Source organism: Salarias fasciatus, chromosome 13 (assembly GCF_902148845.1).
Source record: "Salarias fasciatus chromosome 13, fSalaFa1.1, whole genome shotgun sequence".
Taxonomy (NCBI): domain Eukaryota; kingdom Metazoa; phylum Chordata; class Actinopteri; order Blenniiformes; family Blenniidae; genus Salarias; species Salarias fasciatus.
Window position 1 is genome coordinate 27,026,720 of NC_043757.1, and position 144,179 is coordinate 27,170,898.

At 44.9% G+C, this 144,179-nt stretch overlaps 3 protein-coding genes and 1 long non-coding RNA gene across 7 annotated transcripts; 3 read left to right on the forward strand and 1 right to left on the reverse strand.

Moving 5' to 3' along the window:
• Nucleotides 1–14,576: 14,576 nt before the first annotated feature.
• Nucleotides 14,577–17,120, forward strand: LOC115399611 (E3 ubiquitin-protein ligase TRIM21-like). Its single transcript, XM_030107105.1, has 2 exons — nt 14,577–14,662; nt 15,297–17,120. The coding sequence occupies exon 2, from the start codon at nt 15,306–15,308 to the stop codon at nt 16,944–16,946; it is 1,641 nt and encodes a 546-aa protein (XP_029962965.1). The 5' UTR covers nt 14,577–14,662; nt 15,297–15,305; the 3' UTR covers nt 16,947–17,120.
• Nucleotides 17,121–40,110: 22,990 nt separating this feature from the next.
• On the forward strand, nt 40,111–41,599 carry LOC115399645 (uncharacterized). Its single transcript, XR_003932703.1, has 3 exons — nt 40,111–40,293; nt 40,374–40,444; nt 40,521–41,599. It is a non-coding gene; the product is annotated as an uncharacterized LOC115399645 (long non-coding RNA).
• Nucleotides 41,600–42,990: 1,391 nt separating this feature from the next.
• Nucleotides 42,991–46,790, forward strand: LOC115399609 (E3 ubiquitin-protein ligase TRIM39-like). 3 transcript variants are annotated; one of them, XM_030107101.1, is made up of 3 exons: nt 42,991–43,100; nt 44,005–44,072; nt 44,642–46,790. In XM_030107101.1, exons 2-3 carry the CDS (start codon nt 44,064–44,066, stop codon nt 46,289–46,291), a joined length of 1,659 nt encoding a protein of 552 aa, XP_029962961.1. In that variant the 5' UTR covers nt 42,991–43,100; nt 44,005–44,063; the 3' UTR covers nt 46,292–46,790. The 3 variants fall into 3 exon arrangements, with proteins under 3 accessions (XP_029962961.1, XP_029962962.1, XP_029962960.1); XM_030107102.1 differs by lacking the exon at nt 44,005–44,072 and having other exon boundaries at nt 43,025–43,100; XM_030107100.1 differs by lacking the exon at nt 42,991–43,100 and having other exon boundaries at nt 43,894–44,072.
• Nucleotides 46,791–67,497: 20,707 nt separating this feature from the next.
• Nucleotides 67,498–89,326, reverse strand: LOC115399612 (E3 ubiquitin-protein ligase TRIM21-like). 2 transcript variants are annotated; one of them, XM_030107107.1, is made up of 3 exons: nt 89,320–89,326; nt 72,384–72,387; nt 67,498–69,464 (listed from the first exon to the last, which is right to left on the reverse strand). In XM_030107107.1, exon 3 carries the CDS (start codon nt 69,453–69,455, stop codon nt 67,824–67,826), a length of 1,632 nt encoding a protein of 543 aa, XP_029962967.1. In that variant the 5' UTR covers nt 69,456–69,464; nt 72,384–72,387; nt 89,320–89,326; the 3' UTR covers nt 67,498–67,823. The 2 variants fall into 2 exon arrangements, with proteins under 2 accessions (XP_029962967.1, XP_029962966.1); XM_030107106.1 differs by lacking the exons at nt 72,384–72,387; nt 89,320–89,326 and adding an exon at nt 70,124–70,214.
• Nucleotides 89,327–144,179: the final 54,853 nt, after the last annotated feature.

Sequence of the window (144,179 nt, forward strand, 5' to 3'; positions counted from 1 at the left end):
TTAACATGCCAATGTTCATTTTCCAGTTTTTTTCTTTCACAGCCACCAAACCCCTAGCATCACTAATGCTGAAAATTCTATTTTTAAGATTTTTAAGATTTTATCTGTATTTTTTTCATGGAGGACTTTTATGTTGAAGTGCTGCCACTTGTTTCTTGAAAACAACAGATTTATTTTCTTGTGAATTAATAGAGGGGGGATGTTTTCAGTCGTATCCTCTTCTCAGATGCTCCTCCGCCTCATCCTGAAGGCCCTCACTCCGTTTCCTCTCTCTCTCTTTCTAGGCTTCCTCTTCTGCATTTTTCATCTCACCTTTCTCTTTGTGTCTAATAGAGGCCTACTCGACTGGTTTACTAATCCTCTCTAAAAGAGATGTTGATGTTTAAACCGCTCCATCCATTCGGCACTTTCCAAATCATGCGGTTGTTTCTGTTTGAGTCTTTGCAGAAATGCTGCTTTGTCTGTTACCTTAAATAACCTCCCTTACTTAGTCAGCCATGCATTCTTTACAATGCTTTACCCTGTGCAGGGTCACAGGATGATAAGGTCCTTGCTAACTTTGGATAAAGACACGTGCACCTGGACAGGTGAGGACAGGGACACCTGACAGGTCTCAACTATGAAACGACCAGTCCAGACTATAGAACTGGAATATGAACTCGGAGTCACAAAACTCTGGAGGCAGCCATGTTTGTTTGCTGTGTGAAGAACTGACAGTATTTCACACTGATTCCGGTTGTGCAAACTTTAAATATATAGTTGAAAGGGCGACATAAAACACAAGTGAGGAAAAAAAAGAGAGAAAAACAAACCCCCTATATTTTACATGTAGAAACCATATTCCACACATGCAGTGAAAGATCTTTTACCTTTTTTTTTTATTTTTGCAGACACTGATGGATCATGGGCCTCCCAACAAAGACTGAAAAGAAGTTTGTCATATATAAATTTGCATTTATGAATGTAAAACCTAGCTAAAATAAGAACATTTCTAACAGTGTTGCCATTTACAATAAAAGAAAAATAACACATTCATAAAACAATGCAAAATTTGCAAACGTGTCAAGTAGAATAGATTTTTACAGGAAATCTCTCTAATTTTGTTGCTGATCAAACACTTTTGAGCAACAACCAAACTTCTGACCAAGGTATATTTTCATGAGGAGGTTTCCAGTAGATAATAACAGATGGTTTTGTCATGTCTCATTCTGAAACAGCAGAGCGACAGTATTTACCACGGCTGTGTTGCACTGCAGCAGCGTTTCCGCCGTCTCTCAGAACAGTAACTGTTTCCTAAAAGTAGAGTTGTCAGTGGAACTGATCCCCCCTCCTGTGTAAAGGGACAAACAAAACGTGACAGACACTTTGCGTTTTCACACTTTTTCTCTGTGGCGTAAACGGAGCTTTGGTGAGAGCAGCTGTGGATTCCAGACAGTCCAGCCAGATGATCCCGGCAGGTCCTGGCTGAGTTTGGCGTGGAATTCAGTTCAGGTGAGGTGAACATTCACAGCCTTAAGGTGTGTTTATGCTCATTATCACACGGCATTATGAATCCTTCTGCACGGTGATACATGCCAGAGGGTGCAGCAAGTTTCTGAGGAATGTTATTCCTGCTCAGCCGGGGCGGGGTGGATGTGTGCAGGTGTCCAACGTGCAGGAAAAACACCCCAGGATTTGAATATCACCGTGTTCCATGGAAGGTATGATGAAATGTGATATCTTTCCTTGTTTTTGCCTGTTCCTGTCACACACCCTGCCTTTAACTGTCTCAACAAATCAGGATCAATGATGAGTGTTAAGTTACAAATCGGACTTTGTGTTCGTGTGACAATCAAGTTTGTGCTTGTTTGAAAAGAAAGGTACATTTCCATGTGTGCAAAAACAAAACAAACAAAAAAAAAAAAACAGTTTTAAAACTGTGTGCAGATGCAAAGAAGAACTGTTCTCTATCTTGCTTGATCTCACTGGGGGTTGCAGAGGGATGTAAGCTGACCCCAGTGTGTGAAGTCAGGAACAGTCCATCACAAAGAGAGTCTCACACACATTCACACACACTCAGGACATTCAGGCCCCGTCAACCAGGAGGCCTGTTTATTTTTAACTGCTGAAGTTTTTTAATAGACCTTCTGTCACCACGCAGCCGGAGTTTCCGTCCGGCAGACTAACCAGCTCTCACAGTGATGAACCTGTCAGGACTCACTCAGAAACACAGTGGGAACATGCAAACTCTACACAGAAGGGCCTTCAGCCCAGAATGCAGTGAGGTGAATTTGCTGAACGCTGCAGCCCAACACATCGAAGATTTTCACAGCATCAGACTCACAACTGAAGAAGATCTTTGAAAAAGTCTGGATGTAGTTTTTCTCAAATGTGAGCAGAATGCAGACAGATCAATAGTTCAAGGTAAGAGATGAATGACCTTACTACAGGCCAGGTAATGCTGTTCATTCACTGTGTTAATGAAAGGCGGCTGCGCACGAGTCCTGTGCACAGAGTTCTTGTGGCATGTGGCCTATGGCTACTTCACATTTGAGGAGAATGCAGGGCAAGTTTTAACATCCCCCCGTTTCCCAGGGCATGTTCGGCGAGGGTGCCGAGTCAGCGTATCGTGCCGATGCGTCAGATGAGCTCTGGAGCCGCTCCATAACATCACGCTTCACGGGAAATAGGACACCCACACATTTGACACTGTTGCTCTCAGCTTCCAAAGCTTTCCATCTTAAACAGCTTCACGAGCCATGAGAGATAACATCTGGACTCAGTAAATGTGAAGGTCAAAGCGAGCTGATTACTCAGATTTAGCGTCAATCCCAGCAGGTTTAGAGAGGTATTTCCGTCCAACTGACGGGCGTCCTGGGGGGAATACGTGGCTTCTCAGCTACTAAACACTCCAATATGTTCTGCAGTGAGTCTGAGTCTGTCTGTTTGCCCCCGAGCAGAGAGTCTGCCATGTTTCTTTTTTCCATTAGCTGTTCACAGCTTGCTGTTCAAGAGCAAATGTCAGCTGTTTTCAAATGACAGTAGCTTTCAGTTTGAACCACAAAGACCCAAATGAACACAGGAAATTTGCAGCCCATCCAGGAAGCTGTGTAGACAACTCCTGTTGACTCCAGGTGGTATTTTTGAACGGACTTCTACACTCAGTATATTATATTACACTTCCAATTGAGTATACAAGTTGACTGAATCATTTGAATGGACTCATGAAAGAATAAGCGCAGTCTTTAGGGACAACGAGAGTCTTTTGAAAAGTTTCTCTGCTCGTTCATCCACGATCAGCCGCCGTCTCACACCGAACACCGAATAGTCCTGCTGTACATGGCACACCTCACACGCATCTCTCAATGTGGATTTCATGCATTTTATCTGCAAAACGTTGATTTTTCAGTATGAGGAAGTCACCGTCAGTGGGAAAATATAAGCAGGACGGTAACCTGTTGAACTTTTGACCTTCAAGACCTTTGACACATACACACACACTTACAGAAAGCACACAGAGGACAATAGTGGTGGTGAGGAATCCTCTGTGGGGTCTGGACCGGACTGATAAATCATCCTGACACTGTTTGAGCTTTCTTTCAGATGCTCTGACTCGGTCCTGTTCACCCACGCTGGACAAACACACACTGCCACATTTTCAACATTACTACACCACAAAGACACACAAATATTAAAAGAGAGAAGAGCCGCGGGACCGTGGGACTCAACGATCACACCGCAGATCTTCTGGAGCCAGCTGCTGATCAGTCAAGTTCCAACACATTCAGGATATGCCTGGATGTTTATGACGTAGTTCTTGTGATCCTCCTGCAAACAGAGACAAGAAGTGTGTGTGTGACATTGTGTCCGCCAGTCAACTTCTTTTTTCCCTCATCATGGAGTGTGTAACACGAGCAGGCAGACTCAGCCCGCAGAGTGATGTGGGTCATATTTATCTTGCTGAGCGGCGTGCTAACTGTCTGCTGCTCAAACACGAATAGGTGGGAGGAGTCTTACTGTTTTTCAAACCGTGTGGATCTGAATTGAGGTTCACCTGGACAGGTGAGCATCACAGGACAAACACAGTCATGCACACATTCACACTCACGCACTGGACACACAGCCTCATTTGTATCCCTGAAAGCTTTTTCAATCGGCTAATTTCGGAGAGCAGAACTCATCATGTTTTAAAACGCTCTGCCTCAGTGTCTGTGTGGGAAAAACACTGAAATACTGAAACATTGGTGTCAGAGTAACACTGACAGTTCACCAGGCACATTTGATAACCGCTGCTTGGACACAGGAACTGCCATATCCTTGTACGCTGCATGAGTGGACCGTGTGGTGATTTTACAGCTAGAGCTTTCTGGGTAATGCTGCGATGTTGGCCGTCTCCCTCCGGATTCAGCTCTGTGATCACATCTGCCTCCAGAACAACCAGCAGCCTCCAATTCCACGTGCGCGTCTTTCATACTGAGGGCGAAGGCAGAATAACGCCACGGCGTCCAGCCTGTCAACAAGCTGTGTGAAACGGACTGTCTGCCACAAGTTAATAATTAATGGAAGCCCCGTGTCTAGACGAGAAAGCAACAGCTGCTCTGCTGTAATCCGGGAAAAGGGGAAGTTTTGCTGAGAGAGTTCATTGAAGGTTGGATAACGTTCACTTTCCCGCCCCACCCGCTCACCACCCCACCCCCCGCTGAGAGCTGATCCTGCACCACAGCAGTTCAGTGCCACCTTCCCCAACTTAGGTTGGACAAATAAACCAATAAACCAGTCACATTCACACAAGTATGACCAGCTTAGGGTGGAACAGCAGATAGTGATCTCACCCTGTGACAGGAATGCTGTGGGTTCACGTCCTTGGATATTGCTTCGTTACTGATATGAGTGATTTTTGATTGATCGCCTTGCAGTAAATCCAGCTGATCACTTTGTTTGTCTTCAGTAGAACTTTTGTATTGATTCTTTTTTTTGTTCCATATTCACAATATAGCACTAACGATGTAAGTATTGGATCAGAAAAGTATCGGGATCATCCGGTACTCAAATCTGAAAAATTCTATTGGGATCTGGAGCCAAGCAGTGTGATCGGGACATCTCAGAATAATCCTCAAGCACCGTCCAAGAACAACGGTTTCTCAGACCAGGCCAACTTTTTGCCTACCTTACCTGGCAATCCAGTGGTGGATGAAGGAAACTAGAGACAGTACACTAAGATCCGCTGACCTCCTCTAAAATGAACTCAGAATTAAGGGTGAATTCCGCTTTCTGAATTTGTCTTGGATGAACTCAGAGTGGATGGACGGTTGACCCAACGTTTAGACCCAGATCCATTAGAAGAGCTCCACAGCAAATTCTCCAGTGTTGAATTAACTCTGAAAGTGTTAAAGAGCGGTCTCATATATACACTTTTGTAGTGTTAAAATCTCAACACTGACCAGTGTTAATTTTCTAATGCTGACACTCTGTGGAGTTACATTAATATTCCTCTCTGTTGACCAGTGTTCCTATTTAACTCTATACAGTGTTAATTCTTAGAATGAACACTTTAAAGTGTATATTTTAACACTTACATTTAACACTACAACAGTGTACATATGAGGCCACTCTTAACACTTTCAGAGTTAATTCAACACTGGAAAATATGCTGTGATACTTGTTGGTCAAGCTGATAATCTTTCTTCTCTCCCAGTGTGTTTTTTTCTGGTAGAGTTGATGTGAAATCCTTCTCCTCTATCACGGTGATGAATTTTCTCAGTTTGTCCGCACCATATCCTACTACCAGTATCTAACTCTTGTCATTGTCTGTTGCTTTAAAAAACATTGCTCATTGCTGTGTAATGATCTCCCATGGCCGCCCACTCATGGGACAGTTCAGTAAAGGAATTCCTCCAAAGGGAGATTAATCAAGTATGATTTAGGTAAAGAAAGAGCAGAACTGAGCCGTAAAACTAGGATTGGAGTTTGAGAGCTAAAGTCAGGTGAAGGGCGGTGTGGTGGGAAAGCTGCAGACTGTCTGACACAGAGAATTGATTATTGCGACAACACCATTAGCTAATGAAGCACATGCTGTCTGGGGACTGGCAGCGTGATCCTCTGAGAAATCCCCATCCTGCCTCTTCTCACACCAACACACACTCACACCAGCATCAACATGAAGCATCCGTGGTCTGAGGCGAGTGAGAGCCTCGTGGGAACGTTTCTTCTTCAGACGGATGGAGTGGTCCTGCATGAAAATCAACGAATTCCCTTTAAACCCTCCACTGACGTCCACTTAATGAATGTGTCACACGTCCTTACAATCCGGTTCATTACTTTGAATCCTGCTCCCTGATGAAAAAGAAGAGCTGCTTGAATACTAATATCTTGTCGTCCTTTTATACAAGAGTTCTGTCAGTGTTCTCGCTCAGGTGTTTATGAGCTTCTTAAAGCTGCTTTGGAAAAGCATTGGAGGAAAACACTTTGGCACCAGTCCTGACCTTCTGTCTTTCAGTATCAGAGCTGGAATCAGTCCTGTGGTGTCAAAACCCAACCGATCCATCCGTCTTCTGTCTCAGCTTTATGCAGACTTGGCTCGCAGGAGCGTGCAGCCACGCCAAATCGCTTTGACTATAAATCTACGAGGTGAAATTGGGTAAATGTAATGGAAGACTGCAGTAGAGGGAAAAACTAAACTGTCCCTGGAGAAATTGGATTGAGGAACAAATGAAAGGTATTTGGAGAAACTTGAACAGACATATTGCATGCTCCCATTTCCCACCTCGACACACACTTCAATTTACTTCTCAGTTTGAACACGTGCAGTACACTTCACATTCACTCACATCCTCTGGTTGAATCTCAGTTATTTAGCCAAAAAACACATGCAAACTTAAAGTGAATGCTTTTTACAGCAAATTAGGCCCAATTCATTGTGCACATTTTAATGTCTCAATAATTTGAAGGTTTGTTGTTAAGAACATTTCTTTTTACTTAATGGATCTTTAATGATCACAATCAGTAAAATCTGACTCTATTCTCAATCTATTTTAGTGCCTGAGTAAACAGACAGCATCAACCCAGTTTTGGAGTGTTTTAAAGACTTTTCCTTGTTTGAGAAAGTACTCTTAGAAAAAACAGAAAGCCTCCAGATGTAGAGAAGCTCAGTGCTCCCCTCAGGACATCATTGCATTAGGTGGATCTGCTCACTGCTGCCAAAGTTGAGTTAAAATACTGTTACTCTGACGTGAAACCCTCAGTCATGGAAGCTGCTAAGCCAGAAATGGAAACTTGTGTGTAGAGCGTAAGTAAGATGAGCTCTTCAGACTGCGGTGTACACTTACGGAAAGTGAACACAATTAGATTGTCTGCTGGCAAAATTAGATTAATGGAAGGGGCACACGTTCGCTTCAGAGGAGGAAACAAGGCCTCAGCTGAATTAAACTCACTTATCAGACTGTGGGTAAAGCAGCCACTAAATATTTGATATCATACAGATTTCCTTCCCAGAGGAGGAAGAGAAATGGGAGTCTGAGAGTGTATCAGTGTCAGCGAGAGCCAGTGTCAGTCCGAAGAGTTGAACAGATTAAACTAAAATCAATTTCAGAGCTTCTGTCTCAGAGAAGATATTAGAATCAGATCCTGTCATCCTGCTGCTGATTTCTGACTGGTGTGTGGTATTCCACTCTTCTGGTAAAATGACAGCTTCAGGAGTGTCAACATGACGGCACATTCAACCATCGACACTCGACCCCTGCAATCTGACATGTCACAAAACGCTTAGTCAAAAATCTAAGTCAAAAATGCTCTGACAAGTTACAAGTCTATCGATCTCGTCTTTTTTTGACCTTTGCTTTGGGGATTGACCCCTTAAAATAAATACCATTTAATAATGATGTGTTTAATCTCTGCACGAGTGTGATCACCATCTTTGGGTTCAGTGTCTTGGGTTGGGGTTGTGGTAGAACTGACACCCATGAAGTCTGAGCGGTGCCCTACAGCCCAACTAATGATCAGCTGGAAAAAAACAACAGTTTGGTATAATCAATATCAAACTTTGAAAAAAAAAAAAAATGAGCTGAAACTTTTCAAACTGAACATCGATCATCAGCTTTAAATGTTGCTCACCTCATGCTGCACAGAGAAAGCAGCAGCTGAAGACTGGACGTGACTGATGTGGTTTACTGGAACAGAAGAAACAGGGCAGCGAGACATCCAAAGGTTATCATCTCACTCATATATAAATGGATCTGAGAGTCTGAGAGATTCTTGGTGACTTTGACTTCCACTTCACTCCTGGCAACTGAAAAAACAAGCTGGATATTAAAAAGCACACTACAGCCCCCTCTACTGTCCCATCTGGAGAACAGTCACAGTCCAGGGACTCGGTCTGAGCTCATGTTCCTGCAGTGGGATTTTCAAATCCAGATCATTGTAAACATATTTGTCATGATAAAATTTGACTTCATCATGAACGATCCCATTATTTTCTTTGTAAAATCTTTGTAAAAATGTTTGTTGGATGCTGTTCATGTGAAGGACACTCCTAGTGACAAGAGTTAAACTTCAGGATCCAAACAAATGAGAAGAAAATGAAGGCAGAAAACAACATCTGTCATCATTACTACCAAGCAGAAATAATGTAATGTTCAATTACTCAACTGAAATTCTCTCTTTGTAAAAGTGTCTGTGTGCCACACTTCCATTTTCCACTGTCCAAAGCAGTATTATATTTGATATTCCCCCCGTGTTCCATCATTCTCTTCACTGCTTTAATAAAAATAATAAGCAAAATAAACCTCATTTACTGGAAAAAACATCGCTAAATATCCTCACAATGATACAAATGACCAAACATCTTGTTCCATCGGATTGTTGAGGTAAATTCACACCTAATTGTAAATTCTTTAGTCTCAGCTGAATGAAGGGATACGACGCACCAACGTATCTTCTGTGTGGGCAGTCCACACCTTTATTCAGTACTGAAGAAACAGAGTGGTACAGAGCTCTGGGTTCTGATCCCAGTCTCTTTGCAAAACCACCATCTAGCAAGCTGAACAGGAAAAGAACGTGGTGTCTGATCTGTGTTCATGTGTGTTTATGCCCCACCGCTTGCAGGCGGTTTCATAACTCTTCTTTCAGATGTTGGGTGCCTCCCGCGTGGAGCCTGGTACATCGGCCGTTGTTTACTTCGTTGCCATCTCAGTCACTCCTGTTTTGCACATTCCTCATGGTTTCGGTCCTGAAAACATCCTTTTCTCATCTCACAAGCTGCCACACAAGCTCACACACACACATCATTAATCCACAGCGCTTCAAAAGATATGACTGATTTCTCAAACTTTTTAATTAAGGCCTTGTGTGAGTTGCCAAGCAGTGTCTGGATTCGGTTCTGTCATCTGTACAGAGTGAGAAAACTTCTCCCCTGGAATATGTGACCTTTAATCCTACATTGACACACCACTCATGCAATGAGCACATTTTCTATTACTTAAACACTCTAACCTAAACTAACATGAATTATCGATACAATTTCCCACAGGATCAAACAGCTGTTGTGAATTTCTCGGCAAGCAAGTTGTTCAAAAAGTACTGAAAGATAAATTCACCTGTAAAGGTTGTGGTGCATTTGAAGCTCATCCTGAAATTTCTCCTTAAAGTCTGACATCCCAGACTTTTTGTGAGTTTTGTGCTGGGGTTACTGTGCTGGGGTCATCTGGTCCCTGCTGGCCCGGGGGGCTCCACACCTTGGTGTGCAGGTTCTCTTGGTCGGGTGGGGTTGGGGGTCATGTGCTGGGGCCCCAGTATTAATGACCTTTGACATTAATGACATTTGACTTCTCTCGGTGTGGACAGCTCCACTGGTGGTGTTTCCCATGATGCTCAGTGCCAGGCAATGTCTCCCCTTCTGTGTGAATTAAAATAGGAGAGTGTCTGTTTGTATGTGTGTATGTGCACCTGGCTGTCGTTGTCTGTCTCAATGTGTGAGTATGTGTATATGTGTGTGTGTGTGTGTGTGTGTGTGTGTGTGTGTGTGTGCGAATAATGATCGATGGTGCGGTTTTTGTTCTTTTTTGTTTTTATGTTTGTTTTTTTACTGTTCAGCACTTTGCGTTGTTTTATTGATATGAAAAGTGCTCCACAAATAAAGGTTGATTTGATTTGATTTGTGTTTAACTGAGAGCAGCCTAACTGCTGAAGACAGGACACACCATATAGAATTGTGAATAGGACTTGATCTTACAATCCCTAAGTGTCATCACACTTCTTGCCAGAGACTGCTTTCGATCATGGTGACAGACTGAGGCCAAGCCTTGACACATCTTCAGTTGTGTACCTCAACTTCATTGAGTGTTTCGGCCATTTATCACAATACACTCTCGGTTGAGGAAGGCCCACCACAGGCTGATCAGACCTGGGTGTGTGTCGACAGGTTGGTTCCTCCCTCTGTCCCCTTGGGGCCCAGACAGGATCCTTCCTCTTCACCCACAGCCAGTGGCTGCTTCTTTCTGCTGTGTTGGCCAGAGCTTTGATGGTTTTCCTCTGTATTGGCCCACTAATACCAAAGTCTTTGAGGAGTTTTACGATGGAATGGCCTACGAAGCCTCTGCAGCCTACTTCGACTGGTCGCACCTCAGCCTTCAAAGCTCTTGTTGCAGCTTCAGCCACCAGGTCAGCATAACGAAGCTGAAAGGCCTCCCCCATGGCATCCTCCCAGGGAACAGTGAGCTCTATGAGAAAGACGTGCTGCCGAGATTTTGACCAGAAGACCATATCTGGTCGTAGGTTGGTTGCTGCAATCTCAGATGGAAATATGAGATGGTGGTCCATTTCCCAGTCTCTGGCTGCTTGTTGTTGCCTGAACTCAGGAAGGCAAGAGATTGGTGTCTGTTTCTCTCTCTCCCATACAAATGATATGATCTGCTTGCACTGGTCCTTGGGGTGGAGAGGCATGGTGTTGATGGCTACTCTCTTGGCCTCTAACTCCACTGCTAAGCACTTCAAGACTTGGTTATGCCGCCAGGCATACCTGCCCTGAGTCAGACTGGTCTTGCACCCTACCAAGATGTGCTTGAGTGAAGCTGGTACTGAGCACAGAGGGCAGGCTGGATCTTGGCCCATCCAGAGATGTAAGTTAGCGGGAGTAAGTAAGTAAGCAAGTAAGCTTTATTTGTATAGCACTTTTCCCAGACCAGGGTCACAAAGTGCTTCACATAAAAATAATCTGTACAAAATAGAAAATACAAAATACAATCACTAAAATAACAAATATGCAAGGTAAAACAGTACCATGCAGGCCAGAAAACAAATAGATATACAAGATAAAAAACAGTACCATACAGGCTAAAAGGCTTGTTCAAAGAAAAAGGTCTTTAGCTGCTTTTTAAAAGAATCAACATTGTCCAGAGACCTGAGCGAGCAGGGAAGCTCATTCCAAAGACGTGGTGCCACTGCCTTAAATGATCTATCCCCTCGAGTTTTGAAACATGTGCGGGGAACCATTAACAAGTTTTGGTTGGAGGACCTCAAGCAGCGAGTGGAAACATAGGGCTGGATCAGGCCCCTGATGTAGTCCGGTGCCTGCCCGTGTAGAGCCCGAAACGTTAAAACCAAGATTTTAAAATTTATCCTAAATGAAACAGGGAGCCAGTGTAGGTCCTTGAGAATGGGACTTATATGGGCTCTCCTACGAGTGCGGGTCAGTAGCCGTGCAGCGGAATTCTGGACAACTTGAAGGCGCGCCAGTTCTTTTTTGTTGAGACAGGTGAACAGGCTGTTACAATAGTCGAGGCGAGATGAGACAAATGCATGTGCAATCAACTCCAACTCTTTGAAGGACTAGGCAGGACATCATATGTTGCTCTGATGATGAGGCTCAACACATTTGACTCCATTTACAGAGCTAAGTCCAGGTGATCTTTCGCCTCTGGACATCATCCCATCTTGTCCAGCGGCTTTGCTGGCCCTGGCAAATGGCTCTGGCACACCTATTTGCTTCCTTTTGCTTGAGCACCTCCTCTATCACCGAGAGTCGAAGTTTTCCAGGGTTAGCCTTTTGCCATGTCGTTCTTGATCCTCCCAGGCCAAAGCCCCCTGTGTCTTGTTGGCTGTGGCCTATGATGTCTCGATGCCAGAGGGCGGATTTGCGTTAGCCACTGCAGCAGCTGAGTCCATTTTCTCCATGTAGCCAGAGTTGGTGCAACTGCCCTTACCAGGGTCCCAAGATTCTGCGAGTGTCATTTCCAATGTTGTTTTGCGCTCTTGTATTCCTCGACATTTAGGAGATTGATATGCCAAAATTGACTTATGGAAGAGGAATTTTCTTCTTTCGGGATAAATATCCCTCCTGCTCTTCTCCATGTTTTAGACACATTTTTCTTCTCCGACATCACTCGCATGGACTTCCAGAGATGTGTTAGGATACCTGGGGTGTTCTTGTATAGTTTGTAGGGGATGCCATTTGGCCCTGGGGCTGATGCTGTGTGCTGTCCTCACTCTGAAGCATCTCCTTTTTCACCAGCTAGACAGCAAGTTAACGATGCTTCAAATAATCAGGCTTGGTTTCTTTTTGCTGATTTATTTGTAGAATGGCCTCAAACCATTGCCCTCTTAAGACTGTCGTAAAACTAGGAAAAATGCAACAAAAATGTGTGTCAGCTAAACACATAGCAGGCTAGCTTAGGCTAATTACACGGTATGTCACACTACTGTGAATATTTCAGCCCGAACTTCACATAAAACAAAGATAAAATGCATATCTTTCATAAATCACATAATACTCATGGACAAATCTTGTCCTAGGCACAATATGTGAAGCATAACATCAGCAGTTTCACTCATGGACGCAGGTCAACATTTGCATGCAGCCATCTTGAATTTACTCTCAAAACAATTTCACACTGCAACCACTAGATGGTGGTAAAGCGCTGCATATATAACCTGTGCTGCTTACTCAAACTTATTACAAAGGGCAGGATATGCTGATCTTGCCTGCTTCACTGTGCTTGCCACTTCGCTCCATGAGACGGGTCCAGTTTCAATTTGGTGCTGTGGTGGATGAATTGATGGCATGTCATGAGGAATTGCCATTGGTTTATACCTTTGCTATCCCAGTAGGTATCCTTTAGGTGCTTCTCCAACTCATTTATTGGGACGTGAAGGTTCCCACTCTTCTGCTGTTTGAACAGGTTTTTAATGAACCTGTACCCTGTAGAAACCAGTCCTTGCTCCTTCTTTCCTCTTGTGCTGTTTTCTCAACCTCTCAGCTCTTCGCATCTTCGTCATTGCATTCTCCAGCTGCAATACTTCCAGCCCTCTCTTCTCGTCCTCTGCGGCTGTCTTTCATTGTTTCCTTATGTGTCTCCTCTCCTTCACAAGCCTTTCCATTTCCTGTTGCCTTCTAGACTTGGGCCTGGCTGATCATTTACTCAGCCTTACATGGTTCTTGGTGATGACTCCAAATCAGTCTGCCCCATAGTTGTATATGGTGTCTGCCATCCTGTTTAGTTTTTGCTCTGCACATCCATTCTGTGCCTCCAGGAGACAGACTAGATCTGCATTGATGGTGTGAAACTCTCTCTTCTGACTGGAATTGGGCCATGCAACCTGAGGTTTTCTCTCCCCTTTTCCCCTTTCTGCTGCCGGCCGTGGATGACTGGGTTCTAGACTCTTGCTGGTTGGCTGGTCCATGCTTGGTTCGATTTCAACCAAGGTATTGATACCCTATGGACTGTGGTGGTTGACCTGCCACTGGGCTTCATTCGACTGATCTGGCCGCCCTCTCAGCAAGTAACGGTCAATGCGAGGCCCCTTGTCCAGCTCAACCAGGTACTTTTTCCTGGCTTGATGAATCCTCAGGCCCTTCTCTGATGTCACTTTAGTCCACCCACACTGGTAGCGTCGAAGTTGTTGTCCAGTCAGTTTTGCTGCTCTGTCAGTTGGTGTGCTGATTATTGGTTTCGTTGTCGCTTTCAATCCTGGGTCATTCGCCATGTGGTCCATCAGTGAGTCATCTTGCGCCCCCACTCTGGCAGATTCAGGGGGTTTAGACAAATAGAATAACCCAATAAATAGGAGGACCCATATAGACATATTTATTATTAGTAATTATCATCATGGCCTCTAGTGACCCCTGCCATCTTGGATGTTACGGACCTCTGAAGACATTGGATTGATCACAGCACACATTTCTGAGGGCCTCAGCAGATAATCAGTCCACGTGAGAACAGTAGAAGACATCGGGTCACATGCTCAAGGTCAAGTCACAAAGTATTGAGACAGATATTTTTTTTTTGTTGTAGTCCACCCTCCACTGTCGGCTTTTGTTTCACATAAGTTATTTGAGATGAGGAAGTCACCATTTCATGCTTCTACTACTTAATGAAGCACTTACATGACACAAAATCCCTGCAGCATGAACTTTTGATCTTTTCCACAAATTGCATCAGAAAGCCAAATGTCCAGCAGGGACAGTCGGCTCTGGTCCTCGAGGGCCAGAGTCCTGCATGTTTTAGACGCCTCCCTGCTGCAGACACACCCTTCTGGCAGTCAGAGGAGGACGGACTGGAAATCTAACGTCTCACCGAGGAAGAGAAAGTGAAAGTAAAAGACAGAGCTGCAGTTCAGACACGTCTCTGAGTTTCACTGTAAGAAATCTAACCTGAGTTCATCTGGACTTTCACAGACACTGATTCCAACACTGGTGAGTACAGCTGATCACACTGATACTGACTCTCAGGAAACTGATGAAGAAGGTGAACAAACGTCCTCTTTTGTCCAGACAGGTCCACTTTTCACCTCCTGTTCAGGAGTGACAAAAACTGAGACATGTAAGCTGTGAAAATGATTTAATGATGATGAACAAAGTACAGTAAATGGACAGAAATGATTATTTAAAAAAATTAGGTTGGAATTTCAGAGAATCTCTCTCCTTGTTTATAATGTCAAATGTATCTGGTGTCTAAAGGCTGGTAGACCTTGAACGCCACATCAATGTTGTGTTTATGATTATTACCCAATAAAATATGTGTTAGATATAAAGTACATTAATTCTGAGTTCAGTCTGTGAAAAAAAAAAAAAAGTTCAAAACCTTCCACTCACTCACATATTTACAACTGGACCAGCAGGTCCTTCAAGACTTTCTGCTCAGTTTGATCTCAGAAATGTCAACAGGGTGAACAATGACCTGCAGCTTCAGCTCCCAGCCTGACATTAATGTACCATCCAGTATGCGTAGAGATCAGTGATTGACTCCAGTCAGATAAAGTCATGTGAAACAGTGGAATTGTTGACAATGAAAGTATTTAACAGTCTCTTCAATCAATGTTGTCCTCAGTGTGTGAAGATGTCTGCTGCCAGCAATCGGCGCTCTGAAGATCAGTTTCGGTGCTCCATCTGTCTGGAAGTGTTCACTGATCCAGTCTCCACACCATGTGGACACAACTTCTGCAACGAGTGCATCACTCAGCACTGGAACACCAAGGTCATCAGTGACTGTCCCCTGTGTAAAAAACTGTTCAGAACAAGACCTGAACTCAACGTCAACACTTTGCTCGCTGAGATGGTTTCTCAGTTCAGACGTGAAGCTGAACTCAAAGCCAGCAGCAGCTCAGAGCAACAAGCTGCCAAACCAGGAGAAGTTCCCTGTGACGTCTGCACTGGAACCAAAGTGAAGGCCCTCAAGTCCTGCCTGGAGTGCCTGGTCTCCTACTGTCAGACTCATCTGGAGCCTCATCTGACAGTGTCAGGCCTGAAGAAACATCAGCTGATGGAGCCTGTGGAGAACCTGGAAGCCAGGATGTGTCTGAAGCACCATAAACCTCTGGAGCTGTTCTGTCAGAGAGAGCAGACATGTGTCTGCATACTGTGCACTGTTTTAGAGCACAGGAACCACGAGTTTGTTCCTCTGAGTGAAGAATGTGAAGGAAAGAAGAAGGAGCTGAGGAAGACAGAGGCTGAAATGCAGCAGATGATCCAGGAGAGACGAGTGAAGATCAAGGAGATCAGAGAGTGTGTGAAGAGGAGTAAAGCTGCTGCAGACAGAGAGAAAGCAGAAGGTGTTGAGGTGTTCACTGCTCTGAAGGAGTGTGTTGAGAGAGGCCTGAAGCAGCTGATGGAGAGGATGGAGGAGGAAGAGGAAGCCAGAGAGAAACAGGCTGAAGGTCTCATCAGAGATCTGGAAGAGGAGATCTGTGAGCTGACGAAGAGGAGCTCAGAGGTGAAGCAGCTCTTCCTCTCTGAAGACCACCTCCACCTCCTCCAAGGCTTCTCCTCCCTGAAAGCTGCTCCACCCACCAAGGACTGGACAGAGGTCAGCGTCCGTCCATCATCATATGAGGGGACTGTGGTGAGAGCTGTGGCTCAGCTGGAGGAGACTCTCAGCAAAGAGATGAAGAAGCTGTTTGAGGCTGATCTGAAGAGGAAGCAGCAGTTTGCAGTGGATGTGACTCTTGATCCTGATACAGCTCATCCTGATCTCATCCTGTCTGATGATGGAAAACAAGTGAGTGAAGGTGATGTGAGGAAGAAGCTTCCAGACAACCCAGAGAGATTTGATGAGTGTGTGAATGTTTTAGGAAAACAGAGTTTCTCTTCGGGTAAATTTTACTTTGAGGTTCAGGTTAAAGGAAAGACTAAATGGACTTTAGGAGTGAGCAAAAAGTCCATCAACAGGAAGGGAGAGATCAAACTCAACCCTGATGAAGGTTTCTGGGTCATATGGCTGAGAAATGGAAATCAGTACTCAGCTCTGAGATGCCCTGCAGTACGTCTGTCTCTGAGATCAGCTCCTGAGAAGGTGGGGGTGTTTGTGGATTATGAGGAGGGTCTGGTCTCTTTTTATGATGTAGCTGCTGCAGCTCTGATCTACTCCTTCACTGGCTGCTGCTTCACTGGCAAACTGCTCCCATACTTGAGCCCGTGTTTTAATGATGGTGGTAAAAACTCTGCTCCTCTGATCATCTGTCCTGTCAATCAAACTGTCTGATGAGGAAGATTCACCAACAATTAATGAGCTTGTTGGAAAGTGAAAGATTGACTCTGATTTATTTGATCAAATCAATCAATCAATCAATCAATCAATTTATTTTTGTATAGCCCAGTATCACAACAACAGTTGCCTCAGAGGGCTTCAAGATGTTACATTTGTCGGTAAAAGTAAAAACAGTGAATAAGCATAATGGTAATATGTCAATATTTACAGTAACGAGACAGAACGAAGCAACCACCGCCTTCGACCCTCACATCCGGCAAGAAAAAACTCCAAAAACCCAGTGGGAAAAGAAGAAATCTTGGGGAGAACCACAGTATGGAGGGATCCCTCTCCCAGGGACGGACAGCTTTGGCAACAGCTAGCATGAGACAATAAGAAGTAAAGCCTAGGACTATGTTGAGGACAGTCCGTTGGACGGTCCAGCACAAGAACCACGGATCCCAGCAGTAGAACCGAAGCCAGTCCACGGGCAGGACCGACAGGGGTGTCCTCCCGGTCCGGACGGAGCTTGTTCATAGGCCTTCGTAATAGTGGAGTCAGCAACTGAAACTGGAGAAGACTCCCCCTCGAAGGGGGGGACAGCAGGTGAAAAGCAATGAACGGACTAAAGGGAATAACATTCAGACATTAGAGGAGGACAGGGCTCAGTGCACCGTACTTCCCACAGCATTCTAGCTCCTGGGGCAGCTTTGTGGATACTTAACTGTTTAAACTAGTATTTAGTTAGTATAGTTTAGTTTAGTTTAATTTAGTTTGGTTTAGTTTAATTTTGTTTAGTGTAATTTGGTTTGGTTTGGTTTAGTTTAATTTAATTTAATTTAGTTTAGTTTAGTTTAGTTTAGTTTTGTTTAGTTTTGTTTAGTTTAGTTTGGTTTACTGTAGTTTGGTTTGGTTTACTTTAGTTTGGTTTGGTTTGTTTTAGTTTAGTTTAGTTTAGTTTAGTTTAGTTTAGTTTAGTTTAGTTTGGTTTACTGTAGTTTGGTTTGGTTTGTTTTAGTTTAGTTTAGTTTAGTTTGGTTTACTTTAGTTTGGTTTGGTTTGTTTTAGTTTAGTTTAGTTTAGTTTAGTCAAATCCAGATGTTCAGTCTGCACCAAACTCACATTCTTCTCTTCAGTCTTTGATTATCTGAGGTGGTGAATAAGCTAAAACTTTCGTCCTCTCCAACTGATCCTGTCCCACCACAATTGTTTAGACATGCGTGGGCTACCATTGGGCCTGCTGTCGTTAAAATTATTAACAGCAGACTTGTTTCTGGTGTGGTGCCTCAGTTTTGCAAAGAGGCTGTTATTGAACCGCTCTTGAAAAAATCTGGATTGGACTCTTCAGATCCATCTAACTATAGGCCCATTTCCAAACTTCCTCTGGTGGCAAAGATTTTAGAAAAGTGTGCGCTTGAACAGCTACAGTCCTTTTTAGTAGCTCATGATATTTTTGACATTTTCCAATCAGATTATAAAGCTTTTCATAGCAAGGAGTCTGCACTTTTGAAGGTTTTTAATGATCTGTTTTTAGTCACCGACTGTGGTAATTCTGCCATTTTAGTGCTTTTAGATCTGACGGCTGCTTTTGACACAGTGGACCACACAATTCTTCTAAATCGTCTGGAACACTGTGTGGGTGTCAAGGGGTCTGCTCTGGAGTGGTTCAGCTCTTATCTTAGGGGGAGATCTTGGTGTGTTAGGCTGGGGGAGTCCACCTCGCCGTTTGCGCCTCTTCACTGTGGAGTCCCCCAGGGTTCAATTCTGGTTCAAGTTTTATTTGATCTCTATCTCCTCCCACTTAGTGTCATTTTTAAGAAGCATGAGATACACTATCATCTCTATGCTGACGACTGTCAAATCTACCTGCCACTCCAGAGACATTCTTCCAGCCCCTTGGCACCCCTCTTTGATTGCCTTAGTGACGTTAAGGCTTGGTTGGCAAACAATTGTCTTAGCCTTAATGAGGGTAAAACTGAGGTAATTGTACTTGGACAGATCGATCTCAGCTGAGATCTGGGCCACTTTACACACCATGTTAAACCCTCAGTCACCAGCCTTGGCGTCACTATTGACAGTGATTTTAAATTTGTCAAGCAAGTAAATGCCGTTGTCAAATCGGGCTTTTATCATCTTCGGCTTTTATCTAAAGTTAATTTTAACTTTTAAATCTTTTGAACAGGTTATGCACACTTTTGTCTCTTCTCGTTTGGACTACTGTAATGCACTTTACGCAGGCATCAGCCAGAATGCTCTCTCCCGCTTACAGTTAGTCCAAAACTCTGCGGCACGCCTTTTAACTGGGAGCAAGAAATACGATCGTATAACCCCCATTTTAGCGTCCTTGCACTGGCTCCCTGTTCGTTTCAGAATTGATTTTAAGATTTTATTGTTTGTGTTTAAAGCCTTAAGCGGACTGGCCCCTCGGTACATCTCGGACCTCATCCAAATTTACCAGCACCAGCGCGCCTTGAGGTCTGAAGGCCAGCTCCAGCTCGTGGTGCCTAAGACGAGACTTAAGACCCGAGGGGACAGGGCCTTCTCTGTGGTTGGTCCCAAACTCTAGAACGCTCTGCCCCTCCACGTCCGAACAGCTCCCACATTTGAGTGTTTTAAGTCTCGTCTTAAGGCCCACTTTTATTCTCTGGCTTTTAACACCGTGGAGTTGTGTGGTCCTCTGGGTTTTTAATCCTATTTCTATGTTATGTTATGTTTTTATTGTTATTTTATTCTGATTTTATCTTTTATTTATCTCTTTTTTATTGTGTAATATTGAATTTGTTGTCTGTGCAGCACTTTGGAAACTGTCTTTAGTTGTTGAAATGTGCTATATAAATACATTTGGATTGGATTGGATTGGATTATTGGACCATTGTTTGAATGAATCCAGACCAATCAGTCATGATGTCCACTTCCCTAATATGAAGTGCTGAAGCTGCCCTGACCCACTGAGACATGGACTCCTCTACACCTCTGAAGACCTGCTGGTTTACCTGGCACCAGGATGGAGCAGCAGGTCCTTTGACTCCTTTGACTTGTGAGCTGTTAGCTTCTTGGATCAGACTTGTTTGTCCACTGAGTGAGATGTGGGGAATTCAGAGGCCAAGTCAACTTTTCAAAGTGGTTGTTGTGTTCCTCAAAGCATTCCTGAAGCCTTTTAGCTCTGTGGCAGGGTGAGAAATGAAAAGGAAGAAGGAAGGAGAATCAGAAGGACTGAATACAATCCATGTGACAAACACCATCCATCCATCTTCTCCACCTCTTTCTCCAGCAGAAGTTCAGGGGCTGTTGTAGGAACTAGCAGCTTGATCATTTGTCTCACTGTGGACTGGTAAATGTCTCAAATCTCTCAGATGACTTTGTGTCTTCTTCCAGCTTCATGCAGCTCAACAATTCTTCACAGATCTTCTTCTTGTGATGCTTCCTTCACATCAGCAGATGTTTCTTGTGTTTGGTGTTTTTCTTGGTCACAGTTGTTCTTCAGTTTGGATCAGTCTTTCATTTGAATTAAATATTTTGTTTGAATTTTTTAGCCTGAAGGTCCATTTATTTTTCCACCATATATGAGAACATGCAATGGATATTTTCACTAAATACATTAAATGTTGCAGATGTTTAACTGGAAATTTGTATGATATATTTCCTATGGGCTGCATGGTGGTGCAGCGATTAGCGCTCTTGCCTCACAGCCCGTGAGAATCACATTGGGACGCGGGCAGTCAAAGCTGAGACTGAAACTCACCAGGACTCCTTCTTCAGCTTGACGGCAGCCCTTACTTCTGGTGTCCACAACCAGGTTTGCGGGTTGCTGCCATGGCAGGCACCTTATGACCACAGCTCTGAGCAGCTGCTTCAACAATGGTGTTAGAAAAACATGGTCCACTCAGACTCAATGCCCCCAGCTTCTTTTGGGAACATGAAGATGCTCGCCTGGAGGTGGGAGGGTCCTGAAGTGTTCACCTGAGTGTCCAATACACGCAGCCGGAGGTCAGATGACACAACAATACAGTCGATCTTTGACCTCCAACGTAGGGTGTCCCGTGCTCGAACATGGTGTTTGTTATGGATGAGCTGTGGTGAGCACAGAAGTCCAATAACAAAATACCACTCGTCTTTGATGCAAACTCCACTTTGTCTGCTGGAACGTGCGTGGTGCTGGTACAACAGGGTGTGCAGAATTATTCGGGAAGTTGTATTTTTGCGGATTAATTTTACTATTGAACAACAACTATGTCCTCAATGAACACAAAAACACAAAAATATCAAAGTTACTGTATTACTGTGCATAATTATTAGGCCGCACGGTGGCACAGTGGTTAGCGCTCTTGCCTCACAGCAAGAAGGTCCTGGGTTCAAATACCGGCTGGGGCTCGGGGCCTTTCTGTGTGGAGTTTGCATGTTCTCCCCGTGTGTGTGTGGGTTCCCTCCGGGTACTCCGGCTTCCTCCCACGGTCCAAAAACATGCATGGTAGGTTAATTGATCACCCTAAATTGCCCCTAGGTATGAATGTGTGAGTGAATGGTTGTTTGTCTATATGTGTCAGCCCTGCGACAGACTGGCGACCTGTCCAGGGTGTACCCCGCCTTCGCCCACAGCAGCTGGGATCGGCTCCAGCCACCCGCGACCCCGAAAGGGAAAAAGCGGCAGAAAATGAATTATTAGGCAACTTAACAAAAAAATAAAAATATACACTCATTTCACTTATTTGTTTTCACATGGGAAACCAATATAACAACTCAAAATTTAGAAATATACATTTCTGGCATTCAAAAACAAATCAGTGACCAATACAGCCACCTTTCTTTGCGAGGACACTCAAACGCCTGCCATTGATAGATTCTGTCAGTGTCTTGATCGGTTCACCATCAACATTGTGCTTAACAGCAACCACAGCCTCCCAGACCCTGTTCAGAGAGGTAGACTGTTTTCCCTCCCTGTAGATCTCACATTTGATGAGGGACCACAGGGTCTCTATGGGGTTCAGATCAGGTGAACAAGGAGGTCATGTCATTATTTTTTCTTCTTTGAGACCTTTTCTGGCCAGCTACGCAGTGGAGGACTTGGATGTGTATGATGGAGCTTTGTCCTGCATGAAAATCATGTTTTTCTTGAACGATGCTGACTCCTTCCTGTAACACTGCTTGAAGAAGGAAGTTTCCTCCAGAAATTGGCAGTAGGACTGGGAGTTGAGCTCGACTCCATCCTCAACCCGAAAAGGTCCAACAAGCGCATCTTTAATGATATCAGTCCATACCAGTCCCCCACCTCCACCTTGCTGGCGTCTGAGAGGGATAGGAGCTCTCAGCCACGGCCCATCCATCTGGCCCATCAACACTCACTCTCATTTCATCAGTCCAAAAAACCTTAGAAAAATCACTCTTATGATATTTCTTGGCCCAAGTCTTGATGTTTTATCTTGTGTCTTGTTCAGTGCTGGTGGTTTTTCAGCCTTCCTTTCCTTGGCCATGTCTCGGAGTATTGCACACCTTGCGCTTTTTGGCGCTCCAGTGATGCTGCAGCTCTGAAATATGGCAAAACTTGTGGCAAATGGCATGTCGACAGCTTCACACTTGATTTTCCTCAGTTCATGGGCAATTATTTTGCGCCTTGTTTTTTCAACAAGCTTCTTGCGACCTTATCGACTATTTTCAATGAAACACTTAATTGTTCGATGATCACGCCTCAAAAGCTTGCCAATTTTAAGTGCTGCATCCCTCTGCAAGACATCTCACTATTTTTGAATTTTCTGAGTCTGTCAGATCTCTCTTCTGACCCATTTTGCCATAGAGAAGAAAGTTGCCTAATAATTATGCACACCTGATATAGGGTGTTGATGGCATTAGACCACAACCCTTCTTATTACAGAGGTGCACATCACCTGGCATGCTATGCATGCTATGCATGGTAGTAGGTTTTCAAGCCTATACCCCTTGGAGTAGGACAACATGCATAAAAAGGATGATGTGGTCAAAATACTCATTTGCCAGCTCCCGGTTCCGGGTCAGCATGTGAAAGCAGCGCTGTCTCGTGCTCCTGCGGCGATAACTCTAAAAACTTGTTTTATCTTCAGAACCCCATTAGGGTGAGAATAGGACAGCCAATAGTAGAACCTATCCACTAGGGATGAGCGAATACACCATTATCTGTGTCTGTATCTCTATCTGTTTACCCATCCAAAATGATCTGTATCCGTATCTGTACTCGGAGGGGGCATGGCCTAAACTGGACGTGGGAGTGGTTTAACCGGAGATGGGGTGGGGCCAAAATTGGCACACTATTTCTATTTGTGAAATTGATATGGATTGCTCAGAAGTTGCTATATTTATTGTTTATTTGAAAAGTATTTTCAGAACAGTCTCAATGATACAATGTACAAGTTTTTTTCAAATTTTAGTCAGTTATATAAATGACTATTTATTCACACAACAGCTGCAGAATAAAGATTTGAGTATTTTTGGTCACAACAGCAAATGAACTATTTACAGGACAAGTATTTTTATTGAGACAGAACACAAATATTTTTAAATGTATGAATGAATTTACATAACAGCTTCTCTGTAATTGTTGTCTGGGCTCCAGCCGGAATCCAAGGAAAGGAACAGGCCTTCCTGGGTTGGGACTGCTTTCCCCCACGATTCCCACCGGAATCTTCCCGGTGTCCCGGAAAATCTCTCATAAGCCCCTGCTGAGCTTTCTGGTCACGTCCGCAGCTGAAGCGCCGATCATAGTGGACCTCAGTCCAGTTATCATCTCTCTCCCATATGCTCACACCCTCCCGGTGGAGCACAAGCCCAAATTATTATGACAAAGAAGAGAAAAAAGGAAAAACAAAACTGTGAGGGAAAATGAAACTTGAAAACTCCCCCCAAAAAAAAACCTGAGCATGCACAGTTGTGCGACGTTTCAACTTAAAAACATTTTCCTCAGGCACAAGCACGCTACAGAGAAATAAAATACCAAATTTTTAATTTACCAGCACTGATTGGCTTCTTCTCCGGTGGACCCACCACCCACCGAGGGAACGGGTGCAATGTGGATTGGGTGGCAGCCAACGGCAGGGTGCCCGGCAACCTGATCCCCAGACACAGAGACTAGCTCTAGGGACATGGAATGTCACCTCGTTGGCGGGGAAGGAGCCTGAGCTTGTGAGGGAGGTCGAGAGGTACTGGCGAGATATAGTCGGGCTCACCTCCACACACAGCCGGGGCTCTGGAACCCAATTTCTCGAGAAGGCCTGGACTCTCCACTTCTCTGGCGTTGCCCGCAGTGAGAGGCGGCGGGCTGGTGTGGGTTTGCTTATAGCCCCACAGCCCAGCCGCCATGTGTTGGAGTTCACCCCAGTGAACGAGAGGGTCGTATCTCTGCGCCTTCGGGTCGGGGACAGGTGCCTCACTGTTGTCTTGGCTTACGGGGCAAACAGCAGTGCAGAGTACCTGGCCTTCTTGGAGTCCCTGGGAGGGGTGCTGGACAGTGCTCTGATTGGGGACTCCATTGTTCTACTGGGGGACTTCAACGCTCACGTGGGCAGTGACAGTGAGACCTGGAAAGGGGTGATTGGGACGCCTCCCTGATCTGAACCCAAGTGGTGTTCTGTTGTTGGACTTCTGTGCTACTCACAGTTTGTCCATCATTGAACACCATGTTCGAGCACAGGGGTGTTCACAAGTACACTTAGCACCAGGACACCCTAGGTCGGAGGTCGATGATCGACTTTGTTGTCATGTCATCTGACCTCCGGCCGCGTGTTTTGGACACTCGGGTGAAGAGAGGGGCAGAGCTGTCGACTGATCACCACCTGGTGGTGAGTTGGATTCGCTGGCGGAGGAGGAAACCGGACAGACTTGGCAGACCCAAACGTGTTTTGAGGGTCTGCTGGGGACGTCTGGCGGAACCCTCTGTCAGCATGGTTTTCAACTCCCGTCTCCGGGAGAGCTTCTCTCGTGTCCCGAGGGAGGTTGGAGACATTGAGTCTGAGTGGACCATGTTCTCCACCTCCATTGTCGAAACAGCTGCCCGGAGCTGTGGTCATAAGGTCTCCGGTGCCTGTTGTGGCGGCAACTCCCGAACCCGGTGGTGGACACCGGAAGTAAGGGCTGCCGTCAAGCTGAAGAAGGAGTCCTATCGAGCCTTGTTGACTTGTGGGACTCCAGAAGCAGCTGACAGGTACCGGCAGGCCAGCGAACTGCAGCCTGAGTGGTTGTGGAGGCAAAAACTCGGGTCTGGGAGGATTTCGGGGAGGCTATGGAGGAGGACTACTAGTCAGCCTCGAAGAAATTCTGGCAAACCGTCCGGCGCCTCAGGAGGGGAAAGCAGGTCTCCACTAACACTGTTTATAGTGGAGGTGGGGAGTTGCTGACCTCAACTGGGGCTATCATAGGACGGTGGAAGGAATACTTCGAGGACCTCCTCAATCCCATCGCCACGTTTTCCGTTTAGGAAGCAGAGGCTGAGGTCTCAGAGGTGGACTCGTCCATCACCCAAGTTGAAGTCACCGAGGTGGTTGGTAAGCTCCTCGGTGGCAAGGCACTGGGGGTGAATGAAATTCGCCCCGAGTACCTTAAGTCTCTGGATGTGCAGGGACTGTCTTGGTTGACACGTCTCTGCAACATTGCATGGCGGTTGGGGACAGTGCCTCTGGATTGGCAGACTGGGGTGGTGGTCCCCCTGTTTAAAAAGGGGAACCAGACGGTGTGCTCCAACTATAGGGGGATCACACTCCTCAGCCTCCCTGGGAAAGTCTATTCCAGGGTACTGGAGAGGAGGATTTGACCGATAGTCGGACCTCAGATCCAGGTGGAACAATGCGGTTTTCGTCCTGGTCGCGGAACACTGGACCAGCTCTATACCCTCCATAGGGTGCTCAAGGGTTCGTGGGAGTTCGCCCGACCAGTTCACATGTGTGTTGTGGACTCGGAGAAGACATTCGTCCGCGTCCCTCATGGTGCCTTGTGGGAATACAGAGTCCGGGGCCCCTTGTTAAGGGCTGTCCGGTCTCTGTATGACCAGAGTAGAAGTCTGGTCCGCATTGCCGGCAGTAAGTCTGACCTGTTCCCGGTGCATGTTGGACTCCGGCAGGGCTGCCCTTTGTCAACGGTTCTGTTCATAATCTTTATGGACAGAATTTCTAGGTGCAGCCAGGGGATGGAGGGGGTCCGGTTCGGGGACCGCAGGATTTCATCTCTGCTTTTTGCAGATGATGTTGTCCTGTTGGCTTCATCGAACCCGGACCTACAGCATGCAGGGGGCGATTCGCAGCTGAGTGTGAAGCGACAGGGATGAGGATCAGCACCTCCAAATCCGAGGCCATGGTCCTCGACTGTAAGAGGATGGCCTGCCCCCTCCAGGTTGGTGGAGAGACTCTGGCCCAAGTGGATTAGTTTAAGTATCTTGGGGTCTTGTTCACGAGTGAAGGATGGATGGAATCGTTCCGTTGTGGTGAAGAGGGAGCTGAGTTGAAAGGCGAAGCTCTTGATTTACTGGTCAATCTACGTTTCCACCCTCATCTATGGTCATGAATTTTGGGTCATGACCGAAAGGACAAGATGCCGGACACAAGCTGCTGAAAAGCGTTTCTGCCGTGGGGTGGCTGGGCGCTCCCTTAGAGATATGGTGAGGAGCTCAGTCACAAGGGAGGAGCTCGGAGTAGAGCCGCTACTCCTTCGCATCGAGGTCTGGACAGGGAAATCTGGGCATCTCTGCTTAGACTACTGCCCCCGCGACCCGGTCCCGGATAAGCGGTGGAAAATGGATGGATGGATGATTGGCTTCTCTCACAACGATCCTGTCGCCTCGGTCGAGCACGGAGCAGAATGAATGACCAATGAGGATTTTCCATCAGTACGAGTACAAAAAATGATGGACAATGCTCGGGCAAGACTCGGATTTGGAAAAAATGCATTATCCGTAATGAGTACTCATTTAAAACAAGTATTCGGCTCACCCCTACTATCCACCTTAGAGAAATGTCAAAATCAAGTAAAGCATCGAAAAAGACTGAAGTGAACTCTACTCCAAAGGGAAATAGCATAGCGCTGGCTAGCATAGCTAACATGCTAGAGGAACACAGAGTGAGCATCGCAGCCGGCTTTAAAGCAACATTTGCTGCTCTGGAATTGAGACTTGACAGAATACAGTCAACTATGACGGAGCATGGTCAGCGAATGGACTCAGTGAAACAAGCTCAGTGAATCCAAGTTCTGGAGTAGAGGTGCGTAGAGCTAACAAATAGCAATGCTAAACTAACGGCTAAGGCTATAGACATCAAGAGCCGTAGGCGCAGAAACAACATTAGGATAATCGGCCTCCCAGAGTCAGTGGAGGGACCCAGGCCCACAAGCTTCTTCGCCGATCTCCTGGTCGAGGCACTCGGGAACCAGATCCTCCAGTCCACTCCTGAATTAGACCGCGCTCACAGGGCGCTCACTGCTTAACCGCAACCTGGCTCACGACCCAGACCAATAATACTTCACCTTCATCGCTAGACCAAAGAGCTGATCATCCGAGAAGCCCATAAGAGTCGAGGGAAACTTCAGTACGTGGGTCACCAATCCAGATTTTTGAGGACTACACACCAGAAGTCGCTGAGGAATGAGCTAAATGCTAAGCAGTGATGTCCGACCTCTACAACCTCACTCGCCAGCCAGCGCTTCTCTTATATACATATATATATTATAGCTGGGCCATTAACGGCAATAACGTGCTGCGTTATCGCGAGAGTCTTACCGCGTGAGAAAAAGAATGTCGCTGTTAATCTTATCTGTCCTGTGCCCTGAGCCCGACAGTCACACAGCGCTCCAGCTGAGCGTCAAAAAAAAAAACAAAAAAAAAAAAAACCCACACACACACAGACACACACACACACACACACACACACACGCACACGCATTTTTCGTGGTGAAACACGGTCCATTCCTCATTATTTGCCATATAGAACACTCCCGAATTATCAGAAAAATCACAAGGAAAATGCTGGTATGAGGCACAAACTGAAATAAGGAGCACAAATATGAAGAAAATGAAAGTGAAACTTAAATCGCGTGTTTTGTCAGTGTAGCGTTTCGGCCAGCTGGGCGTTTTTCAGGCGCTGAAAACACGCAAAATAAAGTACATTTTCCTTCAACACACAATCTGGTTTAATAAATGTAAGCATGATGCAAAATTCGGTATGACTGAATTTAGGCTAATCTTGGAGATAGGATGAAGTTTGAGGAAGTGAGCACTCATAAGATAGTTCTATTTTTCATCTGCTCTGTTATTGGTGGTGTGTGTGTGTGTGTGTGTGTGTGTGCGCGCGTGCGTGTGTGTTGGGGGGCAATCTTGGTAAAGACTTGGTATTTTAAGCTATTATAAATCATATTTGATGAATTGTAAAATTAATTATGTAACACACACATTTTAAATGGAATCGACAGACTTCAAATGTGCCATTTTAATCATGATTAATCGCGATTAACTCCAGGATTGGGGTGCGATTAAAAAATGTAATCGTTGCCCAGCTTATATATATATATATATATATATATATATATATATATATATATATATATATATATATATATATATCACACTGCTTCCTTAAAGGTGCATTAAGGAGTTTTACAACCTTAAAAATACTTATTTTCCACCATAAATATGTTACACATTTTTAATGCTGTGTACAATGTGCCCTGACATATTCATTACAAGTACCTCTAACAGCACTAAATTGTCACTTGAAAGTTGCAGTGCCGGTCCGGACCAGCATTTTTTTTGGGAGAATTTGAAAGGAATGACGTAATGCGCGCTCCAGCTGGTTAGGTTTCGTTTTGTCCGCCATTACTCCGCCAGATGCTTAGTGAGTAACAGCTGAGCAGGATCTTCCAGAAAGTAAGAAAAGACTGGCTTCTAGCACTGCCACAGCTCCAGCACAGACTCCACCAGGTAAAAGAAACTTAAATTTTACTTGAGCACTACTAAACGAGCGAGGAAGGAGTTCCCCTCTTCCGTGCATGCGAGCCACAGGCACAAGTTTTTCACTAAGCTGCATTATGCCCAAGGCCTGCAGGGGGCACTGTTTCGCATAAAATGTGAAAACTCCTTAATGCACCTTAAACGCCGACAAATACTTTCATCAGGCGTTAACGCCCCCCACAATGAGGCGCGCAGATATGACAAAAACGAAAGTGAAACTTAAATTGCGTCTTTTGCCGGTAGAATGTTTCTGCCCGCTGGGTAGTGTTCAGGCGCTGAAAACACGCAAAATAAAATAAATTTCCCTTCAACACACAATCTGGCTTAATGAGGCACAGTTCCGCTTGACTGAATTTATTCTGCCTTCTCTGTCTGAAGGTCAGAAATAGAATGAAGTTTGAGGAAGTGTGCACTCATAACAAACTTCGTTTTTCATCTGCTCTGCTCTTGCTAGTGTGTGTGTGTGTGTGTGTGTGTGGTGTGTTGAGGGGGTAGGGGGGTGGCAGTCCTGGTAAAGACTTGGTATTTTAAGTTTTAACTCATATTTGATGAATTGTAAAATTATTATTGTAAAATTATGCTTTCGGAAAAATTCTTGCAACAAAACAAGTTCCTTGTCCCCGGCTGGGGACAGGATGATCATTACAGAGTGCTTTTGAATTCATTATTGTATTATGCCCATAATGCGATTAATCGCAGAAAAATTATGCGATTAATCGCGATTAAGAAATTTAATCGTTGCCCAGCACTTATATATATATGTGTGTGTGTATATATATATTTGTAGCTAGACCACGTAGGAGCCCTGAACTTTTTTTGTAATATTTGTGGAAGCACATGTTTTTGTATCTGAAATACAATAATAAAGCTTGTCATTGAAACTTTTAGATTCTTTTTGAGCTACGGCTTTTTGTTAGCACATAGGTAACTACTGTTGGTTTTGATAATTAACTGTGCTCCTCATTAGTAATTACATCTTGATAATTTAGTGAAGACAAATGTTAAGTATGGGAAAAAGTACTGAAATGACAACTGAGACATTTTCTTTTTTCTGGAATGTAATGTTTTTCACACACTCAACAGCAGCAACACAATGATAAATAAAAACAACAGTAAGAACTACTGTATATGCATGGCAATTAACATCAATGAGGCATGTCATTGTCACATAATGTGGTAAATGTGTCCGACATTTGTTAAACAACATTGGAGGGAGGAACAATGACTGTAGATCCAAGAGTCCTCGTGCACCGATGCATGCTGCAGATCAACGCAGCTCACATGGAACAGACGACACCAACAGATCCTGCACCCAGCCATTCGTGAAATGTCCATGCACTTCCAGAGATTTATAATTTTGGAACTGCTCACACGGGTAGGCGCTGACACCGTAAGCCAGGCAGTTTGTGATGTCCAGCGCTGAAGTCGGAGGCAGCAATATGGTGCCGGAGCTCCAGTCTCTAGTTAATGAGGTCATATGGATCAGTGTTTTTAATTGTGGACAATTTAGCCACATTACGGTCCCTGGCCTCTTTTATGAGTTTGTCTCTGTACCGTGTCCTCTCATTGCTCTTATTCTTCTCTATATGGGAAAATGCCATAAAAAAAAAAAGTTATAAAATTACTGTGGTGCGGCTCACTGCTCTGTTGTTTACAAATGTGAGGCTTGGAAAATGGCGCAGGGGGGGGGGGTCGCCGGTTTGGTCACGTGTCTGCAAAGGACCGATATTGGCCCTTTGCAACACCCACACATGGCAGTGGTACATCGTCGGTCAAAACAATCCAAAGCGCGGTGACAGCAGGAATGGAATCCATGGACCCTGTGAGAGAAGCAACTCTTTACCAGGACCTTTGAATGGCAAGTTTATTTACAAAAAAGTGAAGACGGGACAGTCAACAAAAACAGGGTTATTTGTAGCTTGTGTAAAAATGAATCTTCTTATCACCAAAGCTGCTCCAGCCTGACATGTCATTTAAACGCCAAGCACGTCTGGACAATTTCCACTGTTAATGTTGCGAGTGCTTCTGTGAGTTTACTGCGCCAGCCCACACTTACAGAACTTCAGAAACGAATGAGCAAAGCCACCACAGAAAAGCTGACAAACTCAATTGCAAAGTGGATTGCTGTCAATTGCAGGCCAATTTCAATCGTGGAAGGCGAGGGGCTAAATGAGGCATTTCAAGCTACCTTCAAGAACGACAGTGATGAAAAAAACTCACCAGTTGTACAGTGATGAAAGGAACGGAAACTATGAACTGCTGGCAGGGGCCCACCACGTTGCATCAATGGGGGATTACTGGACTTCGAGCAATCATAATTACTTGGGAGTCACAGCACACCTAAGAACAAACCGGCCCGTCCGCGGGCCGGTAAACATCTCCAGATGCATTTATCAAATGTCCAAACGCATTTTGCAAATTCCACGGACACACTATGTACCGTTAGAAAGCTTAAATTATCATGAATTCGTCAGTATAAACCACTTTCAGATGTGATTACCACAGTGGGTAATATAAACACATTTGTCCAACAAAAGCAAATAACATAAACAGCACAACTCACCTTTGGAGGCTCATAACTAATCACAGATGAAAATAATTCAGCAAAAACTGCCACAGTCCAAATGTATGCATCCAGACAAAGCTAGAAAGTATAGCCTTTTGTCCAAAACATGTCTTAAAATAAGCAAATAATCCATAATTAGACGCGCCACCACGCGCGCACGTCTCTCCGCGTGCACGTCCGATAATAATCCATATTTTTATTAGAAATAAATGTTTCACTCGCACCGAGGAATCCAATATGGCGACTGAACAGTTTCCGTTCCATTTCAACCAATCAAGTGACTTATCCCGGCCTCCGATGGCTAACCAGCCAACCGTTGCAGAGACTGATGGACCCTCTTCATCGTACGTCATTGCTCGTCGTCAATGAATTCTGAGCCAATCACGTCGGAGGAAATGTTTGACTGACAGGGCTAGTAGCCAATGAGCTTGCTGGATGACCCGAAAGCGGGGTCTTGGGACTTCTGAGTCTGCTGAGAGCTGAAAACTGCGGCCTTTCTCTGTTCCTCTCAATGTGTGTGCCTTATCCCACACTGAAGCCTATCTGAAGTGATTTTTTGAGTACTTTATGAGTTTTTCGAGTGAAAAATTTCACTGAGAGCACCACAGACAAATAGAAGGATCCATGTAGATGTATTTATTATTAGTTATTATCATCATGGCCTCCAGTGATCTCTGCCATCCTGGATGTTACGGACCTTTGAAGACATTGGAATAAACACAGCACACATTTCTGTGGGCCTCAGCAGACAATCAGTCTCTGTGAGAACAGCAGGAGACGTCAAGGTCACATGGTCAAGGTCACATGACAATCAATCAATCAATCAAATTTTATTTATAGAATGCCTTCAAACTGCCAAAAGGAGCACAAGGTGCTTAACAGAGTAAAATAAAATAAATAAGTAAAAACACTTTAAGAAACACACAGTTGAAAAGGGCTAAACGTCAAACGCTAAACGGAATAAGTGCGTTTTGAGATGACATTTGAAGACATTAAGTTCAGTGACAGATTGTAAATGCGACGGAAGAGAGTTCCAGAGATTCAGGCCAAGAACAGCAAAAGAGTGGTCACCCAAACTTTCTATATCTTGCCCTGGGGACAACCAAGGAGGTGTGGCTCCACGAGCGTAGTGTCCTGGCAGGTTGATAAATTTCCATGCCTGCCTTTGCTTCTCTTTGAACATTGTAAATGAACACAGATTGAGACAAATTCTAAACAAATGTCCTCTTATTTTTTTATAACAATGTCCCCTCCCCTTCTCTAAATAAACACACAACAACAAGAAGAAGGGACAAACATTTCTCAGTCCACAGTCCTTACAAATCCAGCCTGACCACTGGTTTACTCACTCTGCCAGAGCGAGTAACAACACCAGTCCCTGGAACTGCAGTGGCTGGTATCACTGTGCCATGAGCCACTGTGGCATTCTGATCCGGTGCTGTTGCCATCTCTTCTCGCCGTAGGCTGGCAGATGTTGGTGATGGCTCAGGCATGGCCAATAAGTGGCGCCTGTTCCTCCTGTAACGCTCACCTTGGGCTGTCTCCACAATGTAAGACCTGGATGTGGAGTCGAGGCTGCGAACAACAGCTGGCCCAGTCCATTGTTTTTGTCCATCCAATTTTGTGAGGACTGCATCTCTCGGGCTCAGTGGAGGGAGAGCCCTCATGCCATTCCTCAGGTTAAAGAAGTAGGCCTGCCTCTGTTTGGCGGTGGCGTCTGCCTTTTTGATGGTATCCTGGCTGGTCCAGTTTGGGTCGAGGTTGGATTGCAGAGTGGGTAAAGTGGTTTTGAGTTTTCTACCCATCAACAGTTCTGCTGGGCTCACTCCTGTGGAGGTAGTAGGTGTGGCTCTGTATGACAGCAGAGCGAGGAGAGGGTCTTCCTGTCGAAGTATCCGTTTTGCAACTTGAATGGCTCTCAGCGTGTCCATTGCTCTGAGGATGATGTGGGCTTGTTGTAATGTGTTTGAAATCGTATTCTCTGCTAAACTCCCTCATCTCAGCTGATGTTAACTGAGGTCTGTTGTCACTGACAAGCACGTCTGGGATGCCATGGCGTGCAAATGTGGCTTTTAGACTGGTAACTACCTGGCTGTTTGTGGTTGTAGGCAGATGAAGGATTTCTAAATACCTTGAGTCAGACACGATCAAATAGTTTTTCTTGTTAAACTTTCATAGATCTATTGCAACCTTTTGCCATGGTCTGTGTGGAAGCTCGCTTGGCATCAGTGGCTTTTTCCTCTGTGTGTGTCTGTTCTGGGTACAGAACATGCACTGCTGAACTTTCTCAGTGATGTGGTCTGACATTTTGGCCACCAAACAGATTGGTTAGCTCTCTCTCTACACTTAACTAGACCCTGGTGCCCATCATGGATTCTTTCCAAAATCATTTCTCTCATCACTGCAGGAATGACTATGCGGCTCCCTCTAGTGACCAAACCTTGCATCTCGGACAACTCCCCTTTCACCTGAAAAAAGTCTCTGACTGACTCTGGTACCTTCTCTGCATATTCAGGCCAGCCATGCCTGATGAAGCCCAAGATGGTCTGGAGCTGTGGATCTTCTCTTGTCTTGACTCGAATCTCCTCCATCCTCTGGGGTGTGGCTGGTACTTGGCTCAGGACAGCATCGACGTGAGCCACCATGTCTTCGTGTGAAACTCCATCTCCGACCTGTTGGTCTGGGCCCCGGGAGAGTGCATCCGCCACTACGAGGGTTTTGCCTGGAGCATACTCAGCAACAGCATTAAAGCGCATAAGTCTCATCAGCAATCTCTGACATCTGATGGGAACACTGTCCAAGTCTTTACTGTTCATCAGGGGGACGAGAGGTTTATGATCAGTTACAAGCCTGAAGCTGTCAAGCCCATACAGGTACTTCTCAAAACGTTCACAAGCCCAAACGCTGGCTAAACACTCTTTCTCTATTTGAGCGTACCTGGTCTCTGCATCGCTCAGGCGCCTGGGACAGTAGGCAGTGGGCTTCCAGTGATCTCCGTGTTGCTGGAGCAAGACACCCCCCAACCCGTAGCTGCTGGCATCTGCTGATACCACAGTCGGCTTGGTGATGTCGTAGAAGGTGAGTACAGGAGCAGAGGCGAGAGCAGTTTTGAGTTTCAGGAATGCCTCCAGTTGTGCTGGCCCCCAAGCCCACTCCATATTTGTTTTGAGTAGATCATAAAGTGGTTTACCCACAGTTGAAAGTTCTGCCACGTACGTCGCCAGATAATTTACCATCCCCAGGAATCTTTTGAGTTCTGTCACATTCTGAGGTTGGGGAAAGTTCTCTATTCCTTTCACTTTGTCTGGATCGGGTTTGATTCCTGTCTCATCGATGAGGTGACCAAGGAAGCGGACCTGTCTCTGACTGAACTTGCATTTTGTCTTGTTCAATTTCAGGCCTGCTGCTTCGATGACCCTCAGAGCTTCTGTCAACCGCTGATCATGGATTTCCTGTGTCGGACCATGGATTAGTATGTCATCCATGTAGACTTCTGTTCCTTCCAGACCTGCCAGTGTTTCTGACATTTTCCGTTGGAATATCTCAGGGGCACTTGTTATTCCGAAAGGGAGGCAGCGGAAAGCGTACCTCCCGACTGGAGTGATGAATGTTGTGAGTCTCCTGCTGTCCTCATGTAGGGGAATTTGGTAGAACCCGCTGGCAGCATCCAATGTGGTAAACACTTGTGACCCGACAAGACGTGGCATTATTTCCTCCATTGTTGGCAGCACGTATTTCTCACGTTTCACTGTTCAATTGAGTCGTCTCAGGTCAGCGCAGCACCTGACCTCCCTGTTGGGTTTGAGGATGGGAACCATATCAGTACACAACTCTGCAGGTTCAGTTGCTTTTTCAATGATGCCCTCATTTTCCATCCTCTGCAGCTCTTTCTTTACAAGGGGAACTAGCGGCAGAGGTCTGGCTGTATGCACTGCATAAGGCTGAACCCCCTCTTGTAATGTTATTTTGACCGGTTCAGTCTTTAGCAAACCCCCTGAGTTGAAGACACCCCCGACTTCATCCACACACTTCACTAAGCCCATTTCAAAGGCTTCGGGTCGGCTCAATAAGCAGCTACATTTCCCTTTTATCACGTACACTGGGAATGTGTACTGCTTTTCTTTGTAGCTGGTGGTAGCCCAAAACTGTCCCATGCACTGAAGCCTCCCTCCAGGGCTTGTGAATGGACTGTCAGGTGGTTGCAGTTTAATTTCAGGATTTATTTTGCTAAATGTCCATTGGTCAATAACAGTAGCATCAGCTTCAGTGTCAATTTTAAAGGTTATAGGCTTGTCACATATGGTTAGATTAACAGTCGATTCATCCTGTTCATCCTTACTGTTGACCTCACCTAGGAAGTGGGACAAATCCATGTCTTCTGTGACTTCTCTTACAGCCTTTGAATGACATGCCCTCTCCCAATGTCCTTTTTTCTGACACTTGTTGCATTTACTTTTCAATGCAGGGCATCTCCTCTCCTCCGAGTGTCTTGGTTTGCCGCATCTGCCACATTCCTCCATTTTGTGGGCTGCTGGGTTGCTGTTACTTTGCCACGCCTCTTCTTTCTTCTTGTATCAGCCGGCATGGCGCTGGGCTGCATTCAGGTTAGCCAATGGTGCCTCCTTCTGGTTCGACTCGAGATTAACCTGCCGCGTTATCTCCTCCGTCTGGCGCACCTGCTCCACAACCTGAGCCAGCGTTAAGTCCGCCATGAGCTGGAACTGACGGGATAGCTCTTTATCTTTAATCCCCACCACCAGGCGGTCTCTGATGTGCTCGTCCCTCTTATTACCTCCGCCAGGAGGTTACGTAATCACGTCGGTTTGTTGGTTGGTTGGTTGGTTTGTTAGCAAGATCACGGGAAAAGTAATGGACGGATTGCAATGAAACTTTGTGGAAAGGTGGGTCTTGGGCTAACTTAGAATTGATTAAATTTTGGTGAAGATCCGGATCACTATCTGGATCCAGGAATTTTTTAAAGGATTCTTTATCATTGAGAGATAGGGAGTCTTTCACATGGTTGAGCAGGCCCGCCGACAGGGGGGACAAATGCCTGGTTCACAGGACGCGCCGCTTCCTGTGGAGGAAGTGGAAGCGCTGCGTACCGACTGTCAGATCGGCGCCCCTGTTAACCTATCTGACGGTTCATACAAGAGGCGCGGGACAGCGCCGCGTGTGTAGCGGCTCGTGTCGTGGAGCGCGCCCGCTCCGCTCCTCTCTATTTTCTCCGCGAGACGCGCGCCATGCACCGCCAGTTGTAAAATTGGACAGAGCAGATCGCACCACACAGGAAGTCGGGAACGGAAAATACGAGAGAATCCGGTCCATTTTCATATTAAAATCAAGTAAAACTAGAAATTGGCACTGTGCGGACCTCTGCCACAGCTCAAATCAGTCACCATATATAATTAAACATTGTGATCGGAGGTGTGATCGGAGGGGAGCGCTGCAGCGTGTGGTGTTTCTCTCTGTCGCCCTGTCGTCCTCTCTCCCTGTGTGTGTGTGTGTGTGTTTATCTGAAAAGGAAAACCGAAAAGCAACATAATTTATGTTATTTTACTTCATTTTAATTTGAAAATTGACCGGATTCTCACCCCCGATCACAATGTTCTTTGATTATATATGGTGTTCTTATGGTTGTTGGTGACTGATTTGAGCTGTGGCGGAGGTCTGCGCTCTCTGAGTGCCAAATTCTAGTTACCAAAGTCACAATGCTGAACCAGTTCGTACATTGTCCAGATATACATCTCCACTGATTCGTCAGTCTGCTGGCTCCTCTGGTAGAAACATGCCCGCTCATGGATTACGTTGCGGCGAGGCACAAAGTAGTCCTCAAAGTTTTTCAATATGGCATCATAATCCTTCTCATCCTCCGTTGCAAACTCAAAGGAATTGAATATCTTTTCAGCTTCACTTCCCATCGCATAAACCAACGAACTCACTTGAATTTCCCCCTCTTCCTTGTTTAGCTTTGTCGCCAGCCTGAATGCACCAAAATCTCTGTTTCCGCTCCGTCCATTCAGCAGGGCAGTCAAACTTAAATTCGTTGGGAGGGTTGAACTTCGGCATTTTCACACTGAGTCCAGATGCTCAGCTCTTCTTACACCATATAATGTCGATAGACTTCGCTGACTGACATAAAAATAAACACACCGACTCTGGGACTTCAGTTGCCGTCTTTATCCAACAGATTCTGCACATCCACACACACGTAATGTTCTCATTCCCACAATACCCCTCATCATTAACAAAGACTAATAGTCATCAAGATGCATCACTCATTCATTCATTACAATGCCCATTTATAGCCATAAACACAAATAACAGAATCTTGTATTGGACTCGGAAACGCACCGGAAGCCAATGGAGAGCTTGAAGGACCAGAGTAATGTGTGAGCGTTTTGAGGAGTTGGAGATGAGACGAGCTGTTGCATTCTGAACCAAAGACAAAGTATTGAGACGCTGACATTTTTTTGTTGGAGTTTGCCCTCCACTGTTGTTGGCTTTTTGTGTGAAGCAAGGATGGATATGTTGTTGTTTTCATGGTTTGTTCTAGATTTAACATTTTTTTATTCTCTGTGTTGGCCATTTAATTTATTGTTTATAGCGATGTTGTTTAGGTAACTGGCCCTTTACAGGGTTCGTACGTTTCGAAAAAACCTGGAAAAGTCATGGAATTTTAAAATGTCGTTTTCCAGGCCTGGAAAAGTTTTGGAAAAATAAGTTCACCTCAAAAGTTTTGGAAAAGTCATGGATTTTTTTCTCACCAAATGATAAAATTTAGTAATAATGACCTATGAGATTGATTTAAAATTGATCAATAAATATTTCATATCAAAGAATCGCGCATTGATCCGATCAGCCTCCGTTCTCGTCTGGTCACGTGACGTGTGCAGCAAGGTGCAGATTGGATCGAGGATAACATGCTACAACAGTTAGCCTCGCAGGTATGCCGGAAAAGTGCTCGTTCAGCAATATTTGGCTGTGCACAGAAAAATATAAATCATAGCTGGAGAAGACGGAGGACAAAGGCAAAGCTAAATGTGTCATATGTAGTAAGAAGTTTGATATCTCCGATATGGGGAGACGAGCCATGCTGAAGAAGCAAAGCACCAAGCTGCTGTGGCAGCCACGAAGCCAGCCCCATCACGAGCTTTTTGCGACCCCAGAGGACAGGTATGTGACAGACAGGCCCGGAGTGGCTAATCGGGAGAACCGGGACAATTCCGGGTGGGCCGGTCTGATGCTAGGGCCGCATGGCCGGTGTTCACCTTTTTCGTTGTGCCGGTGTTCAGCTGTCAAGCTGCGATTGACTGCGTGTATGTGCTTTTATGTTGAAGTGGCGCCCTTATTGTTGAAGACGTCCGCTTTTCTTTCCTGCTCCTAGTTCAGCTGCTGATGCGTTCATGTGATGGAGCAGTCAGTGACGATGTGTTTTATGTTCCAAATGATGTTAGATAAATGTGTATATACCAAAAAGCATCTTCTGTTAGTGTTGTGCAGCTCCTGGGTTGTATTTATGTTGCTTAAAATGTCCGTTTTTGCTCGTTAGCATTATCGCGAGTTAGCATCTTGAAGCTAACAGTGTGAGTGTGTGTTGGCTGTCAGTGTCAGGTTATATCTGCTTCATATGTTAATGAGTTTAGGTTGAATCCCGTTTGATTTCATTCCTTTCATTGTTTATTTGCCCCATTAAATGTACAGTAGCACACAATGTTAGATTAGGCTTTATAAACTGGGGAGATTTGAGCTGAGAATTTAGATCATTAAAACATGCACACAGCAAGGTCCTGGGTTCAAATACCAGCCGGGGCTCGGGGCCTTTCTGTGTGGAGTTTGCATGTTCTGTGTGTGGGTTCCCTCTGGGTACTCCAGCTTCCTCCCACGGTCCAAAAACATGCATGTCAGGTTAATTGGTCACCCTAAATTGCCCCTAGGTGTGAGTGAATGGTTGTTTGTATATGTGTGGCGAGATGAATCAGATTAACGGAAGCCAGACAACGCCACCTTGGGAGTTGCACCCAAGGAAATAACTAAAAGTGAGGACACTCAGGTTCGTGGCTTAAGAAGCAGGAGACGTGGGTTCTGGCCAACAGAAAATATCTTTATTAAATATGGAATTTCAAAAATACTCATTCACTCCTCTTAAAAGAAGGGGAAGAGGGGGGAGGGGGCCCAATCAGGAGCTGAGGCTTACCGGTGGGACACGGGTAGTAGGGGGAATGAAGGCCTCGGAAGGATCACCCCAGACACACGTGGACACTCTCACTCGCTGAAAATAAAGGTGAACACACTCAAACAAAAAGGGGTGCGCAGCACATCACACGGGAGGGAGACCCACCACCCAGGGACACCGATTCTGCCACCGTCGTGCTCAGCTTCTGAAAGGGAGGGAAAAAGACAAGGGGAGTTAAAAAAAGGGTTTTTCCCCTCACATTCATTCATTCAAAAAAAGGAAAATAATTAAATAAACACAAGGGGAAGGGCAGCCACAACTCACAAGTAAATTAAATAAATGCAAACCTGTAACTGCCAAACCCAAACAAAACAAAAAATAAATGAAAAATAACCAAAAGAATAAAAAACAATTAACAGTAACCAATAGGGCTAACATATGTGGCAGGAGGAGATCCTCTCCTGGCTGGCAGTAATTAACCAATCCTGGCAGGGGGAGCTGTGTATAAAAGTAGGTCAGTCTCATTGGCACAGCCTCTGCCGCTGAGTCCGGAGTAGATCCCGCCCCTGGGCTTCCTCACTTCCTGGTGTGAGCTGTGCGAGCTGTGTTTGCCTGTTGGGCTGCGTTTGGGGTGCTTTTCCCCCTCATCTGTGGGCCAAGTTGCTGTTAGGTGAGTGAATACAGCTTTCCTTCCTGAGGCACACCTCTACTGTCAGGATCAGCTGCCTGTAATCAGCTGTCTGTGTTTAGGTGGCTATCGTGAGGTCACTGACCCCCCCACCTCTCCTACTGGGTGTGCCAATTAGATGTTTTTCTGCCAGGTACGCAGTCGAAACACCCTCATATTCTAAGCTGGTTCATGCAGGTGTATGACTGCCTTTTTCAATTGTACATTAGCAGTGGCTGATCAATCTGCAGTGGAACCTGCCAGCTGTTTTGTCCTTCTGGGTTGCTGCCACGACCAGCGTTGGCACACGTAATCACGCCTGGTCTGCCTCTGCTCCGTGGAGTCGGCCGCCTGCAGTTCGCTGCACTCCAATCCACTGGCTGACCTCCTGAACAGAGCTTGAACGCTTGTGGAATGCCAGGCAGAAGACGGAAGCAATCTTTTTGCTTTATTATCTTTTCTTTCTGCTTTGATTAATTTTGTTGAAGACAAGTGTTGGTATATTTTCTTGTTCTGCAACAGACTGGCGATCTGTCCAGGGTGACCCCGCCCTCGCCTGCAGCAGCTGGGATTGGCCCCAGCCACCTGTGACCCTGAAAGGGAGAAGCGGTTTAGAAAATGGATGGATGGATGGATATTAAAATATGACTGACACAGAGCAGGAGCCAGTGGTGGTGAGGGACTGATCCTGTCAGGATGGAAGGAACAGCTGAGCTGTCAGAACAGTGTGTGAACAAGCAGCATTACTTCCAATAATACCACTTTCTGTACCAGAAAGGCAGGAGTGACCAGGGAATCTTTTTTTAACCATTTAAAGTAAGATTGTAAATACACAAAGTCCACTGTTGAAAAGCAAATAGGATGAAAGTAACACCATTGTGCTCTCCTCATTCTCTCTCTTTCTGCTCACTGATGTCTATGTTACTGAACTGGCCTACAAGCTGCTATTAACACTGTCCTTCACACAAGTTTCCTCTGAGAGGAGTTTCTGATCAGCAAAAATCATTGAAAACAGACTTAGGAGCCCTCGGACCCAGAAAAACGTTAAGCCAACTGTGTTCATGTGCAATGAGAATGAGATCCTTTGTCTTTGGATGATGATCTTCTCATAAACAAAGTGGCAGAGACCAAAGCACGGTTCAGGTGCTTATTAATGTTTAAGGGTCGGCCCTGTTTCTTTGAAAAACAGATGGTAGTGTTATGAGAAAGCACATTTTCATATTCTATCTAATATTTCATGTTTTTATTTCATTTTTAAGGTTTGGACATCTGTTAATCGATATTTGAAATATAGATTCTGAAATGATTAAAAAAGATGTGTAGTATAATATTTGAATGCACTTGTGTTGAAATAAATTTGCATTATAAAGCAACCCTTACTTGGAATGAATTTAAAATGTTTAAGAAAAGCTTCACAGAACATTGGTATTTTAGATTTCATATGTAAGATTATAAATCATGATTTCAGTTGATTTCAGATCTAAAGTGGGCCGGTCTGAGGTCTGAAACTCCAGGGCTGAAAATTAGACCCACTCCAGGTTCCATAGCAGCGGCACACCAGACAAATTTACCGGTAATTTTTTGAAGTTAGTTGGGACCGAGTTGGTTGGGAGTCGGGGCCGAGTTGATCGGGAGCTGGAGTCGAGTTGGTCGGTGGCCAACTTGGCTTGGGGCCGACGAGGTCAGGGACAACTTGGATTGGGGCCGATGCGACTGGTTACCGACGACTATGACGCCGGCTGTTTGCAGCAGCGGTACCGCCACCTTGATCTTGAAACAAGGGACTAACTGCAGAAGTTTTATGGGCGCTAAAGGTAGCCAATGCTCACTTTTCATACAAGTCGTATGAGATGGAAAATGCTAACCTTTCAGAGAGACGATTGCTGTTTGGCCGCATGTCAATAACTACGTCGGGATGGTGGGGAGAGGCGAGCTGCCCAACAACATAACATATCTTACCTTATGTAAACATATTGCTGGTATATCAGTGTTACTTAAACATTTATTTTGTATGACGCCAGAATTGTCAGATCTATCTTTTGACAGTTCCACTGTGGTGATTTATTATTATTACATAATTTTTTTTCCTATATTTCATTCATACATTGATGTTTTCGAGGTCAGGTATAGTCATGGAAACTTGCTACCAAGTCATGGGAAAGTCATGGAAAAGTCATGGAAATTTGTTGGTTTAAATGTGTATGAACCCTGCCTTTAAGAAAGTGCACCATTGTACTTCCTGTTTACTTCAACTGTGACCTGCCACAGGTAGAGGCTTTACCAGCTGTGGAGTCACATGATTTCTTACCATGTCCACTTTGTGTTTTCTTGTATCATCCTGTGGATCCCTTGTGACAACTTTGGAATAAATGTTTTGGAGTGGATGATTATAATAGACTCAGGGGGAGACTTACAAACGCCATAAATACTAGCAACTTAGAATTCTGTCAGTAACACTTTAATTTCACATAAATTATTGGAGATGAGAAACTCGCACATCTTCAGGACTTTCATGATACAATATCACTGCAGCATAAACTTTTGATCTTTCAAATAATTTCATTAGAAAGCCAAATGTCCAGCAGGGACGGCCGGCTCTGGTCCTCAAGTGCCGGAATCCTTCGTGTTTTACACGCCTCCCTGCTGAAGACACTCCCTTCTCTCAGAGGAGGACGGACTGGAAATCCATCTTCAGAATGAGGAAAAGAAAGTTAAAGTCAGAGCTGCAGTTCAGACACGTCTCTGAGTTTCTCTGTAAGAAATCTAACCTGAGTTCATCTGGACTTTCACAGACACTGACTCCAACGCTGGTGAGTACAGCTGATCACACTGATACTGACTCTCAGGAAACTGATGAAGAAGGTGAACAAACGTCCTCTTTTGTCCAGACGGCTCCAATTTTCACCTCCTGTTCAGGGTGTGAGTGACTAAAACTGATATATGTAAGCTGTGAATATGATATAATGATGATGAACAAAATACAGTAAATGAACAGTGAATATGTTTTTGAAGAAATTAGGTTGGAATTAAACAATATCTCTCTCCTTGTTTATAATGTTCAGAGTATCTGGTGTCTAAAGTCTGGTAGACTTTGAATATAGTATCGATGTTGTGTTTATGATTACAGCAAATTGAGTACGTGTCAGACAGATAATGCAATGATTCAGAATTCAGTCTAAAAACAAATTAAGTTAAAAGAAAGTCCATCCACTCACATATTTTAAACTGTACCAACTGGTTCTGTAAAAGGCACAAATCCTTTTGATCTTAGAAATTTCAACAGGGTGAACAACAACCTGCAGCTTCAGCTCCCAGCCTGACATGACAAAGTATTGAGACGCTTATACTTTTTGGTTGGAGTCTACCCTCCACTGTTGTTTCATATAAATTATTGGACACCGGAAAGTCACCGTTTCCTGCTTCTGTCACAATATCACTGCAGCATGAACTTTTGACCTTTTCCAAAAATTACACCAGAAAGCCAAATGTCCAGCAGAGACGGCTGGGTCTGGTCTTCGAAGGCCGGAGTCCTGCATGTTTTTAGACGCCTTCCTGCTGCAAACACACCCTTCTGTCAGTCAGAGGAGGACGGACTGGATATCCATCGTTAGAATGAGGAAGAGAAATTTAAAGTTAAAGTCAGAGCTGCAGTTCAGATACGTCTCTGAATTTCTCTGTAAGAAATCTAACCTGAGTTCATCTGGACTTTCACAGACACTGACTCCAACACTGATGAGTACAGCTGATCACTGATACTGACTCTTAGGAAACTGATGAAGAAGGTGAACAAACGTTCTCTTTTGTCCAGACAGCTCTACTTTTCACCTCCTGTTCAGGGTGTGAGTGACTAAAGCTGATATATGTAAGCTGTGAAAACGATTTAATGATGATGAACAAGTACAGCAAATGAAAAGAGATGATGTTTTTGAAGAAATTAGGTTGGAATTTAAGAAAATCTCTCTCCTTGATTATAATGTTCAGGGTATCTGGTGTCTAAAACCTGGTAGACTTCGAAAGTTAAATCAATGTTGTGTTTATAATTATTGCAAAATTGAATATGTGTTACAAATATAATGCAATGAGTTCAGTCTGAAAACAAATCAAGTTGAAAAAAATTCCACCAACTCACATATTTTGAACTAGACCAACTGGTTCTGCAAAAGGCATGAATCATTTTGATCTTAGAAATGTAAACAATGACCTGCAGCTTCAGCTCCCAGCCTGACATTAATGTACCATCCAGTATGTGTAGAGATCAGTGATTGACTCCAGTCAGATAAAGTCATGTGAAACAGTGGAATTGTTGACAATCAAAGTATTTAACAGTCTCTTCAATCATTGTTGTCCTCAGTGTGTGAAGATGTCTGCTGCCAGCAATCTGCGCTCTGAAGATCAGTTTCTGTGCTCCATCTGTCTGGAAGTGTTCACTGATCCAGTCTCCACACCATGTGGACACAACTTCTGCAACGAGTGCATCACTCAGCACTGGAACACCAAGGTCATCTGTGACTGTCCCCTGTGTAAAAAACAGTTCAGAACAAGACCTGAACTCAACATCAACACTTTGCTCTCTGAGATGGTTTCTCAGTTCAGACGTGAAGCTGAACTCAAAGCCAGCAGCAGCTCAGAGCAACAAGCTGCCAAACCAGGAGAAGTTCCCTGTGACCTCTGCACTGGAACCAAAGTGAAGGCCCTCAAGTCCTGCCTGGAGTGCCTGGTCTCCTACTGTCAGACTCATCTGGAGCCTCATCTGACAGTGTCAGGCCTGAAGAAACATCAGCTGATGGAGCCTGTGGAGAACCTGGAAGGCAGGATGTGTCTGAAGCACCATCAACCTCTGGAGCTGTTCTGTCAGAGAGAGCAGACATGTGTCTGCATGATGTGCACTGTTTTAAAGCACAAGAATCACAAGGTTGTTCCTCTGAGTGCAGAAGCTAAACGAAAGAGGATGGAGCTGAGGAAGACAGAGGCTGAGATGCAGCAGATGATCCAGGAGAGACGAGTGAAGATCAAGGAGATCAGAAAGTGTGTGAAGAGGAGTAAAGCTGCTGCAGACAGAGAGAAAGCAGAAGGTGTTGAGGTGTTCACTGCTCTGAAGGAGTGTGTTGAGAGAGGCCTGAAGCAGCTGATGGAGAGGATGGAGGAGGAAGAGGAAGCCAGAGAGAAACAGGCTGAAGGTCTCATCAGAGATCTGGAAGAGGAGATCTGTGAGCTGATGAAGAGGAGCTCAGAGGTGGAGCAGCTCTTCCTCTCTGAAGACCACCTCCACCTCCTCCAAGGCTTCTCCTCCCTGAAAGCTGCTCCACCCACCAAGGACTGGACAGAGGTCAGCGTCCGTCCATCATCATATGAGGGGACTGTGGTGAGAGCTGTGGCTCAGCTGGAGGAGACTCTCAGCAAAGAGATGAAGAAGCTGTTTGAGGCTGATCTGAAGAGGAAGCAGCAGTTTGCAGTGGATGTGACTCTTGATCCTGATACAGCAAATCCATTTCTCATTCTGTCTGATGATGGAAAACAAGTGAGTGAAGGTGATTTGAGGAAGACGCTTCCAGACAACCCAGAGAGATTTGATCAATGTGTGTGTGTTTTAGGAAAACAGAGTTTCTCTTCAGGTAAATTTTACTTTGAGGTTCAGGTTAAAGGAAAGACTAAATGGGATTTAGGAGTGAGCAAAGAGTCCATCAACAGGAAAGGAGAGATCACAGTGAGGCCTGATAAAGGTTTCTGGGTCATATGGCTGAGAAATCGAAATCAGTACTTTGCTCGTGAACACCCTGCAGTACATCTGTCTCTGAGATCTGCTCCTGAGAAGGTGGGGGTGTTTGTGGATTATGAGGAGGGTCTGGTCTCTTTTTATGATGTAGCTGCTGCAGCTCTGATCTACTCCTTCACTGGCTGCTGCTTCACTGACAAACTCCTCCCACTCTTCTGTCCCTGTCTTAATGATGGTGGTAAAAACTCTGCTCCTCTGATCATCTGTCCTGTCAATCAAACTGTCTGATGAGGAAGATTCACCAACAATTAATGAGCTTGTTGGAAAGTAAAAGATTGACTCTGATTTATTTGATCAAATCCAGATGTTCAGTCTGCACTAAACTCACATTCTTCTCTTCAGTCTTTGATTATTGGACCATTGTTTGAATGAATCCAGACCAATCAGTCATGATGTCCACTTCCCTAATATGAAGTGCTGAAGCTGCCCTGACCCACTGAGACATGGACTCCTCTACACCTCTGAAGACCTGCTGGTTTACCTGGCACCAGGATGGAGCAGCAGGTCCTTTGACTCCTTTGACTTGTGAGCTGTTAACTTCTTGGATCAGACTTGTTTGTCCACTGATTGAGATGTGGGGAATTCAGAGGTCAAGTCAACTTTTCAAAGTGGTTGTTGTGTTCCTCAAGTTAACATGTTTTAGACGCATTATGCTGAATGTTCATTTATTTCTTCAAGCAGCTGTGAGAATGTTTAATGGATATTTTCAATAAAGACATGAAATGTTGCTGCTGTTTCACTGGTGATTTGTTTTTTCCTTGCTGTATTTAATTTTGCATTTTGTAAAAGAAGTGAAAGTAGTCACAATCAGTGTCCAGACCAAAGCCAGTCACACAGCCACTGATTCACACTTTCATTGCAGAGCAGAGAACACATATACAATATAATGGAATAAAATGCACAATAAAAATATTTTGTACACAAAAGCAGAAGAATTCATGTTATCCAGAACTAAAGACACTGGCTCAATCTACATGAAAATACAAATACAGTCAAACTGGATCCAAGTATTTCAACCAAGGACCAAGATTTCTACCTGTTTCTCTTCCTGAGTTCCTGAGTCCAAAGATTTATCTGCAAATGAATCACTGGGACTCCATTGTTCTACTGGGGGACTTCAACGCCCACGTGGGCAGCGACAGTGAGACCTGGAAGGGGGTGATTGGATCGCATGGCCTCTCTGATCTGAACCCGAGTGGTGTTCTGTTATTGGACTTCTGTGCTCGTCACAGTTTGTCCATAACGAACACCATGTTCGAGCACAGGGGTGTCCATAAGTGCACTTGGCACCAGGACACCCTAGGGCGGAGGTCGATGATCGACTTTGTTGTCGTGTCATCTGACCTTCGGCCGCGTGTTTTGGACACTCGGGCGAAGACTCGGGCGAAGAGAGGAGCAGAGCTGTCGACCGATCACCACCTGGTGGTGAGTTGGATTCGCTGGCGGAGGAGAAAACCGGACAGACTTGGCAGACCCAAACGTATTGTGAGGGTCTGTTGGGAACGTCTGGCGGAACCCTCTGTCAGCATGGTTTTCAACTCCCACCTCCGGGAGAGCTTCTCTCATGTCCCGAGGGAGGTTGGAGACATTGAGTCCGAGTGGACCATGTTCTCCACCTCCATTGTCGAAGCAGCTGCCCGGAGCTGTGGTCGTAAGGTCTCTGGTGCCTGTCGTGGTGGCAACCCCCGAACCCGGTGGTGGACACCGGAGGTGAGGGCTGCCGTCAAGCTGAAGAAGGAGTCCTATCGAGCCTTGCTGGCTCATGGGACTCCCGAAGCAGCTGACGGGTACCGGCAGGCCAAGCGAACTGCAGCCCGAGCGGTTGTGGAGGCAAAAACTCGGGTCTGGGAGGATTTCGGAGAGGCCATGGAGGAGGACTATCGGTCAGCCTCGAAGAAATTCTGGCAAACCGTCCGGCGCCTCAGGAGGGGAAAGCAGGTCTCCGCCAACACTGTTTACAGTGGAGGTGGGGAGTTGCTGACCTCAACTGGGGATATCACAGGACGGTGGAAGGAATACTTCGAGGACCTCCTCGATCCCGTCGCCACGTCTTCTGTGGAGGAAGCAGAGGCTGAGGTCTCAGAGGTGGACTCGTCCATCACCCAAGCTGAAGTCACCGAGGTGGTTGGTAAGCTCCTCGGTGGCAAGGCACCGGGGGTGGATGAGATTCGCCCTGAGTACCTCAAGTCTCTGGATGTGCAGGGACTGTCTGGGTTGACACGTCTCTGCAACATCGCGTGGCAGTCGGGGACAGTGCCTCTGGATTGGCAGACCGGGGTGGTGGTCCCCCTATTTAAAAAGGGGGACCGGAGGGTGTGCTCCAACTATAGGGGGATCACACTCCTCAGCCTCCCTGGGAAAGTCTATTCCAGGGTACTGGAGAGGAGGATCCGACCGATAGTCGAACCTCGGATTCAGGAGGAACAATGCGGTTTTCGTCCTGGTCGTGGAACAGTGGACCAGCTCTATACCCTCCATAGGGTGCTCGAGGGTTCGTGGGAGTTTGCCCAACCAGTCCACATGTGTTTTGTGGACTTGGAGAAGGCATTCGACCGCGTCCCTCGTGGTGTCTTGTGGGGGGTGCTCCGGGAATACAGAGTCCGGGGCCCCCTGTTAAGGGCCGTCCGTTCTTTGTATGACTGGAGTAGGAGTCTGGTCCGCATTGCCGGCAGTAAGTCGGACCTGTTCCCGGTGCATGTTGGACTCCGGCAGGGCTGCCCTTTGTCACCGGTTCTGTTCATCATTTTTATGGACAGAATTTCTAGGTGCAGCCAGGGGTCGGAGGGGGTCCGGTTCGGGGACCACAGGATTTCATCTCTGCTTTTTGCAGATGATGTTGTCCTGTTGGCTTCATCGAACCAGGACCTACAGCATGCACTGGGGCGGTTCGCAGCCGAGTGTGAAGCGACAGGAATGAGGATCAGCACCTCCAAATCCGAGGCCATGGTCCTCGACCGGAACAAGGTGGCTTGCCCTCTCCAGGTAGGTAGAGAGACCCTAGCCCAGGTGGAGGAGTTTAAGTATCTTGGGGTCTTGTTCACGAGTGGGGGACGGATGGAGCGTGAGATTGACAGGCGGATCGGTGCAGCGTCTGCAGTGATGCAGTCGTTGTATCGGTCCGTTGTGGTGAAGAGGGAGCTGAGCCGAAAGGCGAAGCTCTCGATTTACCGGTCAATCTACGTTCCCACCCTCACCTATGGTCATGAACTTTGGGTCATGACCGAAAGGACAAGATCCCGGATACAAGTGGCCGAAATGAGCTTCCTCATTCCTCTGTAGGGTGGCTGGGCACTCCCTTAGAGATAGGGTGAGGAGCTCAGTCACCAGGGAGGAGCTCAGAGTAGAGCCGCTTCTCCTCCACATCGAGAGGGGCCAGCTGAGGTGGCTCGGGCATCTGTTCAGGATGCCTCCTGGACGCCTCCCTGGGGAGGTTTTCCGGGCATGTCCCACCGGGAGGAGACCCCGGGGAAGACCCAGGACACGCTGGAGAGACTATGTCTCTCGGCTGGCCCGGGAACGCCTTGGGATCCTCCCGGAAGAGCTGGAGGAAGTGTCTGGGGACAGGGAAGTCTGGGCATCCCTGCTGAGACTGCTGCCCCCGCGACCCGGCCCCGGATAAGCGGCTGAAGATGGATGGATGGATGGATGAATCACTGAAACAAAACTCCTTTGTTGATTAAACAACAGAATACAGTGAGGCCACATGTTCTAGGGTTTTTAATCAGGTTTTTCAACTTGCTTTTGGGAAGACTCAATGAATATTTTAAAGAGTTGAAAAAGTTTAGTACAGCCTTGAAAAAGCAGCCCCGCAAAACTAAGCTTAACTTAAACAACAATACGTTATATATAAAGTATAACTTTGTCATAATTAAGTAAAGAAAACATTTATTTATAGGAAATTAATTTGGATGAATTCAGGCACTCGGTCTGATTTTACATAATTGCCATACCCTGTACCTCTGCAGCCAGAAGGGGGTGCTCAGGGCCGGTTTTGTCCTCTGTGCTTGCCCTGTGTCACCTATTTCTGCCTGCTCCTCATGTTCTCCTGCCTGGTCACCTGCCTTGTTACCATCCTAATGTGTCGCACCTGGGTCTCCCCTATTTAAATCTTGCTCCCCTTGTTTATCTTGTCGGCTTGTGGGTCTGTCTGCATGTTTCTGTTTCCCGTGCCTGCACCAGCTCAACCCTGCCTTGAGATTCTTGCTCTGGAAATAAAGGAGTTTTTGATCCATCTGTGCTGCCTGTGCATGGGTCCTTCCACCTTGCATCGTCACAAAAATAGTTCTGCATATTTTGAAAGTCTAAAGTACCAGCGCCAAAAAATACACAGATCTCTGCAGGCCTGGTCTTGACCAGTCAGACACCCAAGGCAAGCTGGCGCCCCCCCTTGCAACACCAGCATATATATTCACAAGAATCTTGTCAGCTTTGTCTTTGACAACTTTTTTTATTTAAAGAAAGCAAATTATCAATCAGCAAAGTCAACAAGTGAATAAATTATAGATAAATAATGCAAAAAAAAAAAATTAATATATGAAATACACTATGAAGAGCTAACAAAGTATAAATGATTCACAAAATCAAACTTCAAGCTTCTTCCAGCTGCAGCCACTGGAACAGGAAGGGTGGCAGAGATGTCAGTGCAGCCCAAAGTTCTGTTTCTTCTCATGAAATGAAGACGTTGCTGAGGTGGAGGCACCATCAGGAGTGCTTGATTCTGAGGTGGAGGCACCATCAGGAGCGCTTGATTATGAGGTGGAGGCACCATCAGGAGTGCTTGATTCTGAGGTGGAGGCACCATCAGGAGCATTTGATTCTGAGGTGGAGGTAACAGGAGGAGCGTTTGATTCTACTGCATCACTGGTAGATTGTGTTGCTGAGGTGGAGGCAGCAGCAGCAGATGTGGTCAATGGTCTTGGGGGGGGGGATTTAGAATGAGCTCCTTCAGCAGCACATCTGAAAAGAGTATGTGACTCCACTGAGTATCTAAGAGTAAAAACATGTGGCTACAAAAATAAAATAAATTCGAATATTAAATAAAACAACAAAGACATAAATTGATGATGTTCGCTATAGAATGCATGTATAATTAGACCCTCCAGAGAAACACAAGCAAAAATTCTTGATTATGCGTACTTAATCCTAGATTATGCGAGCTAAAATGCTTGATTATGCAAATCAATATGCAGGGTTTTATTCCATTTCATGCACTTCTCGTTTGGCCTCACTCGCGGTGACTGTCCCTCAATTTTAATCGCAAACAACATATACTCTATCAACACTCACGAGCTGGGGGGGGGGGGGGTCTTCTACACCCCTGTTTCTGGATTCCTTCTGGTGGGGGGCGGGGGGGGGGGGGGCTGTTGTTTTCCCCACAGGCCTGGGGTTTGGACCGGCTGTGGTTTGGGGGCTGATGGCTCTGGGGGGTTCGGTGTTCCCTTGCCTTCCGGGGGGGTCTCCCACAGGACATGACGGTTGGATGACGTGGGAATGTGAGTGTGTTTGGGGGAGGGTTGACTGTGTGTGTGTATGTGTGTGTGTCTGTGTGTGTGTGTGTGTGTGTGTGTGTGTGTGTGTATGTATGTGTGTATATGTGTGTGTGTGTGTGTGTGTGTGTGTGTGTGTACGTACTTGCTAGCGTGTGTGTGTGTGAGTGTGTCAGAATGTGAGTGTGTTTGGTTTAGGGATGAGTGGTTGTGTGTGTGTGTGTGTGTGTGTGTGTGTGTGTGTGTGTGTGTCAGTGTGAGTGAGTGGGTGTGAGTGTTGGGTTGGGGCGGGGGGGAGTGAGGTGGGACAGGACAGGGTGGGAGTGGTGGGGCGGAGGGTGGACGGGGGGGCAGGGCGGGGGAGGGGTGATGCCCTGGATCTCGGGGTACGTGGCCGGAGTGCTGGGGGGGTGTACTGGTCTGGGGTGGGTAGCCGCCCGTGTGGGCCGGTTCTCCCGGGTGGGTCACAGCCCTCCGCCTGTGTGGGGGGTCGGCTCTTGGGCTCTTGGGCCTTGGGCTCTCGGCTCTGTCCACCCCAGGTGTCCGGCGCCCGGGGTGGACCGGCTCCTGTCGGTCATGGCTCCGCGGGGCCTGGGCCCCGGGACCGCCAGGGTCCCCGGCCGGGGCTTTCCTCTGCCCCATTTCTGAACACGAGCGTGGGCGTCTGCCTGGGGAAGCGGCTTGGATCCGGGCTCTGTGATGACCGCCGGCTGTCTGGGCTCAGAGGGCCTCTCTGGCCCGCTTCTGGCCTTCTCAGGGGTCAGAGGTCATTATATGCATGATCACGATCACCATCGCTATCACCATCATATTTGCATGATCACGCTGATCTTTAATCACTCTTCACATACTCGGTTACCCTGTCTTCTTGTGGTGGTTAGACTAATGGTGATTAGTAGAGCTCTCTCGATGCATGCCCCTAGTTTACTACTAGTTACTACTAGCTATATTCTCAAAAAAAAAAAATAAAAGGTTTGTGGTGTCCTTGCATATCCTTCCTTCTCTACACCTCCTTTTACTTTTGTGGCCTGGTCTGTTCACTGCTATGGTTCGTCAGGGGGGGAAAAAAAAAAAAAAAAAAAAAATATATATATATATATATATATATATATATATATATATATATATATATATATATATATATATACACACATGTAATAGGGTTGGTTTTTGTTTGATGCATGTTTTATTTGTGGTTTTATTGTGTGGTTTATTTATGGATTTAGTGAAGTTTTTATTTGCATGCACTTTTACCAACAACCCTTGAACGCACCACAGGCAACACTGATGAGCAGCATCCACAGCAGCTGGGTCTGGGGAGAGACGCTCTCAATTAACAGGATTGGCAGCAGCTGGTGAGGCAGGACCTTCATGTCTTAAGCCGGCCACACACTACAGGATTTTTTCAATCGTCCCCGATTCAGACACCACACACTACACGACAGCAGAGGACAGATCGTACCCGATCTTCCTCTCCTGATCGTCTAGTGTGCGGTGTCACTCCGGAGCAGACCACACACTAGCAGATTCTTCAGCCGAGAATCGGCTCCTCACTCCTCCAAATCTCATGTCGTCCGACGTGACTTTGTGCTGTTTCCCTTCATTGCTGTTTTTACATTCATCTCCACTTTCAATAATAAGTGGAGAACTCATTCGTTCCCTCAGTTCATTCATTCACATTGGTATCGCTCCTTCAGTGCAGACCCCCACCCGCCGTGCGCACGGAGCACGGACTGTCAGCACCTTGTTAGAAAATTTAAATGTTCCAGTACAGAAGAGGGAAACATAGTTTCAGATCATTTTATTATAATTTACATTTAATAATAATTCAGCTTATTAGCTAATCTGTTTGTGTGTGTTTTTTTTTTGTTTTTTTTTACTTTTGAGTCCCGAGTGCAGCAGTAGAATAAAGTTATTAGCAGACCGTGTCAAATAAAAGCTACTTTTTTAAATCATCAAATATCTTAAATCATTCTTTATGTCCACAGATTTGATAGTTTAAATCAGAGTAAAAATACGTTGAGCTTTGATTAGGAAAGCGTCGTTATAGTCCGCTCTGTCTCTGAGGGCACGGAATCAGTGGAATGTTTTTTTTTTCTTTTATTATTATTTTTTTCTTCCCCATTCTTCCGTGATGGTTAATAACGGAGATTAATTAAAACATTGGGATTATTGCAGGACTGGCGGAGATGCAGATATTAGATCGGAGTTTGGGTCTGAATGGAGGATCCAGTTCATCCAGGAGCGATAGGATTAACCATCACTTTCTGCACGGCTGAGTTTAGAAGCTCTGGCTTTTCTGTTTCACTGTCATATATAGTGAATATATTTCACAGACATATATTCATCATCCAGCTCTGACAGCTGTGAGTGGATGTTTTTAATCAGCGGCACCTTGGTGAGACGGAGTTGTTCATCCAATCAGAGAGCTTTATTTCGAGGGTGTGGACAGCTCTACTCGGAGCTGATCGGCGCCTCTCGGAGCGCACCACACACTACAGGATTTGCGATCGGAAATATTGAACATGTTCATTATCTCCGATCTCCCCTTCCGACGCCTCCCGAGAGGCTCCGACTGGAAAAAATCTCTCGGAACACACCGCACACTACACGAAGATCGGACCCGAACTCATTTGCATACTCCTGACAATCGGACCCTGTCGGCCTCGATCGGGAGGAGAGGATCGGGGCAAAATTCGGCCCGATTATCCTGTAGTGTGTGGAGGCCCTTAGGGAGCAGCCACAGAACGAGTGAGGAGGCGGATGAGAAGGACGACCTGAGTCAGCGCTGTCGAGACCTTCATCTGAACCAGGAAGTCCAGACACCTACGGAGACTTCGACTACCAGTCCAGGAAGTATTATTTTCTGAGTGAGGAGCGGCAGATTCACCGTCAACAGCAGGGCCACGGAGGAGCGGCAGACTCACCGTTGACAGCAGGGCCACGGAGGAGCGGTGGACTCACCGTCGACAGCAGGGCCACGGAGGAGCGGCAGACCCACCGTCGACAGCAGGGCCACGGAGGAGCGGCAGACCCACCGTCGACAGCAGGGCCACGGAGGAGCGGCAGACCCACCGTCGACAGCAGGGCCACGGAGGAGCGGCGGACCCACCGTCGACAGCAGGGCCACGGAGGAGCGGCGGACCCACCGTCGACAGCAGGGCCACGGAGGAGCGGCGGACCCACCGTCGACAGCAGGGCCACGGAGGAGCGGCGGACCCACCGTCGACAGCAGGGCCACGGAGGAGCGGCGGACCCACCGTCGACAGCAGGGCCACGGAGGAGCGGCGGACCCACCGTCGACAGCAGGGCCACGGAGGAGCGGCGGACCCACCGTCGACAGCAGGGCCACGGAGGAGCGGCGGACCCACCGTCGACAGCAGGGCCACGGAGGAGCGGCGGACCCACCGTCGACAGCAGGGCCACGGAGGAGCGGCAGACCCAACATGACAGCAGGGCCACGGAGGAGCGGCGGACCCACCGTCAACAGCAGAGGACTGGGCAGGATTTTAACTGTTTTTAAAATAAACCGGTGTATTTTTTTAACAGAATATTGTGGTTTTTTAACCTGCTCCCCCTGATCCAAAAGGACCTGCATTTGGAGTCCTAGGCTCTTCAACCTAGGTGGCGTTGTCTGCATTTTTAGTTAGTAATTTTGGTGAGTTTTTTATTGTTATACATGCTTCACACGTCACAATTTTCTGGCGTTGTTGGCAGGATCGGGGATCGAGCAGGTTAAAAAAAAAAAAAAAAACTTAGGATTTTTTAAAATTTTATTGTATTTTATTTTTTCACAATGATGATGATGCCTGTTTTTCCGGGTGCCCCGTGGGTGCCAAAGTTTGGGGGGCCGGATTCGGAGCTTAAATATGGGGATTGGAAGGAGCAACTGCAGGGGCTCATATTATATGCTGGGCAGACCAAACAACAGAAGGTGCATGTTGTGATGGGTGCATTAACTGGTGCAGCTAAAAGGCAGATCAGTGTGTTACCTGGGGAGGAGCGTAATACCACAGCCAAAATCTTTGCAGTGCTTGATGGTTTTATGGTTGTCGGCAAAAACCAGATGAGGCTGTGCAATCTTATGTCCTGAGCTTGAGAGAGCTCCATGGCAGGCTGCAGCAACTCGACCCAGATGGAGTCCCCACGGATGGCCACCGAAAGGAGCAGTTTCTGCTCAGACTAGAGGAAGCGCTAAAGAGGCACGCCCGACAGCACCCAGCTGGAACTTTTGACCTCCTTCAACAGGAGGTCTTACTGCTGGAAGAGGATGGATGTGGGCACCCATGGTCAGAGGTAACCTGTACAGCTGTCGGGGGGGGGGCCAGTAACCGCTCTTTTCAACCACAGAAACCTGATTGGAAAGCCGAGTTTAAGCGGGAGATTATGACGGAGCTTAAGGACCAGCTGAAGGACTGGACACAGGAACTCCTCCGGGAGCTCCAGCCACAAAACGCCCCAGAGCAGCCCAGACACACCCACCACGAACCCGGATGGCAATCGGGGACGCCTGCACCTTCAAACTTGTGGTCTGCAGATGGGAGGCCGATTTGCAGGCGCTGTCACCAAGTGGGCCATATTGCTCGGTTCTGCAGGAGTCGTGATCAACCAGCACCTTTAAACTAACGTGCCCCGCTACTGAGGCTCGGGCAGTGGGGTTAGGACAGGAGCAAAGGTTGGAAGAGCCAGCTGAGGCCCTAATTGGGGAATGCCCACATGTTGAAGTGAGGATGGGGGGAGTTAGCATGACGGGACCGTTGGACACAGGCTCCCAGACGACGCTGATGCAGCACAGTGTTTTCAGTCAACACTTCCCAGCACATGAGGTTAAAGAGCTCCCAACTATGATCAGACTCAAAGCTGCAAACGGCCTTCGTATCCCTTGTTTAGGCTGTGCCATAATGGATTTTGTTATTGAAGGCCATGAGATAGCCCAGCGAGGAGTATTCATAGTGGAAGATGAGTTCTCGTCTAATCCCCTCATTGTCGGCATGAATGTAGTACGAGCATGTTGAAGTACAGTGTTTCATAACCATAACGGTCCAGCATCTTTCTCCTATCAGAATCCAAAGTTTCAGAATGCCTGGAGAGCTGCTTTCGCTCTGTGCCGCAGGACTGAGGTGACCTCAGAAGATGGCTTCCTGGGTTATGTCTGGCCAGCTCACTGCCAGGGGATCACTATACCAGCCAGAAGCGAGGTTGTGGTGTGGGGCCGGGCCAAAGTCGGGCCACGAGGGGGTGACTACCATGGGCTCGTAGAGGCACTCCAGGAGCCCGGTGCCATTTCTGTAGACCGGACTGTGGCTGTAGTCAAGCAAGGTCGACTCCCTATTCGCATCCGTAACCTGCATGAGTTTCCGGTCTCCATAGGGCGCTACCAGAAACTGGGCAGGCTGTTCCAGGTGGACGAAACAGATGTTCATGGAGCGCGTGATGTTGATCTGAAACTTGGTCCTGATAATGTGGTGGAAGTGAGCGTGGTGGACGTGTGCAATGGGGTGAAAGAGGACCAGGCCTTTGAGGTACTGAAGTTGGCTGACCGACCGGATCTGGACCTGGAGGAGCAAGGTCAGCTGGCAGCTCTGCTGCAAAAATGGGAGAGTGTCTTTTACACTCATGAGGAGGATTTTGGGCGAACTGATGCAGTGAAGCACTGCATCCCCACGGGTGACGCAACTCCCATTAGGGAACGCTTCCGACCCCTGCCACCCTTGTTGTATAAGGACATGCGAGCCCTCCTGGCAGGTATGTTGCAAAAAGGCATCATTGTTGAAAGTTCCAGCCCCTGGGCAGCACCTATTGTCATGGTGAAGAAGAAAGACGGCAGCTGGAGGTTTTGTGTTGATTATAGGAAGCTGAACGCTGTTACTCATAAATATGCTTTCCCACTTCCTAGGATTGAGGAGACCCTGACCTCGATGACCCAGGCAGAGTGGTTCTCCACACTGGACCTCGCAAGCGGCTACTGGCAAGTGGAGGTGGACCCAAAGGAGCGGGAGAAAACTGCCTTTACAACCCCAATAGGTCTATTTGAGTTTCAGCGCATGCCCTTTGGCCTTTGCAACGCACCCGCCACGTTTCAGCGTTTGATTCAGCAGTGCCTCAGTGGTCAGATTACAGACTCTGCTTGTCTACTTGGATGACATTATTGTGTATTCTCCTGATTTTACTGTGGGACTATGGACCTCTTTTATTGTGTTTTTATGTTTGTTTTATTTGCATGCTTGTGCTGTGATTTTATTGGTTGCTGTGGACATTTTTTTTTAAGTGAGGCCATTCCCACTACCTGCAGTCTTCAGAGGCGAACATGAGTGCACCTGAAGCCAATCGGACTAATCCGGGCTGCAGTGTGGGAGGGAGAGATCCCAACATTTAAGCAGGGCAGGTGTGGAGCAGGAGGGAGCACAGCAGAGGAGACGAGGCCAGTCCACGCTGCACAGGAGGAGCGAGGCAGTGGAGTGGGACAACACCGAGAGGGCCGACAACACGACCCGACGGAGACCGCCAGCACACAGCTCCAACAGCGGCAGGGTCTGATCCCTGCCTTGCCTGTGAGTAGCCGCTGTTGAGAGGGGGGGTGCTACAGGGGCGGTGCAGCCTCGGCTGTGGGGGATCGACAGCCGTGGGCTCTTTCCTGGCCGTGTTGCGTCTGCCTGCAGGGGGGTCGCTGCTGGTGTGACCGGACCATCCGCAGAGGAAGCGGGAGTAGGAGCCACTGGCCGACGATCCAGGGTGGGCTCATACCAACGTCCCGGGTGGAGGTCCACACGAAATTTAACCAGCGCAACGATCAGAGGACCTGGAGCAGGATCCTCAGGGATTGACGACGGCTGTGGTTTTTTTTATTTTTTGGGAGGACTAATCCTATTTTTAATGGAACTTTATTTGTAAACGGTCTTTTTTGTAATAAATACACTGCAATTTTAAGCTTGTTGTTATTGCACTGCTCACCCCTGGGTCAGAGCCTTGGTTAAACGGGTCCTAGTCCCTCCACTAGGTGGCGTTGTCGGAACAACTTTAAATTAACTTATTTGTAACCCCCTCGGCCACATTACCACCCACCTTAAACATCTGGAGGAAGTGTTTGAGTGTTTGTGGAGGCATGGCCTGAAGCTTCGGCCTGATAAGTGTAAATTACTCCACTGACAAGTGAAGTTTTTGGGGCATGTGGTAGACCAGAGGGGAGTGATGGCAAATCTGGAGAAAGTGTCCGCTGTGGTTGACTGGCCAGTCCCCACCACAGCCAAAGAACTGAAGGCCTTTTTAGGATTGGCCGGGTATTATAGACGTTTTGTCCTTAGGTTTGCCAAACTTGCACGGCCTCTGAACTCTCTCTTGGTTGGCATTCCGAATGATAAACGCCTCAGTTCCCGCCCCTTAAGTTGGTCTCCCGAGGCCCAAGTTGCCTTTGACAACCTGAAGAATGTGTTGACAGACGCGCCTGTTTTGGCCTATGCTGACTTCTCCAAGCCCTTTGTCCTGTACACAGATGCCAGTCATCAAGGGTTGGGAGCAGTGTTGGCTCAGGTCCAGGAAGGTAAGGAGCGAGTGATTGCATATGCCAGCCGGAGCCTGCATCCTACGGAACGTAACGATGCTAATTACAGCTCGTTTAAATTGGAGCTCCTGGCATTAAAGTGGGCAATTGCAGAGAAGTTTAAAGATTACCTGACTGGAGCGGAATTCATTGTATATACGGACAACAACCCTGTTTTCCCACTTACAGTCTGCAAAGTTGGGTGCAGTGGAACAGTACTGGGTGGCCTAGTTAGCCCCATTTAACTTCAAGGTCAAGTACCGTGCTGGAAGGGAGAACACCAACGCAGATGCCCTCTCCCGGTTCCCTGTGACTTGCCCTTCATCAGAGTGGCCGTCCACCAGCACTGCAGGAGTGGTTGTGTTGGCTGCGGTGGGGCAGGAGGAAGACCGTCCAGGATCGAGTGACAGCTGGGTGGCAGAGCAGCAGGTGGATCCTGATATTCAGACGCCAAGAGGTATGTGGAGCAGAGATTTCTCCCCCGCGGCCCTGAACAGAGCACCCTCACTGTCGGAGCCAGGAGACTGTTAAAGCAGTATAAGAGACTCTGTGTCCAGGAAGGGATTCTGTGTCGCCAATTCATTGAGTGGGTGTGTTGTTTGCAGCCTGCAGAAGGACAGAGCAGAACCAAGAGCTCCATTGAACCCGGTTTCCGTTACGTACCCACTGGAGGTAGTAGCTCTTGATTTTCTCTCCCTAAGTAGGCCGGGCGACTCGTATCAGAACATTTTAGTTATGACAGACATGTTTACCCACTATTCTTGGGCTGTGCCCACTCGTGACCAGACAGCAAAAACCACAGTACGTGCCATCTGGTCCCAAATAATACAGACATTTGGCTGCCCCGCCCAATTTCATTCTGACCAGGGCCCAAATTTTGAATCAGACCTGATGAAACAACTTTGTAACCTGTACGGGGTGGCTAAAAGTAGGACCACCCCATACCACCCTGCAGGTAATGGGCGGGTAGAGAGGATGAACCAGACTCTGCTCAGTATGCTCCGTACCTTGGAGGCTGAGAAACAGAGTAGGTGGCCTGAGTACTTAACAGAATTAGTACAGGCCTATAACAACACAGTGCACACTGTTACCGGATATGCCCCGTCCTATCTGATGTTTGGCTGGCACCTCAGGTTGCCGGTAGATATAGGGTTGGGCGTGGTGCAAGAGAAGCCAAACCATGGGGTGGTAGGCTGGGTTTGGGATCACCATAAAAAACAGGGACTGCCAACGTTTGACCATGGGGGGATGTGATAGGGTTGGTTTTTGTTTGATGCATGTTTTGTGGTTTTATTGTGTGGTTTATTTATGGTTTTAGTGAAGTTTTTATTTGCATGCACTTTTACCAACAACCCTTGAACGCACCACATGCAACACTGATGAGCAGCATCCACAGCAGCTGGGTCTGGGGAGAGACACTCTCAATTAACAGGACTGGCAGCAGCTGGGGAGGCAGGACCTTCATGTCTTAGGGAGCAGCCACAGAACGAGTGAGGAGGCGGATGAGAAGGACGACCTGAGTCAGCGCTGTCGAGACCTTCATCTGAACCAGGAAGTCCAGACACCTACGGAGACTTCGACTACCAGTCCAATAAGTATTATTTTCTGAGTGAGGAGCGGCAGACTCACCGTTGACAGCAGGGCCACGGAGGAGCGGCAGACTCGCCGTCGACAGCAGGGCCACGGAGGAGCGGCAGACTCGCCGTCGACAGCAGGGCCACGGAGGAGCGGCAGACTCACCGTCGACAGCAGGGCCACGGAGGAGCGGCAGACCCACTGTCGACAGCAGGGCCACGGAGGAGCGGCGGACCCACCGTCGACAGCAGAGGACTGGGCAGGGTTTTAACTGTTTTTAAAATAAACCAGTGTATTTTTTTAACAGAATATTGTGGTTTTTTAACCTGCTCCCCCTGATCCAAAAGGACCTGCATTTGGAGTCCTAGGCTCTTTAACCTAGGTGGCGTTGTCGGCATTTTAGTTAGTGATTTTGGTGAGTTTTTTTTATTATTATACATGCTTCTCACGTCACATTGACATCTCCTGCTGTTCTCGCCTGGACTGATTGTCTGCTGAGGCCCTCAGAAATGTATGCTGTGATCAATCCAATGTCTTCAAAAGCTTGTAACATCCAAGATGGCGGATGTCACTGGAGGCCACGACTATAATAAATAATTAGAAATTGGCACTGAGAGAGCGCAGACCTCCGCCACAGCTCAAATTAGTCGCCAACAACAATAAGAACACCATATATAATAAAACAACATTGTGATTGGGGGTGTGATTGGAGCGGAGCGCTGTGGTGTGCGGTGCCTTTCTCGTCCTCTCACCCTCTCTCCCTGTGTGTGTGTGTTTATCCGAAAAGGAAAACTGAAAAGCAACATAATTTGTTATTTTACTTCATTTTAATTTGAAAATTGATCGGATTCTCTCGTATTTTCCGTTCCCGACTTCCTGTCTGGTGCGATCTGCTCTGTCCAGCTTTACAACTGGTGGTCCAAGGCGCAGACCACGGAGAAAATAGAGAGGAGCGGATCGCCTGCAGTCCACAGCGCGAGCGGCTACGCGCCTCCTGTACGAACCGTCATAGTTTAACATGGGCGCCGATCTGAAACTCGATGTGCGGCGCTTCCACTTCCGCCCGCGGGGCGTCCTGTGTGAATCAGGCGTTTGTCCCCCCATGTTGGCAGGCCTGCCCAACTATGTGAAAGACTGCCCTATCTTTCAATGATAAAGAATCCTTTAAAAAATTCCTGGATCCAGATAGTGATCCAGATCATCACCAAAATTTAATGGATTCTAAGTTAGCCAAAGACCCATCTTTCCATAAAGTTTCATTGCAATCTGTCCATTACTTTTTCCGTAATGTTGCTAACAGACCAACCAACCAACCAACAAACTGACGTGATTACATAACCTCCTGGCGGAGGTAACAATAAATGTCTTCATGGATCTGTCTGTTTGTCTATGGTGCCTTCAGCTCTTGTTAGGCTGCTCTCAGTCAAACATACAACACTCACAAAAAGTCAGGGATATCAGGCTTTCAGGATGACCTTTAAATGCATGATAACCTTCACAGGTGAATTTATTTTGACCTGTTTCAGTCCTTTTTGAACAACTTGCTTGTGGTAAAATTCACAACAGCTGTTTGATGCGACTGAATGAGATATTTGATTTTTGTTTTTACGGAGAAAATCCAACAGATCCATATGAGCGAACATACGTAAGCAACTGTGGAAAGGAGAAACTCCCTTTTAAAAGGAAGAAACCTGCAGAACCAGGCTCAGAGGTGGAGGCTTTCTGCTATTCCGGCTGGGGTGAAGGACAGAAAGAGAGAAACAAATAGGACAGACATTGATTCTCTGTATCAACTCAGTGTTGCTGAGCTCAAAGCAGGTGAATAAATACAGGAGTCCTCAGATGGAGATCCTTGGGGATCCTGAAGAGAGAGAGAGAGAGAGAGAGAGAGAGAGAGAGAGAGAGAGAGAGAGACTACAGGAGGGAGAGAGTTCATGGACTAGAAGAGACAATGGTTAATGCAAAGCCGGCCTATGGCATAGGAAGCATAGGCAAATGCTAAGGGTGCCGTCCATCAGGGGGTGCTGTCGCACCAGCAGCATAAGTAGGAAAGAAAAAAGATATGTTTCTGTATTTTCCTAAGTAGTTGTTCTAAATAAGCGAAGGCTATTAAACAATAACACTAGTCTACAATATTATTTACGAAGTCGCCCGTGCCCCCTGTTGCCCTCCTCCCACCTTCACGGCCCGGTTCGCTCCTTGATAGTTTCTGGATGTCCCCCATAAGAATATCAACAGACGCCAAAATGACCAGAGCTGTCAGGAAATCCCGGGACAAAAAACAAGAGGAGGAGAAACGAGACAAAAACGTAGGTAATGTTCCATGGAATTACCGTATTGGCCCGAATAGAAGACGACTCTGATTATAAGCCGACCCCCATTTTTCAAATATCATTTTGTGAAAAAAAAAAACATGTTGAAGACAATAAGGTTACTCATAAGAGAACTTTGTATTGTACAATTATTTAAACTCAAAAACTCACAACAGAGATAACATTTCAAGTGATTTAAGATAAAAAAAAAAATTACTGCAGCATTAAATAAAAAATATATTATCCTTCTCAAAACAAGCAACAATAAGCAACAATTAAGTACCCTCAAAGGTTCAATAACTGCATTAATGATGTAAATAACTTTATAACCATCAAATTCAAGTTCTGTTCAACTTTATGAACATTAATAATTCAGCCCTCCGTGAATGTTGGATTCAGTTTGGCCTGTAGAGAACAGTTCTTCAGAAAGAAAGCAGGAGATTTCAGCAGGTCTGAGCTTTTATTACTTTCTCCTGAAGGCACTGTAAAAGTGAAACAAACCAGATATACATATAAGTGAACAAATACACAAGATGTATCACAACACACATCACTGTCTAAAAACAAAACAATTATTTAAAATCAAAACCGCTAGCTCAATGCTAACCATTAATGGAAACGCCATTAACATGCTAACGGAATTAGCATCTGCGTTGAAATTTCAAAACAAACAGCCAAACTAACAAGTATAAATTTCTCCTCTAGTCTGAACATCAGCTAAGTATATTCGAGTACTTTCAGGCATATATTTTCGTGCTGTTTGAAATGAACCTTCGAAAAACAAACACCAGCCACACTTGCTCAGTGTTCTTCTCACACTGCTGTAGGCTTACACTCTGTCCAATTCACTACCTCCCCCTAACGGGGTGGCTGAGCCACTGCATTAAGCAGAGGCAGTACAGGTCACTGGTACTTTGGCTCCATCTAGTCCTCGATTATAGCACGACCCCATTTTGAGAATACCATTTCTGGAAAAACAATATCGTCTTATATTCGGGCCAATATGGTATGTCTCTGTTGCGAGCGTAACCAGGATTATGCTATGTGGCTTGCTAATCACAAATCAATAAATAGCACACTAGGTAACTGTTTTAAGGGCAGTCAATACTGTGAAGGTGCTTGTAGATCATGAGGATCACTACTGGTACTCCCACCTTACATTCCTCAGGGAAATTTGGATTAGATCATTTTAACAGGTGTTTATTTTTGTTCCTTTTCTTTTTTACATTTTTATTGCCATCTGGTTGCCTAACGTTTGCCCTGTTGGTAATAGTCACTTTTCTACCCATATCTTATAGTTGTGAGCCTAGTTGTTAAGTGCACATCAATAATGTTAATTGAGCGGCATCACATGAGAGGGAATGCTGCTGTGATTGTCAGCACTGCTGTAATTCGGTCAGATATGTATTATAACATCGCATTGTGCTGTTCAGCATTCCACTGGAATGACAATAAACTGAACATCAAGTTTGCAAATCAGTGAAAGGGGCATTGTATGTTACACATGCACTCGATAATGAACATCATCCATGTATCTCTCTTTTTTAATTATTTCATTTAATTTTGTTCTTGGAATCATATTTTTTATGATTAGATACTCAGTGGGGTCACATACTCTTTTCAGATGAACTGTTGAAGTTTTTAAAACCTCCCCTGGACTATCTACCACATCTGCTGCTGCTGCCTCCACCTCACCAACATAATCCACCAGTGATGCAGCAGAATCCTGCAGAATCCTGATGGTGCCTCCACCTCAGAATCAAGTGCTCCTGATGGTGCCTCCACCTTCGAAAAAGCACTCCTGATGGTGCCCCTACCTTAGAATCAAGCACTCCTGATGGTGCCTCCACCTCAGAATCAAGCGCTCCTGATGGTGCCTCCACCTCAGAATCAAGCACTCCTGATGGTGCCTCCATCTTAGAATGAGCACTCCTGATGGTGCCCCTACCTTGGAATCAAGCACTCCTGATGGTGCCTCCACCTTAGAATCAAGCACTCCTGATGGTGCCTCCATCTTAGAATCAAGCACTCCTGATGGTGCCTCCATCTTAGAATGAGCACTCCTGATGGTGCCCCTACCTTAGAATCAAGCACTCTTGATGGTGCCTCCACCTCAGAATCAAGCACTCCTGATGGTGCCTCCACCTCAGAATCAAGCGCTTCTGATGGTGCCTCCACCTCAGAATCAAGCACTCCTGATGGTACCTCCATCTTAGAATGAGCACTCCTGATGGTGCCCCTACCTTGGAATCAAGCACTCCTGATGGTGCCTCCACCTCATGAGACAATGCAGAACTTTACCTCAACATGTGGGCTGCACTGAGAACCTCTGCCACTCTTCCTGTTCCAGTGGCTCCTGCTGAAAGAAGCTTGATGTTTGATTTTGTGTCATTTATACTTCATCTTAGCTTTTCAAATTGTGTTTCATACATCCATTTTTTTTTGCATTTATTTATCAATCAATCAATCAATTTATTTTTGTATAGCCCAGTATCACAACAACAGTTGCCTCAGAGGGCTTCAAGATGTTACATTGGTTGGTAAAAATAAAAACAGTGAATCAGCATAATGTTAATATGTCAAATTCACAGTAACGAGACAAAACGAAGCAACCACCGCCTTAGACCCTCACATGCGGCAAGAAAAAACTCCAAAAACCCAGTGGGAAAAGAAGAAATCTTGGGGAGAACCAAGATTTCTTCTATCTAGAATGTATTATCTTGCTGACTATGCTCATTGAGAATTTGCTTTTTTAAAATAAACAAATTGTCAAAGACAAAGCTACCAAGTTCCTTGTGAGTATACAGTTTCCCCTGTTGATGCTAGGTGGGTGCCACCTAAAACCTTGCCTAGGGTGCCGGAATGGTCAAGGCTGGCCCTGGTGAACAAGTTCAAAAGACAAGTGGGAACAGGCATCAGTACATATTCATATGTCTTCACTCCAGCCACTTCCTGAGGTGGTCTGGCATGCTATTGATCGCATCGGCATAGTCATGGGAATGATATGTCTTGAAAGCGCTTGGGAACAGCAGTGCACCCAGAAAATATGTCATTTTCAGTGGTGTCTGGTGGAAATTTTCTTTGGTGGGGCACTTCATCATTCTTCAATTTCAGTCAATAGTCTGAGAGTAAACCAGACAGTGTTGTAAAGTATGAAATTCATTGGCTGCTACTGTACGGCACTTGTTGGTTTAATTTGATGTTATTCATTCATGTTGCTCATCAGTGATTGGAGGAATCGGTGCTAAAACCTGCCCGATAAAGCCAGCCGCCACCCGCTGACAGAGTTACTGTTCGTGTCAGCTGGTTAAACACGTTGTTCTTACCGGCTGCTCGGTTTGGATTCTTCTGCGCATGTAGCAGCGGCTGTGCTCCTCGGGTTCACACCGTTGACGGTGTGGTCTTACTTGACTCAGCTACTCGTCTTCTGCTCCCTTTTGTCCCTCCCGTCTGGATCTGGAAGTGACCGCTGGGCTATGTCCCCATGACCAGCTGTAAGCTGACTGGGTTTATTCAATTCAGTTTGAATCTCTGTCTCTCTTCTGTGTATGTGCTGTCTTTTGTGTGTCAGTTTAACAAGTTAGTCATCTTTGTTTAGTTTTTCTTTGTTTCTTGTTCCTTTCATAGTGTTTAGGCCAACTGCCACTTAATTATTGAGGAGGAAGAGAGACAATTCAGGAGTTCAAGGGAAAGTGATGTGAACTATAGGAGCAAGGTGGTGAGCCAGATCCAGCAGAGCATGAGAGTTGATTTATCGAGAATAAGAACAATCAGCTGTTACAGAACACCAACAGAGGGCTGGACGATCTGTGGACAGGGCTGCTCAACTCAATCTATTTTTCAATACATTTGACACCAAGGGCCCTGATTTTGTTTTAATCTAACAGTTTTGTTTCAGTGTTTTATTAGTAGATGAATCATTCGACTAATTTAAAAGGAAGACAATGAGATAAAAAATCTTGGTCCTCGGTTGAAACACTTGGATCCAATGTGACTGGATTTGTTTTGTCATGTATATTAGACCAGTATCATTAATTCAGGAGGACATAGATGATATTTTCTGCAAGAGCTATTTTGTTGTAAATAATTGTTTTATAAATGTGACAATATAATATATAATATAAACAATATAATATAAAAGTGACAGTTATTATTCATTAACTATGTTGAAGAAAAAATCACCAGTGAAACATCTGCAACTTTTCATGTCTTTATTGAAAATATCCATTAAACATTCTGACAGCTGCTGGAAAAAACAAATGAACTTTCAGGATAATGAGTTTAAAACATGTTAATTTGAGTTCAGATGAAAGATTGATCCAAACTGAAGAACAACTGTGACCAAGAAAAACACCAAACACAAGAAACGTCTGCTGATGTGAAGGAAGCATCACAAGAAGAAGATCTGTGAAGAATTGTTGAGCTGCATGAAGCTGGAAGAAGACACAAGGTCATCTGAGAGATTTGAGACATTTACCAGTCCACAGTGAGACAAATGATCAAGCTGCTAGTTCCTACAACAGCCCCTGAACTTCTGCTGGAGAAAGAGGTGGAGAAGATGGATGGATGGTGTTTGTCACATGGATTGTAGTCAGTCCTTAATCAGCAGGTTTTCAGAGGTGTAGAGGAGTCCATGTCTCAGTGGGTCAGGGCAGCTTCAGCACTTCATATTAGGGAAGTGGACATCATGACTGATTGGTCTGGATTCATTCAAACAATGGTCCAATAATCAAAGACTGAAGAGAAGAATGTGAGTTTAGTGCAGACTGAACATCTGGATTTGATCAAATCAATCAGAGTCAATCTTTCACTTTCCAACAAGCTCATTAATTGTTGGTGAATCTTCCTCATCAGACAGTTTGATTGACAGGACAGATGATCAGAGGAGCAGAGTTTTTACCACCATCATTGGGCTCAGGACTGAAGAATGGGAGGAGTCTGTCAGTGAAGCAGCAGCCAGTGAAGGAGTAGATCAGAGCTGCAGCAGCTACATCATAAAAAGAGACTAGACCCTCCTCATAATCCACAAACACCCCCACCTTCTCAGGAGCAGATCTCAGAGACAGACGCACTGCAGGAGCTGAGTAATGATTTCCATTTCTGAGATATGTCGTCCAGAAACCTTTGTCAGGGTTGAGTGTGATTTTTCCCTTCCTGTTGATGGACTCTTTGCTCACTCCCAAATCCCAGTTAGTCTTTCCTTTAACCTGAACCTCAAAGTAAAATTTACCTGAAGAGAAACTCTGTTTTCCTAAAACACACACACTATAATCAAATCTCTCTGGGTGGTCTGGAAGCTTCTTCCTCTTATTACCACAAGTCACTTGTTTTCCATCATCAGACAGGATGAGTTCATGATGAGCTGTATCAGGATCAAGAGTCACATCCACTGCAAACTGCTGCTTCCTCTTCAGATCAGCCTCAAACAGCTTCTTCATCTCTTTGCTGAGATTCTCCTCCAGCTGAGCCACAGCTCTCACCACAGTCCCCTCATATGATGATGGACGGACGCGGACCTCTGTCCAGTCCTTGGTGGGTGGAGCAGCTTTCAGGGAGGAGAAGCCTTGGAGGAGGTGGAGGTGGTCTTCAGAGAGGAAGAGCTGCTCCACCTCTGAGCTCCTCTTCATCAGCTCACAGATCTCCTCTTCCAGATCTCTGACGAGACCTTCAGCCTGTTTCTCTCTGGCTTCCTCTTCCTCCTCCATCCTCTCCATCAGCTGCTTCAGGCCTCTCTCAACACACTCCTTCAGAGCAGTGAACACCTCAACACCTTCTGCTTTCTCTCTGTCTACAGCAGCTTTACTCATCTTCACACACTCTCTGATCTCCTTGATCTTCACTCGTCTCTCCTGGATCATCTGCTGCATCTCAGCCTCTGTCTTCCTCAGCTTCTTCTTCTTTTCTTCACATTCTTCTCTCAGAGGAACAAACTCATGATTCTTGTGCTCTAAAACAGTGCACAGTGCACAGACACATGTCTGCTCTCTCTGACAGAACAGCTCCAGAGGTTTATTGTGGTTCAGACACATCCTGCCTTCCAGGTTCTCCACAGGCTCCATCAGCTGATGTTTCTTCAGGCCTGACACTGTCAGATGAGGCTCCAGATGAGTCTGACAGTAGGAGACCAGGCACACCAGGCAGGACTTGAGGGCCTTCACTTTGGTTCCAGTGCAGAGGTCACAGGGAACTTCTCCTGGTTTGGCAGCTTGTTGCTCTGAGCTGCTGCTGGCTTTGAGTTCAGCTTCATGTCTGAACTGAGAAACCATCTCAGCGAGCAAAGTGTTGACGTTGAGTTCAGGTCTTGGTCTGAACTGTTTGTTACACAGGGGACAGTCAGAGATGACCTTGGTGTTCCAGTGCTGAGTGATGCACTCGTTGCAGAAGTTGTGTCCACATGGTGTGGTGACTGGATCAGTGAACACTTCCAGACAGATGGAGCACAGAAGCTGATCTTCAGAGCGCAGATTGCTGGCAGCAGACATCTTCACACACTGAGGACAACATTGATTGGAGAGACTGTTAAATACTTTCATTGTCAACAATTCCACTGTTTCACATGACTTTATCTGACTGGAGTCAATCACTGATCTCTACACATACTGGATGGTACATTAACGTCAGGCTGGGAGCTGAAGCTGCAGGTTGATGTTCACCCTGTTGACATTTCAAAGATCAAACTGACCAGAAACTCAGAGAACCTGTTGGTCCAGATATGTGAGTTTAAATGTTTTGATCTGTTTTCAGACTGAACTCTAAATCGTTCTATTTTATCTCCAACACATATTTTATTGGTCAATAATCATGCTCAGAGTGACCTTTTCCCTCTTTAAATCCAACTGTCAGGTGTCGTTCAGAGTCCACCTTGCTGTAAAAATCAGGTCTTATAAACTGTGTCAATAAAGACGTAGAAAGGTTTTCTTAAGCTTAAACCTAATTTCTTCAAATAATCATCCAAAACATCATCTCCGTTCATTTACTGTATTTTGTTCATCATCATTATATCATATTCACAGCTTACATACATCAGTTTTAGTCACTCACACCCTGAACAGAAGGTGAAAAGTGGACCTGTCTGGACAAAAGAGGATGTTTGTTCACCTTCTTCGTCAGTTTTCTGAGAGTCAGTATCAGTGTGATCAGCTGTACTCACCAGTGTTGGAGTCAGTGTCAGTGGAAGTCCAGATGAACTCAGGTTAGATTTCTTACAGAGAAACTCAGAGACGTGTCTGAACTGCAGCTCTGACTTTAACTTTCACTTTATCTTCCTCATTGTGACTTAGATTTCCAGTCCGTCCTCCTCTGACTGACAGAAGGGAGGCGTCTAAAACATAAAGGACTCCGGCCCTCAAGGACCAGAGCCGACCGTCCCTGCTGGGCATTTGGCTTTCTGGTGCAATTTGTGGAAAAGGTCAAAAGTTACCCCCCTGCCTGCTGCCAGTGGTGGGGGAGTTGGAGTGCCGCAATGATCCCAGGGGCAATGTTGTCGGGGTTTTTTTGTTGGGGGTGGCCGGGCCTTTGTCCATGGGGCCCGACCAGGCTCAGCCCAAAGGGGTGACATGGGCCCACCCTCCGGCGGACCCACCACCCGCCGAGGGAACCGTAGGGGCCGGGTGCATTGTGAATTGGGTGATAGCCAATGGCAGGGTGCCCGGCACCCCGATCCTCAGACACAGAGACTGGCTCTAGGGACATGGAAGGTCACCTTTTTGTCGGGGAAGGAGCCTGAGCTTGTGAGGGAGGTTGAGAGGTACCGGCTAGATATAGTCGGGCTCACCTCCACACACAGCCTGGACTCTGGAACTCCACTTCTCTGGCGTTGCCCTCGGTGAGAGGCGGCGGGCTGTTGTGGGTTTGCTCATAGCCCCACAGATCAGCTGCCATGAGTTGGAGTTCACCCCAGTGAACGAGAAGGTCGCATCTCTGCGCCTTCAGATCAGCGACAGGTGCCTCACTGTTGTCTCGAATTACGGGCCGAATAGCAGTGCAGAGTACCCGGCCTTCTTTTAGTCCCTGGGAGGGGTGCTGGACAGTGCTCCATCTGGGGACTCCATTGTTCTACTGTTGTTCAACGCCCATGTGGGCAGCGACAGTGAGACCTGGAGGGGGGAGACTGGGATGCATGGCATCCCTGATCTGAACCCAAGTGGTGTTCTGTTATTGGACTTCTGTGCGAACCACAGCTTGTCCATAAGTAACACCATGTTTGAGCACAGGGGTGTCCATAAGTGCACTTCGCACCAGGACACCCTAGATTGAGCTCAGTTGGTAGATCGGGTCGTAGAGCAGGTCGTCTTATAACCGGAGGTTGGCGGTTCGATCCCCGCTCCCGCAGGCACAAAACTGTCGTTGTGTCCTTGGGCAAGACACTTCACCCACCTTGCCTAAGTATGAAAGTTGTGAGAGTGAATGGTTGGTGGTGGTGGTCGGAGGGGCCGATGGCGCAGATTGGCAGCCTCGCTTCCGTCAGTCTATCCCAGGTCAGCTGTGGCTACTATAGTAGCTTACCACCATCCAGTATGGAGTGAATGAATAATGCAATGTAAAGCGTCTTTGAGTGTCCAGAAAAGCGCTATATAAAACCAATGCATTATTATTATTATACATTATTTATTGTTGTGTCATCTGACCTCCAGATCTGGACACTCAGGTGGAGAGAGGAGCAGAGCTGCCGACCGATCACCACCTGGTGGTGAGTTGGATTCGCTGGCAGAGGAGGAAACCAGACAGACTTGGTTGGTAAACTCCTCGTTGGCAAGGCACCGGGGATGGATGAGATTCTCCCTGAGTACCTTAAGTCTCCGGATATGCAGGGACTGTCTTGGCTGACATGTCTCTGCAACATTGCGTGGCAGTTGGGACAGGTGCCTCTGGATTGGCAGACTGGGGTGGTGGTTCCCCTTTTTAAAACGGCGGTCTGGAGGATGTGCTCCAATTATAGGGGTATCACACTCTAGCCTCCCTGGGAAAGTCTACTCCAGGGTACTGGAGAGGAGGATTCGACCAATAGTTGAACCTCGGATTCAGGAGGAACAATTTGGTTTTCGTCCTGGTCGCAGAACACTGGACTAGCTCTTTACCCTCCATAGGGTGCTCGAGGGTTCGTGGGAGTTCGCCCGACCAGTTCACATGTGTTTTGTGAACTTGGAGAAGGCATTGGACCACGTCCCTCGTGGTGTCCTGTGGGGGGTGCTTCAGGAATATGGAGCCCGGGGCTCCTTGTTAAGGGCCGTCCGGTCTCTCTATGACCGGAGTAGGAGTTTGGTCCACATTGCCGGCAGTAAGTCGGACCTGTTCCCGGTGCATGTTGGACTCCAGTAGGGCTGCCCTTTGTCCATATTCCATACTGCACCGGCCCTCACCTGTCCTGAGTTTCTTTCTCAGCACTGCAGCAGTGGTGTCTTGCTTAGCACCAGGCTGCAGTGTGATTCTACATGTTGGGTTGGATACATTCAGCGTGTACCGAGAGCCCTGCGCTGCTTTAAAGAGTGAGCATGGCTCCCTCTTTGCTTAGCTGATCACACAGCTTTGCCATCATTCGTGGCATGTGTCCACAGCACTTTGTCCGTTTGTCATAAACATGCAGAATACATATGGGCCAGAGGTGGGCAGAAAGTACTTTCCCATGCCATGTTTTTGTTGTGCCCAGTCAGTTAACAAAGGACTGGGCTGATTTGAATCACCTGCAACAAACAGTTCTGGGCCCAGGTGATCACAATCAGCCCAGCTCTTCGAGAACTGACTGGGTACATGGAAAACATGGCATGGAAAAGTACTTTCTGCCCACCTCTGACACGGGCACACCACAACGACTAACGCTTGCTTCTATTAGTTACATTTTCAACATGCTCACACATAGTGGCATATGCCTTGGGACTAGTGAAGGATCCTGTCTGATTGGAGGATTGATGACATCGTCATAGAGGATTGATGACAGGCTGGTTTACCCACCTTGGCAAACACACCAACACATACATTCAATTTTTTTAGTGACACGATGAAATCATATCAAAGGGGGGATTGTTGGGTATATACTTTAATTACCACTAACGCCATGATGAAGTAAAGGTAACAGCTGTATTAACTGCACATCAGGTCGTTGTGACACTTGTCCCTGAGACAAGTGCACCAAGCTGATAAGATGTTCTGCTAAAATGTAAACATGCCAAGATGTTCCTGAGATACTAACTCTCACACATTAATGTGTCAAACATCCTGGATAATGATATCGGCTCTCGGTTGGCAGATGACCTCAATACCAAATTGCCCAATTGCGAATGAAGTACAACCTCTCTGTTGTGGCCCTGGCCAGAAGAAGATAGAATAATCAATCAATCAATCAATCAATCAATCAATCTTTATTTGTAAAATAAATTTTCATTTTCATAAAAAACAAAGCAAAGTGCTGTAAGGTAAAATCAGTCATAAACACAAAAGAGCAAAAAAACCACACCATCGATCAGTATACACACGCACACACACATATACGGAGATTTGTGGTCAATAGGGACCAGCTTTTTATTCATCATGTGCAGGGACTACCCTTTCTAAATGTTGTACAGCTATGAAAAATATCAGGTTCAACCACTATGGCTTCATTAGCTTATACACAACTTCAAATATCAGAATTGATGATGGTATTGCTGGAGCATGTCAACTGGGGACTTTGGAAAAATCAATGTTACATGGTTGATGGGGACCTGATTTAAATGTTATGTAAATAATTTTACATAATTCACACAAAGTACCCACTAATTAAATATCATTTATGGGGAGGGTGCACCAAGTGTAGTACTAATGACAAATATATATATTACACCATCAAATGACGGTCAATCACTATGACTATTAAATGATGCAACTATCTAATTTCATATTTTTTGTTTGCCAAATTTAGTGTCAACACATAGATATTGCACAGTCAGATAAACTGTATGACAACACTTTTTATTGAGTGCAACTGAACAAACAAACAAAAAACTTACAAAATTTTAACATCGGACCCATGATGAACATTAAAGAATGAAAGAGATCCTTGTATGTATATTGAAAACAAAAAATCAAACATAAGATGTTGACATCTTTTTAAAGGATAATGTGTGTAACGAACAAAAAAAAAAAAAAAAAATACTGCCTTACCAGGGAGTTGGTAACCAGAAAGCTAGTTACATTTCAGTTTCCTTTTGTAGGCTGAAATGCAGTTGTAAATGTAAAATTTGAGGGTATGCCAGTCCTGGTTCTTAAGGGCTTCCGGTTCAGCCCTTAAACACCTCTCACAGTACATTTTTCTAGGTACAATGCCAGATGTGCTGAACTTCATCATGTGCCTTTCTACCGCCTGCACTTCTGTCTTCTGCCAGGGATTTTTCTTCCTCTATGTGGCTTTGCCTTGAAGTGGTGAGAAAAAAAAATTGTGATTGAAACAGTAGAGTATGTGATTTAATTCCAATTTAAACCTCTTAACCCCTTAAGCTCAGCTTCTCACGATGCATTTATCAATTATCCAGACACATTTTGCATATTCCACAGACGTACTATGTACCGTTAGAAAGCTGATATTCTCATGAATCAGATGTGATTACCACAGCGGGTAATATAAACACATTTGTCCAACATACAGCAAATTGAGTAAACAGCGCAACTCACCTTTGGAGGCTCATAACTGATCACAGATGATCCATAATCCAGATAATCCAGCAAAAACTGCCACAGTACAAACGTATGCATCCAGGCAAAGCTAGAAAGTATAGCCTTTTGTCCAAAACATGTCTTGAAATAAGCAAATAATCCAGAATTAGACGCGCCACCGCGTGCGCACGTGGCGCGTCTCTCCGCGTGCGCGTCCGATAACAATCCATTTTTTTTATCAGATAAAAACATCCAGACCGCTCTCACTCTCGCTGAGGATATCCAATATGGCGACTGATCGGTTTCCGTTGCTTATTATTCATTTTTCAACCAATCAAGCGACTCATCCCTGCCTCCGATGGCTAACCAGCCAACCGCTGCCGAAACTGATGGACCCACGTCATCGGTCGTCATCACTCGTCATCAACGTATTCTGAGCCAATCACGTCGGTAGAAACGTTTGACTGACAGGGCTGGTAGCCAATGAGCTTGCTGAATGGCTGGCTGGCCCGCTAGCAGGGTTTTGTGACTTCTCAGACATCTGCTGAGGGATGCACCTGCTGTCTGTCCCTGCTCCTCTCAATCTGAGTGCCTTATCCCACACTCAAACCTATCTGAAGTGATTTTTTGAGTACTTTATGAGTTTTTGGAGTGAAAATAATGTAAAAATGGGCCAAAAACCAACATATACCATTGTACAGAGGGCATCCAGAGGGTATACAGAGGATGTCCAAAATTGACCTCGCCGGGGCATAGCAGTACAAATACATGTGTGAAACACTCATTTCTTGTATTACTGCTCTGACATTTTGACCTGAACTATGTAAGACCCCAGGCTTTAGCAAAATTGTGTTTTCAAGCTCTCACAGTGCTGCCACACTTATTTCCAGGTGTTTTATGAGGGAAAAAATTCAGGCGAGAATTAAATTCATCCTAATTCAGTGTGCTGCAACATAAATAAATCTGTGCCAGTAGCACCTAGAATAATTCTGACTGCACTGGGTGAAAATACAGGTTGTCAGCTTTCAAATGAGACCCCAACCATGCATGTACTCCAAACAGTTCAAGAACAGCATTCAGTTTACTTTGGGTACGTCTTTAGTTGAACTTTTAGGCGAAAATGGCCCCGAGCTTAAAGGGTTAAATATCATACAAAATCCACTTTTTTAAGGTTTTTAGCATGCCCCAAAGTTGAATTCCCTTAAAAACCACCCCCAAAATGTTATTTGCCTTCATCCACGCATGTCTGAATAATCTTTTTCAGTCTGCTGCTCTTTACAGCAGCCCCTCCCTTCGGGTAGAAAACAGCTCGTTTGAAATTGTTCAAACCTAAGTACGTCACAAAGTTGAACTCCTCCCCACCACCCGTCTCCCACCCCACCCCCGCACAGACAACGCCAACTCTCCTCTGACCAGCTGTAATGGAAATTTTATGTATTTGATGCAAGTGATGGTTATCAACTTTAAGTAGACTCCTTAGCAGACGGCCCCCTGGACTCCTGACACCAAGAAACCCAAATGCGGGTTCTCTCCTGTTTGTTCTGTTGCATTTTAAGCAGATGTGTCTCCCCCTGACCGGGTGTAATCTCCAAATGGTATCTGTGGTCTGTATGCTGTTCTTCTCTGATGCATCAGCAGCCACAGGGGGTTGAAGTAGGTTGGGTGGTTGGAGTTTGTTCCTTTGTCACTTCATATGTTAAATATGTGTCCCTTCCTATCTCAGGGCAGCCTCTAAGACATGTTAATGACATTAACATGTCTGCCCCTGGCCACAGGGGTTCAGGGCGGGGTATAAATATCAGTCTGTATCACAGAACTTTAGAACTCACACTGATGACTTCTCTCCTGTTGCAACTGGAAATAAAGGAACAAATAAGGAACTCATCGTTGGTGCATTTATTAATAGAATTTCCACAACACCAGCACGCAGCTGATTCACATTTTCCACTGAGGAGACCCCCCCCAGGCGGGATTTTCAGTGAAACTGAGCGTTTTCTCTTCCGGGTTTCAGAATTAACCTCCGAAAATCATTTATTTAACACAAAATGACTTTTCCTTAGCGCCAACAAAAAACTATTACCATGTTAATGCCAATAATAGGGTTTGGACTAGCTAAAGAAGCATGATACAGGTCCTTTAACCCGTTTCAGTAATAGACCACATTGTCAGTCATACATTAATCTGCATACTGTCATTTGGACTGACATCATCACTTTCTTTCTTATGCCCAGGTGTACCCTCACATAGACAGCACCATGACAAAAACTGTCTCTGGGCTATGTCATCGGAAAGCCTAATTGGTCACATATACCATGAGGTATCACTTGTAAGGATGCTGCATTGATGAATCCAAAATTTCCTAGCAATATTCTTCTGTTTGTATGGCACTCCCAGGCTTTCCTGCTTCAGAGTTTCACAGGTCTCAGCAATTCTGTTTTTTTTTTTTCTTTTTTTTTTTTTTTGTCTATAAATCATGAAAACCGGTGGGGAAAGTAATAACCAGCAGGGAACTCTGCTGTTCAGAGAACAATGAAGACTGCACTGTTGCATCCAACTATGACGTATTCAGTTGAAACATAGTGTTCAGAGCTTACTTAAAAATTCACACACTTCAGTTTAGACGTTAGGTGTTTGGGGGTTGTTAAGTAAATATTCAACAATACATGATAGGGGCTCCTTAAAGCTACCTGAAGTTAAAGGGGCAATAAGTGATTTACAATTGTGAAATCAAGTGTTTAAATCACTGATGGCTGTCAGTATACAGGGTTATTAGAGTGTTTAGTCAGTGGCAATGGGTCTCTCAGTCCCTCTGCTGCGCTGAAAATGGAGAGAGTAATTCTCCTGATGGGTTAAGAGGGTGCATAATATGAGATATGTCTATTCAGTTCACTGCACATGTGATCCTGAGATTCATACAGACAGAACAAGGCAAACAAAGTCTGCTGCAGCAACAGATACATCTCAAAAGAAAAGCAGAAAATAAAAACGAAATATTTGTGTTTAAGTGCAAAATTACAGACAGGTGTATCAACTATTACAACACTTATAATCTATATCTTAAATTGTACAGTGACAATACTTCTCTAAAAGCAACATGATTTTTAAGAGTCTACCTTTGGAGGAGGACCTCTTAGCGCTGACTCCCGAGGGTGTCTCTGATGATGGCGGTTTGCGTCTCTTGTGTGGTAAAAGGGACATGTTATCCCTCTCAGTTTCTTCCTGGTGGGCTCCTATGGAAAATGATTTTTTTGAAAGTGGTGTTCATTACTTTTCATACCAACTTATGGAAAATGTTAAGAAGTTCAAAGCTCATGCACAGTTATAATACATGCCTAAATGCATTTTTGTCTTCCAGTCAAATAAAATGATTTTTACAGTCCTACATTTCATTATTATTGTTAAAAAAATAATAATCTTGATCTCGTGAACCCTGCCAAACCCAATCACCCAAATCATGTCTCATCTCATGAACTTGTTGTCTCGGATTTAGATGTCAGTACCATATTTTTCAGACTATAAGTAGCACTTTTTTTCATAATTCAGCTAGTCCTGCGACTTAGTCAGACCCACCTTGTATATAAAAATATCACTGAACATACTGAAAGAACCAAGGAATAAACATTACAGTCTACAGCCACAAGAGGGTGCTCTAGGCTTGGCTGGACAACAATAAAATTTTGCTGAAATTCATGGTAAAAAGAATCTGCCAGCTCCCTAGATATGTTTAACAGGTCACGATGTGCACTTTCTGAAGTTTCACGTATAACAATATGTCATTGCCAAACTTACAGTGTGTGACACTTTAACCAGAATGGATTTTTAACTTTGTGGAGGTAAAAGGAGGAGATTTTGACTCGGCAGGAGGGGACATCTCCTCTGGACCTACGTCTGGAGAAGATTTGGCAGGATGTTCAGACTCTGAAATGTACAGAACCACCTGATCATTAAAATTAAAGGTGCATTAAGGAGTTTTACAACCTTAAAAATACTTATTTTCGAGTTTTTCAATGAGTTTTTCACTAAGCTGCGTTACGCCCAAGGCCTGCAGGGGGCGCTGCTTCGCATAAAACGTGCAAACTCCTTAAGGCACCTTTAAGTAGTTACACAGGAGGTCAGCACCAAACTTTATTCATATTTAGTGATTGCTTCTTTCACCAATTTTGTGGAGGCAAAGGGAAGAAGCTTACTCACTGGGGGTGGATGTCTTTTACGAACTCAAACGCACTATTTGTCTTACAGTGGCCCAGTTTACTTGGGTGTTTTTTCAATCCGATTGTAAACAGTCGTATTAAATGCGAGTGTATTCATGTACGGGATAAAAAGCGATCCTCAATGAATCCTCGTTTATAAGGGCCCTGGGTGAAGCGGATTATATAGCGTCCTGTGACACGGGCACAAAGTCTCTCGAGGAAATTTCGGGTCTTTAGCTCTGCAGCAGCAGTCCGCAGCGCCGAGCAGTGTTATTATCTGCTGACATCTGCTCAAATAATGTCCCAACATCTCCATGATATGCTGCTCAAGGAGGGGGTGCTCCCTGGTCCGGAGCACTGCCGCGCCGAGCAGCACTTCTCGGTGTGTGCTCTCCTTCACATACCGATGTTTCGAATTAAGTGTTGCCCATGTTAACTTGTGACCAACAGATGACTGAAAGTTGTAGTCATTCTGGCGAACGTTGGTTATCGACAGTTACAGTGGATGTATAAGTTTAAGGTCTTTTGTGAGTCTTAGGTCCAATCCCATTTCTCTTTCTAGCCCTCCCCCTTGGCCCACCCCTTAGCCCTACCCCTATGAAACGGAGTGCTAAGGGGTAGGGCAGAAAGTAAACCCCTCCAAATTGGGACGCTCCTCCGACAATCGCGTATGTCATCAGTAGTCGCCGTTGCCGATGACGTAGGCAGATGCAACAATTGTTTGCCGAAGAAGAATGTGTTTCTTACATTTTAAAACTTTATTAATTACTGACATTTATGAACTTCTTTTGTTGCGGACGCCGCCATCTTGCCGATCTTGGAAGGCTTTCTGAGAAATCCGTCATCCAGTGGCGGCCGGTGGCGAGGGCCGCTTGTTTTGTTCACCTGGACCATGACTGGCAGGCAGGGTTAATTCACTTCCGCATTGGTGGGGCGCTCGTTTCCCACCCACGCATTCTAGGCGGGCAGTGTTGAAGAAACCAGTTTATTGAAAATAATCGTCTATCTGTTGTGTTTGGAATGCACCTGGAATGCGTGAGTGTGGAAACGATCGCTCCCGCCAGTGAGGAAGTGAATTAACCCCGCCCACCAGTCATAGTCTACACTGACAGAACAAATGCCCCTCGCCATCGGCCAATACCCCTACGTTTGGAGTGTGCCTCTCGAGAATCTCCTTTTGGAGGGGTGACTGGCCCTCCTTCTTGGCCCTACCCCTACGTCATAATGACAATTGGGACACTCCTACCCCTCCACGTTGACACACAAAACGAGGGGAAGGGCTAAGGGATGAAATGGGATTCAGCCTTACTTTGACAACTGCTGTTATCAGCATGTGTTTACACAGACCTCCGCCGTCATTCGTTAACACGAGAACCAGTTAATCCATAATACCAGCCGGATGATCGCTCGTAATCTGCCACGGAGCTTTTTGTACAACTCCCTGTTTCACAGTTTGCTTCGATCTCGCCTCTCCAGTGTTTGTTCTCTTGGGGTTTTTATTAAAAAAGTGGTTTTCAAGCACCGTCATGTTTTTCTGCTTGTTTTTGACCGTCCTGCTTCCCATTTACTGTGAATGTCATCACGTCATTACGTATGGGGGCGTGCATGCGCGGAACAAATAATCCCGTTTAATCCGCTCCGCTGTCAGGTGGCATTTATAAGGGACACAGAGCGGTTTGTCGATCGGTGTAGACCACCTTGTACAATCGGCTCCAAAATACTATCAGCTCCGAGTGAAGCGGATCCACTCAGGAGTTTATATGATGCATTTACAATCCGCTCCGCCATATAAGCGGAATATACGGGCGTATGTAAACGTGCCTAGTGGCCGAGTTTTCAGAACCTGTAGAAATTAATAAATTCAGCTTGTATCTAGTGTTGTGTGTACCTAATCATTGTTTCATTAATTGATCAAACTGACCATGTTTTTTCGCAGCAACTTTGGTGGGGGCAGATGGAAACGGCTGCAACTTGTCAACTGTGGGGATTCAATTTCAAGTAAATATTAAAAAACATTTTTCTAAGTATGCCTAACTATGAGTCCCTTCCGGAAGAAAAAAGGATTCACAAACTATTGCTGACTCCACCCAATTCAAGAAATTTAGTTTCAGACTTTGTGAATGTATTTTCTGAATAGTAAATTCTGCCACACTCCACCTGAAAAGTGCCTGGGAAGAGGATCTGGGCATACAGATTGATGATGACGTGTGGGAGGAGAGCCTTTGCAGAATCTGATCATGCTCTATTAATGCTAGACACCAGCTAATTCAATTTAAAGTAATACACAGGCTTCATTATTCTAAATCAAAACTGCATGAGTTTTTTATGGAGGTAACTTTGTGTCTTTATTTTTCAATCAAAAAAAGTTGCTCCAATCGCAAAACATGTTTTCAATCAAAAAAAAAAAAAACATTTTCAATCAAAGAAAAAACTTGTTCAAACCCCCAAAAATATTTGATACCCCAAAAAACTGCATATAAACACGTTTTTTCTTTGATTAAATTTTTATTTTTTTTTTATTGAAAATACATTTTTTGATTGAAGTCCTATTTTTGGATTTGAGCCATATTATGGGTAGGACATTTGTTTCTTTATTATTCAATCAAAGATATAACGTCAATCAAAAAAAAAATGTTTTCAATCTAAGCCAAAAAAAATGTTCAGAGTGTTTCGACTTTGCTTTGACATTGAAACACCTTTTTTTCCGATTGAAGTGAAAAAAGTTTTGAAGCTTCTTTTTTGAAGCCTCTTTTTTGAAACCTCTTTTTTCAAACCTCTTTTTTGAAGCTTCTTTTTTGAAACCTCTTTTTGAAGTCTCTTTTTTGAAGCATGTTTTTTGATTGAATCATTTTGACACAAACGTCCCGCAGTGGGCGGAGCTTCTCCATTGGTCGGGCATGTTTGAGTGACAGGTGTCCACACCAATGACGAATCTCTCCAGAAGAAGCTAGAAGCTGGAAGCTAGCAGCTTGTGTGTGTGGGGAAGTCCGTTTCTATTTGCAGCTGTCATCACGCTGTTGCATTGAGGGATTGTTCAGGTCTCGCTTGCGAGCTGATTCACGTTTTCTGAGTGCGGCGGTATTTCTTCAAAATGGGAAGATCCTGTTGTGTGAAAGGCGACCACAATCGGTCACGTCGATGGAATGGGAGCAGACGACAGACGACAATCTACGTTTTTTCCAGTTTCCCAAGTGGAAAAGAAGTTACGGAGAGCAGACTGAGGAAGAGGCGTGGGATGGCGTGGGTCCCAGCAGTGACATGAAAGAAGAGCCTCACTTTCGACTCCATATCTGACAACATGCTTGTTTGCTCTCGCCATTTTCATAAAGGCAAGTAAGTGAGTTTATTAGTTTTTAAGCGATGCTACTGAAAATGCGGTTTCTTTGTGAATGAAGTCACGTTAGCGGTGAAGCTAGTTTGCAGCTGCCTCAGCAGCTGCGAGCCAACTTCACTTATAAACTCCGGTCAGAGGAGGAGGGCAGTAGAAATGGGATTATCACGTCATGCTAAATCTGTTTATTTTATTTCTTCATCTTAAATTTAAACGTTACAGAGGGAGTTACCTTAACAGCTTCAGCAGCAGCAGCAAAATATGTCAGATGATGTTACAGCCTGAGAAATAATCAGCACAACAACAAATCCATCTGCACCTGTCTGTATTTACAGTCCTTGTAACTATGTGCAATGTCATGCAAGAATCCAGTGTTTACTAGCTTTCTCAATTAAACCTAACCTATGTTTGCAGGTCAACCAGCCTATGAAATGATGGAGACTGATCCAGACTGGACACCTTCCCTACATCTGGACACACATCGGTCACTCTGACCAATGCAGCGCGCTCTGCAAGGTGACGTTGGTGGGAGCAGCTACGGAAAGTGTCACCGCAAGCACCAGAGACGGGAGTCCACCGGGATGCAGAGACTGGAGAGCTGCAGACCGAGGAGGGGACGGCGGAGCCTCGACAAAATGACCAGAGTGAGGCTGTGACACCTGATGCTGAGGAAGACAACAGTCAGCTAGTCACAGAAGATGCCACACACACACAACACCAGTCAGGATGCCACACAGACTGACTGTGACCTCTGTGAGTTGTTGTTGTTGTGATGTGTGCGGAGGTCAAACTACCAGCATTAAAGGCTTCTGTCAGTTAGCAGCCAGAGATGTGGAGGAAACCAGGAAAATGGCACATTTGAGGATTCATGTTGAAAGGGTCACTGGAAATACCTGTCAGGAATATAGAATCTTGTCAGGGACCATACCCCTTAAACATTGGACGTCGTATGGACGTCCAGATCATGTCCATATTGCGTTGGTCCGTCCAAGACCAATTATCGACCTATTTTGGACGTCCAAAATAGGTGCGGTATTTGGACGTGTTATTATTACCCAATTTCGAAGTCTAGATGACGTTGAAGATCTGGACGTCGAAATTAGGACCCAATATCGACATCTACATGCGATTGAACATTCGAAAGTCGGGGAAACTTTATGTTCCTTGATTAAAAGTGTTTACCATCTGAAAGAGATGAGATGACATATTATGTATGAAACGGGTTTTGATGTATTTTATTTTTGTTTTATTTTGAAGGGCGACAGACAGGAAGTTCTGTGTCTGTGTTCACTTATTGGCTGCCATAATGTATATTAGCTTGACTGAGTGAACCCGGAAGTGGAGGTGTGTCAGATGCGTACACTTTACTGCGAAAACCACGGAGCTGGAGACGCTGCTGTCGGGCTAATTAAGTGTTTTTCCCTTAATCGCTGGTCCTGCGGTTGTCGGGGAACCCTGATTCCTGTTTTGTGGACCGACGGTAGTCTGGAGCCACCTTGGACTGGCCGGTCACAGTCCCGTTTGAGGGCAGTCAGCACCATAGCGTGCTGGCACAGCGGATGGAGGAAGAGTTAGCTGCAGATTCGTCACTGGTCCGGTATTTTGAGTACTGTGAAGTTTTTGCAATAAAATATGTTTAAAAACAATTGGATTGTGATCGTAGTTTCCTGTACCTGTGAATTTTGCTGTACCTTGGCTTGTCAGGAGGTTGGTGCCGTCTTTACGCATTTCGAGTTAGCATCTGCTGGTGATTGATTCAAATGAAGTAATAGGAAAATAACCTTGGACTCAAAACAACGTTGATAGTAAATGGTTGAAGTTGTGTCATAAACTCACTGTGGATTCAACATTGAAATATCAACATTCTTCAGATGTATATACTCGTCAGTATTTTTAAAATCATGACTTATAAAAATTTTCCTGAAATATGTCAGTTGAAAAACGTTATTTCAACATCCAGACAGCGTTGATAATTTACCATTGGAAAAGTGTTTGTGTGAATGTTAACCCCGCCTTGTATTTATTTTTCTTTGAGTCTGTTTGTTTTCATTGTCTCGTAAAGATAGAATTATGTCTAACAAAAGAGCGGCCCAAGCGGTTAAATTTAGTACGTAATTTCATCAAATTGTGAACTTTGGAGAAACACAAACATTTTTAAAATCACCACTTTTAGGATAAGTAGTATTCCGCAAAATAGTGGTCACCCTCCCGTTTACAAAAGGTTTACACAATAAACTAACAGCTCAACAGGTAACGCTAAGGATCGCTGAACAGTAAGTCATGAGTTCGAATCTCGAGTGTCTCCCGTGTGTGATAAATTACTGAAATAACTGAATGAATATGCCGCGAATTCGGGCCGCAAACCCGGAGATTAAGTTTTGGTCAACTTAAATTATATTTTCCCCTCTTTTTTTGGCCCTTGTCTGAAGGTTCTGGTGACGTCGATACCCGACGTCGAAATTACGTAAAAAAAAAAGACGTCATCTGGCGTTACATTCTGCACCTTGTGGGGACGTTGCTGGGACGTCCAACAATGACCTTAAAAAGACGTTGATTCAACGTCTTTTTGCTCAGTGGGTACCCATACACATGATTCTTCCATGTGAAGGTGAAGAAGTCACACTGCTGGATAAGATTGTCATTCTGTGCTGTGCCCTGACAAACCATTGCCCATCAGTAGTATAGTGGCCTGGACAGTGAGCAAAGACCGGATGTAATGTATATGTATGTAGTTAGACCAGTAAAAGCCCTGAGCTTTTTTTTCTCAATATTTGTGGAAGTGCATGTTTTTGTTTCTGACATACAATAATAAAGCTTGTCATTGACACTTTTGGAGTCTTTTTGAGTTACTGCCTTTTGTTAGCAAATAGGTAACTACTATTGGTTCTGATAATTAACTGTGCTCCTCATTAGTAATTACTTCTTGATAATTTAGTTAAGAGAAATGGTCAGTATGGGAAAAAGTACTGAAATGCAGTGGTGGGCCGTCAGGGCCTGCAAAGCCTTCTCTGCTGGCCTAAAAATGATCTGAATTACAGACTGATGTAAATTATTATGATTATTTTGTCCATAAATAATTAATAAATGATTCCAAATGGTATGTTCCAGTTCCTTTCATAGTTTTCCCGTGGTTGCGCTGCTTCCAGACATGTTTTTTTTTCATATTAAATCATTTAATCAATCAGATTTTAGGCATCATCTGTTGCTAGGGTCAAAGAAATCTGCCCGAGGCCTTCGCTATCCGTTCCTGATGGCGCAGTGAAGTAAAGTGAAGCGTCAAACAGACAGCTGCTTCAACCAATCAGACAGTTGCTTCAACCAATCAGATTTCGAGTTGGTGACTCAGCGCCTTCTAGCTTCTAACAACAGCATATCCAGGCCCTCTGATTTACATTCACCAAGAGATACAGTAGGGGGCGGTATGCACCTAAGTTGTTGGTCGCCTACCGCAATTATTCCAAAGAAGAAGAAGAAGAAGACCTGAAGAGAAATAAAACTTACACCAGAAATACCACAGGGCAGCTGGACTTTCAGCCCTGGCTTTATGGAACTGAAACGCACGGATAATCTATATGACAGAGCAGTTGAACTCTTTTTGAGGAAGGAAAGGAGGATGTATTTTGTTTTCAAATAATCTGGATTTTGGTGAGTAAAATGTTCCTCTTTTCCTAAATAATATTGCAGTTGTTGATGCTCATTGTATGTGCACAGATGTAGTAGGAGAATTGTGCACTTCAGCAAAGGCTTTTAATATGGCTGCACAAGTATCTATCTGCTGTTCAACAACTCTTTACGTGCATATCTGCATAATAAGATTTTTTTTTGTAGACAAAATAGTTATTGGGAGGTGGATTGGTTCAGGCGGATCTGTTCTGAAGGCCTTAATGTGAAATGCACGGTCCGCCACTGCTGAAATGACAAGTGAGACATTTTCTTTTTTCTGGAATTTATTGTATTTCATACACTCAGCAGCAGCAACACACGCAGCAGCAGCAGCAGCAGCAACAACACAATGATATATTAAAAAACAACAGCAAGAACGATATGCATGGCAACTAACATCAATGGAGCGAGTCATTGTCACATAATGTGTTGTGGTAAATGTGTCTGACATCAGTAAAACAACATTAGAGGAACAATGACTGCAGATCCAACAGTCCCCGTGCAACGGTGCATGTTGCAGACCAGCGCAGCTCACATGGAGCAGACCACACGGACAGATCCGGCACCCAGCCATTCGTGAAGTGTCCGTGAGCTTCCAGAGATTTATGATTTCGGAACTGCTCACACGGGTAGGCGCTGATGTGGCATTTAGAGCCATTAGTGGATTAAAAACTCTTGTTTTATAAAGCAGTGTCTAACTCTGACCAGTACAGGGGGGGTTCGCTACACGGTGTGTTCGGGTATAGGGATGGTCTTGCTGATTACACTGGAAAACGGGAACACACATGGAAGTCAGTGAATGTATCAACTGTGGTGTGAAAATACATATTTTTGCTCTTTACAGACCCTACATAAAAGAAATTCAAATGAAATGTGTACTGGAGTGCAACTTCGTCTTGTGCCATGCTACACTGACACCGTAAGCCAAGTAGTTTGTGGTGTTCAGCGCCAACGTTGGAGGCAGCAATATGGTGTCGGAGCTCCAGTCTAGTTAATGAGGTCATATGGATCAATGTTTTTAATTGTGGACAATTTAGCCACACACCAGTCCCTGGCCTCCTTTATGAGTTTGTCTCTGTACCATGTCCTCTCGATGCTCTTATTCTTCTCCAATATGGGCTTCTCGTGGCGTTGGTGCATCAAAAGTATAACTCCACCTGCTAGTACAATATTGTGTAAAACTGCACAGGACAAAATAAAGTCACTTCTTTTCAGGGCTGAACAGCAGCGTTTCCCCCGCTGGATCTGAAGCTGCTCTGCAGCAGCTGTGCGTCTTTGCGCACTGTTAAAACTGCTTCCTCTCCGTGGCATGATGGACCAGCGGAGTTATTGAAAGCTAATAATCCTTTATTAATCCCACAAGGGGGAAATATTATTACATATTCTGTAACGGCATCATTATTATTATTATTATTATTATTATTATTATTATTATTATTATTTTAATTATTTTACTTTTTAACCTGTACTGAATATGTTCTGCTTTTGCTTTATGGCGTGTTTGAGGTTTGGTTTATAATTACTTCCCTGGATGACACTTCTACAATAAACTGTAAGTTGTCCACAAAACACAGACAACACCCAATTCTGTCATAGCTAATTAATTAATAGTTAAGTTACACAGCTTGATGCCACGACTGACATCCTAGTTAGCTAGCCACTTACTCACTCACCTCAACCTCGTACATTTTGTTTTTCATTGAAGCCTGTACTTTCCCTTTGAGACTTCCATCTGTCACCACAGAAACATTTACAACTCGGTTTGAGTTTTAAGAGTTTATAATAATAATAATAATAATAAACTTTATTTGTATAGCATCTTTCGCAGATAAAATCACAAAGTGCTTCACAGTGCAAAAAACAAAAATAAAAACAATATCAAATAAACGTGATAAGAACAGACAGCCAATCAATCGCATCAGAAACGTCCAGTCAACTAAAAGCCCGATTAAATAAAAGCGTCTTCAGCTGCTTTTTAAAGGAGTCAATCGTATCAGCCACACGGAGGGACAGAGGCAGGGCGTTCCATAGTTTTGGAGCCACGGCCTGAAAGGACACATCTCCTCTAGTTTTAAAACGCGTTTTTGGTACCATGAGGAGGTTCTGGTCTGAGGAGCGGAGCGAGCGGCCAGGTGAGTACGTTTGAAGCAGTTCACAAAGATACTTAGGAGCCTGATCATGCAAGGCTCTGAAAGTCAATACTAGGATTTTAAAATCGATCCGAAATTTAATAGGGAGCCAGTGAAGAGAAGACAGGACTGGCGTAATGTGTGACCATCTGCTGGACCCCGTTAAAAGTCTTGCTGCGGCATTTTGAACCAGCTGAAGACGGTTAAGAACATTTTTGTTAAAACATGAGAAGAGAGAGTTGCAATAATCTAAACGAGAAGAAATAAAAGCATGAATCACCAACTCCAGATCAGTGCCGGATAAAACTGGCTTCAGCTTTGCAATATTTCTCAAATGATAAAAGCAATTTTTGACCAAAAGTCTTGAATGGTTGTCCAGAGACAGGGACTGGTCAAACCAGACACCGAGGTTTCTGATGCTCGACTGGACAGAGGGGCCCAGAGAACCAAGGTGACGCTTAATAAAAGGGATTTTCTGCTCAGGGGCAATTATCAAAGATTCAGTCTTTTCCGAGTTTAACTGGAGACAGTTTTCAGAAAGCCAAGTCTTTATACTTGAGATACAGTCCATTAACTCAGACAATTTGTGCAACTCACTCTCTTTAAAAGAAATGTACAATTGAATGTCATCAGCATAGAGATGATAAGACACATGTTTAAAATGGCGAATGATTTTGCCAATGGGGCTGATGTACAATAAAAACAGAATTGGACCCAAGACTGACCCCTGAGGAACACCATACACCAAAGGAGTGGCTTCAGACAAAATGTTATTGGCACACACTGAGAATGTCCGATTGGTCAGGTACGAAGAGAACCACTCTAGAACCATTCCAGAGATTCCAAAGTCAGTGTTCAGCCTTTGTAACAGGAGTTTATGGTCCACTGTGTCAAAAGCTGCAGATAAATCCAGTAGAACCAGAACTGAATACTGACCAGAGTCTGCTGCCATCTGAATATCACTGGACACTTTTAGCAGAGCAGTCTCAGTGGAGTGCATCTTGCGAAAACCAGACTGAAATTTGTCCAACATTTCATTTAGATCCAGATAAGCAATGAGTTGCTCTGCAACAACTTTCTCTAAAACTTTGGAGAGAAAGGGCAATTTTGATATAGGCCGGTAATTTCCAGGCTCTGCTGGATCCAAATTTGGTTTCTTTAAAATAGGACTTATCGCAGCCTGTTTTAAAAAGTTTGGAACCAAACCAGTAGAAAGGGAGACATTTATGAGGTTCACAACATGTGGAGCAACAACATCAATAACTTTGTAAAGCAAAGATGTCGGTAATACATCAAAAGGGCAGGAGGAGGGCTTCATTTTCCTCAGGATTTCCATGAAATCTGCCATTGACACACCGGGAAACAAGGACCAGGAGCAAGTGATAGAAGACATAGAAGTCATGTTCACATTTGACGGACTCACATTTTGTCTGATGTCTTCCACTTTTGCCACAAAGTATTTCAGAAACTTGTTGCAGTCATCAGTGGTGGAAATAGGCACAGTTGGAGATGAAGGTGATACAATTTTCTGAATTGTATCAAAAACAACCTTGGGGTTTCTCTTATTCGAATTCACAAGGTTAGCGAAATAGGTAGACCTAGCTTGTTTAATCATTTCATTTAGTGATAAAATCATCTCTTTTAAGTGTAATCTGTGAACTTCAAGATTTGTGGCTTTAAACAGCCGTTCTACCTTTCGACAAGATCTCCTGAATGAAGCTATCTCCTCATTTAGCCATGGCTGGGAATTTTTTGAAGACACAATTTTGCGCTTTACCGGCGCAACCATGTCCAGCACTGATTCACAGTGGACATTAAAACAATTCATGTAAGATTCTGCATCATTACACACATCATCAAAACAAGGCTGAAACATTTCAGAAAATCGATTAACAACAGATTGGTTTATGCAGCGCTTTTGACAAACCCTCTCTAGGGTGCACAACTCCACATTAATGGAAAGATTGAAATAGACACAAAAATGGTCAGACACAAGAACATCCACCACATTCAGACAGTCAATGTCCAAACCAAAGGAGAACACTAGATCCAACGTGTGGCCTTTGTTATGCGTTTGACCAAGAACATGTTGCTTAAAATGAAAAGAGTCAGTGAGTGCTAAGAACTCCGATGCAACAGGACAGCAGGAGTCATTTACATGGAGATTAAAATCCCCCAGAATCAGCACTCTGTCAAATTTGATTAACGAGGATAAACAATCTGAAAATTCATTTAGAAACTCATGTGCAGGACCAGGGGGTCTGTAAATTACAACACAATAAAAACAGTTTAAATGACCAACCTTTGTCAACTGAAGCTCGAACGAATTGTAAATCCCCGGCTTCATTTGCCTGCACGGAAAGTAATCCTTGTGGATCAGCGCAAGACCGCCTCCTCGCCGAGCAATCCGCGGAATCCCAAACACGGAGCAGTTTGGAGGACAAACTTCATTCAAATAGGCATATTCCCGCTCTTTCTGCCAAGTCTCAGTCAGGGCCATGAAATCCAGGTCTTTGTCTGAGAATAAATCACTCAGAAAGTGCGTCTTGTTCGCAATGGAGCATGCGTTTAGGAGAGCAAAGCGTATCGGCTGCGCGCGCTCAGCTGGAGATGTGCGCAGACCCGCACGGCTCTTCGAGGCAACCCGGGCAGTATCCTCCACAGTGACTGCCCGCAGGACTCGCTCACGCCGGTGCAGGAGCGGGTGCCGGGCGGGTTGAGCTGGAAAGGTACGATTAGTCTGCAGCCACAGAAGCGGGGAGCAAGATGCCGGTGGCGCGAGGGCCGCGTCCACACCGGGTTCGTGGACAGGGATCCTGCGTAAACAACGCAGATCACCAGCGGATCCGGACCAGGTGTCCCAGGACATGCAACCCCTCAGCTTCCTCCGCCTGGACTGTACTCCAGCCCGCGAGCCCCTCTTCCTTCTCCTGGCACGACGCTTGGTTACCAGTAGGCACTCCAAAGATGACGCCTCACACTCAACAGGTGGAGGAAAGCGCTCCTCATATGCGGCCCAGGTAACACACGCTGTATTCATGTGCTCTTGAATGGCTAAAAGTGCTTGACGATCATAGCGGATGACGGCTGTGACACAGATTATGGTTGACTGGCTTGATATAGCAATATATAATGCAGTATATGATGAAATCCAGACTAGTATCCGCCAGAGCAGGGAGGCAGCAGACGCAAAGCCGGACACAGGCGCCATCTTGCTCCTCTTCACTGACTTTGGAAAATCAGCTGTCATCGTGAAAAAAGTGACTGGTTCTTTGGCAACAGCCATTGTGTTTACATTGAGCGCTGGACCCGGAAGTGACTTGTGACGTTACACTAGCCATCCCCATTGACTGTGTGCCGAGTGCCGCAAGGCATCATGGGTCAGGATTGTTTTGGCCGTTTCGGGCCGTGTTCATTTGTGCTTCCTTTTCGTTTATGTCCTGTCGGACCGGGAGTTAGAGGGGTAGCCAGTGGAGTGGCCTGGCTTGCGTGCTGGCAGGTGGGGTGGTGGTGCCCGCGACTATTTATTCCACTACCAGCTGCAGCTGCATTGTAGTATCCACGATACTGAATGTACTGTGAGTACAATGCCCTCAGCACACTTCATATTATAGTCTTTATAAACACTGTTAAGCACGTTATATTAACGCAGTGGATTCATATCTCATTGCAGGCATCCAATGGCACAACAGTATTTAGTGAGGTTAAGGGATAGGTTGGGCTCTGCCGTCAACAGAGTACCTACTGATTAGGAGTGCCTCCTGTTTGTATGCAATCAAGAGTTGCAGTTTGCTCGAGCTGGTGAACACTATTTGGAAGTTCCTGCAGAGCTGGTTGATGGTCTGCAAGAGCTGACTGCAGTGCTCAGCTCACATCTAGCACAGGATACTGTTCCTCCACTCTACAATGATATAGCCACCACATGTTGGACAGGGAAAGTAGGATGGCCGGAATTACAGATAAGTCGTGACTCTCTGCAGATGTTGCTGGATACCTCCTTACCACTGGGTCGTTTAGCAGAAATGCATTGCATTTGCACGACCGACCATCTACAGAAGGATGAAGGAACATGACATGTCAGTGAGATCATGCTATTCTGACATTTCACAGGAAGAGTTAGATCAGAAAGTCAGAGTCATTAAGGCAAGGATGGCGCACGCAGGCTACAGACTGGTGAAAGGAAGTCTAGCAATGGGCCTTCGTGTTCAGTGGAGAAGAGTGAGGCTGTCTTTACAGCGTGTAGATGGCGCAGGTTTGATTGCGAGGGTGATCCAGCTTCGTTGCATTGCACGACGAAGCTACTCTGTTCCTGCTTCCCTGTCTCTCGTCCACATTGATAACAATCATAAATTGATAAGGTAAATAGTAAGTTTTGTTATTTTTACATAATTGCATGATGTTGCTTGTCTGACAATTCCCTGTGTTGTATGACTGTGGAGTTCTACATGAGCCTGTGAATTTTAACATTTTTTGTAATGCATTTTCAAAAGGTACAATATTGTCATCTTTGGAGGGATAGATGGATTTTCCAGGAAGGTAGCTATTTAATTTTCTAATCATCCACCACATTTCCCCCTCATGCACTGCTCCAAAGCTTATGTGGTATGTGTCTCAACTTTCCTCAATAAGATTTTCTACCTGGACACAGCATCTAATAACAAAGCAGCAAGTGCTTTTGGATTCTTCATGGAGGGGGTTCGGAGAAATGGATGGCCCTCAAGGTGTTTATTCTTATTACATTTGAAATAAGTGTTGTGTTGCTGTAAGTTATAAATGTCATATTTAGGGTTAAGGGCATTTCCTTTGTTTTTTCAGAGTGAGAGCTGATCAAGGTGTTGAAAATGTGGACATAGCAAGGTGCATGTTCGCTGTCAGAGGAACAGGCCGTGCACGCTTTATTGCAGGCAAAAGTGTCCACAACCAGAGGTAATTCATTCAACTTGCCACATCTACTTTTTTGATAATTGTACTGACATTGATGGAGTAAACAGTGCTCAGCTACTTTACAACAAAAGACCAATTTTATAGCAACTACTTTGACAGAAATGAAGGTCAATTTTCTTTTTATTGAGGAGACTGACATGAGTCATTAATCTTGTTATAATTCTGTGCCCATTTGTTGATCGATCGTCATTATCGTTGTTGGCAGTCAGCTATCATGACGTTGTTGGCAGTCATTTCTTAAATTGAACACGCCTCTTGGAGTAGATTAACCATTTCACACAGCTTTCTTTTCTACTCTGTAGTCCGCCAGTGTTTCTTTTTCTCACCATTGTCTGCTTTGTTTCCAGAGTGGAGCGCTTATGGAGAGATGTTTGGAGTTCTGTTACATCCCAGTATTACAACACACTCCACAGCTTGGAGGAAGAAGGATACATCAACCTCTCCAATGCAATCCACCTCTTCTGTGTGCAATATGTATTCATACCTCGTCTGCGTGCAGATCTTAATCATTTCACGGAGAGTTGGAACAACCACCCTCTCAGGACTGAGGCAAACCTGACACCTCATCAAATGTGGCACATTGGAATGCTCCAAGCACCTGTGCCTGAGCCAAACTGGCAAGAGGTGGATGTGTTTTACTTGATTTGCACGAAAATCTTCCATGAAGCACTTTGTCTGTTATCATTAATTTTATTATTTAACCATGCAGCTGCAGCCCACTGACCCTGAAGAGGAGGCAGACACTGAAGACAGGGACAATGGCATTGTTGTTCCTGAAATTCCATCCCCCCTGTCTGCAGAGAATTTTGCTATGCTGGAACGCCAAGTAAATCCTTGCTCTGACTCCTCATCCTTTGGTCAGGATATATACCTGCGTGCTGTTCAATTTGTGATGAGTAAGTGATGTTACACACACACTATTAAGTGCCAAATTATTCTAACTTGTTTTGAAAGAATGCAAATAAACAGCTAATCTGTCCTGTCCTATCATAAAAAGGGAGCAAGAAGAAAATGTCTGTACTTCTTAAAAATTATTTGTTCCTTGAGAGAAATTGCAAACATTGTTCTACATGCATTCCAAAAACAAACTCAACTGTAGTATACTGAAATCCATGATCCATTTGTGGGTAAAGATTATTTATAGATAAAATTTTACTCAGTCGCTCAAACACACACCTCAAACACTAATAGTTCTTTTCTGATTTGCATCTTTATCCTCCCCCAGACTGCTCCAGACCATGACTCCAACAATGTTGGTCCTGATGTTGATGTGGGTCCTAAACCTGATGCACATCAAAGGGTTGATGACAGATGGCAGCCATCAACCAGTCGTCAAAGCCAGGGGCGCCGAAAGGGGGGGGGGGGGGGGGGGGCAGAGATTCTCGGGGCCCGTCATTTATAGGGGCCCAGAAAGGTTGCAGTCAGGGCCCAGTGCACGCGGGTGCACGCAAAAATAGAGCGTTCAAAGCCCCCCAGGCTCCCGCTCAATCCCGGGAAGAGTGATCACGTGTTAAAATGGCAGAAAGAAGAAAGTCTCTGCAGCTCACTCTGGAGCAGACTCGCGTGATAACAATCTTTTTTTTTCCACTGTAAGTGACAGGCTTGCACTCGTGTTTGATTCTTTGTGGTTCCAAAGCAGCAGCGCCAGACAAATACGCCGCATTGGAGTTCCGACTGCGCATGTGTGAAAACTTGCTGTTTACTTCCGGTTCAGGGGTCAAGGCACATAAACAACCTCTTCTCGTCACAGCTGTCTCTTGTTGTTTGGCTTGTTCCGTCGAAACTATGCCCGTGTGTGCCGTTATAGGTTGTGTTAATGGCTATTATACGCTGAACAAGTGGCGATCTATTGACTGCCGAGAGCACCCTGGGGTGAACAAGGTGTGGGGGAGATGTATTTGCCCCCCGCCGTTCGAGCTGAGGAGAAAGGCTTGAGTGAAGCTCATCAACAGAAAGGACGAAATAACAGATGGAATAATCTTACTTTTTTAATTATTTGTGCACAATAGCACGATTTTAAAATCATACTTTTTGAGTTAGTGCTATATCTGTCTCTCTCTCTAATGATCTTAACCCGATGCATCCTGTACCGGGTCCACTTCAACATGTGTAAAAAGTGAATAAAATGCCGTGAGGACGATTGCTTTCAATTGTGTCTCAAACAAGAAGCCGTAATCTCATAAACTGAACGCTCCAGCTGCACTTTGACGAATGAGTGGTTGTTTTATAACAACTTTAAAATCCATATGCAACAATTTGACACGCTTTTCTCACCTGCACCTCCCGACACAAAACGCAACTTCTCCATCCGAACATGTTGGATATCGTATGAAACTACAAATGACACACTTTAACATAACACCAGGCAGAATATTCTCTGAGCCGACCTCCCGCCGTCAGCAGCAAAGCAAACCAAAAATTGGTCTTCACAATTCACAGCCAACTTTCAGATTGCATGTTTCTCACACACCTCTTCACCAAAATCTCAAAGCAATCCACACCAAACACAATATACTTTTGTGATGAAAATTTTTGATAATATATATTTTTATTTTTGGTTCCAGTACATTTAAAATGGAATTGTTTAGTATTTTGTTTGAGTGGAGACTCTGGGTTAACGAGCCTCACCTGCTGGGCTCCACACCTGCTCATAATCAGAGGTGGGTCTCTATAAGAGGAGTGAGTTTTGCCTCAGTCTGGTTGTTGAGATGACAGAGGCCACACCACCAGTGGTCTCTGTCTGAGTACTTGAGTGTTTATTGGGCTTTTTGGGAGGACAGAGGCTACACCATCAGTGGTTTCTGAGTATTTGAGCGTTTATTAAGTTTGACTGAAGAGATATAATTTGTTTCAGAAACACCTTTCAGTTTCTTGAGTTGTCCCACCACATCTTTCCTTCTATCATTTTTGTAGATTTAGTGGGGGGTAGTGTGGAGCTCACACTACCTCCTTTTGGAACCCCCTTTGTGGAAATTTTCTTTCTTTTGGTTGTGGTTTTCCTTGTTGGTTTCCTTTTGATACGACGCCCTGCCTAATTTACTTAGGTCTTGGTTTGGGGAAACGTAACACTTCATACATTTTTTTTTTTACCATTTCATGGTCATTTACCACATATCCACACTCTCCTCTGATCAAAATTAGGGGCATAATCACTGTCCAACAATAGAGCTCCGTAGCGACCGGCGCATGACTTTTCCTCTTCTTTCACGGTCGGGAGCTTGTCGATGTTGGAAAAGGAGGCACCGTATGCCAAAGCTACAAGTTCAAAGTTTTTTTTCCAAGGTGTAGATACCCCTGTCTCTCAAAAACTTCAAACGTTCTCTCTTCCACAATAAGAATTAATCGTACGACGCCATCTTGCCCCATTGTTTATGTGCCTTAACCTTTCACCCTACCCACAATCCCCTGCGCACACGGAACTCCAATGTAGTCTATTTACCGGCTTTTTTTTTTTTGTCGGCGTGAGAAATACAATGTGGTGTGCAGTGGTGGGGCAAGGGTCCTTGGGGGCTCCAAGCAAAAAAATTCATTGGGCCCCCACCCCATCCATGCACACTGGGAAAAAAAAACCAAAAAAATTGCATACATTTTTTGGGACATTTGATATTTATTAAAGCTGGGCAACGATTAAATTCCTTAATCGCGAGTAATTGCACCCCAATCCTGGAGTTAATTGCGATTAATCGTGATTAAAATGGCTCATTTGAAGTCCGCCAAGGCCATTCAAAATGTGTTGCATAAATAAGTCCTCAAGAACGAGTTTCTGCTAATTCCATTATACATGAATAATCAGCAGCATCACAGGAAACCAACAGGTAATTTGACACCGTTCTGTGTTCATGTGTCATCAACCAAGTCATAAACAGATGAAAAATGGAATTTTCTTATGAGTGCACACTTCCTCCAACTTCATCATATCTCCGACTCTCAGACAGAGAAGACAGGATAAATTCAGTCACGCCGAATTGTGCCTCATCCTTATTTTTATTAAGCCAGATTGTGTGTTGAAGGGAAATGTACTTTGTTTTGCGTGTTTTCAGCGCCTGAAGAAGGCCCAGCGGGAGAAACAGTGCACCGGCAAAACACGTAATTTAAGTTTGATTTTCTTTTTTTTTTATATTTGCCCTCCTGATTTCAGTTCCCTTATACCAGCCTTTTCCTTGTGATTTTTCTGATAATTCGGCTGAGTTCAATATGACAAATAATCAGGAATGGACCGTGTTTTACCGCTAAAAGCGTGAGTGTGGTTTTTTTTGACGGTCAGCAGGAGCGCGGTGTGACTCTCGCAGTGCTGGATAGGTTCGGCTTGCCCCCCCACCCCCACAGCGTTATTCAGCCAGGCTGGGCCAGGCAGACATCCACACTAAAATATATCAAAGTGAATTGCATAGCTTGCATGTGTAGACATAGCTCCCAGACCCAACTTTGAAAAGCATAGATTAACGGCGACATTTTTTTTCGCGCGCGATAAGAGTCTCCTGGTAACGCAGCACGTTACCGCCGTTAACGGCCCAGCTATAAATGCTGAAAAACTTAGAGAACCCCTAATCTCTTCTATTAGATCCAGGGACCAACAGAAGTCCTTGAAAGCCCTGGCTTATCAATAATTATATTATACAATAAACCTTACGGCTCACCTGATTGATGCAGACAGCACTGAAGACTGACAGGGCCATGCGGGGCCCCCCAAGGGGGTTTGCTACGTCGTTGTTTCATAATTGCATCATAAATGCCCGTTGTTGTCGTTTCTGTGCAGTACATGCATTAGCACTTTGGGTACCTCTCAGGGGCCTCCTTGCGGGACCCCCCCTAAAAGCCGGGGCCCCAGGCAATTGCCTGGTTTGCCTGTTGGCACGCCCCGCCTCTGGTGGCGTGGCTGCGTGACAAAAGACCGAAATGCGTGGAAGTCACGCTCAATGCGTGAGACTTGTGAGCCCTGCAGTGTTTACCATTTGCAAGGCTGCTGTTTTGGTTTTACGCCAACTTCCGCCTGGTTGTCATGGATACCTCACACTTCCCTTCTTTAGAGCAGCTGCTCTGCGCGGTCATGAAAAGTGCGGCTGCCTTTGGCTCGACCCAAATATATGTAAAAACAGCCTTAATTTCGAGCATCCGCGGATTTCTGCTCATTTAATTTCAAATTTGAACACTTTATTGTCGCTGATGTTAATGTCGTGGACTCCCGCGAGACTTTCATTGAAGCTATCGTTGAATTGTAAACAGCAGTCAGTGCGAAACCCGCCGGACCGCCACCTTCCGGCGACAGGTACAGGCAGCGGGGTGGGGGGGAAGTTGAAGAACATGAAAGCTGTAACTCAATGGTCACTTATGCTTAAGTTGACACACCCACCCACAACAACTTTCAACTGAAATCAGAATTTGCTGTTGCCATCCCTATAGTATTCTTTGATTCTTTTGCTCGATTTTTATGTACCTTGTATATACTTTCGTCAATATTATAATGTATGCAAGTGAAAATTTGCTATTTCACAGATGATGCCATCGGCCATAGGTAGACTAGTTATTGTTAGTAACGTTTGAAATTGGGTAATGATGGTTAGTCAGGTCCAAATAACTCACCCAGAGCCTAATTTGTAAACATTGTTTCTGTCTGTGTGTGTTTGAAGTGTAGATTATTACCATCCTCACCAGAAAGATGTGATACTTCGTATCTCTTCATGGCAAGGCGATTGCAACGTCCTCAGGTTACACTGCACTTGCTATTGACTGGATTCACAGTCTTCAATCTCAGAAAGGATATAAATACTTTTTGATTGCTGTGTTATTGTTGGTAACAGTGGTTTACTAAGACCTAATCTCTCACTCCAGTATGACCAGATTTGACATGGCTTTTTTCTTACTAAGTGAAAACGCAGAAACAACCCCAAGCCCACAAAAGGAGCTACTTCAGGCTGGGCTAGGGAAGAGGACACTCTCAATCATTAAAGACTTCAGCCATGAAGAGGTGAGGAGTAGAATTTTTCTGTATCTCCCTCCTCTGTCATTGCTGTCTCCATGATATTTTACAGATGTACCTTCCTGAAGTTTTCCGTCTTAATTGATGTAGTTGTCCACTTTACTTGAGAGCACCTTCCCTGAAGATGGCAAGTCTGAGAGGAGGGTGGTTTCTGTACAAAGCAGCAGGTGTGTTAAAGAAGACATTATATTCCCATTGGTTAAAAAGAATAGTTAAACTGGGTAGAGCCGGCACAACACAAACCCTTTTTCTAACTCAAAAGGTGTTTACGATGTTTCCCAAAACAAGCAGCTCAAACATCCAGCTTAGACCGTTTTTTAAGGGCACATCATGTGTACAGTTTTGTAATGTATGACCAAACCTGCTACAGAGAGATATGTGTTAGTGCATAATTTTGGAAGTTCACTCAAAAGAGATATTCTAGAGTTATATGTTAAAAACAAACAAAAAGAACTCTTATTTTTCTGAACCATGAAATTGTAATATGATACAATATAGCTTTCTAGCCTTCACTTCGTTCTCATTGCAGCTGATAATTTTCTTCATGCATTTCAACATTCAACATTTTTCACTTCCAAGTATGCCATACAGGAAAGGCCAACTTACACTGGCTGGATGCCATGCTGCCAATTAATGTTAATATACTACTTTTAAATTACCATGACATTTTGATTTTCAGGTGGACATGGACGACGGAGATTGAATGCTGTTGCCTTGGAGTCACAAGGATACACTGGCTCTGCTCTCAGAAATGCCTCTGCAGGAGGAAAGTTTGTTATACATTGCTCCCCTCCAAGAAGAGACTGATCTGACACCACTGCTTGTGGATGCACCAGAGTTCAGTCTCATGCCAAAGGCTACGTGCACAGTGCGAAATGATCATGCCATTGCAAATGCTAGCTCTGCATGTGCAAGGTGGTTGTGAGGGGATGTCCCAGACAATTCATTCTGACTCAGAGGTGAGTCACTTACCAACATGTTTCCACTTCAAACAAGTGAAAGGTGTATGTTTCATTTTGGACCAACGCCTGTGATGATGGGATGGCATTATTCTGGAACCCTTCAGAATACCGTATCCACATGCTAGTTTTGTAAGAGCATATTATTCTAAAAATTTGGCTTCATTTTCAGCAAGAAGATGAAGACGAACTACAGTTGCTGTGCTACCGTCAAAGTACGGTTCTGTTTGTCAATTTATTGCTTTAATAATATAATGTTATAAATTGCTGTGAATTCATGCTGAGAGGACTGCTATGAAAATGTAACTAATGCTGTCCATGCATCTTCCCATTTAGCCAAGTAAGGAAAAGTGCCCAATATGCACCAAAGAATTTCCAATGAAGGACATTGAGTTCCATGCCAGTTCATGCGGAGATTGGTAAGTGGTGTATGTCCCTTGCCTTTAATAAAGACCACATTTTCAGCTTTCCATTGAGATGGAATTCAGTGTCCAATTCCATTCTAAGTTGTAGTCCCATACGGAGCCCAGAACCTGAATCTGAAAACCCCTTTGATCAACATGACCATCAACAAATGGAATCGATCAAATCACATGGTAAAAAAAGAGGCAGTACTTTACTCAACTGTCAAATATATATATGTAAGTTTTAAGATCTTGTATTTTATTTTAATGGTGAAGAAGATGTTCTGAGGTGGGTTGCCTCCCAAGTGGAAATGGGGAAGACGTTCAACATTTGTGTGTCAAGGGACAACATGGTGGACAGAGCTCTAAAGCTATGGCAGCGCCAAAAGACTGGAGGCCCAGCAAATGAACTGAACATCACCTTCATTGGAGAAACTGGGATAGACACTGGCACATTGAGGAAGGCGTTCCTGACTGGTAAGTAGTAAGCCAGACACAAGTCTGAAATATAAACTCAGCAATAAGAGGCAAGGCTAGATGTCTCTATCAGGCTACTTCATCAAATTGTGTTCTCATAACATCCCTCTGCCACCCTGCTCTCAGTCAGATGTGTGGAGTTGGGACGCAGCCTGACCTAGAGAAGTGAGTGAAAATTCGACACAATTGACCTTATTCAGGAAGTGCTGCTGGGCGGCGCCATTATGTGTTGCAACTTTCGGTTTGTTGTGTTGACAGCGAGTTTGCCTGCTTTGTTGCTCACTTTTATTAAGTCTCAGCATGACCAGCCTCATCTGCTCCGTCCATGGATGCCACAGCAACTTTAAGAAGATGAAGCTTTCGCTTTCTCAAATTGCTTAGAGCACGGGAGCACAGATTTGAATGCTGCGGGCCAGCGTTCAGATGGCATTCACCTCCATCTAAAGAAGAGGACTTCCGCTGCTGGATTAGGGCGCTCCTCCTTCCTCAACAAATCCAACTATGCCTTCTGGGAGGTAAAAAAAAAAAAAACATATGTCTCTGTTGTGTTTAATTCTCAGGGTTTCAGGTTAACAGTAGCTTGCAACCACCACAGGCTATCATGCTAAGCTATGAACAGCTACAGTGCATTTCAAAGGACTAAATAACAAAGAAGGTACCCAGCTCTTACCTCGTTCTGAATTTTGTAAATTAGTCATTTTCATTAAATACAGCAGTTACAGGCTCAACTTGTAGCTTTAGCATAGCTCCCATATTAATTTAATTGTTCTGACAATATTGTCAATCACAAACACTTTGTCATGATTGTCAAACTGTCATTATCACTTTACAAACAACCATGCACTAAATAACAAAATTCTTATACACATTTTTATACACCATTCACACACATCCCACCTTACAATATATGCAATGTACAACATTCCACCACCAGACAAGACAGATTATGTAAGTGGTTAACTGGTGGCCTGAAGGATTTTGTTTTTCAAAGTATAAAATGTAAAATGACTTATGACACATTGTTTGTCCTCAGATGCATCAACCAGTGATGTGGCCGAAGTCCTGTGCCGCCTCTCGATGTGGACCTACCAGCTGAAACTCCTGCCTCCTGTCTGCCTCTGTCTGATCAGGACTCTGCTGAAAGCCCCGTCCTGTATCAGCACCTCCAGGGTCATAAAGCCCCGTCCTGTATCAGCCCCTCCAGGGTCATAAAGCCACAGCGTTCAGGGCCATCAGTGCTGCACATCACTCTCCTACGCCCCGACCGTCTCAGCCTCCTGTACACTGGTCTCCCACTGGAGTAGGGGTGGGCGATATGGCAAAAATGTCATATCACGATTTTTTAAAATTAATATCACGATCACAATTTTATCACAATTCTTTTTTATATTGATTTTTCTAGACTAATTTGCAAGTTTGACCATTTTTTCCCCCAATGTTAAACTTGGGCTACGTTCACACTGCAGGGCTTAATGCTCAATTCGGATTTTTTTGTGAAATCCGATTTTTTTGCGAGTTCGTTCACATTTACAATAAAATGCGACTTGTATGTGATCTCCTGTCTGAACAGAATACCACCCAAAAGTGTCCCGCATGCGCAGAAGAGGACAGAATGATGTCACGCAGCAGCGCGCTTCAGTGTTTGCTGAACTCACATACAGAATCTACAACTTTTCAAGCGTCGATGATTTATTTAAGAACTGATCAAACACGTGTTCTCACAATTGAATAGTGAGCAATCGTTTCAGTGCTGCGCTTCTAATCAGCTGCGCCGAGCTCCTTCTGTGTGTGTGTGTGTGTGAGAGAGAGAGAGAGAGAGAGAGAGAGAGAATATTATTTTTCCTCCCCGTTGTCCTGGCGCTGCAGTATTTAGCGAATGAGAAGGAAGAGAGCCAAGTTTTTGGCCATGGCGTTTTGTGGGGCAGCGGCAGCAACAGAGAAACGCAGCCAGGAGTGGTGGGACAGTGATGAGAGGCTTTAATGATACGGAGTTCAATAATATTTTTCGGATGACAAGAACTCCCTTAATGTGCATCTGCGAGCGCCTTTTTTTTTAACACTCACGGTAAGACACACGTCTTCAGCGCCACATCGTGACGTGCAGGTCGGATAAATGCGCCCTGGCCGTTCAGACTGAAGTCGCATGGCAAAAGATCAGATACGTATCGGATTTAGGACCAAATATCCAAGTGGCCTGGGTCGCATTTGAAAAAATCGGATCTGTGTCGTTCAGACTGTCAGAAAAAGATCCGATACAGGTCGCATAGGGGCAAAAAAATCGGATTTGGGTCACTTCAGCCTGCAGTGTGAACGTAGCCATATTGTGGCGTTCGAGCGGCGACTTGCGGGCAAGAAGACGAGGCGAGGTCTGCTCTATTGCTCAACCGAAGCTTTATTGTGAAAACAACCAAGCAAGGGAACATGACACACCAACACCGAGACAACATCATGGCAGCCCGTAGGCCCCAGGTCACTCCCCAAGCAACCCCCTTGACCCACGTTCCGACACATAATGAACATAAAAGGACACAAACAGCACACAGTAGTAAGCAAACCACAACAAAAGGAAAAGCAAATAAACACAGAACCCCCACATATGGCTCCAAAAGTCCCGAACGGGGAGCTCCCATCATGCCCCGGGGCCTCCCCAGAACAGTCAGTTCTGAGGCAGTGGCTCTGTAGCGCCCCTAGCGACCCCCGTGGTCGCTACAATATAAAATATATTTAAACATGTAAAACCCCAAAAGAAAAGAGACAATTTAAGCCAAAGAAACTGGCTTTAATTTAAATAGTACAGTTTTTCTTTCTAATGAAAATGTGCAGTGAACACAAACATAAAAAGTAATGAACAGCAATAGAGTGCACTTTGTAGCACAAAAACTAAACACACCAAATACGTTATTAAAAAGGGTCAATAAAAATGCTAACTTAGCTGGTTACCTCTTAAAGGGCAACAATTTAGAACAAAAACCATTTAACTTTAATATCTATAGCCTGAGTGAATAACACAGCTGCTTGAGAACAATTTTTTGTTCAGAGATCTAAGCTTTTATCTCCTTTTTAAAAATGAGGTAAAAGATAATGAACAATAAAGCTACTTTTGTAACACAAAAAACTAAACATATCAAATAGCTTTTTAGCACAGTTTAAATGAGATATAGTTTTCTGATAAGGTTCATTAGGCCTTTTTTTGTATTCATGGTTTGGATTCATATACACAGGCCAGAGGTTATTTTGCCTACCTTGACATGTTTCGGCTGCCAAGCTGCAGCCTTCCTCAGAAGTGTCACGTGATGTTGTCTGGTCGGCTGATTTATACAGGTTTTGGCGCCAGCTTCCTACTGGGTGCAGTAGGACGACAGCGCCATCTGCAGTCCGACTTCTTCAGTACTGTGTCCCAGGTATGGGAAAGTTGATGTATAACCTCTGGCCGGTGTATACGAATCCAAACCATGAATACAAAAAAAGGCCTAATGAACCTTATCGGACTACTAAGAACGAATCATGGACAAACCTGTGTCAAAGAGTTCCACTGCATGGAACAGCTGGAACAGAAGAGAGCGCGTTTCCGGAATCACCTGAGATTCAACCTGCGGTGCCGAGACGAAGGCATCATACCATCAAGCCTGGATTTAAAGAACCCCATACCAACGCAGAACGCGGACAGAATCGTGAGGAGAGCGCAAAGTGCATTGCTACAGGAAAGGATCCGCTGCACGGCAAACAAGGTAAAAGAAATCAACTTGTCACTAGCACAAAAAACGGCACATTTCAGACAGACATACAATATGGACAAGGACACATACAAGCTGATAGAAACACATCTGAAGCACGCACACGAATGGCAGTTCGCAGAAGCCAAACATTGCCAAGTCAGGAAATTAGAAACACTAATCCAAAATAAACAAGACGGGGAACGTAACACGCACGACGTAGCATCCAGGAAGTGGGTGCATAACATCTCCAGTCGCTCTTTAACCACCACGGAGAAAAGCGTTTTAGCCCGGGGTCTCAACTATGCCATCACACCCGCTAAAATTCTGTACGACGATTATATTTTAGCTACTGAAATAGCGTGCAAATCAATAGAAGACCAGGGGAAAAAGTCAGAACTACGAAACGAAATAGCAGGCATTTTAAAATCCGCAAAGCTACCACCAGCCAATATGACTAAGGAGGAGGTGAAAGCAGCTCAAACACTCGCCAAAGACAAGAGCATCACCATATTACCAGCAGACAAGGGGAGAGCCACAGTAATAATGAACACGGAGCATTATGAAAAGCAAATGGATACTATGCTACAAGATTCCAATACATATGAAATTCTGAAGAAAGACCCAACTGAAGACAAAAAGAAGGCCCTGAAATCACTACTCAAACCCCTTCTCAATGAAGAAAAAATAAGTAAGGAGACATACAATCATCTCATCCCCACAGCAAGCATCACCCCTAGAATCTATGGAACCCCCAAGATACACAAACCTGGAACACCGCTTAGACCCATTGTGGACAGCATCGGGTCCGTGACATACAATCTGTCCAAAGCCCTGGTTGACCTCATAAAACCACTCCGTGGCCTCACAGATCAACACTGTAAAAATGCCAAGCAATTGGCCCAGGAACTGAAGGATATAACAATTCAAAAAGATGAAATATTTATCTCACATGATGTGGTTTCTTTATTCACAAAAACTCCCATAAACGTCACAATACACATCATACATAATCACCTCAAGGAGGACAAATCATTAAAAAGAAGGACCCCACTCACCGTCGAGGACATCACAAGGCTCCTGGAATTCGTCTCCACCTCCACCTACTTCCAGTATCGGGGTACCATCTACAGGCAGAAAGAGGGGTTTACAATGGGGGATCCGCTGTCTGCCATAATGAGCGGCTTCTTCATGGAAGACCTTGAAGCCCACGCCCTCAAAACAGTACCACCACACTGCGGCCTTTCCCTCTGGAAGAGGTACGTGGATGACATTTTGGAAATAACAAGGAAAGGACATACACAAGTACTCACGGATCATCTCAACACACTGGATGACACAAACAACATCAAGTTCACCCACGAAGAGGAAACAGACAGCACCATACATTTCCTGGACCTGGACATAAAACACCTGGAAGATGGCAGCATTAAAATTCACATATATCGGAAACCCGCTCACACAGAGCAATACCTCCTTTGGATGTCAGAACATCCCATTAACCACAAACTTTCAGTCGTAAGAACCCTTTTCGAAAGCACAAAACTAATCACACAGGAAGAAGACAGAAAAGAGGAGGAACAACACATCATAAAAGCACTACGAAAGTGCAACTATCCGATGTGGGCCATAAACAAAGGCCGCCAACAAGCAAAACAAAACCAAGACACAAAAAAGAGAACAACAACTAAACAAACTGAGAAACAAAACAGGGCCATGGTGACACTTCCATACATCAGAGGGATCACAGAGAGAATACAACGGGCCATGAATAAGCACAACATCAGCACCCCAGTAAAACCACACATAAAACTACGGCAGTTACTAGTACATCCCAAGGACAAAATAGAGCCACAACACAAATGCAATATCATTTACGAAATACCTTGTTTGTCGTGCAACAAATCCTACGTCGGGGAGACTGGCAGAGCCTTCAACATCAGGACAAAAGAACATCGCACTGAATGTGCAAACTTTAGATGATTCTTTTTCGCACACTCCTACAATCGACAGGCAGAGCAGGAACAGCTAAAGTCTGCCATTTCCGAACACTGCAAGAGGGAAAACCACCTCATGGACTGGGATCATGCCCAGATCATCGGCACGGAAAGCAACAAGTACCACCGCTGGATCAGGGAGGCCATCGAGATCCGGAAACGCGCCCCCCAGACTGTGAACCGGGCAGAGGGGGCGTATCAACTTTCTCATACCTGGGACACAGTACTGAAGAAGTCGGACTGCAGATGGCGCTGTCATCCTACTGCACCCAGTAGGAAGCTGGCGCCAAAACCTGTATAAATCAGCTGACCAGACAACATCACGTGACACTTCTGAGGAAGGCTGCAGCTTGGCAGCCGAAACATGTCAAGGTAGGAAAAATAACCTCTGGCCTGTGTATATGAATTCAAACCATGAGTTCAAATTAAATATTCTAAATTTAGTTCCATTTTTTTTTTTTTATATAATTTTCCCAAGAAACTGTTAATAACTTTCAAAAAGTTTTCATGAACAAGTTTTGCATTAAATTCTGGAATTTTTTTTTAAAGGGGGTGCTTTTTTTAATACTTTTTTTGAGATGAGGTTCTTGGAAATCAAATTATCAGCATTAAAATCAGCAAATATATATATACATTTTTTTTAAGTTCTAAGCAGTCTTCTGATTAACCGAAAATATCTAAATTAATGATGTAAATATAATCTAAAATAAATGCTATGTACATATAAGAGGGGAAAGTCTGAATCGGCTGCTGCTCCAGTGGTTTCCTGTCTCCATGGAACTCTTGACTCTGAGAAAACGACTGTTAATGATCTGGAACTCGGACTGTCCATCCTTCAAACATCCCTCTGATTGCTGACGAGCAGCGTGATTTAAAGAAGCAGCTCTTTAATGCTGAGCCTTTCACCTTTATTTTCCTGTTTCTTTTTTTTTTTTTTTTTTTATTCTGACTTCTTCCCCCATTTTTTGACACCTTTCTCCTACAAGTTTTGTCCATTTTTAACCACTCAGATATCAAAATGTGCAGCTTTTTAAGGACATTGCTGCTACGTTCTAGCTTTTTGATATCTTTTAAACTTTTTGAAATATTTCAACTTCTGGTTGACTTAACTTTTAAGCTTGTTGGGTTTTTGTCTGCCTGTGGGAAATTTTCAATAAGTTGGATCATGCATTTCCTTTCTCTTCTCACTCTCTCTTGTATTGAATAAACTGATTTGTGCTCTACAATCACTAATTTGTGGATTAACCCCTCAGTAGCCAGAATCGGACTGTTCCTTCACCACGAGGCATATCAGGATAAAGAGGAACTGCAGACATTAAAACAACGCCATAAAAACTATAAAGTTGTGTCACTGGCAGTTGTGAAAGCATCTGGATTTCTTCTAAATACCAAAATCGGAACTTAAACATGTTAAAGCTAATGTTTCACCTTATCTTTTCTTTCTAACTCAAGGTGCTTTGCTTGAATTTCTCTTCCCCTCCTAAAGACGCCTCCACTGATGAAGGTCAACTGAATCTCACCAGACATTTCAGATTCTTGAATATGGTTCATTTTGCTTGTTTCCCCCAAATTTCTGAAAATGGTCCAGCCTATATACATATACATCGCCCTACAAAATGTACAGATTTTATTTTTTGTCTTAGCTCAGAGCGGCGAGCTTCCACCATGGATTGGAAGTATGGCGGTGCCTTTGTCAGACACCATTCCTGATTATACGAGGGGAAACGGAAAGAAACCGGACTGTGGTTATAACTTTTTATTCTTTTATTTTCACATTTAATCAAAACTGTCACCCTTAAAGTCCTCTCCTTCGGCTTGAATGCAGCGCTGCAGCCGGGATTTCCATTGCTCCATACAGTCAGCATGCTGCTGCGTAATGGTCCTTTTAAAAGTGTCCTTCGATTATTTTTTGCACCTCTTCCACGTCATCAAATCTCCGCCCCTTGTTCATTCTTGGGAAAAGAAAAAATTCGCACGGGGCTAAATGGAGGGAATACGGCGGATGGAGCAGCAGGGCCATGCCATTTTTCATCAGGAACTGTTTTACCGCAGAGCCCTGTGGGTAAAACACTTCCCACTCTCCCACAGCGCCGCCTCTTCAGCCTGACCGCCTTCCGGAGCGCCGCAGCAGGGAGGATCTTCCCAAACAGCCTCCATCGTCCTCCAGCTGCCTTTCAGCTCCTGGCACATGTCCACGCGAGCCTGTTTCAGCTCCGTGGTTCAGAGGCGCTGGACCATTTTTGCATTTTTCAAAGAAGGGGGCGGGACTGTAATAACATAAACACTGCGTGTGAGCTGCCTGTGTGTCTTTGGGAGGTGAAATTTTTCACACTTATGCTTAAGGCTATGCTATAGCGACATACAACGGCCAAAAGTCTGAAATCATTCTTGTTTTAATTTTATAAACACAGTCCCGTTACTTTCCAGTCCCCCCTCATACATGAAGAATAAGTTATAGATCCTTCCAGCTTTCATTACTTCGATTTACTTTCTGAACATATCACATTATGGTTATTGATACAGTTGTATGTTAATTCATTCGTATCAATGTCTATTAAATGTAAACTAGTCCATATTCCTTCATCCACTCAGCATTAATAGAAAATGATTATTAACATACACCTATTTTTCCAAATTGAGGTCACATGATGGGAGAAATTATGTTTAGAAATCAGTTTCCAGCACCAGAGAACCGATTTATGAGAATATAATTTAATTAGTAATTCATAAATTTCAAAATCACATTTCAACAAAAATTCAATACCCCCAACTTTTCAAAAACTGCAACAAGGGAGATAAAACCAGTGTTTGATTTCCTTTATGAAAAACTGCAACCGTTTCAATTTGAGGGACCGTTCATGGATTCAAAGTTGATCAAACTCAAACTCCTTCAAAGACTGATCTCCATCATTCTTCCTAATGTAATGATGTTTAGATTTCCAAGTGAAATTAAAACGTTCTTGATTTCTTGGTAGTAAACATTGTGAATGGTGGACTAGTGGAGACAGACCCTTGATTTTAGTGAAAAAAAAAATGTCCAAAAATGGACAAACCCTTTTTGACGAAACTGTTGAAAATCTTTTTGGTTTTTTGTATGTTGGTCTCAAAATTTGACATTCATCTTCATGTTGCATCCTTGAGATTAGGGTCTGTAATGTTTTCATGTCATTTTGATGAAACATTTTGTGACAATGTGATGATTCAAACCAGAAGCCTTTGAAATCAGTGACATTTCATTAAGTTCTAATGGAGCCTGAGAAATGTTGTTTTAAGGATAATGTATCATCTCCTAATTAATAATCCATGAAACTGCAGCGAGACACCGATGGACTGTTTCCACTGAGCTGCAGTTCCCCCTGTGTCCAGTAGGGGTCAGTATGAAGCTGAACGCTGTTTGTGATCCTCCAGAAAAGCGAGAGAAGAAGCAGCTTGAATGGCGGCTGTGTGGAGCTGAGCTGTTGTGTCTCCCAGAGGAAACATTTCTCCTCCTGCAGCAACAATGACTTCAGTTCAGGCTTTAAGAGAGTTTATCAGCGAGAGACTAACTGCTGCTGCTGGAGAAATCTTCACCGCGTTTCTACAAACTATCGTCCCCTTCGAGGAGGAGATTGACCGACAGAGAAAACTGCTGCAAATCAGCTCCAGACTGAACATCAAGTCACACAGAACAGGTATGAAAACGTGTGAATGAACACATGAATGTGGTTGATGGAGGAGCGTTAACATTTGTTTTGAAGCTGACAGAAATGAGGCTGCAGCTGCAGTTCAGTCCGGTGTTTCGGATTAACTGGTTTCTGTGTTAACTGGTGACCGACAGATGTTAAAAACCCGATAGTAACCTGTATTTGTTCTGGTGAACGTCTGTTATCTGCAGTTACAGTAAATTGTTAAGTTTCGTGCCTTTTGTGAGCCTTACTTTAACATGTGCTATTACCACCACGTGCTTACAGAAACATGTCACCAGTTAACAGGGGAACCAGTCAGTCCGAAACACCGGTTAAAGTTGGGCAGATTCTGTCTTTTGGCATCAGTAACTTTTTAACAAAACGTAATTAACACACAAAGGACGCCTCTTTCACATCGGTCTGTGGTGGACAGTGTGTTTAAGCTCATTTTCTTTAAAGGTGCATTAAGGAGTTTTTCAACCTTAAAAATACTTATTTTCCGGCATAAATATGTTACACATTTTTAATGATGTGTACATTGTGCCCTGACATATTCATTACCAGTACCTCTAACAACGCTAAATTGTCACTTGAAAGTCACAGTGCCGGTCCGGCTCCAGCATTTTTTTGGGGAGAATTTGAAAGGAATGACGTAATGCGCGCTCCGGCTGGTTAAAGCTCGTGTCCGGAGTTTGGAAAGAGAGAGGTTTTTTTTTTAATCCAACGTCTCAGGTTCCCCCTCCCTCTGCTTTCATGGGCGACCAAGCCACGCCCCTTTAATTGTGCACGCGAATTATCTGTCAGATGAAAATGAGAGCCTCCGAGTCTTACAACATCCTACATGTTGAGCTGTTTACGGTGGATGTTCAGCAGACCATGGATATATCCGAGGTAAGCGGGGCGGCTGCTGCGGAGCTAACTCTGCCTGGGCGAGTGCGCGTGGCTGTGTGCACACTTTGATTGACAGCACGAGAATGCGGAAGCTCGAAGTCTATTGGCTGACGCTGACCGGCGCTTTTTCGGATAACATGGGGGTCTATGAGACGAAGGCGGAGCTCATAAATAAATTTTTATATTTCTTTATGCTAATATTATATTGTAGTATCGAACCAGACTGACACATTTAAGCTCTGTTGAAAAATGATACATACATTGGAAACGAACGGAAACTCCGGACACGAGCTTTAAGTGTCATTTTGTCCGCCATTACTCCGCCAGATGCTTAGTGAGCAACAACTGAGCAGGATCTTCCAGAAAGTAAGAACAGACTGGCTTCTAGCACTGCCACAGCTCCACACAGACTCCACCAGGTAAAAGAAACTTAAATCCCACTTGAGTGCTTCTAAACGAGCGACGACGGAGTCCCCCTCTTCCGTGCACGGGAGCCACAGGGACGAGTTTTTCACTAAGCTGCATTACGCCCAAGGCCTGCAGGGGGCGCTGTTTCGCATAAAACGTGCAAACTCCTTAAGGCACCTTTAAAGTATCTGTCTTTCTCTCAGCAGAAATAACATTGATCTCTGTGACCAGTCAGCAGTGTGGTGTTCAGGGACCGTCTGTAAATTACAAGACTCTGCAGCAGCGAAGACAGATCCCATAAATATATAGAATTCCATCACTGTTACTCAGTGCACTCTCACCAAAATCACTTCACTTGTCCTCTGCTGATCCCCCCCCCCCCCCAAAAAAAAAAAAAAAAAACTCTTTTTTTCATCATTTCATCCTTTTGAGTTTTCAGCTGTTTAGCTCCAGTGTTTCCTGAGGGGGGTCCTTCACACCGGGAGTTGTATCCGGTCCACTGCTGTATGCTTGTCCTCTGGTCCCGGATGGCCTGGGGGGCTCCACACCTTGGTGTGGGGTTCCCTTGGTCTGGCGGGGTTGGGGGTCGGGCGCTGGAGCCCCAGCAGTCATGACCTTTGACTTCTCCCAGTGTGGGCAGCCCCACTGGTGGTGTTTCCCATGATGCTCAGTGCCATGCCATGTCTCCTCTTTTGTGTGTGTGTGTGTGTGTGTGTGTGAGAGACCCTGATTGATTGTGTGTTTTGGTTTGTTTTTATGACTGATTTTACTGTTTAGCACATTTGCGATGTTTTTTATGAATATGAAAAGTGCTTTACAAATAAAGTTGGATTTGAATGGATGGTTGTGAATAATATAATTCAATAATAGCTTCTTTAACGTACTCTGGACAAATGAAACTTGTCTCAACATTCAGAAGGGTCCTGCTGAACACACTACAGCTTTCATTGTGACAGTTCTTCCCTGTGCTTTATACATTTATTCACATCTAGATTCAGTGTGGAGTTTCAACAAGATGGACTCTGCAGTTCTTGTTTGAAGTGAAATAAACGAGGCTGAAGTTAGCTTCCGATTTGGCGTTTAAGAGGAAAGTTAAGGAAAAAATAATCTCACATGTGGAGCGATTATTTTTCCGTTCTCTGTATTGCAGATTGATGTTGAACCACATTTAACATTTTAATTGAGACAAAAACTTTCCCAAACATCCCAACTTGAATATAAATAGTCTTTATTGTGTTTGTAAAAATAAAAAAAAAGAAGATATTAACTCGGGATGTTCTGATCCGATCACGTGATCGGAAATCGGTCCCGATCAACGGACTCACTCGGGATCGGAAGTTTCCTCCCGATTTGGACTCGGTTGGATACAGATGTTTATCTTTTCTTTAAATTCCTTTTTAACCCATTGAAGCCGGGACGCATTTACGGTAGTGGCGTTGTTGCGCAATTCTATCATTAAACCCAGAAGCGCTGTAGCACAGTTCTACCATTGACGCCGGGTCTTTTTTCCTTCTTCTTTGCGCTAATCAGCTGTTCTTGGGCAATGAAATGCATCAAACTCGCACATATGCATAACTGATCCTGTTTCCGGGTGCAGATCGTGTTGCTGCACTGCCTCCTAACTTTGTATTGAACGTTTCTGGCCGCTGCTGCACACTGAAGCAGTAATGCGTGCCCGGCTTTAATGGGTTAAATGAGATGTATTTAGGTTTTCCGTGCTACAGAAAGATGTAATTGTAGAGAAAATATTTTAATTTTCTGATTATTTTTAGTCACAGAAATGCACTGTTTTAAGTGTTCTTATGAATTGATGTTAAGAAGAACTTTTCATAAGTTTTTTAGTTTTTTGTTTTTTTTTTTGTAGATAATGTACATATTTTACTATATTAGAAAAGAATCGGATCGGGACTTGGAATCGGCAGATACTCAAAATGATAGGACTGGGACTCAGTGGCAAAAAAAACCTGATCGGGACATCCGTAATATTAACCTTATTCTTCATAGCTATAGAATATTGAACCAGTTCCAGATCGAAAACTACTGTACCGAGACTTTACAAAAAAGGACTGAATTATTCTAAAGATGTTAAACTTTCATTAAAACACTGTTTCTGATTTGTGAAACCTTCCTTGGATTTGTGAAAATGTCAAAAGTCAATACGTGGTACAAAGAACGGATAATTAGCCGGTCCACATGTGAAATTACTTTTCTCTTTATTTCCCCTTAAAGGAATACTCCACCCAAAAAAGTATTTGGCCTCATTTTCTACTCACGCTCACCCTCATGCTGAGAAACACTCTGGAGCACTGTTTTGATGTCTCAAATGCAGCTGGAGGTCCTGGGGGATTTTCGTTGTCAACAAACAGGGACCGACAGAGCCCGAAAAAAAAAAAAAAGGTCCATAAAGTCCACAAAACGTGTCCATTTTCCTTCATGCTGCTCGTCTGCTGTAATCCAAGTGTCCTGAGCGGGTAACGTCCATAATTCATTCTTAACAAGTCTCGTCGGTCGCTGTCGTACAAAAACTCCAAATAAGGAATTTGAGTCATAATATGTTCTTCTTTTTTCGTTTCTAATTAGATCTGGGCAACGATTAAATTTCTTCATCGTGATTAATTGCACCCCAATCCTGGAGTTAATTGCGATTAAAATGGCTCATTTGAAGTCTGCCGATTCCATTCAAAATGTGTGTTACATAAATGACTTTACTATTGATCAAATATGATTTATAATGGCTTAAAATACCAAGTCTTTACCAAGACTGCCCCCCCAACACACACTAGGGCTGCCACAAATGATTATTTTGGTAGTCGACTAATCACCAATTATTTTTTCGATTAGTCAACTAATCACATCATATGTAAATTAAATGTAAAACATAGTTTATCGCACCACCAAGAAGCTGCTCTTATATAACCGTAATTATATTTCAGCTTTAAGTGTTTAAGGTATATACTAAATAAATATAAAGACAATTTAGATGAGAGTTCATTAAACCTTTATTGAAATATTACTGTGTACCATAAAGTGCAAATACTTGAGTAAAATACGGAAAAGGCACTTGCCTAAACAACACAAAAATAAATCCTTTATGTTAATTTTTTATTCCTTAATTTGTGTTTGGCATCAAGCAGAGCAACAATGAGGGAGGCACCTGTAACTACGGAATTATTTAAGTTTTCATCTCACTGACTCAAATAAAACAAAAGTGCATTTTGTGTTCAGTGCTCAACTGTATACAACTTTATTCCACTCTCACTCTACATAATCCCAAACTCCACAGGGCTCTGGTTCAGGACAGTCAGCATTTCTACATGTTGGAGACAGACTTGCTTTCTTTTTGGAGCAGATGTTCTGCTGTGGAGAAAATCCGCTCCGACGGGGCGGAGGCTCTGAAACATAACGGTAGAAAACATCAGCGCGACGTCACTTCTTATTAAAACACATCACTGTTAGAACGTTACAGAAAACATGAAATATGTGCTAAAGGCAGCTAATGGATCAAATCGTCACCGCTAATGTTAACGTTGACAGCTATGAGTAAACAGCAAGTTAGCGCTCTATGCTAATATTATTAGCTTACCGAGACGACGGTCCCTCTTCATCTTTGTCACGAGCCACGGCGTGCTTCCGTTTCAGGTGCTCATGCATCGCAGTTGTGCTGCCGTGGAAGGCAGATGCTGCATTGCACACTTTTCTCTGACGTTTTCTTGTAATGCTCCCACACTTTGGAGCTCCGCTGCTGCCGGGCGGCCATGACACCAGTCTGGTGTTGTCGGCTGACACGACTGCGCATGTGTGTCAAATACAGCGAGGCAGACGCAGCAGTGGGAGGTACTGCAGCAGTTTCCAGACAAAACAAACATTAAAAAAAAAAAAAAAAACCGACGCGCCGACTATTAAATTAGCCGTCGATTTTAATAGTCGACATAATCGTGATTAATCGACTAATCGTGGCAGCCCTAACACACACACCAATAGCAGAGCAGATGAAAAATAGAAGTTTCTTATTAGCGCTCACTTCCTTAAACTCCATTCTATCTCCAAGACAGCCTAAATTCAGTCACGCCGAATTGTGCCTCATACTTACCTTTATTAAGCCTGATTGTGTGTTGAAGGAAAATGTACTTTATTTTGCGTGTTTTCAGCGCCTGAAAAACGCCCAGCTGGCCGAAACGCTGCACCCAAAACTTGCGATTTAAGTGTGTGTGTTTTTGTTTTTGTTTTTACGCTCAGCTGGAGCGTGGTGAGGCTCTCCGACTCGGGGGCGGGACAGGTTCGGCTAGCGGCGCACGGCGCCCCCCGGCGCGTTGTGTGCGGCAGTCAGATGGGTTCATATGGAAGGCGATCAGAAACTCCGTGCGCGGCTCTTCCGCATTCAGTGCGTTCCCCCCGTACGGCACTCGCTGCAGCACTCCACTGTGTCTGCACCCCCCGTCTTGTAAACAGTCACACTGCCCCCCCACACACAGTCACCACACACACACACACTGGTTTGCAGCGGCTCGTCTCGTGTGAGGACAGCATGTGGAGCGGCCTTCATGCAGGAAAACTGAAGTTTGCGTGTAAAAAAAGTAACAATTATTTTAATTTAACTTGACCTTCTAGGGTGGGCAGGGGGTGCCGTTGGGGGGGCGGGGCGCCCCCCCTAATATAATGGTAGGGGAAACACTGCAGTGTGAAATATTCCCCTCCATCCCAGAGTGACTTTGTCTTGTTTCCCTCCAGAGAGTCCACAGCAGCACATCGGTGAGCAGAAGAGCAGCTCCAGTGTGGAGCAGGAGGAACATGAAGCTCCACACATTAAAGAGGCGTCTGTTCCTGATGGTGAAGGTGACGATTCCCACCACTCTGAGAGAGACTGGAGCAGCCAGAGACTGACTGCTGCTGCTGTGGAGATCTGCACCCTGTTTGAACAAGCTATTGTCCGGAGCCAGGAGGAGGTGGAGCGTCAGCACAGACTGCTGGAGACCATGTGGGAATCTGAGATCGACTTACACAGCCCAGGTAATGAAAAGTGTGAATGAACACATGAATGTGACGCTGGAGGATCTCCATCGTTATGGCTGTTTGCTATTGATGTGTCCAGCAATACCGATGCTTGGGCGCGTGCGTCGAGCTCATAGAGCGAAACCCCGTGTCGGTGCGCGCATCGCTTTAAGAAAGTCACATGACCGATACTGGAACCTGGCAGAGGGCGCTATTGCCAGGTCCCAGGATCCTTTCACATACTGGAACAACCAAGACAATATACCCAAACCTCTTCAAGCTGTTCTTACAATTTCTCTGTACTCCAGCCTCATCCGTGCCATGTGAGCGGGTCTTTTCTACTGCCGGAGAAGTTGTATTGAAAAAGCGTAAGAAGCTTAATTTCAACACTTTGGGGGAAAAAAACTTTTTTCTGAATAAAAAATTTGTAAAAAAATTTTTACAGTCCACAAGCATCTTCACGTTATGACACTTGTTTTACATTATTTATTAGGGATGCACCGAAATGAAAATTCTTGGCCGAAACCGAAACCGAAAAATGAGGAAACTAAAACCGAAAACTGAAAGCCGAAAGACCGAAAGAAATGAATTAATAATTATTAGCCAATATTCCGCAGGGATATTCTTCAGGGATGATCAGGTTCATCGGATTAATCACTGCACCCAATTAGGTAGGAGACACTAGAACAGCCAAGACGGTCTGACAGACCGTTTGGGTTTTTGTAATTCAAATAAATCTGTTAAAAATAATTCCCCTGTCCAATTCTTTGACTTTTCCTAAATATGTGTCTTGTATGTTTTTCTGAAGCAAATAAGGTCCTAACAATGACACACATACAAAGCATTTAAACCTCCAAAGGCCAACAGCCTCTCACAGACCGCTGATAAAGACGCACTTCACGGGGCTTTTTTTTTTTTTATTTGTTTTGATTCATATGCCCGCATCTGAACAGGGAGCTCGCTCTGACAGCAGACAATCAGACAGACGGCCAAAAATATCAACCAAATCCCAAAGAAAGACAATAAAAAGAGGCATAATGAAGAGATATAAGGTGGAAGAAGCTTTAGCAAGGAGGTAAGTGAGGGGGAATCGGCAGGACAGCAGGAGCTCTGCAGCGTCTCCAGAGGTGCCCATTAGATTCAGATAAAATATTATATCCTCCATCAAAGTACAGCAAACCATGTATTTCTCGTTTCCACAAATTAATTTTCGAACGAATACATTTTCTGAATAAATCCCTTTGTCCTGTCGAGCCTGCAGTCCCAGAAATGAGCAGGGTGAGGACGGACCGTGTGGGAAGGTGTCCGTCCTGGTGCGCAGCCGGGGAGACTTATTTTACTAATTTTAATGTGTTCCTGATTATTATTGACGTTTAATAATACAACTATTTTGTGTGTGTCGGTGTGTGTGTGTTTATCAAGGAAACGAGTGCGCGGAGTGTGAGTGAGAGGTGACGCTGCGCAAATGCGCACTGTAACAATTTAATAAACTTTACAACCTGATTTGAGGCATTAATAAAGCAGACATGAGGCATTAAAAGGTTTGCTTTAGCATTACCGCCACGTCATCACCAATTATTTCGGCCGTGTTGTTTCGGTGATTTTTTTTTTTTTTTCTCGAAAGCCGAAAGTACACTTTTGAGACATTTTCAGCCGAAAAATTTCGGTGGCCGAATTTTCGGTGCATCACTATTATTTATTGACTGTATAGAAAAATATCAGATATTTTCAACTTGAATGAAGATATGAAATAATAAAATATAAAATACCATGACCTAAATTATATTATTGTATATCCTAGGTCATCGGATCAGCGTGAGCTGAGTCTTTCAACTCGGTTGCCTGTAGGGATTTTTAAGGTCCGGCAGGTGTCAGTGTTCAGTGACACAGTATCAGTACAGTTTTGCATTGTGTCGAAACGCTTCATGACGCCTCATCGACCCGTCACTGCTGTTTGCTTTATCCAGCGCAGACACCAGCAGGATCTGAGTCTCTTATGTTTTCAGGTTTTTTAGTCACCTTTATTCACCAGACTTGGAACTCCAAACACACTCTCTCTTCTTCTCCACTCTGTCCTTCCACTCAGCCACACAGCGCCCCCTCTGGTGTGGAAGTGGAATCACAGCAGCAGTATTACACTTTAGGAAACACATCTCCCTTTTCCCCAATGAAATCTTTCTTCTCAGTGTTTCTGGAAGTCGTGTTTTCACCTGTTTACACAACAATGGAGTTGGAGAATTTTCACTAATGAACCATTTTTAGAGCTGTTCTGAAAAGTTTTATTTTCAGAACAGTTGCCTTTTCTGGTACCAAAAAAGTAGAGAGGTCCCTTTCAAAGTTTATTTGGCTTGCTGAATGACCAAGACAGCAGCTCAGCTCTCTGTCGCTCCCTAAGGATACAGGTGTTTCAGTAGCTCTTTGCTTTTGTCATAATTTTACTCTTTGGACCACATTCTCATCTTGCTTCTGAAACTTGTGTGGACTCCTGGCCATGTTCTTCTGAGTCTCTTTGGAGCTTGTTGACTTGCATACCTAACAAATTAGCCTGGATATTAGAAATAACCCACTGATCATGAACTCCATTAAAGGGATACTGCAACATTTTGGCAAATTGGCCCATTTAGCGCAATTCCTTAGTCATTTCGAACAGCATACTTACTGCTTTTTGTGAGGGCGAACTATTGTTTATTCAGAGGTGAGTCGAGGAGGGCTTCGCAGCGGACACAATGGAAGTGGGTGGTATTTTTGTTGATGAGCTCGCCCTCACAAAAAACAGTAAGTATGCTGTTCGAAATGACTAAGGAATTGCGTATCCCTTTAAGGTGTGGCAGGAGATTTCTGCATATATTGACAAAAAGGGCACAAAATTCATGTTGTCTACCATCTGTAACAAACTGGAATTTCCTCAAGGGTTGAGTCCCTCTCTGTTTGACTGCTGACATGACAAAAGGATCGATGTGTTTGGGATATTTTTGATAATGATAACCTCATGACCTTTGAGCAGGTTTGTGAAAAATATAATCTTGTGAATGAGCACTTTTTTTTTGTTATCTGCACCTGTGGCGGTACATCACCTCGCTGCTCACTGTCTAAACCTGTAGAATATAAACCCATTCATCGTGAAGCGGATAAATTTATCACTGAATTTAAAAAAAAAAAATAGTACCATGTGATATGTTTTTATTCTGTGCTCCATTCTTATGGTAAATTTCACACAAACAAATTGTCAAGAAAGTGGTGATTGCCCTGGATAACCCATATATTGAAGATGATTGGAGGTAGGCAATGCATCTTATGCACTCAACTTTTACTGGCAACAGTCTGATGGAGATCCAATAGAAGAGACGGCATCGGCTCTGATACAGCTCCTGCTGCACTCCAGGAAATGCCTCGAACCTTCCTCTGTTTGTGGGAAGTTTATGACTGATCTTGGGACTCATTTTTACTACTTTAGGGACTGTAATAACATTTCAAAATTCTGGAATAACGTAGTTCAAGAACTGGGTGAGATCTTTAAGACAGGAATAAGAACAAATCCAGGATTGTTATTATGAGGCTTGCCCTCTAAGGAACTTGGACTTTCTACTGTTTAATGTCAGTTGTTGGACAGGCTGTTGCTTCTTGCTCGCGAATGCATCCCCTTGAAATGGGTTTTTGACACTCCGCCGACAGTAACATGATGGTCTTCAATGTTATGCCTCATGAAAGAATGAATGCAGTCCTTCGGGGCAACAAGAGCCTTTTTCTTAAGATCTGGAAACCTGTCCTGGAATATTTACTCCCAGATCTCAAATGAAGCCTGTTAAAAGCACAGCTTCGGTCAGAATGGAAAAAGATTAATGCAATGTAAGATGTGAGTTTGAGGTCCTTGTAGGATTACTTGTATAGAGGCCCGCATGTATGGCTGTTAGCTTATTGTATACCATTGTATTTCTGTGTGCTTATGAGGGTACTGTTATTGTTAGTCGGTCTTTGAGCCTCTTGTTTCGCTCTGTAATGGCTAATCCACCAACTGTTCAGTGGCTAAAGGTGCACAACGACAACACACTAGTTTTGAAATATGAATGTAAGTTTTGTATTTCACTGCTTGAGGCCAGTTATTTTAGTTTAATGCTGGAATAGTAGAAGTAATGTAACTAACCTGTGATCTTGTACTTTTTGTCCCTCCAGAGCTCCAACAGCACCATGACTGTAGAGAGGAGCAGCTCTTTAAACAGGAAACACACTGCTGTCTGGAACAGGAGGAACCAGAACCTCCTCAGATCAAAGAGGAACCAGAAGAACCAGAACTTCTACACTTTAAAGAAGAGCAGGAGGAACCAGAACCTCCTCAGATCAAAGAGGAACCAGAAGAACCAGAACTTCTACACTTTAAAGAAGAGCAGGAGGAACCAGAACCTCCTCAGATCAAAGAGGAACCAGAAGAACAGGAGGAACCAGAACCTCCTCAGGTCAAAGAGGAACCAGAAGAACCAGGACTTCTACACCTTAAAGAAGAACAGGAGGATTCAGAACCTCCTCAGATTGAGGATCAGGAGGAACTGGGTACCAGCCAGGAGGGAGAGCAGGTTCTACTGAAGTTTGAAAGTGATTCCTTTAAGGTTCCTTCTATTGCGGAGCAAAGTGACCTGAGAGAACCAGAAGAAGAACCGGACTCTGAGCAGTTCCTCTCTCAGGACTCTGAAGTCCATGATGGAAGAAAATATAGTGAAACTGTCCCAAAAAAATTAAGTCAGAACTCGGTAACTGTCACAGAAAAGAAGAAAATAAGTTGTGAAATCTGTTGGAGAAGTTTCACATGGCAGAGTCATTTGTTGATACACATGAGAACTCACACAGGTGAGAGGCCGTATTCTTGTCAAATATGTGGGAAACACTTTGCTATACAGAGTAATTTGGTGATCCACATGAGAACTCACACAGGTGAGAAGCCGTATTCTTGTCAAACATGTGGGAAAAGTTTCGGTGCACAGGGTTGTTTATCGCGTCACATGAGAACTCACACAGGTGAGAAGCCATATTCTTGTGGCTCATGTGGGAAAAGTTTCAGTACACGGGGTCATTTGTTGGTCCACATGAGAAGTCACACAGGCGAGAAGCCATATTCTTGTCAAACATGTGGGAAAAGTTTCAATCGACAGACTTATTTATCGCGTCACATGAGAACTCACACAGATGAGAAGCCATATTCTTGTCAAACATGTGGGAAAAGTTTCAGTCGACAGAGTAATTTGTCTATGCACATGAGAACTCACAGATGAGAAGCCATATTCTTGTAAAACAAGTGGGAAAAGTTTTGATCGTCGTAGGTCAGTGCTGCACCATGTGAAAGTTCACAAAGAGATTACACGATGAAAGACTCTGAGAACTCTTATTCAGGAAGTCCATCTTGAACCAGAAATCACAAGTTCTATTTCATCCTATCAGACCACAGAAGGCGGTGCATAAAGCACTGAATGATCATCTTTGCGCCCTCGCAGGTCAAGAATGTGTACAAACAAAGTCACCTGTGACCTCCCGGTGACCTACGTGCACCTATATAAGTCACGTGACACCAGAAGCCAGTCCCTTTTTCTTTTCTCGCATCGCAGTGGTTTGAGATCAGGACTGGTGAGCATATGCTCGTATATCAGCGTTTTTCTACCGCTTGTTGCTGGGAGCCTCGTGACTTCGGTCGGAGTTGCAACAGTGTTGCCCTTCAGAGGCTGCTCAAGCGGCTCAGCTGGCCGGCATGTTTCCGTGTGGGTGTGGTCACTGACGGCTGGTTTCATTTTCATCTAGTTTCTTCTTCCCCAGAGTGGTGAGTATTGTTTTCCAGCATCTGTGTTCGGCTTGCGTGGGTTAATTGGTGGCTCCAGTTCAGCTTGTGTTCGCATTTGTCTGTGACGCCGGTGTGTGGCTACTTGCCTTTTCTTTTCATTTTCTCCACGAGCGGCCGTTTTCGTTTCTGCTCTGTATTGTGGATTTCCCCGCGGCCGGTGCGTCTCTGCTCGGTGGTCTGCGGGGGACGGGGGGCGTGTACGGCGGTGCTCCGCGGGTCCCGAGGGTCCCGAGTGGCGTCTTCTGCCCGACCTGATTCGGCGTGCTGCCTGTCGGCTCTGGTCGTGGGTGGCGTTCTCTGCCCAACCCGACTGGATTGCGGCTTCGGATGTGATGCCAGGATGGACACCCTAGCCTGTAGAGCCTGTCTGGCGCCTCTCCAGCAGGACAATGGTCATGACCTTTGCCCGTCCTGTTAGGGCATTGAGCATCTGCGCCAGGGACTTGCGGAGCAGGCTTGCCCTAACTGCTTTATTATGCTCCAAGCAGTGCGCGTTTCCCGCCTTGCCACTCTGGAGCCGAAGACTGATGCACTGTCTGATTACATGCCAGCTGCTCAGCCGAAGTGCCCCGCTACGGAGACCCCGGCTGGGGCTACCCGGAAGAGATGCAACAAGGGTGAGTCCGACCCGACACTGGTTAACAAGGTGGAGGTTCTGTCTGCGGAGTTGGCGCAGATGAAAGCTCTCCTCCTTAATATCCAGCCGCGGTCGGGCGGTGGTGATGCAGGTGTTGAGTCGGCGTGGGACACTGTGTCCTTGTGTGAGGAGGACGCGGTGCCTGTGGCGGCATCTGATTCTCTGTTTCAAACGGACGCTGAGGAACTGGAGTCTACGGCCTCGAAGTCTGGGTCTCTCACCTGTGTTGGTCTCCAGGAGTGTGACGAGGCCCTTGGCCCCTCAGTGGTCCGCGCTGCTCTCGCCCACCTGCATCTGGATGTTCCGCAGGTCCTGGAAGTGTGAGATAGCGCTTTCTTCAGGCACCAGAGGGCGCAGCCAGCTTGTGCTTTCCCTCTCCGTCTTTGGAGTATGTCAAGCAGCTGCATGCCTGTTGGACTGATACCAAGGTGCTGTTGCGGATAACGTCTGACAGCAGGGCTCTGGCATCCATGTAGGGTGCACCTCAATATGGCCTGGGCCACATGCCCCCTGTGGAGCCGGCCATTGCTTCTTTGATTGTGTCTCCTGAGGAGGCCCTTCGGTCTGACCCTCGCTGCCCTAACTCACAGTGTCGGTTGACTGACGAGCTCCTGTGTAGGGCCTATGACATGGGTGCGCGTATGGGATGGATGGGTATGGGTAATTCCCTGTCCCATTTCATGTTGGGTCTCTCGACCGCGCTGGAGTCCTCAGCGGTCGGGGACCAGACACTGGGTCTACTGGATGCGTCGCTGCAGACGTTCGCATTGATGTCGCGTGAGCTGGATCGCCTTCTCTCCACGCTTACGCTTACACACTGACAGGTTTGGCTAGCCCAGTCCCCGCTGTCGGAGGCATGTTGGAGGACCCTGAGGAGCATTCCAGTTGGCCCTGGTGAACTTTTTGGGGCAGCTGCCACTGAGGCGCTTGAAGGCACTGCCCAGGCCACTCAGAAGAGGCACCGGCTCGTGGGCCTCCATAGGCACCCTGCGACGGCACATCGGGAATCTGCTAGGCGGTTGGGGGTGTCGCCTGCTGTGGGAGCGCCCCCCCTGACAGCATGCTGCATTTGCCCAGGAGCCACGGAAGTACGAGAGGGTGCAGTCCTTGCGGTCTCCTCGGCCTGCACCATCCAGCCAGCGTCCCCCCGGACCCTCCCTGGGTTGGGGGTTGCGTAGGTGAGGCCGTGCGGCCGATGGTGGGATTGTTTACCCGGGGGCAGCTGGACTACTGGACCCGCAGCACTCTGGACGCCTGGGTGCTGGCCACACTGTCCCAAGGTTACCGCCTACAGTTCCACTGTCGGTCACCCGTACCCGGTTGGGTCGCATGGACGGTCTTCCACGACCCCACAAGAGCACGGGCGCTGGATGCCGAAATCGCGACCTTGCTGGACAAGGGCGCTATTGTGCCCATCGACCCCTGGCGGGATCCGGGGGGCTTTTACTCTCCTTATTTTCTGGTGCCAAAGAAGACCGGCAATCTGCGCCCGGTTTTGGATTTGAGGGGTCTCAATGTTTTCCTGAAACGGCTTCCTTTTCGCATGCTGCGCACACAAGAGATGCTGCAGATGATTTCCCAAGGCGATTGGTTCACATTCATCGACCTGACGGACGCATACTTTGATGTGCCAATTGCGGCACAGCATTAGCGGTTCCTGCGGTTTGCGTTCAGGGGTCGCCACTACCAGTTTCGCATCCTTCCATTTGGCCTCTCCCTGTCACCCAGGGTGTTTTCCTGTTGTCGCTGCTGCTCTGGCTCCGCTGCAGGCAACCAGGCTGAAGATCCTCCCGTACATCGACGATTGGCTGGTGTGCACCCCCTCTCGGGCTCAGGCTGTACGAGACACCCAGGCTGTCTTGGATCATGCCGCACGGCTGGGCCTGCGGGTGAACCTGGCCAAGAGCAGTCTCATACCCGCGCAACGCACGGTGTTTTTAGGAGTGGAGTTGGATTCGGTAACCATGCTCGCTCTGCCCTCTGCCCTGAGAGTAGACAGTATCATGGACATGCTGGGCGTCTTTCCCGCCGGCAGACTCCTGCCTTTCATCCTGTACCTGCGTCTTCTGGGGAAACTCACTGCTACCTCCACGGTCGTACCGTTGGGTCTGCTTTCCCTGCGGCCGATGCAAATGTGGCTCAACGAGTTTTGCCTGGATCCCTCCAGATTCGTGCACAGGTACAGACGGCTCCGCGTGTCGACCCCCTGCGTCAAATCCCTGTCCCAGTGGAGGGACAGGGCGTGGATTGTGGCGATTGTTCCACTGGGCTCCCTTCCGTCTCGGAGGGAGGTGGTCCGCACCGACGTGTCTCTCTCAGGGTGGGGCGCGACGTGGCAGGGGCGTTCGGCTCGGGCGACGTGGGCCTCGACGTTGCGCCTGGACCACATCAACGCGCTGGAGCTATTGGCAGTGCAATTTGCGTTGGACCACTTCTTACCGGTACTGCGGCACACACGTGTTGGTGCGTTCCGACAGCACCACTGTGGTTCACCACATCAACCACATGGGCGGGACGCGTTCTCGGAGGTTGGTGTCACTGACACAGTAGCTTCTGTCCTGGGCTGCCCTGCGGTTTCTCAGCTTGAGGGCTGCACACATTCCGGGCGCGCAGAACTTGGTGGCAGATCTTCTGTCTCGCCAGCGGCCCTAGGCCAGGGAGTGGCGGCTCCACCCGCAGGTAGTCGACCGCATTTGGGCATTGTTCGGCAGGGCTGCGGTAGATTTGTTTGCAACCAGGGACAATGCCCATTGTCCCCTGTGGTTTTCCCTCGAGGACGGCAGTGGTCCACTGGGGCAGGATGCGCTGGCCCACGACTGGCCCCGATCTCCCCTGTATGCCTTCCCTCCCATTCCCCTGATCTTTCCGACTCTGATGAGGGTCCTTCACGGGGTCACCATCTCCTCCTGGTGGCTTCGTTTTGGCTGGGGAGGGTTTGGTTCCCGTTGCTGCACAGTCTCTGTTGCAGCTCTCCCATTCCTCTGCCCTCCAGGTGGGATCTCCTGTCACAACTGGGGGGGCAGTTGGTGCATCCCAGTCCGGAGCGCCTGCAGCTGTTGGTGTGGCCACTGCAGGGCCCAGAGTCTCCTTCTCCGAGTTTGGGGGGGCAGTAGGATGCACTGTTTCCAGTGCTCGTGCCCCTGCTACACGGCACTTGTACTCGAATCGGTGGAAACTGTTTGAGGCCTGGTGTCGGGGACGGGGACTTGAGGCCGTCCGTTGCCCGGTCACCTCTGTCTTGGACTTCCTACAGGGCCTGTTGGATCGGGGTCGCTCTGAAGGTATATGTGGTATATGTGCCTTGATTCCTGCTGGCATCAAGGGTTCCACGGTTGCTCGGTGGGCTCTGACAGGAATGTGTCTCTATTTTTGAAGGGCGCCACGCGGCTCCATCCCCCAGCATGTCCCATGGCGCCATCGTGGGACCTGATGGTGGTGTTGGAGGCCTTGCGGCCTGCTCCATTTGAGCCATTGGGACAGGCGGATCTGAAATGGCTTTCTATTAAGACGGCCTTCCTTCTGGCCATGGCGTCGGGTAAGCGTGTTGGGGAACTGCAGGTATTGTCTGTTCATGAGTCTTGCTTTAAGTGGAATGCTGAGGGCTCCGGTGTTACACTGTGGACTGATGCCACTTTCCTTCCCAAGGGGGCTACGGCCGGGGGCGAGATCCAACCCCTCGAGCTGGCACGATTGGGGCCACCAACAGCGGATGAGTTGTTGTGCCCGGTTCGTGCCTTGAATGTGTATATCTGGGCCATGGCTTCAGTGCGCCGGTTTGATTGCCTGTTTGTTTGCTATGGCGGTCCTCGCAAGGGCCTGGCACTGTCCAAACAGCAACTCGCTCACTGGGTGGTGGACGCTATTCAACAGGCTTATATTTCGCAGGGCCATCCGCCACTGGATGGTGTGCGGTGTCACTCGACCAGGGGGCTTTCCACCTCGTGGGCTGCGATGGCGGGGGTTCCCCTCCACGTCATCTGTGCGGCTTCCTCGTGGACGTGACCGTCTACGTTTTCCTGGCTCTACCACATGAATGTGGCGGTGCCTCATCCGCTTCAGGGGATCCTGGGGCGACAGTCATTGTCTTGAGGTGAGAACTTGTTCTGCGGGGGTTGCTTTCGATTCCTCGAGACTTTGTTGGTGTGTGTCATCCAGTGCTTTATGCACCGCCTCTGGCGGTCTGACAGGATGAAAGAGAACGAAAGTTACGCATGTAACTACGGTTCTATGAATCCTAGATGACCGCCAGAGCGTCAGGTCCCTCGGAATCCTTGTGTGCTCGCGAGAAAGTCTAAGAGACTGGCTTCGGGTGTCACATGACTTATATAGGTGCACGTAGGTCACCGGGAGGTCACAGGTGACTTTGTTTGTATACATTCTCGACCTGCGAGGGCGCAAAGATGATCATGCAGTGCTTTATGCACCGCCTCTGGCGGTCATCCAGGATTCATAGAACCGTAGTTATATGCGTAACTTCGTTTTCATCCAATTTAAAGGAAATGTCATTGATATAAACACTGTTGAGATTCTGCTTCAGAAAATAAAAGGTTTGTGATTCATAATAATTCATTGTTTTTATATAGTGCTTTTCAGAACACTTAAGAGTCCCTTTTTTAAAGTAGATGTAAATAAATGTCGTGTTAAATGGCACAGAGGCTGATAAACCATCCCTTGGTTGTTGAATGACTCTTTGGTTACATTTACTCTGGAAGTCTTGATGCTCGTATCAGATTAACTGCCTTAAGCCCTTTTGGCACAGGACTAGAATTTAGAGACACGTCTGGTGATTTGTAAGAATTATGGAGGACATCTGTGTTTTTAGCGCCATATTTGGGTGGGGGGGGGCACGGAGCACATGGCAATCAGAGCTGGGTCAAACAGTCTGCAATACATTGGAAGCAAGTTATTGAATTTTCTGACAACAATCCATTGAAACTGTGAAAAGCCTTTTTTTCCCCTCTTCTCCCTGAAATAAAACCAAGTGTGGTAGTCTGATCAGCAGTAGCCAAGTGAAGGTTCTCGTGATTTTGGTGATCCTGCAGTGAATGACAGCGTTGATATTAGATATTTTTGAGACGTCTGTCTACACAAATGTTTGTAGTTCATCATTTTATCATTATGTATGCTAGAGGGTTAAAGGTAATATGTGGGTAGGAAAAGCCAGAATGGATCTAATGGTAGATCGAGCTACATGCAAAGTTTGTAAGAACAGCAGCCAACATTGGCAGATTTATCATAGTTACTAGGGGTGTGCCATCTTAGGCACCTCACGATTCGATTACGATTCAGGGAGCTATGATTCGATTATTCAACGATTATCACAATTTTTTTGTGCATCTTTTTTTCCCATCACTTAGTGCCCACTACATACAATAAACAATGTACAGTTGTTTCTCAGTACACATAGATCAAAGTAATCAAACAAATTCAAATCCAAAAAAAGTATTTTTTTATTGATGTCAAGTGGTCCATCAGCAACCATGGCATAAACTTTGTGCCTGTAGCTGTGGCCTAAAGAGCCAATACAACAAAAGGCTGCCCCTATTGACAACAGATCAACAGTTACCTCCCTTAAGTGCAAAAAACAGCAGATATATGTGCGATTTCAATGTACTGCTTGTCGTCCACGCGTATCTGGACACCTACATCTATATATCTATGTCGACATGTCTAGGCGGTAGTGTGACGTAAGCGGGAGCTACGGAAGCCGCAGTGTTGTTGTGTGTGTGTTTTTTCGACTGCTGATGCTAACGCATGTTTCTGATACCTGATCTAGGAATAAACGTCCTCACGCTGCTAAACGCCTCGGGACTTCTTTCAAGCATATCACAGAGATAAATGTTTTGGTTGTTTGTGGACGAGAACTTTGAATGATTTTCTCTCAGTGACTGTGGCTAAAGAGCTAGCTGTCGCCATATTAACTGGTCCGTCACTACAGATGTCCGGGTAGTGCGTAGGAACAATACTTTGGTTCCGCAAGTGACGTCCATGCTCCTGGCGTCTAGTCATGAAAAATCATCGATTTTGAATATTTATGAATTGTAATCAAATCATTAGGTGTCACATCACGATTAATCTAATAATCGATGTATCAGCACACCTCTAATAGTTACAGGCCATATTCAGAACACTGCTGTAATCTTAGCCAACGTCTATGCCCCCAACTGTGACGATGATGGTTTCTTTAAACGCCTCTTTTCAAACATGCCTGATATGTCCACCAATTATCTAATACTAGGAGGAGAGTTTAACTGTTGGCTGGATCCCCAGGTGGATCGATCCTCACCTAAAGCATGTCCACCCTCTAAATCGTCCAAAGTAATACAATCTTTTATGAGGGAGTTTGGAGTAGCTGATGTTCGCCGTTTCTGTAATCCAACCAAACCGGAGTATTCCTTTTATTCAAATGTCCACCATACCTTTACTCGCATAGATTTTTTTCTACTGGATGACAGACTGTTGTCATCTGTGTCTGAATGCAGTTATGATGCCATCAGTATTTCAGATCGTGCCCCAATTTCTATGACCATAGTTTTCAAGGATTTAGTCTGAACACGCAGATCCTGGCGTCTTAATTCTCGTCTATTATGAAATGAAGATTTTCTTAACTTTATATCTTCTCAAATTGATTTTTTTTTTTTTTTTTTTTTTTTTTTTTTTTTTGTGAGTCAGAACAAATCTCCAGAAGTTTCAGCATCATTACTCTGGGAAACTCTAAAAGCATATATTAGAGGGGAGATCATTTGCTGTTGTAGTTATGAGAAGAAAATTCAACAGGAAAAATTGATTGAAGTCAGAAAACGCATAACCAAATTGGACCAATGTTATGCTAATTACCAAGATACCAAGATCCAGAAATATATAAAGAACGTCTGTTATTAAAAGCTGAAGTTGATGCCATATTGACATACCATACAGTTGAACTTCTCCAGCAAACTCAGACCCAGTTCTACGAACATGGTGACAAAGCCAGCAAACAACTAGCATACCAGCTACATCAGCGAGCTTCTTCTCAACATATTTTGGAGTTGCAGACAAATTCAGGTAAAACCACAGATCCGAATGAAATAAATTCTGATTAAAAACTTTTATAGTTCCCTGTATTCATCTGACCACACACCAACACCTGATTTTGATGTTTGTTTTTTTTTAATCATTTGGCAATTTCCCCTATCAAGGACGCAATGGCTAAAACTTTAGAAAAACAGATTACTATGTCAGAGCTTAATACTGCAGCAGCATCTTTGCAAAATGGGAAATGTCCAGGACCAGACGACTTCCCACCAGAATTTTATAAAAAGTTTTGGCATAAATTGGCTCCACTACTCAAGGATATGTGCGAAGAATCATTTGTTACAGGTTATCTTCCTCAGACCTTAAACCAAGTTTCCATTTCCCTTCTCCTTAAAAAGGGAAAAGACCCTTTAGACTGTAAATCTTATCGTCCAATAAGCCTACTTAATGTAGATTTTAAAATTCTGTCCAAACTCCTTGCTCTTAGATTAGAATCAGTTCTTCCGTCGATCATTTCCTCAGACCAGACAGGCTTTATCCAGAATAGATACTCTTTCTCTAACCTTCGACGCTTTTTCAATACAATCTACACACATTCTTCCTCCGACACTCTGGAAGCTCTGATCTCCCTTGATTCTGAAAAAGCTTTTGATCGAGTGGAATGGGATTATCTCTTCTATACATTAAAGAAATTTGGTTTTGGAAATAATTTTGTTACATGGATTAAATTGCTTTGCTCTTCTCCGCAAGCCTCAATCAGAACAAACATCTATTTTGAATATTTTCCCTTATCTCGCTCAACAAGACAGGGCTATCCTTAGTCCCTTACTTTTTGCAGTCACCATTGAACCTTTGTCCATAACCCTGCGATCACACCCTTGCATAAAGGGTATTACCAGGAATAATGTTGAGCTGAAGGTGTCTCTCTATGCAGATGATCTTCTTTTATTTATATCTTACCTATCGGTCTCTGTTCCAGCCATTCTCACTACGTTGGAGGACTTTGGCAATACGAGGGTGGACCAGAAAAAAACCGGACACTGGTTATAACTTTTAATGTATTTAATTGACGTTTAAAAGACGTTTGAAAACTCGCGCGTAATGATGCCGTGCAGTGCGTCCTTCGATTTTTGTTTGACCTCCTCAACGTCCTCAAATCTCCGCCCCTTCAGCTCTTTCTTCATTCTTTGGAAGAGAAAAAAGTCACAGGGGGCTAAGTCCGGCGAATAGGATGGGTGAGGCAGCAGGATCATCCCGTTTTTCACCAGGAACTGCATTACGCGCATGGCCCGGTACGCTCCAACTGCGCTATCGTGGTGCAGCCACCACTCGCCATCCCGCAAAAGCTCCGGACGCTTCTGCCTCACTGCTTCTCGGAGCCCCTCAGGACCTGGATGTAGTGGTCCTGGTTAACAGACAGCTCGGGCGGCACAGACTCGCTGTGTTCGGCTTCCAGAAAAAAAAGATCCTCGCGGATCTTTTCCTGCGTGCGTGAGGATGCAGCTCGTCCGGAGCTGGGCTGGTCTTCAATGGACATTTTGCCCCTTTTAAGGCGCCCATACCACTCGAAAACCTGCGTTCTCCCCAGGACATCATCTTTAAACGCCTCCTGGACCGCGGTGAGTGTTTCTGACGCTGTTTTTCCCAGCAAAAAAAAAAAAAAAAAAAAATCTGATGCTTGCGCGCTGATCGCGTTTAGTGATGTGTTCCGCCATTTTGTGCTTTTCCGAAGAAGCGGTCCAGCTGTGTTGACGTCAGCGCTGTTTGTGCTTTCCCTGTGTAACTATGTGAGACGATACTTTGCAGAGATCTGCACAAGAACATGCTGTAGCGAGATTGAACAACCACGAATCTGAAATCATTCTTGTTTTAATTTTATAAACGCAGTCCGGGAACTTTCCGGTACCCCCTCGTATATCAGGATATAAACTGAATTTGAATAAAAGTGAAATATTTGCTATTAATCGTGCTAGACTTTTCCCACTAAGTACCTTTCCATTCAAAATTGCTTATCATGAATTCACTTATGGACACTTTATTGACAGAATTTCTAGGTGCAGCCAGGGACCGGAGGGGGTTCGGTTCGGGAACCACAGGATTTCATCTCTGCTTTTTGCAGATGATATTGTCCTGTTGGCTTCATCGAACCCAGACCTACAGCATGCACTGGGGCGGTTCGCAGAAGCGACAGGGATGAGGATCAGCACCTCCAAATCCGAGGCCATGGTCCTCGACCGGAAGAAAGTGGCTTGCCCTCTCCAGGTTGGTGGAGAGACTCTGGCCCAAGTGGAGGAGTTTAAGTTCTTGGGGTCTTGTTCACGAGTGAGGGACGGATGGAGCGTGAGATTGACAGGCGGATCGGTGCAGCGTCTGCAGTGATGCGGTCGTTGTATCGGTCCATTGTGGTGAAGAGGGGGCTCAGCTCTTGATTTACCAGTCAATCTACGTTCCCACCCTCACCTATGGTCATGAGCTTTGGGTCATGACCGAAAGGACAAGATCCCAGATACAAGCGGCCGAAATGAGCTTCCTCTGTGGGGTGGCTGGGCGCTCCCTTGGCGATAGGGTGAGGAGCTCAGTCACCAGGGAGGAGCTCGGAGTAGAGCCGCTACTCCTCCACATCGAGAGGGGCCAGCTGAGGTGGCTCGGGCATCTGTTCTGGATGCCTCCCTAAGGAGGTGTTCCGGGCATGTCCCACCAGGAGGAGACCCCGGGGAAGACCCAGGACACGCTGGAGAGACTATGTCTCTCGGCTGGCCTGGGAACGCCTTGGGATCCTCCCAGAGGAGCTGGAGGAAGTGTCTGGGGACAGGGAAGTTTGGGCATCCCTGCTGAGACTGCTGCCCCTGCGACCCGGCCCCAGATAAGCGGTAGAAAATGGATGGATGGATGGAATTCACTTCTCTTGGAATTCACATTACAGACCAAATTTTCAAATTTATATGCTGCTAATTTTGCTCCTCTGTTGTCCCGAATTCGAGAAGATTTTGACCGTTGGTCTTTGCTGAACCTTTCACTATTGGTTCGAGTCAACTGTATTAAAATGAATATACTCCCTCGATTCTCCTATCTATTTCAGTGCATACCAATCTTTCTTCCCATGTCTTTCTTTTGTAAGGTAGACAGTTTGGTTACAGAATTTATTTGGAATGAGAAGCCACCTTGACTGTGTAAGCAATATCTGCAGAGACCTAAAATACTTGCGGGACTGGCCCTACCAAATTTTAGGTATTACTACTGGGCCATTAATATCAGAATTCTTAAATATTGGATTCAATTTGAAGCTTTGGACCCCCCCCCCCCCCCCCCCACCCCCGCCCCCACCCACCCACCCTTCCCCAACATGGCTTGTTATAGAGGCAAATTCAACCAAACCATCATCGCTTAAAGCACTGGTATTTGCCATCCATCCTCCATCAACTCACTGTAGCACCAATGTGATTGTGAGGACTGCAGTGAGGATCTGGACCCAATTCAGACGGCATTTTGGCCTGCAATCTCTCTCTGCCAATACACCATTAGCGGCCAATCATGCTTTTCCTCCCTCTCTTGAAGACAGTGGCGCCAGCGCATCAAAAGCAACTCCATCGGCCAGTGAAATATTGTGTAAAATTGCCTAAAAAAAGTCACACACATTTTCGGGGATGAACAGGAACAGCAGCGTTTTCCTTGCTGGATCTGAGCATCTGAAGCTGCTCCGCAGCAGCTGTGCGTCTTTGCGCACTGTTAAAACTGCTCCTCTCCGTGGCAGGATGGGCCAGCGGAATAATTGAAAGTTCAAAATCCTTTATTAATCCCATAAGAAAGAATTTTATTAGATATTTCATAAGGGCATCATTTAATTTTTTATTTATTTTTAATCTGTAGTGAATGTGTGCTGCTTGTGCTTTATGGCGTGTTTGAGGTTTGCTTTATAATTGTTCTCTGCCAGGTTTTTCTGCACTGCACCGCAAGTCCGCACTGACTGAAACTTGTGTACATGATGTCCGACCTGTCATGAGATTTCATCTTTCCGAACGATCACGACCAAATTGATAAATAACTAACCCGTCTTTCATATGGACGTATGACGGGCGTACGCCCATATACCGCCGTACGACCGTTTCATAAATGAGGGCCAGTGTCTTCTTGAGATGGTCTAATCTGGGCATTAAGAGCTTTAAAGATTTATACATAAATAATATATTTGCTTCATTTCAGCAGCTTTCTGAAAAATATTCACTCCCAAAACATAATTTTTTCAGATATCTACAGGTTCGTAGCTTTGCCCAGAAAGCCTTTCCCTCATTTCCGGATCTCCCAGAGGACTCTGCGCTCGATGTTCTCCTAGTGAAACTTCCAACTTGCAAGGGATCAATCTCTCAAACTTAGAAACTAATTTTTACTCTTCATCCTGGGCCATTAGATTTCATTAAAACTTTGTGGGAGGAGGATTTGGGACAGAACTTGACTGAAGAAGTTTGGACAAATATCCTGAAATTAATACACACATCTTTTATCTGTGCAAAGCACAGTCTTATTCAGTTAGTTCACCGTGCTTATTACACAAAGACTCGTCTGGCCAAGATTTATTCAACTGTATCACCCATCTGTGATAGATGCCACACCTCTCCTGCCAACCTCATACATGTGATCTGGCTTTGTCCATGTCTGAAAAATTACTGGGCACAGGTTTTTGACACTTTATCTAAAGTAACTGGAATAACTCCACAAGCAGACCCATTCATCGCTTTATTTGGAGTGCCACCACTTTCACTTTCCACATCAAATAGAAATGTAATTGCTTTTACTACTCTGTTAGCTCGGAGACTAATTTTAATAAACTGGAAACCCACAGTACCCCCATCATATAGTCACTGGATGAAAGATGTCTTGTATTTCCTCAAATTAGAAAAAAATTAGGCTATCTTTACAAGACACTACTGCTAAATTCTGGAAAATCTGGGGCCCTTTTTTGGACCTACTTAAAAAGAATGGACCCCCAGCTGATTTCCAACTGGAGCTGTGCTGAGTCCTAACTTAGTGAAACATTTGTGGGTCAACTCATGACTGCAAGGGCCACAGGTATATATCTAATGTTGTCTGACTGTGAGCTGAATTTATTTATTTTTGGGTTTGTTTGTTTTTGTTTTTTCCCTTTCTTTCCATTTTATCCTAAGTTGAAAACATCATTGATATACCTTTTTCTTGGTTTGCGATTTTTTTTTAATCTTTACACCTTTATTTATTTTTAGGTTAATATTTATTTTTTTATATTTTTTTATTTTTTTTAGTTTAGGGGTTCTGTTTGTTGTGTAATCAAAGTATACTGTTATAGAGCTCTTCGTCCGAGCTATATCCTGTTTTCACTTCTTGTGTATGACAGTACTTTTCTGACAAAATCTCAATAGACAAAGTTCGCAAAAAAGAACAGCAGCCAACAGCTGCTGTGATGGACAGGTGATAGCCAACAGCTCTGAAGAAATGAGAACCTGTGTTTTTCTGTAAGATTGTATTGAAACATAATTGTGTGCATGTAATGATATATTTACCTCATGTGGTTTTTTTTCAATTGGGACACTCTTCAGAAGGGTTTTAATCGTGTCACAGCAGGTTGGGGAAAGAGATGACACAATTACAAATTGATGAGATCACACGGCCTATCGAGGATAAAGGTAAATTGTTCCATCTTTGTAAATCAGTTTTTGTTTTTTCTAAGAGTGCCAAAAAGTTTTCTTTGTAAAGCAATTTAAAATCTTGAGTAACTTTAATGCCTAAATATTTTAGATAATCTGATTTATGAGAATATAATTTAATTAGTAATTCAGAAATTTCAAAATCACATTTCAACAAAAACTCAATACCCCAAACTTTTCAAAAACTGCAACAAGGGAGATAAAACCAATGTTTGATTTCCTTTATGAAAAACTGCAACCGTTTCAATTTGAGGGATCGTTCATGGATTCAAAGTAGATCAGACTCAAACTCCTTCAAAGACTTCTCTCCATCTTTCTTCCTAATGCAGTGATGTTTAGATTTCCAAGTGAAATTAAAACGATCTTGATTGATTGGTAGTTGTAAACATTGTGAATGGTGGATTAGTGGAGACAGGCCCTTGATTTTAGTTTCAAAAAAATGTCCAAAAATGGACAGACCTCTTTGAAGTAAACTGTTGAAAATCTTTTTGGTTTTTTGTATGTTGGTCTCAAAATTTGAGATTCATCTTCATCTTGCATCCTTGAGATTAGGGTCTGTAATGATTTCATGTCATTTTGATGAAACATTTTGTGACAATGTGATGATTAAAACCAGAAACCTTTGAAATCAGTGACATTTCATTAAGTTCTAATGGAGCCTGAGAAATGTTGTTTTAAGGATAATGTATCATCTCCTAATTAATAATCCATGAAACTGCAGCGAGACACCGATGGACTGTTTCCACTGAGCTGCAGTTCCCCCTGTGTCCAGTAGGGGTCAGTGTGAAGCTGAACGCTGTTTGTGATCCTCCAGGAAAGCGAGAGAAGAAGCAGCTTGAATGGCGGCTGTGTGGAGCTGAGCTGTTGTGTCTCCCAGAGGAAACATTTCTCCTCCTGCAGCAACAATGACTTCAGTTCAGGCTTTAAGAGAGTTTATCAGCGAGAGACTAACTGCTGCTGCTGGAGAAATCTTCACCGCGTTTCTACAAACTATCGTCCCCTTCGAGGAGGAGATTGACCGACAGAGAAAACTGCTGCAAATCAGCTCCAAACTGAACATCAAGTCTCACAGAACAGGTATGAAAACGTGTGAATGAACACATGAATGTGGTTGATGGAGGAGCGTTACATTTGTTTTGAAGCTGCAGACAGAAATGAGGCTGCAGCTGCAGTTCAGTCCGGTGTTTCGGATTAACTGGTTTCCGTGTTAACTGGTGATCGACAGATGTTAAAAACCCGATAGTAACCTGTAGTTGTTCTGGTGAACGTCTGTTATCTCCACTTACAGTAAATTGTTAAGTTTCGTGCCTTTTGTGAGCCTTACTTTAACATGTGCTATTACCACCACGTGTTTACAGAAACATGTCACCAGTTAACAGGGGAACCAGTCAGTCCGAAACACCGGTAAAAGTTGGGCAGATTCTGTCTTTTGGCATCAGTAACTTTTTAACAAAACGTAATTAACACACAAAGGACGCCTCTTTCACATCAGTCTGTGGTGGACAGTGTGTTTAAGGTCATTTTATTTAAAGAATCTGTCTTTCTCTCAGCAGAAATAACATTGATCTTTATGACCAGTCAGCAGTGTGGTGTTCAGGGACCGTCTGTAAATTACAAGACTCTGCAGCAGTGAAGACAGATACCATAAATATATAGAATTCCATCACTGTTACTCAGTGCACTCTCACCAAAATCACTTCACTTGTCCTCTGCTGACCCCCCCCCCCCCCCCCCCCCCCCCAAAAAAAAAAAACCTTTTTTTCATCATTTCATTCTTTTGAGTTTTCAGCTGTTTAGCTCCAGTGTTTCCTGAGGGGGGTCCTTCACACTGGGAGTTGGATCCGGTCCACTGCGGGGGTTGCTGTACGCTGGTCCTCTGGTCCCGGATGGCCTGGGGGGCTTCACACCTTGGTGTGGGGTTCCCTGGGTCTGGCGGGGTTGGGGGTCGGGTGCTGGAGCCCCAGCAGTCATGACCTTTGACTTCTCCCAGTGTGGGCAGCCCCACTGGTGGTGTTTCCCATGATGCTCAGGGCCATGCCATGTCTCCTCGTGTGTGTGCGTGTGTGTGCGTGTGCGTGTGTGTGCGCGTGTGTGCACGACCCTGATTGATTGTGTGTTTTGGTTTGTTTTTACGACTGATTTTACTGTTTAGCACATTTGCGATGTTTTTTATGAATATGAAAAGTGCTTTACAAATAAAGTTTGATTTGAATGGATGGTTGTGAATAACATAATTCAATAATAGCTTCTTTAACGTACTCTGGACAAATGAAACTTGTCTCAACATTCAGAAGGGTCCAGCTGAACACACTACAGCTTTCATTGTGACAGTTCCTCCCTGTGCTTTATACATTTATTCACATCTAGATTCAGTGTGGAGTTTGAATAAGATGGACTCTGCAGTTTTTGTTCAAAGTGAAATAAACGAGGCTGAAGTTAGCTTCCGATTCGGCGTTTAAGAGGAAAGTTAAGGAAAAAATAATCTCACATGTGGAGCGGCTATTTATCCATTCTCTGTATTGCAGATTGATGTTAAACCACATTTAACATTTTAATTGAGACAAAAACTTTCCCAAACATCCCATCTTGAATATTAACAGTCTATCGTATTTGTGAAAATAAAAAAAAGAAGATATAACCTTATTCTTCATAGCTATAGAATATTGAAAGAGTTCCAGATCGAAAACTACTGTACCTAGACTTTTCTAATCTGGACTAAATTATTCTAAAGATGTTAAACTTTCATTAAAAAACTGTTTCTGGTTTGTGAAACCTTTCTTGGATTTGTGAAAATGTCAAAAGTCAATACGTGGTTCAAAGAATGGATAATTAGCCGCGCCACATGTGAAATTACTTTTCTCTTTATTTCCCCTTAAATGCTGAGTGGGAAACTAACTTCAGCCTCGAGAAATAACAATAGTGATTTTAAATCAGAAACTCTCAGCATTAAAACTTGCTCAGACTCTCAGTCTGAGCTAACATGCAGGTGTTTGGTTTCCGCAGCTTCTACAGTAAATCTTGAAGAATGATGATCCATTCTTCTGTTGCTGTGGAAAAAAGTCTTCTCAATGTCGAAGTGGAAACTCTCTGACATCTCAGAGCTCAGAGAAGCTAATCAAATCAAACTTTGTCTGTAAAGCACTTTTCAAAAATTAAAGGAAACAACACAAAGTGCTTTACAGCATTTAAAGCAACAATCAGGAGAATATACAATGAACACACACACACACACACACACACACACACACACACACACACACACTCCCACCTTTATCGCTTACATTAGGGAGACATGGCATGGCTCTGACCATCACAGGAAACACCTCGACCGCGGCCGTCCACACCGGGAGAAGTCATCAGGAGACACGGCCATGAACAGCTGAGTGTCATCAGCGTAGCTATGGAAACTGATGACGTCCCCAAGAGGAAGCATGCAGAGGTGAAAAAGTGTGGGACCTAAAATTGAACCTTGGGGAACCCCACACCCATCATGGGTACTGAACCAGTTAAGAACAGTACCAGAGAGGCCCACCAGGTGTCTCAGTCTATTTATTAAAATATGATGGTCTGGTGTTTTCAAAGTGGCACTCATGTCCAGTAGAACCAACACTGTGAGCTTTTTATTATCTAAATTTCACCTGATGTCATTTAAAAGGGCATCTCGGTACTGTGGTTCACTCGAAAACCAGACTGATGTCTTTCTAAAATGTTATTTTTCATTAAAAAGTCATTGACTTGGTTAAAACCCAGTCTTTCTAAAACCTTATTTAAATAACGGTCAGTTGGATTCAGGTCTGTAGTTATTAAGAACGTTGTAATCTGGATTGCTGTTCTTCAGAAGGGGCTTCACCATCGCCGTTTTAAAGGCAGCGGGGAAGACACCCGTCTGACGACAGCAATTCATGATATTTTAAAAACGGTTCCTTGATGAATCCATAAAAAGATTTTAAAAGTGGTTTGGGGATGGGATCTGAAAGGCAGGTTGTAGATTTTACTTGGGAGAAAACTGGACCAGGGACAACGGTTCAGCTGTGTTCACCGATAGAACTTGTTGGGGTAAAAGACTGACCTGATGTCCATGATTTAGTTCTGAAGTGGTCTCCAGATGTTGCATCCAGACAGTTTTCTCATTAATGTCTAAACCTCACAGCTGCTGCCAGTTGAAGTGAAAGGAGCATTTTGTTTGTAAATGTTTGTCTTTTAAATGTCTCCTGTTGTGTCTCGTCCGTCCATCAGTGTAAAATATTCCCCTCCATCCCAGAGTGACTTTGTCTTGTTTCCCTCCAGAGAGTCCACAGCAGCACATTGGTGAGCAGCAGAGCAGCTCCAGTGTGGAGCAGGAGGAACATGAAGCTCCACACATTAAAGAGGCGTCTGTTCCTGATGGTGAAGGTGACGATTCCCACCACTCTGAGAGAGACTGGAGCAGCCAGAGACTGACTGCTGCTGCTGTGGAGATCTGCACCCTGTTTGAACAAGCTATTGTCCGGTGCCAGGAGGAGATGGAGCGTCAGCACAGACTGCTGGAGATCATGTGGGAATCTGAGATCGACTTACACAGCCCAGGTAATGAAACGTGTGAATGAACACATGAATGTGACGCTGGAGGATCTCCATCCTTATGGCTGTTTGACACAAGCAGGATCTGAGTCTCTTATGTTTTCAGTGTTTTCAATCAGCTTTATTCACCAGACTGGGAACTCCAAACACACTCTCTCTTCTTCTCCACTCTGTCCTTCCACTCAGCCACACAGCGCCCCCTCTGGTGTGGAGGTGGAATCACAGCAGCATTAAGGCCTCAGTATGCTTCCCTCTCGCAGCGACGTCGTTCCTACGCCACCACTGAACATTTCTTGCTTCTGCGTCAAGGGAACACCCTCCTCTGTAATTTCACCGCCAAGCCGCTCGGCAGGCGTGGCGGTGTCTTTGTTTCGCAATCGACAGTCACAACAGCAATGCGGCTTCCGTAGCTCCGGCTTTACCTAGATAGATATACATAACTCTATAGACATAGATATCTCGACACGCGTGCATTTACCGAACATGTATCTGCATATATGACATATCTGGTGACACCGGGCTGTGGTGGAGGAGAGGCTGAGCGGACCATGATGAAATATTGGTGAAACTAATGAGTTTTTGAACGATTAAAGCCGTTTTAGGAGCGGCTGTACACATAGCCCCGTCTGCTAACAGTGCTAACTGCTAACAGTATCGGGATGTGCGCCGCTCAATTTTGGATCTACCGTATTGGCCCGAATATAAGACGATGTTTTTTTCCAGAAATTGCATCCTCAAAAGTGGGGTCGTGTTATAATCGCGGACTTACGGTAGATGGTCAATACGCATCCGCGCCGCTAGATGGAGCCAAAGTATCACTGACCAGAGGGCGAGTGGCGCGATGAAATTAGATCAAATGATCTGATGAAAAATGGCGGATCATCTGGAACAAAGGGGCTGAACGCTGGACAACTGAGCAAACAACAGAGGAGAAGTTATGCTACCGACTTTAATCTGACGGTGATCAACGCAGCAGAGTCATCAAACAACTGCCAAGCCGCCAGGAGATATGGTGTAGCAGAGTGCCTGAGAGCACAGAAAAAAAGAGAAAAGCTTTCCGTGGTCCTGAGAGCGACGCTTCAGAGAGACTGATAGAAGGGTGAGTGAAGACGTCTCTGAAAAACGGAAAGACGGAATGCCCATCACCAGAGCCTGATTCAGCTGAAGGCACTGGAAAGTTATTTACCGTATCGGCCCGAATATAAGACGATGGTTTTTTCCAGAAATTGCATCCTCAAAAGTGGGGTCGTGTTATAATCGCGGACTTACGGTAGATGGTCAATACACATCCGCGCCGCTAGATGGAGCCAAAGTATCACCGACCAGACAGCGAGTGGAGCGATGAAATGAGATCAAATGATCTGATGAAAAATGGCGGATCATCTGGAACAAAGGGGCTGAACGCTGGACAACTGAGCAACAGCAGAGGAGAAGTTATGCTACCAACTTTAAACTGATGGTGATCAACGCAGCAGAGTCATCAAACTACTGCCAAGCCGCCAGGAGATATGGTGGAGCAGAGCCTCGTTCTTATTGGAGAGCACAGAAAAAACGCCTACAGATGCTGACGCTATGAGAAAAGCTTTCCGTGGTCCTGAGAGCGACGCTTCAGAGAGACTGATAGAAGGGTGAGTGAATACGTCACTGAAAAACGGAAAGACGGAATGTCCACCACCAGAGCCTGATTCAGCTGAAGGCACTGGAAAGTTATTTACATCATTTATGCAGTTTTGACCCCTTGAGGCTTCTTATTTGTTGCTTATTGTTTCTTGTTTTGAGAAAGAGAATCTATTTTTATTCAATACTGTAGTAATAATTTTTCATTTCATATCTTGTGAAATGTTATCTCAGTTGTGAGTTTTTGAGTTTATAGTAATTGTATAATATAAAGTTGTTTTATGAGTGACCTTACTGTCTTCAGCATTTTTTTTTTTTTTCACAAAATGATCTTTGAAAAATAGGGGTCGTGTTATAATCGGAGTCGTCTTATATTCGGGCCAATACGGTACATTTCTCCCGAAGCACTGTTCGGATCAGAAAAGCATTCGGGGTGAGTTCTGCTGCGTTCTATAAACAACGCGAAAGCGGACCAATCACAGCCCTCGACGTTCACGTCACCACGCGTCGCCTTGACGCGAAGTCAGAATTTTTGGGAGGTGCTCATCAAGCCCTAGCGTAGCCCGACGTAGGGCTACGACGTAGACGTCATAGGACCGCCGTCGCGGCGACGGGGGAGCATCCTGAGGCCTTTACTCTTTAGGAAACACAACATCTCCCTTTTGGTGGTGGTAGTAGTTTATTTGAGCAGTTTCTTATGTACAAACAGTATACATTGTAATACGAACAAGAGAATGTGCTCAAAAGGAGTCGGCTGAAGCAAAATGCTTGTTTGTGCCCACCCCTATGTAACGTGACATTCATACCAAAAATTATTATATTCGGTTTCTCAAAACAAGACCATATCAGTTAGACATATGCATACAAACATGAAGCACTGGGATTGCGAAGACTTCAATAGATATAAAGATATACTAACATATGTCCATACATAGTAAATAGTTGAGAGTCAGTGTGGAACTCATACCAAATACAAGTAATGTATGCAAATGTAGCACCCATACTCGTGCCATACCTACAGTGTGCATGTGCACGTCTATGAATGTATGTCAGTGTCCAGTGTTGGTCAGCAATCAATTACTACGCAATCGATCACTGCAATCAAATTACTTTTCAAATAGTTAAATAATATAATGGGATTACTTTGGCAAAACTGGCAATCAGCATCAGATTACTTTGTCAAGCAATGATTAGATTACTTTCTTGCAAATAAATGGCAGAGCAGAGTCAACCAGGAGGAGAACGCAGCAGTAACTGTTCACATCTCTGAACACAGATCTGACAGCTCAATAATTACAAAAATAGGTTTTTCCCAGCGCATGAGCACGACAGAGCCGAACCAACCTGGTGATGGATGTGTTGTGTGAAGAGAAAAACGGAATCAAAACATGGTACATCCAAGCATATTCAGTACCAGTACTTTAGTCTTTAATACATCCTTGACAAATCAGACAGTTCACGAGCTCTCAATTTGTGCGTAATTTTCCAACATTTTTTGCTTGAGCCGTTGTTTAAATTTGTATATAGAAGTACTATGCCTGATATCCAGATCTAACCCATTCCATTGATCAACCCTGACCATGTAATAAACATTTGTTTAAAAGTGGAATGTACATGTTTTTCAAAATGTTTATTCCCTCTGAGATTGTATTTGACTTCTTTATTCTTAAACAATTGTTGAATATTGTTAGGAAGCATATTGTTGTGTGCTTTGTATAGTACTTGAAGGGTATAGAAGTTGACTAGATCTACAAATTTTAGAGTTTTTGATTTCAGAAAAAGTGCATCAGTGTGGTCCCTAAACCCTGCGTTATGGACTATGCGTATGGCTCTTTTTTGAAGTACGATCAGACTATGCAAGTTAGTTTTATAGGTGTTGCCCCAGACCTCAAGACAATACGTGATATGTGGGATTACAAGAGAAGAGTACACAACATAAAGAGACTTTTCATTCAGAAAGTACCTTGATTTGTGCATAACTGAGATGCACTTTGAAATCTTAATACTGATATTGGATATGTGGGGTTTCCACGACAGTTTGTGGTCAAGTGTAATTCCTAGAAAAATGTGTTGTTTAACTGGTTCTATAAATTCATTATCTATTTTGATTTTTATCTCCATGTTGTCTTATTACAAAATATCATTAATTAATTAATTAATTTTTTTTTTTAGGTTTAGTGATAATTTATTATCATTAAACCAGTCTTTCAGTTTGGTCATTACTGTAGTCACTTCCCACTACATCGGATGGTCGTGTCATCAGCGAAAAGAATAAGTTTGAGTTTTCTACTAACATTACATACATCATTAATATACAACAAAAACAGCACAGGCCCCAGTACTGACCCCTGGGGGACACCGCAGGTAATGTGTTTTAAATGTGACCTGTGTTCACCCATTTGTACATATTGATATCTGTCAGTAACATAAGATTTCAGCCACTCCAGAGGAATACCTCAGATTCCTATTTTTTCCGTTTTAGTTATGAGAATATTATGATTGATAGTATCGGAAGTTTTC

What these genes read in the sequence shown, in the direction of transcription:
- LOC115399611 (XM_030107105.1), top strand. Translation starts at nt 15,306, where the DNA reads ATGTCTGCTGCCAGCAATCGGCGCTCTGAAGATCAGTTTCGGTGCTCC.
- LOC115399612 (XM_030107107.1), bottom strand. Translation starts at nt 69,455, where the DNA reads ATGTCTGCTGCCAGCAATCTGCGCTCTGAAGATCAGCTTCTGTGCTCC.